The sequence below is a fragment of the Euleptes europaea genome, chromosome 20 (assembly GCF_029931775.1).
Source record: "Euleptes europaea isolate rEulEur1 chromosome 20, rEulEur1.hap1, whole genome shotgun sequence".
Taxonomy (NCBI): domain Eukaryota; kingdom Metazoa; phylum Chordata; class Lepidosauria; order Squamata; family Sphaerodactylidae; genus Euleptes; species Euleptes europaea.
Genome location: NC_079331.1, coordinates 12,155,784 through 12,299,962, shown reverse-complemented (window position 1 = coordinate 12,299,962; position 144,179 = coordinate 12,155,784). Strand labels below are relative to the sequence as shown.

The following is a 144,179-nucleotide window of genomic DNA, read 5'->3' as shown; positions in this document are numbered from 1 at the left end:
TTCACCACCGGAGGGCTGTTTTTGGAGCAGAGCCTGGGGAGAGCGGGGTTTGGGGAGGGAAGGGACTTCAATGCCATAGAGTCCAATTGGCAAAGCGGCCATTTCCTCCAGGGGAACTGATCTCTATTGGCTGGAGATCAGTTGTAATAGCAGGAGATCTCCAGCTAGTACCTGGAAGTTAGAATACAAAAAGCAAACAACCTATGCTGCAAATGTGAATAGGCTCTATATCAAAAGGCAGCACGAAGGCTCAATATTAAATATGCAACAAATCCAATATTTATTCCTTATTCATTAGTTATATACACACACAATAATCGTATAAAGTCTTAGCTTCCTGAACTTGGATGGACTTTTGTTTAGGATTACTTGTTAGTACACACCTTCTTGTTCTTGTTACTTTTTTGAGACTAGTGTTAGTTTAGATAGATTAGATTACTTTATAGGATTATTGTGTGTATATATAACTAATGAATAAGAAATAAATATTGGATTTGTTGCATAATTAATATTGAGCCTTTGTGCTGCCTTTTGATATATAGTACCTGGAAGTTGGCAACCCTATTTCCCACACCTCCATGGGAGCGACGGACTCTAATCTGGTGAACCGGGTGGGTTTCCCCACTCCTCCAGGAGTGACTTGAGCCCCAGCGGAACATGAGCACCCTCCTCGCTGTGCCACTCCAAGCAGTCACCTGGGGGGCTTGGTAGGAGGACCAGCCCCACAGATCCTGTTTCTTGCATACAGCCTCAACCATGGCCATTCTTGGGTACTAGGAGAATTTATCTCCCTTGCAATGCCTAATTATGTGAGATACTTAGAAATATAAGCCAGGCCGATCACTAATTCAGCTCTCTCCTTGTCACAGATCATTTCTCAAAATTGCTTTACAGGCAATTTCTTCGCGATGCGAATGATCCTTGAGAGAGGAAACTTCGGCCTTTCAATCAGAGGCTTAGCACTTTTCTGTCCACACCTCAGGTTTTCTTCTCAGTGTAATATAAACCAGACACAATTTGTGGAGCTAACCATTTTATGGAAAAATTAAAAAAAAAAAAGTCGATCAAAAGACCATCAGAAAGTAACCGTTATAACAGGAACGTCAGCCTCTGGGCATAACCGAGACCGTTTATTGCAGAGTTACTCTTGGAAGACTCCAAAGCTTGTTTCCTATTGGTTTTAAACAAACTGGAGTTATCAGGAAGGACAAATGGCGGCCTTATAAACGTTGGATTAACATGGCTTCCTCTCTGGGGTTCAACAACTGAGGGTTCTCGCCTTCGTTCCTCACTGAGAGCATCTGACTAGACATTTTGAGAAGCAGAATGCTAGACTAGGGCCATTTATGCTTGGTGATTAGCAGCGCGTTCCAGGCTGAAGTGCCCCGCACATTCCATTGGGTCAGGAGCCACTGGGGCGAGAAGCTTCCCCATCTTTATTCTGCAATGCATCGTGCTGAGCCACTCAGAGCTGAGAAAAGGCAATGGTGGGCAGTCCCTTTGGGGAGGGGCTGTGGCTCAGTGGAAGAACCTCTGCTTTGCATGCAGAAGGTCCCAGGTTCAATCCCCGGCATTTCCATTTAAAAGCACTAGGCAATGGGTGATGTGAAAACCTCTGCCTGATTAGACAATACTGGCCATAGGGTTGCCAGGTCCCTCTTCGCCACCGGTGGGAGGTTTTTGGGGCAGAGCCTGAGGAGGGTGGGGTTTGGGGAGGGACTTCAATGCCATAGAGTCCAGTGGCCAAAGCGGCCATTTTTCCAGGTGAACTGATCTCTATCGGCTGGAGATCAGTTGTAACAGCAGCAGATCTCCAGCTAGTACCTGGAGGTTGGCAACCCTAACTGGCCATGATGGCCCAATGGTTTAAGGCAGCTTCATGCGTGTCCACATATGCATGTTCTTTCTGGCCTGGCCTGGCTATGAATGCTTTAGGGACAGACCTAGGTAACAGCCAGATTCCAGTTTTGTTTGTTTGGATATCTAGGGCTATTCCAAGAAACTGCGTTCCTACCTGACCCCCTCTGCTTGTCTAAGACCCCCACCCCCCAATAAATTCTAATTCTGGTCCTTCTTTTTGCTCATATCTCCAGCACCTCCAGCAAACTCCACCCTGGGTGGCCTACATCCCAGCTCTTCCATGAGGGTTGCCAACCTCCAGGTGGTAGCTGGAGATTTCCTGCTATCTCCTGGCGACAGAGATCAGTACCCCTGGAAAAAATGGCTGCTTTGGAAGGTGGACTCTATGGCATTATACCCATTGATGCTCCTCCCCAAACTCCTCCCTCCTTGGGCCCCACCCCCAAATTCTCCAGGTATTTCCCAACCTGGAGCTGGCAACCCAAGTCATGATTACTCCTTTGTGGGGAAGATCTGTCTGTCTTGGCCTACCTTCCATTATACAATTCTACTACACAGCTAATTCATTTATTTTCAGCAGAACCATAAGAAACCTGCCACCGGAGAATGGAGCAAACTTATCCAAGTGTGTAGGGCTGTTGACATAGCAAACAGAACTGGCAGAATGGATCTCAGTTTGTTACTGTTAAACAGGCCTTTCAGCTTTCAGAGTCAAATTACTTGGAACGTGCCTAGTGTAAAGCAAATTATCAACTGGGGGGTGGGGGGAGGACTGTGTCTCATAAATTAGATTTGGGGGTTGTATGAGATGGCTGAATATGGGCCATATTTAAATGAGGCGCATCGGCTCCAAGTGTAATTTATTTTACAATATCTTCTGTTGAAAAATGCAGAAATGTTAAGTCTGCTCAGGATTCCCGGGGTATCCAAAGTCAAGGTTGAAAGAGAAACCTCAAGGAAAACAGAACATCCCAACAGAGTTGTCCAAAGCAGCCTTGAAATATGCACCTTGCCAAGCCACAGTGATGTAAACCTCCAAGTAGGGTTGCCAACCTCCAGGTACTAGCTGGAGATCTGCTGCTATTACAACTGATCTCCAGCCAATAGAGATCAGTTCACCTGGAGAAAATGGCCGCTTTGGCCATTGGACTCTATGGCATTGAAGTCCCTCCACTCCACCAACCCCACCCTCCTCAGGCTCCACCCCAAAAACCTCCTGCCGATGGCGAAGAGGGACCTGGCAACCCTACGGCCAGTATTGTCTAATCAGATAGGCAAAGGTTTTCACATCACCCGTTGCCTGATGCTTTTAAATGGAAATGCCGGGGATTGAACCTGGGACCTTCTGCATGCAAAGCAGAGGCTCTTCCACAGAGCCACAGCCCCTCCCCAAAGGGACTGCCCACCATTGCCTCTTCTCGCGCTGCAGCTCTGAGCGGCTCAGCACGATGCGCTGCGGAATAGAGATGGGGAAGCTTCTCGCCCCAGTGGCTCCTAACCCAATGGAATGTTGCCCGAAAGCTCTTTTGTTAACCATACTAATCTTCACCGCTTTCTAGGCTGGGGGAAAAGCCAGAGGTTTTTTTTTAAAAAAAAAAAACCTTTCCCACAGTCTCCTGAGACTGACACCACTCTTCTGTCTCTCATCACAGCTAGTTAGGGTTGCCAATTTTTGATGTTTCAAAAAACTGGAGTAGAACATGTTCAAGTTATTATTATGAGAGAAAAACTGAATCCGTGCAACTGGTTTAGGGTAAAACAAAAGGGACCCTAACTGAACATAAGAACATAAGAAAGACCCTGCTGGATCAGACCAAGGCCCATCAAGTCCAGCAGTCTGTTCACACAGTGGCCAATCAGGTGCCTCTAGGAAGCCACAAACAAGACGAGTGCAGCAGCACCATCCTGCCTGTGTTCCACCGCACCCAAAATAATAGGCATGCTCCTCTGATACTAGAGAGGATAGTTATGCAGCATGACTAGTATCCATTCTAACTAATAGCCACGAATCCCCCTCTCCCCCATTAATATGTCCACACCCCTCTTAAAGCCCTCCAAGCTGGCAGCCATCACCACATCCTGGGGAAGGGAGTTCCACAATTTAACTATGCGTTGTGTTAAAAAATACTTCCTTATCTGTTTTGAATCTCTCACCCTCCAGCTTTAGCAGATGACCCCGTGTTCTAGTATTATGGGAGAGGGAGAAAAACTTCTCCCTGTCCACTCTCTCCAAACCATGCAACTGGGGTCTGCAAACGGAAGGATCACCCGTCAAACTGACCGGCCTCCATGTGCTAATACTGTCAAGGTGCATATGAATACTTGCACCCTACTTAGGGCTGCCAGCCTCCAGGTACTATCAAAATAGACACTTCTGTGTACCTTACGGTTCAACCCAAATCACACAGAAACTCAATTATACAAATCAGCCATTTCTATAACCCAAAATACAATTCTTTTCCATATAGTCAACATACAACAAATGTCAGGTTGAAGAGGACATTTGTTGATTAATCAAGGAATTTTGTTCCTGCAATAAGACAAGATTGTATTATTAGAAAGTTTGATTGAACGCATATGGACTTATCTCTATAAGACCTATCCTATACTCTAGGACATGAACGTATTTTCCATTGAATGTATTTTCCAGTGAGTGTATGTTGACTATGTGGAAGAATTGTATTTTGGATTATAGAATTGGCTTATTTATATAATTGAGTTTCTGTGTGATTTGGGTTGAGCCTCCAGGTACTAGCTGGAGATCTCCTACTATTACAACTGATCTCCAGCCGACAGAGATCAGTTCACCTGGAAAAAAATGGCCGCTTCGGTAATTAGACTCTATGGCACTGAAGTCCTTCCCCTCCCCAAACCACGCCCTCCTCAGGCTCCACCCCAAAAACCTCCCACCGGTGGTGAAGAGGGACCTGGCAACCATAATATCTTCAATATTTTAACCTGAATTTTCCTCGGTTTCAATAGGACTCAGTTTCCAGGTACATGCATTGTACAAAGAAAATATTTTCTACCTTAAGAACCTCAGAAATAGTAAAAAATGTGCAAGCCGTGAGTGCATAGAAATATCACGCATCTATTTCCTCCCAAGCTTTGCACTACAGGGTGCCTGTGAAATGAATGGTGTTTAAAAACAAATTTCCTCCAACCTTAAAAGCTCAATAAAATATTACATGCTATAAAAATTTGGCTTACTAACTAGTTACGCTTAAAAGTATTGGATTTTTTCCCCCTCAGAAAAATTTCCTGCAAGTCTGTAGCATTTCATGGAGTATTTTATATTTTCCACCCAGGAACAATTTCAAACCAAGCTAAAAGACCATAGTCTCACAGCCCGGATAACCTACAAGAACCAATGAACTCTGACCGTGAAAGCCTTCAACAATATTTCAAGCTAAAAGAATTTTGCTGAGAACATTCTTTTTGTAATAGCCCATCTAACTTAGAAACTTTCCGATCCTATATCATCTTGATTTTTTTTTCAGATTCTGACTTGAAGCATGACCTTTCCCATTAAAAGACTTTGTGAATATTAAATAAAATAAGTCAGCACCAGGCAGTGTAGCCGACAACTAACAGAAAAATAACAATAAACCAACTTGCTGTTAAAACGAATTTGTGCAGGAAGGGATCCTGGTAAATTGGGCCCCAAGATTCAGGAAAACTGAAAGCAAGAACCGGGAAACGTCAAGATGTTTTTGCTAGTCAAGACAGCTACAGAATACTCCACTGTAACAGAAATGTAGAGCCCCGTGGCGCAGAGTGGTAAGCTGCAGTACTGCAGTCCAAGCTCTGCTCACAACCTGAGTTTGATCCGGACGGAAGTTGGTTTCAAGTAGCCGGCTCAAGGTTGACTCAGCCTTCCATCCTTCCGAGGTCAGTCAAATAAGTACCCAGCTTACTGGGGGTAAAGGGAAGACGAATGGGGAAGGCACTGGCAAACCACCCCGCAAACAAAGTCTTCCTAGGAAACGTCGGGATGTGACGTCACCCCATGGGTCAGGAATGACCCGGTGCTTGCACAGGGGACCTTTACCTTTTTAACAGAAATTTAGAAGCATAATCAAGATTTAATAATGTACTCTAGAATAGAATAGAAATTTTATTACAGTCAATGACCAGCACAAGTAAAACAGGTAAGTTACCAATTTACAGTAGTCTAAAAAAAACCCATCTGAATAAAACATGCTGGTTCATTAGTTAGTATAATGAATGAACCATTTGGTAAGAAAGGAGAGCACATATAATATAACTGTTTGCCTTCATTTTCAAGACTGCTGGTTAGCATAGCCCCTCCTCCGTCATATGTCAATTGCAGCGGCACAGAATCTAGCAACCGAATACCTTATATCTGAGTTAACATCTTGTAGCAGGGATGACATATGGAACTGTCCAGACTGGCTGGAAGATTTAAGAATTAATGGTGAGATGAACCTCTCTCTGATATCTGTATAATATTGACAATGAAAAAGAACAAATAATGTACTCTAGCCCCCAGCATGATGATTCCACATGGCTACCTGAAATTTCTGTCTTATGTGCTATTAATATATTTCTTCTTTGTTTAACCAGTAGGTGGCGAACCACGCACATTATAAATACAGACATTTGTACAGAATTATTTCAACTCAGTTTCCTTTAATACTTCAGTTTCAATTTTTCAAGAATTAATTTTTTTTTAAATGCAGTTGTATTTAATGCACTCAGTAATTCTAACAACACACCAGTGGAATTTTTTACAACTATTTTTATAACTTTTATTGACTGAAGAGGAGGTGAGCAAAAAAGAAGTGAAGTTTGATACTGATCTGACTGAGAGAGAAAAAGAGATCAGAGGAACAATTAAAAACATTTCCTTAATTTTATGGAAAACTCCTAATATTTATGTATGTAGGTAATGGTAAGGTTTACTGACCCATGGGGTGACGTCACATCCCAACGTTTACTAGGCAGACTATGTTTACGGGGTAGCTTGCCAGTGCCTTCCCCAGTCGTCTACACCTTACCCCCAGCAAGCTGGGTACTCATTTACTGACCTTGGAAGGATGGAAGGCTGAGTCAACCCCAAGCCAGCTACCTGAAACCGACTTCTGTTAGGATCGAACTCAGGTCTTGAGCAGAGCTTTTGACTGCAGTCACATAAGAAGAAGAAGAAGAGTTGGTTTTTATATGCCGACTTTCTCTACCACTTAAAGGAGACTCAAACTGGCCTACAATCACCTTCCCTTCCCCTCCCCACAGCAAACACCCTGTGAGGTAGGTGGGGCTGAGAGAGTGTGACTAACCCAAGGTCACTCAGCTGGTTTTGTGTGTAGGGGTGAGGAAACAAATCTAGTTAAGCAGATTAGCCTCCGCCGCTCATGTGGAGCAAAAAATGTTGAGAACCCCTTGCTTCGGTGATATATGAAATATTAATAATATGCCGGTGAAGAATGCTGCTTCTTTCTTAGTACTTGAACTTGGACTTTACTTCTCTGGTTCTAATAAGCGAAGCAAAGCAACCCATTGTAAATGTAACTGCGCTCGTGACGGCGTGTTTGTAACCGTCGGTGCATACAACCGACACCTCCGAAAGCAACACAACGCTCCAGAGCAAGGCGTCCCTCGTGCCAATGGGCAGAACGGCTCTGAGACCGTAACACTAACCGTGTTTAGCACCGACAGTGTGACTAACTCCCCTGAATGTGAGACGCAGGTTGCCGTTCCGCGCACGGTTGCCAAAGGAGAGCTGGAAAACATGACATCACCACAGCAATACCCTCGGTGCGAGCAGAGAACGACCGAGCCGCATGTCCCAGTATCTGTCGGTCTGGCGCCACAATTTTTAACAGCTATTCGTGGAACTATTTGCATTCGTCCATTTCTATCGTTATTTTTGGGCGTCTAGAGGTGCTCTCTCTCCCTCTTTCCTGGTAGCAGCATAAGGAAAAATGCACCTCTCCCCCACCCAAGTCATAAAAGTGGAAACGGCACCGCCGACTCGTTTTAACAATTTGTTTTCGATCGCTTGTAGTTCCAAGTATGAGTAAGAAGTGGGGGGTTTGTACATACTAGCTGATTTTGATTAAATACGACACTCCACGCTGGCCTGTGCCAATAGTTGGCAACGAGATGCACTTCTGGGCCGTGTGATACACAAAGGTGAGGGGTAGTCAGTCCAATTTCTTCCCCCAGGATTTCTAAGGTTAAGGTCTACCAGGCCACAACCACTCCCCAGTTTTTACAGCAACACTGGTAGCCTCAGGCACTGCTGTTTCTATTTCTTTAGTCTGTGAAACTCTGGATATTTCTAAGCCCCATATCACAAAACCCTCTTGTAGTCTGTACCCACGAGGGTACGGAACCCATTCCCCCCACACACTACGGCGTCCCCCCAATTTTCTTCCATCGGGAAATAATTGCCAGTCACTTCTGTGAGAAAAGAGAAAACGGGCCGTAAAACTTGCCTTCCATACACAACTTCTTCTTCTTCCTTTTCTTTTTGCTGTCAAGTCACAGCTTGGGGTCCCCACAGGGTTTTCAAGACAAGAGTCATTGAACACACGAACCCATGAAGCTGCCTTAAACTGAATCAGACCTTTGGTCCATCCAAGTCAGTATTGTCTACTCAGACCGGCAGTGGCTCCCCAGGGTCTCAGGTAGAGGTCTTTCATATCACCTACTTGCATGCATGTGTGCAAATGTGTGACTTGCCCTCTTGCTTGTCATGCACTGCTGTTGTTGTTCTTTTTTCACCTGCTTTTGTTGCCAGTGCTCCGTTAGTTTATTTTTAATACCATTTTGCATAATGTTTATACTGTTTACAAGAAGAAGAAGAAGAGGAGGAGGAGGAGGAGGAGGAGTTGGGTTTTATATGCTGACTTTCTCTACCATTTAAGGGAGACTCAAACCGGCCTACAATCACCTTCTCTTCCCCCCACCCCACAGAAGACACCCTGTGAGGTAGGTGGGGCTGAAACACAGTGACTAGCCCAAGGTCACCCAGCTGGCTTCGTGAGTAGGAGTGGGGAAACAAATCCAGTTCACCAGATTAGTGTACACTGCTCATGTGGAGGAGTGGGGAATGAAACCCGGTTCTCCAGATCAGACTCCACCGCACCAAACCACCGCTCTTAACCACTACACCACACTGGCTCACTTATACAGCCCTTATATGCAACTTATGCAAAAACAATATTCAAAACTGGAAAAAATTCTGCGCAAGGAAACAAAAAATGGTATGAAAATAAAGCCTGATAGGTTCAGAGTGCAAAAGGGAGGAATGGCATCAAAACAGGACATACTGCACATGTACGCACGCATGCACGCACACATACCCTTGCACACACCCTATCAGTTAAGACTTATCTCTCTGAAGTCGGTTTCAAGTTGAAACTGTGGGGCTGCAAAATTTGTTAAGCATCCCTAGCACACGATGTTCCTCTGGGTGCGGCGGCAGCAAAGGAGGAGGAGGACAAGAGGAAGAGTTGGGGTGTTATTTTTGCCAACTTTCTTTACTACTTAAATGAGAATCAAACTGGCTTACAATCACCTTCCCTTCCCCTCCCCACAACAGGCACCTCGTGAGATTAGGTGGGGCTGAGAGAGCTCTAAGAGAACTGTGACTAGCCCAAGGTCACCCAGCTGGCTTCATGTGGAGGAGCGGGGAAACAAATCCAGTTCACCAGATCAGAGTCCGCCGCTCATGTGGAGGAGTGAATGAAACCCGGTTCTCCAGATTAAAGTCCACTGCTCCAAAGCACCGCTCTTAACCACTACACCATGCTGGCTCCCACAGTGTATAGGCTACAACCCCCAGGGAATCCTAGCAAACTACTGGCCCTTCCTCCACATACTTCCCATCCGTGGTCACGACAAGCATTTAGCTAATCGGTACAAAAGTTTTAGGGCAGAGTCTGTTCAGAGCTGGCTTAGCACACGTTTGTGGCTTGGCATCGAATAAGCTTAATCCTCTTTGTCTCCTGACTGAAGCCACAGCTCACTGGCTGCCAACAGGAAGGCTTATTCTGCCACTGGGGTTGGGGGGGACGGATCTGTCGAGGAGGTAGGTGTGAGATCGGGCCATTCCACCGGCAGGTCTCTGGGACCCAAAGACAGGGGTGGGGTCTTAAAGAGGGCGACCTGGGGAAGTGGGGCGGAGTGTGAGGAAAGGCAGGATAGAAGCCGTGCCGCTGCGTTCCTCAGAAACAAAGCAGCTGGGTGTGAAGCCAGCTTTTTAAGATCTTCTGCAGCTCTGGGGGCTGTTAAACACTGTGGTTGGCCACAGATGGTCTTATGGAAGAACTCCTTGGAAGCTGGAGCCTCTGTGTGCAGCGGATGTGAATGGAAGGGGGGTGGGGAGGAAGGAACAGGGCGAGCGAGGCCGATATGCCTAATAAATATATATGCTCTATGATTAATGCTCTGTTGCTTTTACCGGTTAAGGTATTTCTCAGTGCTGTCCAAGGCTCGAGATGAACTTTTCAGCACAACGTTACATGGAGGTAAAAAGGCTTTTCTTTTTGGCTTACCTTTCACCGGGCATTCGAGCAGAACGCTGGCTCCCGTCCTTGCCAGGACTGTACCACCAACGGTCGCAGAGAAGTTGGAAAGCTCCAAATTAGTTACGTTCAGTGCAGAAGACAATATTGAAGGAGCTTCTGCAAAAAAAGAGAGTAAAGACAGAAATAAACAGATAAGTAAACTAGGCATGTGGGCTCTGACTCTCCGTCACACTTGACGTCACGGGGGGGTCTTACTTGGTTCCGTCTGATTGTGAAAATGCAGGGCTACCCAAGAGAGTCCTAGAAAGATAGTATGTAGGGCACCTGATCACTTGGGGTGGACGGCCCGCAGCACTAGGCAAGCTATGCAACTGGTTTTCATATTTAAAAGTAAAGGTAAAGGTCCCCTGTGCAAGCACTGGGTCATTCCTGACCCATGGGGTGACGTCACATCCCGACATTTACTAGGCAGACTTTGTTTGCGGGGTGGTTTGCCAGTGCCTTCCCCAGTCATCTTCCCTTTACCCCCAGCAAGCCGGGTACTCATTTGACCAACATCGGAAGGATGGAAGGCTGAGTCGACCTTGAGCTGGCTACCTGAAACCGACTTCCGTTGGGATACAACACAGGTCATGAGCAGAGCTTGGACTGCAGTACTGCAGCTTACCATTCTGCGCCACGGGGCTCCTGATTTCGTGTTACAGGTTGCTATTTTTATTATTATGCCAATAAAGGTGGGGAAAAAAATTACAGGTTGAGTATCCCTTATCCAAAATGATTGGGACCAGAAGTGTTTTGGATTTTGGGATACTTGCATATACATAGGTTTTTTAAGCATGGGAGTTTTACCTGGGGTTCGAGGCTCTTCTGACCCACACTTTTCTGTTCTGAATCCTAAAAATGCTATGCATGTTGTTGTTTGCCCTGGGGTTTTCCAGAGTATTGCAGAATCACCAGCAGAAACCCGTAAGCGTCTGAGTCCCCGCCCCTTGAAAATACTGCTTTGTAATTGGCTGTAAAAACCCAGCTCCCGCACTTTGGCTTATGCATGGAAACGGGGACGATTTGACCCCGGCTGATCTCAGGGAAGATTGAAGAATTGTGTTACAACCAGATCGGGAACACTCGGACATTGTGCGGGCTGGGCACGAGATCATCTCTAAGGGATGGAAAACTTATGCATAACCCCAACAAAAAACCCAGTTGGACCAGCGGAGAAAGTGCCCATGCATAAAAGACCGTGGCTAAACATGACATTCATTTATGTTTTATATACACCTTATACCCATAGCCTGAAGGTTATTTTATCCAATTTTAAAAATAATTTTGTGCATGTGGTGACATCGTGGGGAACCTGCCATTGGCGCGACTGGCCTGCACATGTGCCATTTTATTACCTTTGAGGCTGCTCAAAATGTTTTGGAGCATTTTGGATATTGGATTTCTGGATAAGGGACATTCAGCCTGTATACTGTGGGGGGGGGGGGGCAGAGGGGTTATTTGTCTGGGGGGCATGGTTGCATTTGCCAGCCCTGTACAGATGAAGGTAGTATATTATGTGGGGGGAGGGTTTGCCCTGCCCTACTTTGTTCGTCCTCTTTGCTCCTACTTCTTCTCAGTCCTCTTGCTAAGATCTCCTTCACCGGCCATTTTAGTGTAGAGATAATTTGCAAAGAAACAGTACATTGGGTTGCCTAAATCAGAGCTGTCAGGACATATTCTTGCGTGGAAATAAGTGTTCTATTGAAACATAGCTACTTCAAAACAAAGGTATAAAGATGTTTATCACAGGAACTGGATGAATGGGGACAGACCTGTGATTCCTAATTTTCCATATGTCCTCTTTCCCTTGTATAAGAGGCTAACCTATCAGGCTTATGAGAATCATAGAGTTGGAAGGTACCACAAGGGTCATCTAGTCCAACCCCCTGCACAATGCAGGAATTTCACAATTTAAATGCTTTAATTTAAATGCTTTTTTGAACTCACTGGAGAAAAGGGGAGATTCTAAATATAATAAATGCACAATGCTTACTGTTCAATGGGCTACCTTTTCTAACCTTTTAATTTAAATGCTTTTCAGAACTCATTGGAGAAAAGGGGAGATTCTAAATATAATAAATGCACAGTGCTTAATATTCAATGGGCTACATTTTCTTACCTTTTTTCTGTAGCAGTTAAGGTTACAGTATGTTATGTTTTGTTTCTGCACATTCAGGTATGTTTATATGCAAGTTGGAAAAAATAAATTGATATAAAATATATAAATGCTCAGATAGAAGTCATAAAGTAAAATCCAAAACAGGAGCATCAAATACTACCTGCATATAACAACGTTGAAGTTTCCACATCAAAACCGAAGTCATTTTCCACCATGCAACGATACACACCCATTTCCTTCTTGGTGGGGTTCAAAATTTGGATCTTGTCACCGTCTGCCAAAACCACTCTGCAGAATGTTGAAGAACAGATAGGATTGCACCAGAAAAATCACTGTCCAGCCCTGCCAGCTAGAAAAATAGAGCGAGAAGGATCTCTCCATCTAGGAACCTCAACACCAGCCCAAGCCCACACTCATAATCCCTTGCCTTCGTTTCATAGAATCATAGAGTTGGAAGGGACCACCAGGGTCATCTAGTCCAACCCCCTGCACAAAGCAGGAATTTCACAACTCCCTCCCCCCCCCCACATCCCTAGTGACCAGAAGATGGCCAAGATGCCCTCCCTCTCATCATCTGCCTAAGGTCACAGAATCAGCATTGCTGACAGATGTCCATCTAACCTCTTCTTAAAAACCTAGAGGGAAGGAGAGCTTACCACCTCCCGAGGAACCCTGTTCCACTGAGAAACTGCTCTAACTGTTAGAAAATTCAGTATACTTTCTTTCACCCACAGATCTACTTGGGTGTCTTTTCTATCTTGATATTGACCAAGCAGATTCTGTGGAGCTTTCTGTCTTATCTGTACAAGTCATTCTTCAGAATCCTGATGTCCACAAATATTATATGTTACATTCACACACCAGGACAACTTCATTGGCTTTTGAATGACACCTTGGAAGTAGAGTCTGACTGTAACACTTAATACTTAAGAAAAGCATGGGGCCATGGCTTATCAGCAGAGTGCAACAGATGCCCCAAACACCAATGTTCAATTGATGGGTTGTGATCCAAAACTAAGTCATGACCTGAGGAAACCTGAGTCACCAAAAATGTGCCCAGACCATCTTTTGGAGAAATGAAAGAGAAAAATGGAATGAAAGAGAGAGAAAAAGGAGAAAAACTGGTACAATTAGAATTGGGGGGGGGGGACGGGACAGATCTAGGCAAACAGGCTCAGTTAAAGACAAAAAAGATAATGGTTAAAAATGGAACCCTAGGTTGCAGATTGGGGTTCAAGATGGGTCTTAGGTAGGGTTGCCAACCTCCAGGTAATAGCAGAAGATCTCCTGCTATTACAACTGATCTCCAGCCTATAGAGATCAGTTTACCTGGAGAAAATGGCTGCTTTGGCCATTGGACTCTATGGCATTGAAGCCCCTCCCCAAACCCCGCCCTCCTCAGGCTCTGCCCCAAAAATCTCCTGCCAATAGCAAAGAGGGACCTGGCAACCCTAGTCTTAGGTCTGAAAAGGCTGCAGGTTTTTGGCTTATCATACCTTGACACCTAGAATAAAAATGCTTGCTCTGTTATAAGAGGATAAACAAATGGTTGTGTTTGTGAAATCTTCTGAAAAACACATTTTACCATCAACATTTGGCAGTGATACCATGTGGATTAGAGAAATACAAAATATGTAAACAGTCTGTTTTACTTACTTCTCAAAGGACTTCAACTCCATTCCATCTTTCGTCCAGTTATACCGAGAGTCACTAGCCCAGCCAGTTTCGCAAAGGAGATTTATGACTCGAGTGTCTCTCGTCAAGAAAACTGTACTCCCGACGCGAACCGTTAATGTTTTGTTTGAATAAACCTCTGGCCCTCCTTGTTGCCTTACAATAACTGGGGCCTTTTGACTCCTCGTCACACCGTCTTGGGGTTTGGTGCTGAGATTATCAGACAAGCTTGGAGATTTGGCAGGTTTCTTCAAAGGTGACTTTTCATCTCGTGGCTCCTTCAGTCGATCAGGAGCAGACTGTGGCGGCTTGGATAACTCGGCGATCAGCTGATAAATGAGCTGGGAAGCCAAGTCATCATTGACTTCTCCGGCCTCAACCAGGTGACTCAAATTCTTTATCAGCTCCTCGAAATGGACCGTATCCATGCTGTAAGCGCCGGGGAGCAGCACAGCCTCCAGGCGCTTGTTTCTAAATTCACGAGGCCCGAACCCTTCCGCTGAATTTCTCGTCCGAGTCTCAAGAGGCCGCAGGAACGGTTGGTCGTTCACCTGCCCGTCGCCCAGGTACTGTTCGCTCTTCCGGTTCCACAGCTGCCACATCTGGCTCATTTTATGCCACTTTGCTCCAAAGCCATTGGCTTCGTTGTGTTCTGTGCCAATGCTCTCGACCAAGTGCTTTCTAAACGAGGGCGGTTCTATCAGCCGGTTGTCCGCGCCGATCAGCTTGAGAACAAATCTCTCTTGTGCCAAGCCCGCGATACATTTGTAAACTCCAATATCCAAAGCCTCCAGGCTGTGTATCTTGAGAGATCCTGACTTGGTAATGCCAAGCCGCTTAGAGATCTGGAGGCGCTGCCCGTCCTTCTCCCACTGGATAAGTGACTTCTGGAACCTCCGGACCGGGCACTTAATGACAACGGATGTTTTCGGAAGAAGGTAAGCTCGGCTCCCGATAGTAAAGTTGACCCGCTTCTCTTGCCTGGTCTGTATGTAGACTCGGTGGATGCTGAGAATCTGTGGTCCGCGCAAGGCGTATTTCCCCAAAAGTTTGGGTTTTATCTCTTGACTCATCCCTGAAGTGACAAAACAAAAATGTGGTCACTCTAACCACTTCATATTTTCCTTTCATTGCTAATCTGGTGAACTGGATTTGTTTCCCCGCTCCTCCACATGAAGCGAGCTGGGTGACCTTGGGAAAGTCACATCCTCTCAGCCTCACCTACCTCACAGGGTGTCTGTTGTGGGGAGGGGAAGGGGAGGTGATTGTAAGCCGGTTTGAGTCTCCCTTAAGTGGTAGAGAAAGTCGGCATATAAAAAACAACTCTTCTTCTTCTACGTATGGTACTACATATTGTATAGTTTGGTTTTCAGATTGTAAATTAAATATTAACTCTTTCTCTTAAGCAGCTCAAGAAACTGAACTGAGGTGACAGTTTTTGGGGCCCCTTCCCTTAAAACAAAATACATCTTGCACTGTTCTCCTCTCCTCCGCTCCTTCCTTTCGTGTTACTTTAGGTTGCTTCCTTTTTACAACAGCAGAAGCTGACAATATTTCTTTCAATATCACTCTCCACCAAGCAATTTGCTGACTGGATGTGCTGCCATGCAAAGTATCCACAATTAATTAAATTCAGAGAGATAGGCGGCTCAAAAATATTTTATTAAATGCAGAGCCAAGGACATTCCTGCTAGTCTGTGGAGCTTTATTTAAAATGGTGTTTGGAAGCTCTGGATGTTGGCGTACTAACTGGCAACAAAATCTAAGGGGGAGGTTTCCTGCTATGTCCGAACCAAAAAATTACTGTAGCTCCTACTTTGTTTTCTGAGTTATTTTCAACACAAAGTGAAGCCATGTAGCCAAGAAGGCCATTCCGTTCAAGGCTATATTGCATTGGGTGGACCTCCTAGTGAGTGAGTCAAAGAAAACCCGATCTTCATTACTCAGGAGAAGAAGAAGAGTTGGTTTCTATATGCCGATTCTCTCTACCACTTAAGGAAGAATCAAACTGGCTTACAATCACCTTCCCTTCCCCTCCCCACAACAGACACCCTGTGGGGTAGGTGGGGTTGAGAGAGCTCTAAGAGAACTGTGACTAATATCCATTTTGACTAGTAGCCACGGATAGCCCTCTCCTCCATGAACATGTCCACTCCCCGCTTAAAACCTTCCAAGTTGGCAGCCATCACCACATCCTGGGGCAGGGAGTTCCACCGTGTAACTATGCCGTTGTGTGAAGAAATACTTCACTTTATCTGTTTTGAATCTCTCATTCTTACAATCACCTTCCCTTCCGCTCTCCACAAAAGACACCCTGTGAGGTAGGTGGGACTGAGAGAGCTCTAAGAGAACTGTGACTAGGGTTGCCAACTGCCAGGTAGTAGCAGGAGATGTCCTGCTAATTCAACTGATCTCTAGCCGATAGAGATCAGTTCACCTGGAGAAAATGGCCGCTTTGGCAATTGGACTCTATGGCATTGAAGTCCCTCCCCTCCCCAAACCCCGCCCTCCTCAGGCTCCACCCCAAAAATCTCCCACCGGTTGCGGAGAGGGACCTGGCAACCCTAACTGTGACTAATATCCTTTTTTACTAGTAGCCATGGATAGCCCTCTCCTCCATGAACATGTCCACTCCCCTCTTCAAGCCTTCCAAGTTGGCAGCCATCACCACATCCTGGGGCAGGGAGTTCCACCGTTCAACTATGCTGTTGTGTGAAGAAATACTTCCTTTTATCTGTTTTGAATCTTTCACCCTCCAGCTTCAGCAGATGACCCCGCGACCTAGTATTATGAGAGAGTTAAAGTGCCCTGGACTCTTTGGAAAGCCGAAACCCCACATATGTGTCCAGTATGAGAAGCGACGCATGCGTCCGAGGGCACCTGACGGTGTCTTTACCCACACAGAGGCTGCGATTGCCACGCTGTGCCTACTTGCGCTGGCACAAGCCCCACCGACCTCAGCCGGGCCCCGCTGCCAGAGCGAGCGCAGCCAGCACTGCCGCCAGAACCCATCTGCACAAAAGACCAGTCAGAGGCCTAATTGGTTATTATTTTACATATGCACTTCCCACCCTGAAAAGGACTTTCAAAAGAGCCACATAATCATACCGTAGACACCCATTTCAAGTCTTCTGGCAACAAGCAGCAGTGTGTTTGGAAAGGGAGAGAGAATGGGGCGGGGGGAGAAAAGGCTCTCTCTTGTGCCCAGTGGATCACTTTCAGAATAATAAATAGTCAACAGCAGGATGTATGGATTTCTCCTGTTTCATTGCTCGGCTGCACTGAAATTTAGCTGAACTCTGCCGCTGACTCATGCTTAATTCTGGTTTAACTAGGAGATTCCCCCCTACAATTAATTCCAGAAGTGGAGTGTGTGCTATCTGAATTCCTTCCATTCATGTGCATTTCCCCCAAGCGCCTCCCCACATCATCCAGGAGTGTATGCATGCATTGATAAACCTCTACAAAAAGCCATCTTGATTGATTGATTGATTTTATCAAAATCAAAATAAAAAACCTTTAATGGCATAAAGAGAGCATGTTAAGATAGTGCAATACTTATCAAGTTCAATATAATAGTAGAGTTCCACTATAAGCACCAAAGAACACAAGCAATTGGCATAACTATTACTTGTCAATACTAAAATCAATAGCTAAAATTTTTGCCAAATATTCGGCAACTGCTTCTGTAGAGTTGGGGGACTTATCCGCTAGTAAAAGTTGGGTAGTCCTATTTTATCATGTTTCCACCCCGCCCTCCTTGGCAAAATGTGGTTATTTGAATGATCTATCAAGGAAGACGGCTTTTCCCCCCCTGTGGTGTTTAGTGTATCCCTGAGCAACACAGAGGAGCAATGTTGACAAGCAGGAACACACCAAGGGTGGCTTTTTTGCAATGTCTTCTCGGTGCACGTATACATTATTAATGCATGAGCGGGGGGTGGGGGGAGAAGAAGAAGAGTTTCTCTACCACTTAAGGGAGACTCAAACCAGCTTACAATCTCGTTCCCTTCCCCTCCCCACAACAGACACCCTGTGAGGGAGGTGGGGCTGAGAGAATGTGATTAGCCCAAGGTCAGCCAGCTGGCTTCATGTGGAAGAGTGGGGAAACAAATCCAGTTCACCAGATTAGAGTCCACCACTCATCTGGTAGGGTGTAGAGGGGAAGGGACGGTGATCGTAAGCCAGTTTGATTCTTCCTTAAGTGGTGGAGAAAGTCGATATACAAAAACCAACTCTTCTTCTCCAATACAGAATTTTTAACTCTTTAGTACACACAGCCATAGGTATAAAATAACCAAGCCCTCTTCTTTTCTCAGCAGAGCTCGGAAAGCATCACTTACTGTCACAAGGGCTCATGTGGCAAGGCCTGACAAGCGGGGGCAACGGGAGACCACTACACATCGATCCATTCAATGCAACATGTTGGCCTTTAGCAGTAAGCTGTCGGCAGGTGGCTTTCCTTCTCTGACTGCCGATACCGCAGCTGACTGAGCACTAAAAAGAAGAAGAAGAAGAAGGATGCAGTCAAAGCGAGGTTAGTATCTATCTATCAATCAATCAATCAATCAATCAATCATCTTTATTATGGTCACTGACCAGCATTATATACAACAATAAAAATCAGTCCAATTGCACAAGACTTAGCTTATGGGAATAAATTTAAAATGTGACCTTTTAAAACCCATTTAAAATCAGCCGCAGCTATAGTTTTCTGGATCCCACTTATCAAAACACAAGTCTGGCAACTTGACGCGATGTATGAGAGTTCGTATCTGATATCAAGTAGTCTAATTTTCCTATACAGTTTTTTTAAAATAAAAGTGATTAAAGAATTGTTTCCCTTTGCATCATTTGTTCCCTCGCTTTCGTTGTGACTTGATGGTGCAAAAAATAATAATTAACCACACAGATCAAACTGGCTTACAATCCCTTTCCCTCCCCACAACAGACACCCTGTGAGATAGGTGGGGCTGAGAGAGCTCTAAGAGAACTGTGATTACCCCAAGGTCACCCAGCTGGCTTCATGTGTAGGAGTGGGGAAACCAACCCGGTTCACCAGGTTAGTCTGCCGCTCATGTGGAGGAGTGGGGAATCAAACCCAGCTCTCCAGATCAGAGTCCACCACTCTTAACCACTACACCATACTGGCTCGAGGAGCCCACAACCTCCAGAGTTGGAGATTCGGAGGTCTCAGAGGGCTGCCAAGGGACGGGAGGAGTGGGAAAGAGCCCTGTTGCAGCCTTACTCCCACTTGTTCTTTGTAGGATCCAAGCCACGGATATACACACCCTTACGATGCACTCTTAGCTTCAAACTACTCACCCGCAACCATTCTCCAACCACCAGTTTTGGGGGGCAGTCGGTTTTTGCACAAGGTTTGTGAGCCGGCAATCCCGGCTCGCGGCATCTGTCGCCAGGGAGTTCCAGAGAGCTCCCGTCCATCAAAAGCTGCCTGCAAGTCACTTTGCGGGACTGGGTACCTCTGCCGCACGTATGGGAACACTAAAGGAGAATCGGGATGAGACCGAAGGGAAATGTGCTTAGCCAAGAACCTTTTTCATGAAAATACAATACTGCTTGTGATCCACATTTTTTACAGTGCCTGAACAACTAAGGGAGTCTTGGTAACATTTTCCCGACTGCTGGTTTGGGCCATAAACTAGTTTGGATGTGCCGTGGGCGGGAAACGCCATGGCAAATTTTTTTTATCTATGGTTTTTAATTATACTTCCTTTCAACTGTATACCTTAGATTATAATGAACAGTCTTGAAATAAATATTCCGGCAAATCCTGAGACCATTTAACTACATTATATACCAGATATACAAAAATATCTATGAGACATATTCCTTCATATGTTAACAACAGCTAGAATTAACTTTGCAAGATATTGGAAAGGAAACCAATTCCCGGATATAAACAATTGGATAGATAAGGTTAAACAAACGTATGTTTTAATTAAGCTGACTTAATATAAAAATGATAAAGATATGGAAGATCTAGATGCTGTCTGGATCCCAATAATCTCCAGAATGGAAAAAACTTTCAAAAATCTAGAACCTGGAAAGGAAGATGAGCCATGTTTTTGCTGGCTTTAATATGTGTAGCTGAGTTTGTTATCTATTATTATGATGATTACTTTTATCTGTAATGCTATGTAATTTTGACTGATATTTTTTGTTTCTTTTTCTTTCCCCCAATTTTATGTATATAACAAAGTTTTTAAATTTAAAAAAATGAAATTATAAAATAACCCTTACAGAGAAAAAAAAGATTTTGTCTTTTTGTATGTTTGGTTATTTCTGTATTACTGAATTTATTGAATTTGTTTTGCTCATGACCTGTTGATCCACTGGCATAAAGAACAGAAATAAAAGGAATAAAACGGATATCAAGGATAAGAGGGGCGATGTCTTAAGTTCACGCACAGGTTACAGTTCCGTACCGTAATAAAGCATCTTTTGTGTATAACCTCTTTTTATTTAATGGGGAGGATTGGCTTACATTCAGGTTCATCCTCCTTTCAAGTATACATCGCTGAGATAGCGTAAGCCTTTAAAGCAGCCGGTCATACCTGTTGCCATTCCTCAGCATGCCAAACCGGGGGGCAATCGACTTGGTTGCAAGCCTGCAAAGCATGTGGCTTCCCCTCTTTGCAGTTTTCGGGCCCCACAGCAGCTCCTCTGGGTGGCTGGCATCGGACATCCCTTGTCTGTATGCCCACACCGCAGGTGGCTGAGCACTGGGTCCAGGGGCCCACTTGCCACCTGTGGGAAGAGCATATGGAAAGAGTCCAGTAATCAAAACACCACAAGGGGCTGTGGCTCAGTGGTTGAGCATCTGCTTGGCATGCCTAAGGCCCCAGGTTCAATCCCCGGCATCTCCAGGTAAAGGGACTAGGCAAGTAGGTGATGTGAAAGACCTCAGCCTGAGACCCTGGAGAGCCATGGAGAGGGGCCATGGCTCAGTGGCAGAGCATCTGCTTGGCATGTCTAAGGCCCCAGGTTCAATCCCCGGCATCTCCAGTTAAAAGGACTAGACAAGTAGCTGATGTGAAGGACCCCTGCCTGAGACCCTGGAGAGCTGCTGCTGGTCTGAGTAGACAATACTGACCTTGATGGACTCACGGTCTGACTCAGCATAAGGAGGCTTCATGGGGACAGGCCATGGCTCAGTGGTAGAGCATCTGCTTGGCATACAGAAGGTCCCAGGTTCAATCCCCGGCATCTCTAGTTAAAGGGACTAGACAAGTAGCTGATGTAAAGGACCCCTGCCTGAGACCCTGGAGAGCTGCTGCTGGTCTGAGTAGACAATACTGACTTTGATGGACCGAGGGTGTGATTCAGTATAAGGCAGCTTCATGTGTTTATGAGGGGCAAGACAGAACTAAAGGGAGGCTACTTTGCCAAGCGATTGCACAATGAGCAAAATGGCTGGGTATTTGACTGCAGTAGCGCAAGTTACCACTCTGTGCCACGGGGCTCACACACGATTAAAGAACAATGAAATAAAGACAGTATGATACATTAAATAAACAGAGCAAAAAAAAAGAAAACTGGCTAAAATTTCCACACGAGATGAAAACTACAACCCTATTGCCTTTATAGGAAGTGTCTACCTGCACAATTACATAAGAACATAAGAAACATAAGAACATAAGAAAGGCCCTGCTGGGTCAGACCAAGGCCCATCAAGTCCAGCAGTCTGTTCACACAGGGGCCAACCAGGTGCCTCTAGGAAACCCACATACAAGACTGCAGCAGCACCATCCTGCCTGTGTTCCTCAGAACCTAAGATAATAGGCATGCTCCTCTGATACTAGAGAGAATAGGTATGCAGCATGACTAGTATCCATTTTAACTAATAACCATGAATACACCTCTCCTCCATGAACATGCACTCTCCCCTCTTCAATCCTTCCAAGTTGGCAGCCATCACCACATTTTGGGGCAGGGAATTCCACAATTTAACTATGTGTTGTGTGAAAAAATACTTCCTTTTATCTGTTTTGAATCTGCCACCCTCCAGCTTCAACAGATGACCCCGCGTTCTAGTATTATGGGAGAGGGAGAAAAGCTTCTCCCTGTCCACTCTCTCCAAACCATGCATAATTTTATAGACCTCTGTCATGTCTCCCCTTAGCTGCCTTCTTTCCAAGCTAAACAGCCCTAAGCATCTTAACCGCTCTTCATAGGACAGTTGCTCTAGTCCCCTAATCAATTCTGTTTTACCACATCCCCGTTCCCTTTATAAAAATGTCTTCTGAACATTCAAAAGCTGAATTTATAGCCGTGGGCTAAAAAGACAAGTTAGGCAAGGTTAAATCAGCGTACCTCACAATTGTTCTCTAAAGCACAGTCCTACCTTGGGGGGCAGACTCTTGTATTGCACATGCGAGTCATGGCAGGGGGCTTCTTGGAATGGTCACACAGGGAGTCATTTACCGCTTGCTTTGTTTGCTCGTGTATACACATGGCGATGGCTTCCTGTGTCCCTGGGGTGTAAAACATAGACACACATTTACAAAAGGAACAGGTTTTCTTGAAATAGAGAACTGTAAAGAAGTTATGCATTCTCTAGGCAGGCACTTAAAAACATGCAGAAGAAGAAGAGTTGGTTTTTATACCCTGCTTTTCTCTACCTTTAAGGAATCTCAAAGCGGCTTCCCTTTCCTTCCCCACAACATACACCTGAGGTAGCTAGGGTTGAGAGAGTTCCGAGAGAACTGTGACTAGCTCAAGGTCACCCAGCAGGCTTCATGTGCAGGAGTGGGGAAACCAACCTGGTTCACCAGATCAGAGTCCAAAGCTCATGTGGAGGAGTGGGGAATCAAACCCGGTTCTCCAGATCAGAGTCCACCGCTCCAAACCACTGCTCTTAACCACTACACCATGCCGGCTCGAGGGGCCCACAACCTCCAGAGTCAGCGTTTTGGAGGTCTCAGAGGGCTGCCAAGGGATGGGAGTCCAACGCTCATGTGGAGGAGTGGGGAATCAAACCCGGTTCTCCAGATTAGAGTCCAGCACTCTTAACCACTACATCATGCTGGTCCTCAAGAAAGATGAAATGGATCCACAGTTGAAGAGATGGATCTGCCACCATCTTGTCTACGTTGAGAGGTATCTACACCTTGTTGGATGTTACACTGTCCTTCTTTCCACAGCAATCACATGCTCGACTGGCTTGCCCGCACAGAAAAATCTAGCTGCAAAGGATAACTATATCGCAATATTCAACCATGCACGGACGCAGCCCTGGGCTGAATTTTGAGTCTGCATTCACAGATCTCATTTTATTGAAAGTCCAACCAGTGAATCGAGGGCGCAGCCCACTCCACTTGTCATCTTTGGCATCCTCATGCACTTAGCATGCTATATAAAACAACAAGTCATTTCCACTGTCAGTGGTGAACGAACCACGCTGTAAGTTCATTTTAGTATGGAGCCTTTATTGGTACTACTTGGAAGGGGGCGACTTCTAATGTGATACGCAAGACTGAAAATGGTCATAGTTCAGGGAATTTGTTTCCTTCCTTCTAACCTCATTTCCCCACAGTGGCTTTAGAGTGCCCACAAATCTGATTTCAAGACAGCTCAATATTTTTTGCTTTTGTTAAAAGATCTGCAGAGTTGCAAGCATGTTTGCTCTTTTGCTGCATTTCCTAATAAAAAATCTGGTGTCTTTTTATTTGTTTAGAATATATTAAAACCACGAGTTTTTATTCCACTTCAGTTTTTTTTTAACCTTTAGTACTGCTAAACAACTTCTGCCATAAATGTCTCTTCTCCTAATTCATCACTAAGGGTTTTTTCTTGACAGTACTTGGTTGCTAAAAAGGCCCATTTTTATTTTAGCTGACTCTGTGGAAACACTCAGGACTGGAAACGTCTCCCCCAAGGTTAGTGGTGTGGAGTTTTACAACTTTCAGGTAATTGGCTGGAGCATGGGTGAGGGTTTTTGTTCCTAGATATGAGTGACAAGTGATTTTCATAATGGGATCGCAACCACTTCCATCTGTCCCCTATCATTCATATACACACACACAGAGCATATATTGTATGTGCATGCACTCATGTGCGCGTGCACACACACACACAGTTTCTTTATTGTGTCATAACTAGCCATTCCCCATGGCCCTACAAGGGAACAAACCAACCCACAATTCGGAAAACAGTTTTTGGCAGGCGTATCTTGTTCTTCGTTAACAAATCAACCACATTCGATGTCATGCCATCAATAACCACAGCAATCGCCTTCAAAAAACAGCAAAATACATTTGCTGGTATTAGTAGAGCAAGCAAATAACATCTCCTGAGGGGAAGGAGCTCAAGGGTACAGTCCACTTGTGTGGATCGAGGTAACTCCCCTGGCTTCTGCAGCTGGTTGACCAAAACCCACTGAGGCAAAGGCCTCTGCCCAAGTCCCTGAACAGCATCCCTAGATAAAACTATTGTCAGTTTTGGTCTAACAAAGCATGCTTTGACATTTGGCCCAATGGAACATTTACAGGGGAGGGGCTGTTGTTCAGTGGTAGAGCATCTGCTTGGTATGCAGAAGGTCCCAGGTTAAATCCCTGGCATCTCCAGTTAAAGGGATTAGGCAGGGGTGTGTGTGTGTTAAGTGCCATCAAGTTGCTTCCGACTCATGGCGACCCTATGAATCAATGTCCTCCAAAATGTCCTATCTTTGACAGTCTTGCTCAGATCTTGCAAACTGAGGGCTGTGGCTTCCTTTACTGAGTCAATCCATCTCTTGTTGGGTCTTCCTCTTTTCCTGCTGCCCACAACTTTTCCTAGAATGATTGTCTTTTCCAGTGACTCTTGCCTTCTCATAATGTGACCAAAATACGATAGCCTCAGTTTAGTCATTTTAGCTTCTAGGGTCAGTTCAGGCTTGATTTGATCTATAACCCACTGGTTTGGGTTATAGATCAAATCTGGGTATCTGTAACACCCTCCTCCAACACCACATTTCAAAGGAATCTACTTTCTTCCTATCAGCTTTCTTCAAAGACAAGGCAGGTAGGTGATGTGAAAGACCTCTGCCTGAGACCCTGGAGAGCCGCTGCCAGTCTGAGTAGACAATACTGATTTTGATGGGCCAAGGGTCTGATTCAGTAGAAGGCAGCTTCATGTGTACATGAACTCAACTATGATTTTTTGTTACTTTACCTCTTGCGTGTTTTCTCAAAAGGTCAAGGCACTAACTGAGGGTGCATTCCCCCCCTCCTTCTTTGGCACATGCTAAATTGAAGAAACGAGGACACATCCCACATTTCCTCTTTAAGGTCAGGTACAGAGGGAGGGATGAGATGGGAAATGCTGTTTGGGCTTTTATAATCCCTGCCTGTTCGAGTTTTATAGCAAATGCATTGCACCCTTCTTAAAAATAAGCCAATAAAAACTATAAACAGGGAAAACAGTTTTATGTAGCTCAGGTTCCAAAAAGCTACTTTATGTACATCTAAGTGGGATTGCTTGAAATTATTTTTTATTAGAAGGGCAGATTCCCCCCCGCCCCCCAATACCACCAGGGCCTTGTTTAAATCTTCCGTTGTTTCAGCTCTGGAGCCCCTTGAAGAAGTTCATGGGGAAGTTGTGGCCCTACCAGTTGAGTGCTTTTGACATAAGCAAATTTGGCCGAAGGGAGGGAGTTTTTAAAGACATTTTCTATCAGACCTACCAGAAAACAATTCTGCTGTTTATCAGCAAAGCAGAAATGAAGTCCCAGAACCAGGGCGGCTAGACTTGAGGACTTGAAGCTCTCTTATACTGAGCCAGACCCTCAGTCTGCTACGGTATTGTCTACTCTGACTGGCAGCTGCTCTCCCGGGGCTCAGGGTCTTTCACTTCACCTGCTACCAGAAACTGAACTAGGCAGATGCTCGACCACTGAGCCAGCTTTCCCCTGAAAACAACAACAACAACAACAAGAGGAGGAGTAGGAGTTGGTTTTTATATGCCAACTTTCTCTACCACTTAAAGGAGACTCAAACCGGCTTACAATCACCTTCCACTCGCCTCCCCACAACCAACACCCTGTGAGGTAGGTGGGGCTGAGAGAGCTCTAAGAGAGCTGTGACTTGTCCAAGGTCACCCAACTGGCTTCGTGTGTAGGAGTGGGGAAAGAAATCCAGTTCACTAGATCAGTGTCCGCCGCACGTGTGGAGGAGGAGTGGGGAATCAAACCCGGTTCTCCAGATCAGAATCCACCGCTCCAAACCACCGCTCTTAACCACTACACCACGCTGGCTCTCCACAAACACATGCCGCTGCTTTATATGGAGTCAGACCATCGATCTATTCAGGTCAATATTGCCCACTCTGATTGGCAGAGGTTTTCCCCAACACCTGCTGACTCTTTTTTAACTGGAGATGCTGGAGAGTGAACTTGTGCCCTTCCATTGACAAAGAACATGCTCTATTACTGAGCCATAGTCTCTCCCAAACTTCTTGGCAAGGGGACACTACACAACAAGTCCAAAGGGGAGCCACCGCCATGCGCATTACCTTCCCTTTGCCATATAAAAATGGCATAAATCCTCTAACATGATTTATGCCATCACTTGCCAGCAATGTGATGGCATAAAAGGGGAGGGGCTGTGGCTCAGTGGTAGAACATCTGCATGGCATGCAGAAGGTCCCAGTATAGTATAGTATGTTATAGTATAGTATGTTATAGCATAGCATAGCATAGCATAGCATAGTATAGTATAGTATAATATAATATACCCGGTGTAGGACTTTGGAATAGTTGAACTCAAAACTGTGCAAATTTTTAAAAAGTTATAATAACCATCTTATAGTTTTCAGACACAGTCTCTTTGTCCAGCAGGCAATTACGTTCGATTGATGCAGCATTCACTGGTAGCTTATTAATTTTTAAAAAACACACAAAGAAAATTGATGCTGAAAAGAGAAAGACACGGAACAACTGCAATTTAATAATGGCCAACCGTATCAACTCTTCTACTGCTAGGGCTCACGAGCCATTTCCAAAATTTATTAAGTGCTTTAACCCAAGTAATTTAAAATGAATCATGCCCTTGCTCACAAGCTCAACATACCGAGAAATGTAATTTATATAAAATATATCTGAGATACAGTCAAGCAGACAAGCCTTCATACTGTGGTAGTGTTTCAGCGTCCCGTTCTTTCAACGTGATACTTCAAGCTTTTTGGTTATGTTTCTTCTAGTGCTTCAAAAACGAGCACAGTCTATTGGACCAGAGACCATGGGTTGGATCCAGACTCATTTTCCATTAGAGAACAGAACTTGGCTGCCTTCCCTTTTCTACTGCAGCCCACGGATCTCCATGTAATGCTGCTCCTGGGAGCAGGAGACCCTGAGGAGTGACACGTGGGGGACCTGCTCTGAGAAGGGGAAGATGGCGGACAGGCAAAGGGTTTCCCAGGAGGTTTCGTACTAGGCACTGAACTGACCCACAACTATTCAGCTTCAGCAAGACTGCACCCTTCAACAAGACTCTGGGATCCTGAGGTTCCTTTGCCTGCCCTGTTTCAATTTTTGAGCCACTAATCTCTATGCCACTACCACAAACCTAGGGTTGCCATCTGCCCACCCCATGGCACGCAAACCTGTTGGGTATAGGAAGCGAGTTTCGTCTCTGTCAGGAAAGCTAAGAGTTAATTTTGTTTGTATTGCTGTTTAGACAGACTCAGGGATATGATGTCATGTCATTGTGACCTTAAGTAATTGGTCAGTAAATGACCATCGACTACATGCCCCAAGTCACGTAGACTCAATTGTGTTTAATTGCTCTTTGTTAAAGACAGGAAGAGAAGCTGCCCCAAGCACACACACACACACCCCTTTTGGATTTCACAGAAGCAGCATGGATCACCTCTGCTCTCTCAGGAGCAGACAGGGTCATCTTTAAGCTTTAGATTCCTGCTGGAGAAATCTAGCAAGTTTGTAGGTAACTAGCAATGTAGAAAAGGGTTTATTATTTTTGCATCCCTATTAGAAGTAAAGGTTTTTGATTCTTTTAAAACAGAAAGTCTCAGTCTGTTTTGTTCTGTGCAATTTTTATATGACTCATGCATAATCATAACCAGAACCCATCGCCTCAATTCACAACAAAACCCTCCTACCATCTTCCATTACCCAATCTTGAAGCAGCAGGAGAAAAACTGGGAAGAAAATGACATTGCTAATATTGTGCTATCGCAGCCCCCTCCCCGATGCTTTAGGAATTTAGCCAATCTCTTTGGTATTTACCATAGAGATTGAGGGGATTCCTAGAGTGTCACGGGGGGGCAGTGACACTTACCACTCCAGGCTCCATCCCACATCAGCTTCCAGGAACCAAAGACATAGGCTGACAACCTTACACAAACCACTTTTGAAGCTCTCAGTTTCAAAAACAATTTGTCATGCGCTGGGGGAGAGGGGGAAGAAAAAGATGGCTGATGTTCAAACAAAATAAACCTTATGCTTATGAAATTAGTCCCGCGTCTCTTCAGATCCAGGCCATAGGGTTTCGTTTTTAACTGTTTACAATTTGTATTTAGTTTAGTGGCTGTTGGAACAAAAACCTTAAAAAAAAAACTTTTTTGAAAGTAAAACATACCTCCATCGCAAGTGGCTGAGCAAGGAGTAAAACCAACGTATTCCCAGTCGCAGATGACACCGGCCTCTTCAGTGTGTGAAAATCCCAGGCTGTAAGGCGCAGGGTCCCCATCGCATGACTCCAGGTGGCAGCTGCGTTCAGCCGGCGGCTTGGGCTGCTCACACTCTTCATCAGGCAGCTCCACCTCAGTCTGAGTAAATGCGAGATAAATACGGCACTTCACTTCACGTACCTGAACACCGGGACCACAAGAGGCACCACAAGGGGACCACGGCTCAGCGACAAACCTGCAATTAAACCACAACACAACGTTCTTGAGGAGGTTCTGCACGTATAGTTTTAGGACAGGGTCTATAAGAAAACCTCCCTTGGTGTAGCAAAAATGCAAAATAGACCCCACTATCCTTAATGCAGAGGCCCTGATGTTGCTAGGTGCACATTCCAGTTGAGGGTCTCCTTAAATGTGACTCCGAGGTATTTGAAGGAGCTACACTGCTTGATTGGGTTGTCAAGTATACTCCAAGATTATATTTTGGGCTTTTTCCTGAAGACCATGGCTTTTGTCTTCTCGTAGTTAATATTAAGGGGCTCTTCCTTGCAGGACGTTCCCAGTTGTTGCAGCAACCTTCTCAAGCCAACTTTGGTAAGGGAGATTAGGGCCGTATCGTCCGCATATAATAGGACTGAGGATTTTTTTATGTCCAAGCGAGGGTGGAACAAAATGTGGACCTGACAGCCTTTCAACGATATCGTTTATAAACAAATTGAATAACAAGGGGGCCAAAGCACACCCCTGTTTCATTCCCTTACAGATTGGAATTTTGTTGGTTAAAGAGCCAGGTTCTGTGTGTTGTCCTCGCCTTACCTGAATCTGTAACAATGGGGCGAAAACACATGGTCACTTCGTCCTCCTTTAATCCATGCTTTAGCCAGGATCGAACGCACATTAGGTGAAACGCATGCGTTCGATCCTGGCTGAATCCTGGCTGAAACAGGGATTAAAGGAGGATAAAGCGACCATGCATTTTCACCCAAAGGCTTTCTGTTCCTGCTTACCAAAAGTAGGAAAACCTCGAACTGGCTCACATGCGTAGCGCCTACGCAACGGCAGTGCAGTCCCTAGGCAGCCATCATGACAATGTGGCGATTCCTCGCAAGGACTAGCCAGTGCATAGGCTAGAGCCCTAGAAAGGCTGCAGCAGCTGCCCAGACTACCGCTAAGAGAAAGATCTTTCCAGTGGTGCCACACACAAGCAGCTTAACTGCTAAACCAGCTTCAATATGACATTCAGTGGCTGGAGCCATGTTGTGGTAAAGCCTGCTACCATTCCTCAAAATGTGCAAAGTGTCCACAGGTTTAGCGAGGTTGGGGGCAGCTCTCGACCAGGTTCCATTTCCAGGTAGGTCCATAACGTAAAAGTTCATTAAGATGGCCCTTGGTCAATAAGGACACACACATGTGGAAGCTTAAATTCAAATCCTGTGGATGGATAAGGCGGCTGAGAGGAGACGTGATAGAGGTCTATAAAATTATGCATGGTTTGGAGAGAGTGGACAGGTAGAGGTTTTTCTCCCTCTCCCATAATACTAGAACGCGAGGTCATCTGCTGAAGTTGGAGGGTGAGAGATTCAAAACTGATAAAAGGAAGTATTTTTTTCACACAACGCATAGTTAAATGGTGAAACTCCCCGACCTGGAAGGCTTTAAGAGGGGAGTGGACATGTTCATGGAGGAAAGGGGTATTCATGGCTACTAGTCACTAGTCAAAACTGATACTAGTCATGATGCATACCTATTCTCTCCAGGATCAGAGGAACATGCCTATTATCTTAGGTGCCGTGGAACACAGGCAGGATGGTGCTGCTGCAGTCGTCTTATTTGGGGGCTTCCTAGAGGCACTTGGTTGGCCACTGTGTGAACAGACTGCTGGACTTGATGGGCCTTGGTCTGATCCAGCAGGGCTTTCCTTATGTTCTTATGAGCATGCTTATTATATTAGGTGCTGTGGAACACAGGCAGGATGGTATTGCGGCAGTCGTCTTGTTTGGGGGCTTCCTAGAGGCACCTGGTTGGCCACTGTGTGAACAGACTGCTGGACTTGATGGGCCTTGGACTGATCCAGCAGGGCTTTTCTTATGTTCTTAACTTAACCCTCTCCTAACTAGCTTAAACTTAAAATTTGGCACTTCAGTATTTCCTGCCACGGAGGAACGATCAAAAGCGCTTGACAAAAGTTTTGATTACGTTGGTGTTTTTTTAAAGACGGGTTTATCTTGCTGTAGGCGGAAAGACATCCAAAATATGCAGATAATTGTTATGTTTAGATAAATGAGAAAGCTCGTTACAACATGACCCAATCCATCATTCCTGTCAATGCGATGCTCATGAGGTTTTTGTGAATGGGTAGGAGTTGCTCAGCAACAGTCTCGGCAGGCTCCAGACAGGACCAAATGACACCGGATGCTGGAGTTTCTTGAATGGTACTCTGGACATTTAATTTTGCCCTGAAAAGAATCCATGGGCGGTTGGGTAGGTGTGAAAGAGCGATGGAGACCGACAGAAAGACAGACACCCGGGGCCAAGGCGTTGGAGAAGAGAAGGGTTAACTCTTCCCTTCCTGATCAGAAATGCCCACCTGGCTGCTTTAAACCCAACTCAGGGGGAAAAGAAGTGTGCCTTTCTCATAGATTCTTATCTCACTACAGATCATCCAGGTCTGGAGAGACCCAAGATCTGATTTGTCATCTGAGACAAAGCTCCCCGATCTGCTGAATGCCCTCACTCTGAAAAATGTGTTGCCAAAACCGGTCTTAGGTTGGGTGGGATGAAAAAAATATAAATAATGGAAATATATAATTTATCAGAAGTGCTATGTCAAGATTAAAATTATTTTTAAAATGTTAAAACCGCACAATGGCATTTCCTAAGGTTGATATCTGTCACCACATGTCAAACACATTTCGGCCTATATGGCCTCCTCGGTGGTCTATTAGAAACCCATATAAAACATGCACACATATTACAAATGTATTTACATATACAGGCAATATAAAACAATATAATATGTGTCACCAGGTTTTCTCCATGCACTAGCCAACACTCTCTTGCCTCCAATTTCTGCCTGCCTCAACTGACCCTGGGATAGGTCGTGGCTCATTGGTAGAGCATCTGCTTGGCATGCAGAAGGTCCCAGGTTCCGTCCCCGGCATCTCCAGTTAAAGGGACTAGGCAAGTAGGTGATGTGAAAGACCTCTGCCTGAGACCTTGGAGAGCTGCTGCCAGTCAGAGTAGCCAGTACTGACTTCGATGGACCGAGGGTCTGATAAGGCAGCTTTGTGTGTTCATGGGATCGTGTGACCCCATAGCTTGAGCGCCAGGCACCAAAGCCAATAGGATTGAAGTAAACTCCCCCAGGGAACCCTAGGAAGAAGTGTTTGAGGTGCAGACAGAAGGAAATACAAAAGGAAGGGGAAGGAACATCCCTGATAAGAAGAGTTTCTAAAAACCGCTGCTTATCTAACACCAAGAATAATATTCTCTTGGCTTTTCGTTATGAAGCAGTGTATCTTGGTGCCTAAACCAACCCAAACATCTGATGAATATAAAGGGGGGGGAATATTTTGTTAAAAGTGTTGACAGCAGAACACCAGCAGTTCAGTATTCACTCCATATACAGCCGGCTGGACGCATACGAGGATCCAAAAATAATGTACGATGAATTCTTTTGAAGCTTTGCATTTCTGTTTGAAAGTCTGAACCGCAGAACAAATTCATTTACAAAGACAAGCCTGAAAATTCGAAGCATTTTTCCCTCGACTTACAGCAGGTCTATATTGTCATTGAGGTTTTCCTGTTGCGTATTAGTGTCTGGGATTTTACAGCAATACAAGCGCAAGTGTTTGTGTTTTTAATAACTTGGAATTTTTTTAAAAAAAATAGGCTTGGCATAGGCTACACAAAAAAAAAAAAACAAGAAAATGGGGGGGGGACCAAATGGAACTCAACCAAAATGCTGATTCCAAACCAAAGAGGTTGAGCTGAAAACTGCTAAAATTACAAATATGCACAATCAAGTTGAAAACATAAGGCCTCTAGCATAGGCAAGACTTTCACATTCAATATATACAAACATAAACACCTGAGATGTACAATCTTACATTGATTGTGCACCTTATTAAAATTTGTATTTTTCAGCTCAACCTCGTCGGTTTATAAGGTAAAGGTCCCCTGTGCAAGCACTGGGTCATTCCTGACCCATGGGGTGACGTTACATCCCGATGTTTCCTAGGCAGACTGTGTTTACGGGGTGGTTTGCCAGTGCCTTCCCCAGTCATCTTCCCTTTACCCCCAGCAAGCTGGGGACTCATTTTACCAACCTCGGAAGGATGGAAGGCTGAGTCAACCTTGAGCCGGCTACCTGAAACTGACTTCCGTCGGGATCGAACTCAGGTCGTGTGCAGAGCTTGGGACTGCAGTACTACAGCTTACCACTCTAAGCCACAGGGCTCTTCAGTTTAGGATAGGCTAAACTAACACATGAGATTCTCCAGTTGGCAACCGCCAAAGAATCCAAACTTTCCTTCAAAGCTAATAACCTCAGCACAGCCTACCTGAAACCATGGGCTGCACCCACAAAACACCGGCTATTGTGCATACCACCTTCTCTTCCCCCTTCAGGGACACACTGAGGGGTGGTTGGGATTAGGATTACCAAGCCCCCGGGGGATCCTCTGCCTCCAGGTCCCAAAATGCAGCCTCGTGTACTTACTGGAAGCGGCAAAAGGTAGTTCTCGGAATTGCCAGAAACACCACCAGTTCCAGTACAAAAAGAGCGCCTGTATGCAGATGAATATACTCTCAGGAGAAGACTGAGAGGGGATATGATAGCCATCTTCAAGTACTTGAAGGGCTGTCATTATAGAGGATGGTGCTGCGTGGTTTTCTGTTGCCCCGGAGGGTCGGACCAGAACCATCGGGTTGAAATTAAATCAAAAGAGTTTCCGTCTAGACTTTAGGAGATAGAGCGGTTCCTCAGTGGAGCAGGCTTCCTCGGGAGGTGGTGAGCGCTCCTTCCCTGGAGGTTTTTAAGCAGAGGCTAGGTGGCCATCTGTCAGCAATGCTGATTCTATGACCTTAGGCCAGTGGTCGGCAAACTCATTAGTCAAAAGAGCCAAATATCAAGAGTAGAACGATTGAGATTTCTTTTGAGAGCCACCATCCTATTTGCTCCCCCCTGCCCGCCCTCACCGGGAGGGCGCCCTCCCCCTCCCCTGCAGCACCAGCATGGGGCCTGGGTTGGCAGAGCTCAGGGCCAGGCCGGGAAGCACCGGGACCCTCGCGGTCGGGCCAGGCAAGGCAGGGGGCTTTCCTGGGATGCGGGGGAGGGCTGGCCACGGGAGGAGGGAGGCCGTTATGGCGCTGGGGGGCCCGAGGCACCGGCGCCAGCTCGGAGTGGGGGGTCGGTCCCCCCGCAAGGGGCCGGCCCGCGCCTGCCTGCCTGCCAGCCCCCACCCCCGCCCCATGGGGCAAGCAGCCCGCTGGACCGACCACCCCTCCCGAGCCTCAGTCCCCTGCAGGGACGCAGCTCCAGCGGGGCAGAGGTGGCTGCGCCGCATGGAAGCACTGGCCCGGGAGCTTGCCCGCCACCACACCGCGCGCACCTTCTTCTCCGCGGCTCCGGGAGCCAGCCTGCGCACCCAGCGTTCAAACGGCCGGCCTGGCCCCTTCCTGCCTGGCTGGCTCCGCCCGGGAGCAGGCGCTGCTCATGGCAGACCCTCCTGGCAGAGGCACGGCGCCGCCACCCCCTCCTCCTCCTCCTCCGGCAGCCGAGCGCAGGGAGGGGGCTTCGCGAGGGCCGGGCCCTCACCTCCCCCGGCCCGTTCCCGCTGGGGGCTGGAGAGCGGCCCGGTCTTGCGGGAGGAGCGGGCGCTACTCGCTGCCAGCCCAGCGCGCGTGAAGTGGCTGCCTCCCGCTCGCCTGCTGGCTCCTCCTGCCTGGGGCGTGCTGGAGCCCGGCGGGAGCGCGGTACCTCTGCCTGGCTGGGCGCGGGGATACGGAGGAGCCGCACTCAGGGGGCCAAAGAGCCGCATGCGGCTTGAGAGCCGCGGTTTGCCGACCACTGCCTTAGGCAGATGATGAGAGGGAGGGCATCTTCTGGGCATGGAGTAGGGGTCACTGGGGGTGTGGGGGGGAGGCAGTTGTGAATTTCCTGCATTGTGCAGGGGGTTGGACTAGATGTCCCTGGTGGTCTCTTCCAACTCTATGATTCTCTGACTTAGGCGTAACTTAGTTATAACTCTCGGTATATCTTCAAGGCAGCTGTTAAGTAATAAACTACAGATACAGTAATGGCCTTATCTTTACCAGACAGCAGATAAAATGCAGGGGTGTCAAACATAAGGCGCGGGGGCCGGATCCGGCCCCTTGAGAGCTCTTATCCAGCCTGTGAGCCAGCAGAGGCAGCCACCCCCACCCTCTCGATCTGGGCTGGCGAGGCATAGTCCGACCCGACCAAATGACATTGATGCCATATCTGGCCCTCATAACAATTGAGTTTGACACCTCTGAATTAAATGATAATTGTGAGGACAAACAGGAACGTGTGAAATCAGTGGAGTGTTAAAACACAATCTAAAGAAGAATATAAATCACAACTAAATAAAAAAAATGGGTAAGTCTTTCTGTCTTTGCCTTTCCATATGGGCAGACTCTGTCATCAATTGGGCTGTCTAAGAATCTGCCAAATAATTTGTTGAGAGGTAAGGCATTAAACCATAGAGTTTTTGACGATTCCTAGAACTACCCTTTGATGCTTCCGTCGAGAACGTCTGGCAAGTACATGAGGCTGCATTTTTAAAAATGATCCTGTAATGCTGCACCCATACACACACCCCGCCAACCGTGCCTGGCATCCCTAGCTGGGTTATTCCCTGTGCCCCAATCCATGAGCTTCCCCGGTTTGGAAGTATCCTCTGAGCAAGCCCGTAACAAAACAGATGGGCAAGACTATCCTTCCCTCTGTCAGGTGGCCAGTTCCTAAAGCTGGTTCGTTTCTCCGAGCTATTATTAAACAGGAACGCAGCAGAGGTCTCTATTTCTTTAAGCTTATTAAAAGAAAAAGGATGTGGAATCTTTTTTTGGAAGGCTTATTGAAAATCCCCCTGTAAATAAAGAAGGCTCTAGAGAGAACCGTTTACAATAATGATGGGTATCAACTATCATCACATTCCACCAGTAAAAACCAGAAAGGTCAAACCTCCATTTTTCTTGGCTTAGCTCTGCAAACAGTCTCGCGTACTCTCTTTCTCTGGTTTTTGAATGTATCTCCAGTTATGTAAAGCCAGGTCCCTCTGGGTGGGGATATTTATCTCCACTGTGTTGGCTTAGGGCAAATCTTCATTTGAGGGTTTTAGGAAAGCTATTTCCCATATTCATTATCGACTAAAACTTAAGACTGGAGGCACAAAAGATCGCAATTATGGAAATGACAAACTAGGAGCTGAGCTTTTCATGTTGCGGTTTCCACTAAAAAATAATAATAACAAAAATAACAAATTTAAAGCTGTGACAATTTACAAGGGGAAGTTGCAAAAACCCAGAAGGCTCACCCATAGGCTGCATGAAAAATTGCAAAAATTGCAAGAAAGGTGGGGGAGCTGAAGCAATGGACATGGTACCACTATGGGTGTGAACGTCAAAAATGAGCACAGATCGGCAGAGATGAGGGGAATCTTCAGGTTCACATAAAGATCAGACATATTTAGGAGGCTAAAAGAAGGAAGAAATAGCAAGGAGCCAGTAAAGACCAGAAGAAGAAGAGGAAGAAGAAGAGGGGGAGGGGGAGGGGGGAGGGGGAGGAGAGGGAGGAGTGGGAGTTGATTTTTATATGCCGACTTTCTCTACCACTTAAGGAAGAATCAAACTGGCTTACAATCGCCTTCCCTTCCCCTTCCCACAACAGACACCTTGTGAGGTAGGTGAGGCTGAGAGCTATGACTAGCCCAAGGTCACCCAGCTGGCTTTGTGTTGAGGAGTGGGGAAACAAATCCAGTTCACCAGATTAGTGCCCACCGCTCATGTGGAGGAGTGGGGACTCCAACCTGGTTCTCCAGATCAGAGTTCACCGCTCCAGACCACTGCTCTTAACCACTACACCATGAAATAAATATATCACTCCTTGGATAAGACAGTAATGACACTTTCTGAGAAGCGGATACTGCATTATCTGCTGTCAAGTAGGTCAGTGAATTGCTTGAAAGATGCGGCAACTTTTGTCTTTATAGTGTCAAGGAAAAAATTAATATTCATCTCCCCCTTTTAAAAGGTGTGAAATGGCTGATGAATAACCAATGGCTGTTAAACCTAGGGGAAGGAATATCCATTGCATGTGATGAATCAACTATCTAACTGCAACATGTCTTAACCCTGGGCATCCATCATAGGGGTACCTTAATTACAACTACCATTTATGGAGTTCTTGGTGTGTGGGGACTCTCATTTCTCTGAAAACGTTGCTTGGGTGAAAGCAGCAGCTGTGGGCCTTAAAAGTGTTATCTCTGGGGCTTGTCTCCAATGATGATTGGCTAGAAGCGCACCTGATCCTCTGCAGGGATCCAGTTGGAAGGGAGTGATGCTGTTGCAAAGGAAAGCAGGAGACTCAAAGAATAACATGATGCCTGCTGCTGCCAATGGTAACCATCTGAGCATGGAAAATCTGCATGGATTTTTCAGGGGGATGTTTTTCATAATGCCTAGGAATCCCAGATTAGTGTGAACCATTCTAGAAATCACAATAGCCAAAACAGTGATTTGCATATATATATATATATATATATATATATATATATTATATTAGCATATTAGGTGTAAATGTTGTTTTTGTCTTATGTATGTTGCGCTCAAGATCTGTGGTCGAATGAGCTTGAAATAACAGGAAAGGATATTAGATGTAAAGTTTCTCCCAGAAGTCATCACAAAATTCTCATTTAACGTCCCTCAGTGTACCAAGGGAAGAAAGAAGAAAGAGACATGGCTTTTCTGCCTTGGGTTTTTATTCCAGCTTGGCTTAACTGCAATGGATTTTCCCCTCAGAAAATCGATACATACAATGTCGTTTGCCAGTTGCGCTCCCTTTCCCCCCAAATTTTTCCTGTGTTTTTTCCATATGCCACAAAGTAATCTGGAAAAAAAAAAGAACGGGGGGAGGGGGACTCAAAGAAAAACCGGTAGAGCAACGATTGGCAGATGATACTGTGTGTAAAGGAAGGAAAAAAACGATGTCATTAAAAAGCCAAGTTGGAGCAAAAACTCAGTGCAGAAAATCTCACAGATAAGAAGGGACAAATGCCTGACCTGATGGAAATATCCATATGCTCATAAAAACTGCTCTCCTTGCTTGTACGATCCCTTGCAAAGGACAGGATTAATTCTTATTAAAGGATTCATGCGCAAATGCCATCACGAGGGCAAGCATTCATATAGCTGGGAAACCTTTGACGGAACTTTTGAAATGTATAACTTAAATGTTTTTTTGGCTCCGAGCGCTTTTGCATCACTCAGGAGGACTGCTTAGAAGAACCTGAGAATGGAGCTGCAAAGACAGGCCTGGCTCAAAGAAATGCAAATGCCAGATGACTTGGCAGGGGACAGCGGGGTCTTTACGAACCGTCAGGAAAATGCATCAGCAACCTCTTCTCCATATTAAAGAGAGCAAGAAAGAGAGAGGGGGTGAACTTACGTGGGTTCTTCTGAGAGGGTCCTCGTCTCCTCCATTTCGTGAGCTTGCTTGGACCAAGGGACCTTTGCTTCAACAGGGTTTTTCTCTGGAAGAGACAAACAGGTGAGCCTCGGATGAGACTATTCCATTTGTCAGGGGCTCAGAGAGGCAGTGTGGTGTAATGGCTAAGAGTGGCAGACTCTAATCTGGAGAACCAGGTTCCGTTCCTCACTCCTCCACATGAAACCTGCTGGGTGACCTCGGGCCAGTCACAGTTCTCTCTGAGCTCTCTCAGCCTACACAGAAGCAGGCAATGGCAAACCACCTCCGAACATCTCTTGCTTTGAAAACTATTCTACATTCTCCTACAAACGGACCTTGAGGTTGTTTGGAGGTTCTAGCAGGGGAGCGCAGCTATTGTATACCCTTGACAGAAGAATGGGACCGTGGCTCAGTGGTAGAGCATCTGCTTGGCATGCAGAAGGTCCCAGGTTCAATCCTTGGCATCTCCAGTTAAAGGGACTAGGCAGGCAGGTGATGTGAAAGACCTCTGCCTGAGACCCTGGAGAGCCGCTGCTGGTCTGAGTAGACAATACTGACTTTGATGGACCAAGGGTCTGGTTCAGTATAAAGCAGCTTCATGTGTTCACATGTCCTTCTATCTGGGATGGTTGTCCTCTTCCACTGAACACACAGCTTTGGGAGGGATGCACATGGGGCCGTGAGGGAAGTAGGGGACACCTGCCTAGCCAGCCAGATCAGCCGAATCAACCCTGGCGATCAATGGGGTGACAGATGTCGCCGCCAGATAGCCCTCACATCTGCTTTGAAAACTCCACAAGTCAGCTGTGACTTGACGGCAAACACACACTGGAGAGTAAAGCAGAAATCTTGATCGTTTGAGTTGGGGGCCTAGCCCATGTGAATGGCCTGTGCGTTTAAGCATTTGAGCATCATCGGCAGGCAGTGTGAGCCTGGTAGGTAAACAAAGTGGCATCTTCTGCCTACTTCATCCATTGGCTACAGCCCTGATTCCTATGAAGGAGAGCTGGAAAATGGTAGCTGCAAAAGGTTCATTTGGGAATGACCCTCTCCATGCTGCACTGTGGGTTTGGAAATCAGCATAAACAATATGAACCAGGGTTTTAAAACTCCTAAGGCCTTTGGGTATTTTTTTTTTTTTTACAAAACACTTTGTTATGGTCATTAGGGCTAACTACGAACTCTTGTAGGCTGCCTGTATGCATAATTTTAACATCTGAAAAAGTCTATGGTATCATCGTGTTCAGAATTCCACTGCCATGCTGCCCATCAAGTGGAGGAGGGACAAGGAAACATTATACGCATGGGGATCTCCTCTCGCTGGGTACAGCATGGTGTAGTGGTTAAGAGCAGTGATTTGGAGCGGTGGACTCTGATCTGGAGAACTGGGTTTGATTCTCCACTCCTCCACATGAGGGCAGAGGCTAATCTGGTAAACTGGATTTGTTTCCCCACTCCTACACACGAAGCCAACTGGGTGACTTTGGGCTAGTCACAGCTCTCTTAGAGCTCTCTCAGCTCCACCTACCTCACAGGGTGTCTGTTGTGGGAAGGGAAGGTGATTGTAAGCTGGTTTGAGTCTCCCTTAAGTGGTAGAGAAAGTTGGCATATAAAAACCAACTCTTCTTCTTCTTCTTTCCACTGCCATGCTGCCAATCAAGTGGAGGAGGGACAAGGAAACATTATGCACATGGGGCTCTCCTCTCGCTGGGTATGCCTGGCCCGAGGTCACCCACTCGCTGAAGGAGGAAATGCCAGGCAGCCGCCTGTCCCACACTGTGTCTAGGCTGAGTTTGTGGGTGAACATGGCAACAGGTAACAGCCATATGTGCATGGCGTACGTGAGAGGCAGGTAAAGCAGTCTGTGGGTACACTGCATGGGAGTGAAATGAAACCATCATGTGTGAGAGAAAACCAGTGGGGAGCTTTTTTTACAAAAAAGGTATGACGCATAAAAGTACACCTCCACAGATCGCCGCTACGAGCACATCCCACTTACCTCGGGGCTTGTAACAAGGGACAGGCACAATGCACTCTTCCTTGATGTGCGGTTTGAGTTGAGGGTTGCAGCCCCCCGTGTGCTGTCCCCGATGGTCAATGCACAGCACCACCCGGTAACGTAATCCTCGGCCGCAGGTCACGGTGCACTACGGGAAACAAATGCAGCAATAAAGAGAAAACGACCCTGTGGCTATCAACTTCTTAAAAGAATCATAGAATCATAGGGTCACTTGCCATCTTTTGTTTGTCTCTGGATTGTATGATCTTTCCTTCCTGTTATATTTTAATGATGAATTTGTATTTGCATTTTAATATTTTATGGGAAATGTTTAATTTTTTTTAACCTATGTTAAATTATGTTTTGTGTCTTTTTAAAAATGTTATTGGTTTTATTTTGGCGGAATTTCCACCTTATTCTGGATTATTGCTATTTTTATTTTTTTTTGCTAATGCAATAAAGACTTGATGATGATGATAGAATCATAGAGTTGGAACGAACCACCAGGGTCATCTAGTCCAACCCCATGCACAAGGCAGGAAATTCACAACTACCTCTCCCCCACACACACCCTGTGATTCCTACTCCATGCCCAGAAGATGGCCAAGGTGCCCTCCCTCCCATGATCTGCCTAAGGTCATAGAATCAGCATTGCTGACAGATGGCCATCTAGCCTCTTCTTAAAAATCATTAGTTGATTCATCATTTGCCATGGCTCATTAAGTGATTAAAGCAAGGTTCCCCAGTGCTGTGCCCGTGGGCACTATTGTGCCTGCCAACACCTTTCCTGGTGCCCACCAAGTGTTTTTAGAAAGTGGACGGAGCCATGTGGGACTTTTCCCAGCAAGGCTTCTGACTGGCCATTAGAGATTTGATTGGCTGTGCAGATTTTTTTGCTTTGGCAGCAGCTGCCACCATAGCACAAAGATCTTCACTGTGTGACTGAAGGTAAGCTGTGGCAGGCATTTTGTGGCTGGCTCTGCCTCCTGTGGCAGCTGTTTTGCGGATGTGCCCATCATGCTTTGTCAGAAATCCAGAGATGCCCGCAGGCTCAAAAGGGTAGCAGACCCCTGGATTAAAGCATCTTTCTGTACAGCTATATCTCTCTATAGTAGGGTTGCCAACCTCCAGGTACTGTGAAATATACCAACTGGAAAAGAAAACAATATTATAGAATATAATAATTCTATTTTTTGGAAAATCCAAAACACAACATATATTCATAAAAATGAACTTTCTCCTGACTGGTCATTCAAGATAAAAAAAGAAAATCGCCCAGCTAGGCATTGACTTGGATTCCCTATCCCTTGCTCGAGAGAGCTACATCCTAAACCAAATAAAACAAAGATTAACTGACCACGAACCTCAGAGCAAATTCCCTCCAACTCCTCCAATCTGTTCACCTCAACATTTCGGAATCCCACCAAACCTTGGTCCAAAATACCTGGAACACCTTGACAATCCTAAGCTCAGGAAAGCTTTTATGCAAGCCAGAACCAACACATTGCCCTCGGCGATTCTTCATGGCAGATTCTTAAAAATACCCTATGCAGATAGAGTCTGTAGATGTGGGGCTGGATGCCCTGATTCCCTGTCCCACATACTCCTGGAATGCCATCTATACGACACTTCAAGAGACAACTTAATAAAACCTTTAATTCCGAACTCCTACTCAAACAACAGGAAAACACTTCAGAAACTATTAGCTGACCGGGACCCAGAAATTACAGAAAGCGTGGCGAAATTCCTGATGACAGCAATCAACCAATTGGAACTCAGTCAGAAAGAAGATCTCAACACTAAAGAATAAACTGTATTTAAACTAGCTTTTAACATTCAAATGTTAATTTCAGCTTTTGTATATTCCTTTAAACATATTATGCCAATAAAGGTATTTGTATTTGCAAATGAACTTTCACAGTTGCTTACAAATAATTAACACAGAGAATAAGGGCCAAAACAGCCATATGATACAATTAAGACCAGCCCATTCCACATCATTTATACCATTCCCTAGTAAGCGTCGGGAGCAACATACAAACTGGAGGTATGTTTCCTGGATGCTTCCCACAAAAGAGCAAACAGCAGCTTTTAAATGGTGGGAGATTTAAAGTCAGAAAAACTGCTAGCGGGAGGGGGTTCCCCCACTCCCCTGTGGCTGGAATCTGAGCCCGAACCCCCCACAACTGCCATTTAGTAGTAAAAAAATGGAAAATAATTAATGGCATTTTTTAAAGGGTTGAAACACTTTTCCAACATACCTGTGACCATTCCAAGGCTACCCATTTTGGACAATCGTACAGGTTGCAAGCTTGCATGACTTTGGGTTTGGGGGCGTACATGCATTTCCACTCTTCTACTTGAAGTATCTCTCCGTGCATGGTCTCCTCCACGCACACAAAACTCCTCCTCTGAATTCCCCCACCGCAAGAAACTGAACACGCAGTCCAAGGGTTGTGTTCCCAGCTAAGGAATGGGAGAGGGGAAACACATTGATATGCATGAGTCTATCTACTTTCTAGATGCAAACTACTACGAGAACAATGGGCCATACATTTATTTATTTTTTTGTTTGTTTTGCAACTTATAGCCCGCCCGGCCAAGGCCAGGCTCAGGGCAGGTAACATCGGGCGAAAACGCACGGTCGCTTTAGCCTCCTTTATTCCCTGTTTCAGCCAGGATTCAGCTGGGATCGAACACATGCGTTTTGCAGAACGTGCGTTCGATCCTGGCTGAAACAGGGAATAAAGGAGGCTGAATCAACAGTGCGTTTTCGCCCATCGTTTAAAATCGATAATAGTAAAACAATAAAATGAACAATAAATTCTAAGTTTTAAAACGGTAAAATCCCAATTAAAAAAAACAACAACCTCAAACTTAAAACTCCATTAAAATAACCCTCAAACTCGAAACTCCTTTGTCGGCTGCTGATAATAAAGCCAGTCACATGCACTGCTGAATCCTAAAACTGCATGCAATTTTATGTGATGATTAAATACCTAGGGCAGGCCTCTTTTTCCCTACTGAGGGGACACATACAGCCTTCTACGATTTTTGGGACCTAGGTTGGTTTTAAACTAGAAACCTTCCCCTCAGTCACCAGGTGTTCCAAAGGGAGCAAGTGTATGGGCTTTGGGTTTGTGGAGATTATTGGTTACTGAGATCACCGAGGCAGGTTTAATATATAACCTCTAAGGCTATGTCCCTGCTCCTCAGGTTCAATAGAGGATCTCCCACATATTCTGTTTAGTTGCCCATTTTAAAACTTCGTTTTAAATTAAACCAGCATATCCCAGATGTTTTAGATACAGTTGAGGGCCGAGTTAGATTTTTAATGGCAGACGTTAATTCAAATATCACGCTTAGTGTGGCCTTTTATATCATGTTAGCTTCTAAGCTAAGGAAGAAATTTGTTGAAAATCAGACCCCGAAGTTGACACAGAAAGAATAATTTAGGAGAACTATAACATTCAATCAATATGTATATACGTGGCTGTCTGTAACAGTTTAAAATTTTTATTCATGTAACCCTGGGTGTTGTGGGTTATACATTTTGTATGGTTTTAATCTGAACATTGTTAAGATCTGTGACTAAAACATTAATAAACTGAGATGAGTATAACCAACTAGGAAGATTTATTTATTTATAGGTTGGTTTCAAGGAACAGCTCAGCGGCACAGGTCTGCAGGTAGACAAAGGAGAAACCTGGCTGAGGCATGTAAATTTAAACTAGTTAGGGCTTCAGAGAGTAGTTAGACTTTACTACGATGCTTTCAGGCACAGACAGGCTTTTGTTGACTAGCCACTCGGATGGATCCTCTCACGCATCATAGCCTGCCCTTTCCCAAGAGTCAGACTAAATTGGGCAAGGTCTGATCATCCCCTGAGACAAGCCTAACAATCGGGTACTGTGAGGAGGGGCTCTGGCTCAGTGGTAGAGCATCTGCTTGGCATGCAGAAGGTCCCAGGTTCAATCCCCAGCACCTCCAGTTCAAGGGACTAGGCAAGTAGGTGATGTGAAAGACCCCTGCCTGAGACCCTGGAGAGCCGCTTCCGGTCTGAGTAGACAATGCTGACTTGGATGGACCAAGGGTCTGGTTCAGGATAAGGCAGCTTCATGTGTACTCTCCCAGAGAGAGAGCTAAATCACTTTGCCACGCTAGCAGGCAGAGTCGCCCGTCACTCCAACTGCTTTTTCCCGAGCCAGATCGGAGCTATTCCTGCTCCCTCCCTGGGGCAGATCCGAACTCAGCTCTCTCTCTCCTCTTGTGCTTCCCTCCAGCACTCCCTCCCCTTTCTCGAAATGTGACTGGATGCTGGAGCAGCGCCCCTCTGGGCTCATCCGAGGGGCTGTTTTCCCCTTCAAGGGCAGGACAACCTCCCGCCCGTCACAATACCAAGCCCCTCTCTCTCACAAATCAATCCCTTTTAAAATCCTTACGGAAAGCAGAGGGATTCCAAGACCATTTGGCCCGTGTCAAACACCCACATATGCATCCATGTATCAGCACAAATGGTCTTGGAATCCCTCTGCTTTCCGTAAGGATTTTAAAAGGGGAGGGAGTGCTGGGCATGAAGTAGGGGTCACTGGGTGTATGGGGGGGGGGGAGGTAGTTGTGAATTTCCTGCATTGTGCAGGGGGTTGGACTAGATGACCCTAGGGATCCCTTCCAACTCTATGATTCTATGATTCTAGGTCCTGTCTGGGTATGGTATATTCAAAATTCTGCCCTGCATAACCATAGAGGGGTTAGCATTCAGTCTAGCTAAACAGAAGGCTCTAGAAAGACAAGGAGTTGTCAGATAATACCGGTAAGTATAAGCAGGCAAGCCACGTGGTGGTGGTATTCCAAAGAACTGGGATGAACAAACGCGGCAAGAACGAAAAGTAATGCTGTTATAATCAAGCTCTTTAATGCACTTTTTAATTTCAGTTTTTAATTTCAGTTTTTTAAGTTTCAGTTTTCCCAAGATCTAATAACATATCCTGCGAGAAGCCCAACAATCTGAGGCACTTTCAGACCAACACCTTTTTTGATGGCTAATCAAGGGATGCAGCAAGGGATGCTATTAAATAAAAATATTTAAATGAGTTTTAAAAGGCTTTTTTAAAAAAGGGGAATGCAAGGTAATAATTGCGCCCGCAACCGTGGATGAAATCAGCCACAGCATCCCATCCAAAGCCCTTCGGCGGGAGTAACTGAGGTATTGTAAAGAAGTCAATCACAGAGCAGATGGAGCAGAAACCTATAAATCCAAAAGGTAAATTTAAATAACTGCTCCCCGAGATCCAGTGGGTAAAGTCAAGAATGCTCTCTGCCTGAAATAATTCACGCAGCTCTCTACCCAAAATAAATGAATCACTTTATACACAAACCAAATGTGAACCTTAGCCGTACGTCAAGCGCTGACATTTAAACCAAACTTACATGATCAAAACCAGGCAGCACTGAGCAAACAGCTAATGATTTCACCATCACCCCCCGACGAATGCACTTCTCTCTGCTGTTATCCTTTTGCTCGCTTAACCCAAAGGGGTGATCAGAGCAATAATAGCACACTCAAGGATGATGAATTTTAAAGCTACTCTCTTGCAAGTGTAGCGGCAGCTGGGGTAGCATAGCAGCGAAGAGAGCTTTCACTACACTCCACAGCACAAACACTGAACTTTAGAGTAAACCTACCTACTACAATGAACACATGCCTGCTGCAGAAAGCGGCAGCCCTGTGTTACATTCTCTCGCTCCACAGTAGATTGTTTATTTACGGCCCTTAGCCAGATAAAACCAGAAACATGGACTAAAATATTCTTACAAACAAAGAATTACAGTCAGAGTCTTATAACACTTAAAAAAAGAAATAACCACCGAGACACTTCTGCCAATTGGGCTTAGAGACTGTTCTATGGCGTCGAATTTTCATTGCTGCCGAGCAAAATTTTGAAGGATTATCCCCTTGTAGGAGCAACTCAGTGTTTTCTCCTGCCCTGTCAGGTCCCATTCTCAATAAGAGGGGCTCAATAAACTTAGAACAGGGTAATGTGTAAAAATTACAGTTCAGGAGGGTGTGCTCAATAGTTTCTAAGTCCCCTGATTTACAGGGGCAGAATCTCTCCTCCCTGGGTATTGTCTTAGATTTCCCCTCTAGCATAGCAGAGGGTAAGGCTGCACACCTGGCTAGGGTAAAGGCCCTATAATTATTTATCTCTAAGTAGTGGAGATAGGCTGCTGGTGCAAGGATGACATGCAGCACACACCATAAGGAAGGAGGAAACGGCCGCTGAGACAGCAAAGCCTCGTAGGAGTACAGGGGCTCGCCGGCCCGCCAACCCATTTTCCAGCTGAGAGGGTGGGCTCTACGGCCTCCGATGCCAGCAAGGAGAAGCCTCCAGTGGGGAAAACGGCGGCATGATAAGCCCGGTTTGGGGCTTGCTTCCTCTCTTTCCCTCCCTCCCTCCCACCTCGTGCTGAAAAAAGGAGCTGGAGCTGAAAAAGTACCCCCTCACCCCAAACCAGTAACCCCACTTGCAAAAAATCAGGTTAATGAAAACAATTTTTTGTGTGCCGTCATGTCACAGCTGACTATGGTGACCCCTCAAGGTTTTCAAGGCAAGAGATGTTGGGATGTGGTCTACCATTGCCTGATTTATGGCGACCCATGGTGGGATTTTCAAGGCAAGAGACAATCAGAGGTGGTTTGCCATTGCCTACCTCTGTCTCGTGACCCTGGTATTCCTTGGAGGTCACCCATCCAAATACTAACCAGGGCCGACCCTGCTTCGTTTCTGAGATCTGACAATGTCAGGCTAGCCTGGGGCTATCCAGGTCAGGGGAATGAAAACAGTGGCCTACCCGAAATCCAGATCCAAAATTAGTATGAAAATATTTGAAGCATACACCCCTAGCCGATGCTGGTGCGTGAAACCATCTCCTCTGTAATAGATGGCTTCCCAGGGAGATCCAAAGCAATCCGCCTTTCTAACATGCTCTCAGATAAGAACATGGAGCTAACCTTTAAAGTGGCCAAATTTGGATGGCGAGCTATGAAGACTAGGCGAGCCTGGGTTGAACTCAAGGGATGAGTGACTTTTATTTATATTGACTCCAATTATGTATCTTTTTTTAAAATCATGTTCTTAATGGCTCCATGAGTGAGTGACTATTTTTATCAAATATTTATTGGTTTATATAGTCATTATCCTGTTACTATGTATATATTTTTTATCTGCTGGTCTTGAACCGTATTAAAGTTATTGATGCTGGTGTGGCGCTCATTTCCAAGATTACTTATGTGAATTATCTGAAGGCCTTCGAAGCAGTATAATGCTTTTAAAATCCCATCAAGATTTAAAGGACATTCTGCCATCCCACGCAATTACCCAGCCAGCAGATCTGCGTATGCCGTAATGAGCACGCTGTAAGTAATGCTAGTTGCGGAAGTGTTTATGGCGTAAATTTTTACAGCTGCTTTTCTTTATCTCATCACGTTTGGAACATGCTCCCTCTCCCAAACTCCCGGGAGCATTTCCAGGTGGAGCAAGGCTTGTGGCTACTGGGAAAGGGGGAGGGAGCCATGGGAGGGCAGCGAGGCGGACACTTCCCAGAGGCTGCGGATGTCAAGGGATCCCTCAACACTCCAATGAGCCTGGACTACGTGGAGCAGGTCCAAAAATGTTCAAAGGTGTGTGTGTGCGTGCGTGCGTGAGTGCGGCGGTGGAGGAACATTTATCCTGGGACTTTTCTGTTTATTTCAAAAGACCCCCCCACATCTGTTAAAACAGTCCAGCTGTGTGTTTACACTTGAGATGCAACTCAACACTTTCAAGAAACCCTGCTACACACTGGAGCTCCCTACTGTTTCCTGCCCTGGCTTCCTCATTTGACTAGGAAAAATGACAACAATGGGCACTGCAGAGGTCTTAGGGGAGCTTACGGGTGACCTTAGTGTTTATGGTTAACTGGTGCTCTAGGGGGAAAAACCAGGCAAGGTGGTTTTCTATGGCTCAAGCTGGTTGTCTGTGGCTTAAGCCTGGATACAGGTGCCCTCACCAATCACAGCTTTGCATGCAGAAGGTCCCAAGTTCAATTCCCATTATTTCCAGCGAAAAGGATCAGGTGATGGGAGAAACCTGTACTCAAGACCCCGGAGAGCAGATTCCATTCAGAGTGACCTTGACAGACCAATGGTCTAACTAAGTATAAGGGAACTTTTATGTGTTCATGGCATGCATTTTCACCCCACTGTCATTCCTGTTCAGAGGTTTTGCAGGTTTTTTGACGCTTCCAGAACCTGCAAAACCTGCGTGACTACAGAAAGGAGTTGGTACTTTCTATCACATCAGCCAAGAAATGATGGTCTGGTCTCCAACCTCAGAGAGCTGAAAGTCAAATGATAAACCATTTCCTGCAGAGGACACCCTTTTGTCCCATGGTCACATTTTTGTAACCTTTTGTCCCATGGTCACATTTTTGATCAAACAGGATTTGTAGGATTTCCAAGCAGCAAAAAAAAAAAACACTGTAAGGATGGCGTGCACACCACTGGGCGGTGAAAAAACTCATCACGCCACTTTCCCTTCCTGGAACTTCTGTCTCCTGCCATTTGTCTTGCTGAAATCAGATATGTGAAAAGGCCTCACGGCGTTCAGCCTGGAGCAAGAGCTCACTCGCTCTTTTTCTCTCCGAGTTTTTATTTAGCTGATTGAAACATTCCAGTTAACAACCGCTATCTTGTGCATAACTTAGTAATGGGCTACCTGCACTTAAGCAGGCAAATGCATTAACGGAGTGTCAGGCGTTTAAAGGGCGCGAGCTTTGGCACAACCTTATCTGAAGGGCAGAGCGTGCTGGGCCGTCTGCTTAGCTGATGCCTTCTATGGCAAACGGTCGCTGGCCTTCATCTTGGGGAAAGGAGGAGTCACGTAGAAAGGAGGAATGACGAACAGACAGAGCACCACACTAAACTGTCAATGGCACACTTATCTCAGTGACAACTTCCGGTCCGGTAGATTCCATACATACCGAGGAAGTGGCTGGAAGTGATCGTAAGGCATGATTTCCTTAAATCCATCGCTGTGGACAAAACAAGGATTTACAAAATTAGTGGCTAAATAGAAAGTATTGTGTCCTGTAAAGGTTAGGCACATTTATATAAGAACATAAGGAAAGCCATGCTGGATCAGACCAAGGCCCACCAAGTTAATCAATCTGTTCACACAGTGGCCAACCAGGTGCCTCTAGGAAGCCTACAAACAAGACAGCTGCAGCAGCACCATCCTGCCTGTCTTCCATAGCACCTAATATAACGGGCATGCTCATAAGAACATAAGAAAAGCCCTGCTGGATCAGACCCAGGCCCATCAAGTCCAGCAGTCTGTTCAAACAATGGCCCACCAGGTGCCTCTAGGAAGCCCACAAACAAGACAATGGCAGCAGCACCATCCTGCCTGTGTTCCACAGCACCTAGTATAATAGGCATGGTCCTCTGATCCTGGAGAGAATAGGTATGCAGGTATGATCCCTGGTGTCTCTAATTGAGGGATATTGGATGGGCAGCAGGTGTTGGAGAACACCTGCTTCTGCTCAAGACCTTAAAAACCCTCTGCCAACCAGAGTAGACAATACTGTAAGTTAATAATTTATTGATAAAGCCTGATCGCACCGGGTCCCTCGAGAGCATAGTATCAAAAGACAGTCTGCTGAATGAGTCTGATGATCTGTCTGCTTTATTTTATTTTATTTTTAAAACAGGACCTCAAGGTGGATGTGGGCTCTAGGAGATGGTAGGCCAGTATTTTCAATATTGTCAATATTGTCCTCTTTCCAACCCCAGACATCCGCGCCATATAGGAGGTGAGAAATGACCTTGCTTGTGAATAATTTTATAGACGATCTATCTTTTCATGCTAGGAAAAGTTGAGGGCAGTAGGAAAAGAGGAAGACCCAACAAGAGATGGATTGACTCAATAAACGAAGCCACAGCCTTCAGTTTGCAAGATCTGAGCAAGGCTGTCAAAGATAGGATATTTTGGAGGACTTTCATTCATAGGGTCGCCATGAGTCGGAAGAGACTTGACGGCATTTAACACACACACACTCACACACATGAGGTGACCTCCCCTGGTGTAACAGGACCTCAGGATAGAACCCACGACCCTTGTCGCAGTGAGTCAGAATCAGATTTATTAGTACGGCACATGCCAGTAAAACATTTGTATCATCTATACATGAGATAAAAGATTACATAGATTTTAAAGAGATAATACCTGGTTAAAATTCTTGACTAATATTTAAGAAACTAAAACTCACTAAATGTTAAAAAAAACAAAAAAACATCTAGTTGCCATGACCCAACTTTAAGCAGCGGACTTTATATGTGACTGTTAATCAGATTTATGAATACGGTGAAGCCATTAAAATATTCATATCAATTACAAAACAGAATTAAAAGATACAGTATCTAAAACTATGGGATATATAATTCTTAAATGGATAAATAAATTAGCTAAAAACCTCGGATTAAAATAACATTCTCCATTTTTGGTTAGATTTCCGAGCCCCTGCTTTGTCTGGCGGATCTTGTATATTGCAGCACAGAATTTAGCTACTTCATCGTCTGGGCTGACCCTTCCCATAGGAGATTCCTCAGCTTCCCTTCCTCAGAGCTGTTCTTTGTTAGATTAAGGAGAGGGGAGATTAGCTTAAATCTTAAAGGTAAAGGTCCCCTGTGCAAGCACCGGGTCATTCCTGACCCATGGGGTGACGTCACATCCCGACGTTTTCTAGGCAGACTTTGTTTGTGGGGTGGTTTGCCAGTGCCTTCCCCAGTCATCTTCCCTTTACCCCCAAGCAAGCTGGGTACTCATCTGACCAACCTCGGAAGGATGGAAGGCTGAGTCAACCTTGAGCCGGCTACCTGAAAGCGACTTCCATCGGGATCGAACTCAGGTCGTGGGCAGAGCTTTTGACTGCAGTACTGCAACTTACCACTCTGCGCCACGGGGCTCTTAGCTTAAATCTTACTTCCTCATAAAAAGGGCATCTGAAGAAAACGTGCGCAATAGACTCAACTTCACCCAGTGATGGGCGAGCCTGATGGACCAATGGTCTGATGTGATATATGGCAGCTTCATATATTCATACGACTTCAGGGACCCTAAATTAGAGAACACCGACTCCCCGTCTGGATTTGGGCACCCCTGCCCTGCAGCCTTGGACTGGCCGTGATACCTAACAAAGAGGAGCCATGAGAAAAAGAGCAGAACGTTCACCCCTTGGCATCTCGGCGCCTTCATTTCTATAGCACTGACATGAACGGCAAGCAGTCCTGTTACGTGCCCCCCTTCTTTCATGATGCTCCCATCCTACTTTTGAAAGATTTGGGAACCTTTCGCAAACGGCGTTCAGGTTTTGCCAGACCGGGTCTGCAGAACAGGCCCTGGTTAAGTTTGGAGCACCTTGGGGTCGCTTTCAACAATTATGTTCAACCGGGATGAGAGGAAACAGGACAGTTTAGTTGCAGGAAATGAAATCCACCGAGAGCATTTCCTTTTCTTCTTGGATAGGTCTCTGGCCCTGCCAGCTGGCAATTTGAGCGTGAGGTTCTGGGCTAGATACTGCCGTGTTATTTTAAGATACTCAGAGCAGAGCCAGGAAACAGCACTAGACGGGCCAGCGGCCGGCTTGCCCTGAACGGCGCTGTGCAACTCAACACGGCCCAATATACGCCGTGGCCTTTAGGAACTTGGCAACGGTCTCGTGTGGTCTCTCCACCGCAAGCATCTTTACTTGGCGCTGCATTTGCTTTATTGGAGGCCGAACAAAAAAAAAAACGGCTTCTGTTATTATTGTCCGCATGGAAAGAAGGAAATACGATGCTCTCAGCCACAGGTGGGTCAGTGATGCCCAAATTAGATACAGGGCATTGCCAGGAGAGGGGCTGAAGCATGCCTTGGAAAATGCTGCCCTTGTGCTTTCGCTCACGTTTTTATGCTTTGATGCCTAATGCAGGGCTGTCCAGTGTGATGCCCACGGGCAATATGGCGCCCACCGACACCTTTTCTGGCATCTGCCAAGTGTTTTTAGGAAGCGGGCAGGGCCAGGTAGGGCTTTTGCCCAGGATGGCTTCTGATTGGCTGTGCAAATTTTTTAAAAAATGTTGCTTTGGCAGCAGCTGCCACCACAGCGCAAGGATCAGTACGGTGTTACTGAAGTTAGGATGTGGCAATCACTCTGTGGCTGGCACCGCCTCCTGTGGCAGCCATTTTGTTGCTGCGCCCACTGTGCCGTGTCAGAATTCCAAGTGTGCCCGTAGCCTCAAATAGGTTGGGGACTCTTGGCTTAATGTTTTATGCTCTGCCAAACGCTGAGATTTTCTGCTTCTGTGCTTTTCTGCTTCTGGGTTTCATTGGATGGCATAGTGGTTAAAGAGCGTTGGAGTCTGATCTGGAGAACTGGGTTTGATTCCCCACTCCTCCACATGAGCGGAAGACTCTAATCTGGTGAACTGTATTTGTTTCCACACTCCTATACATGAAGCCATCTGGGTGACCTTGGGCTAGTCACACACTCTCGGCCCCACCTACCCCACAGAGTGTCTGTTGTAGGGAGGGGAAGGGAAAGGAAGGTGACTGTAAGCCGGTTTGATTCTCCTTAAAAGGTAGAGAAAATTGGCATATAAAAACCAACTCTTCTTCTTCTTAATTTAAACAATTTTATTTTTATTACATTTATCTTGTTTTATTTTGTGAGCTGCCTCAAGCAGGTCTCTGAAGAAGAGGGGTAGCTTTTTATATGCTGACTTTCTCTACCACTTAAGGAAGTATCAAAGCAGCTTCCCTTTCCCTCCCCACAACAGAACAGACATGCCGTGAGGTAGGTGGGGCTGAGAGAGCTCTAAGAGAACTGTGAGTAGCCCAAGGTCACCCAGCTGGCTTCATGTGGTGGAGTGGGGAATCAAACCCAGTTCTCCAGATCAGAGTCCACCGCTCTTAACCACTACACCACTCTGGAGCATAAATGGAAGCATACATTACTCCGTGCCCCCTGGAAACCAGGTGGCTACGGGCAGCTCTTCTCCTTGCCAACGTTTGGGCAATTGACGCCACCCTGAGAAAGGAAAGATCCAGATTCTTTGTCTCAGCCCCCACTGCAATTGACAAGTATGGGGGACTCAGCGTGGTGTAGTGGTTAAGAACAGTGGTTTGGAGCAGTGGAGTCTGATCTGAAGAACCGGGTTCGATTCTCCACTCCTCCACATGAGCGGCGGAGGCTAATCTGGTGAACTGTTTTCCCCACTCCTACCCACGAAGCCAGCTGGGTGACCTTGGGTTAGTCACAGCTCTGTTAGAGCTCTCTCAGCCTCACCTACCTCACAGGGTGTCTGTTGTGGGGAGGGGAAGGGAAGGGGATTGTAAGTGAGTCTCCCTTAAGTGGTAGAGAAAGTCGGCATATAAAAACCAATTTCTTCTCCTTCACTTCTTCTTCTTCTCACCTCTGCCCAGAAAGCACAACTCTGACTGTCTGAGGAAAATGGGAGAGCGGCATACTGTGACACAAGAGTAAATGGACCGCGCTACAGTTTGGAAGGGGAATGCCTGACCGTTGTCCTGGGAGCTGAATGGGGGAAAAAATACATTACGAATCTTTTTGACTGCAAGAGAGAAGTATGCCTCTAGTTTCAATCCGGAGAGGGAAATGATGGTGTTCCAGATATGACGAGTTTGGGAGAGAGTAAACAGGTCGCGAGATAAAGCCAAAACATGTTCAAGCATTTGTGCCAAATGGGATATGAAGCTCAAGTTTCTAAAAGTTAACACCATGGCCCTGATCCAGCAAAATGAGCCATGTGTGCAAAAAAAAAAAAATTACATGGAAATGTTCCTATAGCTAATAGCCAAAGTCTGGAGCTCTGCGCAGATACATAGATCTATCCAATGGGGCCAACCACAACTACGATGTAGGGTTCAGCACAGATGAGGGGAATCTTCAGGTTCACATAAATATCAGACATATTTAGGAGGCTAAAAGAAGGAAGAAAAGGCAAGGAGCCAGTAAAAAAAAAAAAAGAAGGAGGATGAAGAAGAAGAAGGAGTTGGTTTTTATATGCCGACTTTCTCTACCTTTTAAGGAGAATCAAGCTGGCTTACAATCTCTCCTTCCCTTCCTCTCCCAACAACAGACACCTTGTGAGGTAGGTGGGGCTGAGAGAGTTCAGAGAGAACTGTGACTAGCCCAAGGTCACCCAGCAGGCTTCATGTGTCGGAGTGGGGAAACCAACCCAGTTCTCCAGATTAGATCCTGCTGCTCATGTGGAGGAGCGGGGAATCAAACCCGGTTCTCCAGATTAGAGTCCACTGCTCTTAACCACTACACTGCGATGGTCCTGCACAAGCTAAAAGTAAAACCTTCAACCCATTTCCGACTCTGCGTGGCCAAGCCCTACCGACAGGGATCCCGTGAGGATATGCAGCATCTCTACCCTTTTAGGTCCCTCCCCCACACAAACAACAACCGTCATGATAAAGGTCCTCTGGGTAGTTATGTCAAAGAGAATCCATTAGTGTGTCCCAAGCAACCGTAAATAAATGCTGACCACCAATTTATACATTTGCAATACACACCTGGATGGGCAGGGGTCCATGTTACATTCCTTCAGCTTGGGCTTGGGCTTCTTGTTTTCAGGGTAGTAATGGCAGTACTGATCCGGCACGACACGCTTCGAACGGATATCCACACACTCGGCGGAGTTGAGCTGATAGCCTGGGATGGGGGGGGGGAAGGGAGGGAAGCCTTAAATTATAACAAGCAAGTAGAAATCTGCACAATTCCCAGAAGGTCGGACCAGAACCAGCGGGTTGAAATTAAATCAAAAGAGTTTCCGTCTAGACATTAGGAAGAACTTTTTAACAGTTAGAGCGGTTCCTCGGTGGGACAGGCTTCCTCGGGAGGTGGCGAGCTCTCCTTCCCTGGAGGTTTTTAAGCAGAGGCTAGATGGCCATCTGTCAGCAATGCTGATTCTATGACCTTAGGCAGATCATGAGAGAGAGAGGGAATCTTGGCCATATTCTGGGCATGGAATAGGGGTCACTGGGTGTGTGTGTGTGTGGGGGGGAGATAGTTGTGAATGTCCTGCCTTGCGCAGGGGGTTGGACTAGATGACCCTGGTGGTCCCTTCCAACTCTATGATTCTATTCCATGAGTTTTTGTTTGTGGTGTTCATTCTTCTTTCACCTTCTCTTGCGCTCCCCCTATGCAAACAACTCCACAAACACTATCATGAGTGAAGTTCTACAGGCACATGCACACAGCATTCATGTACCCCTTCCAGATACAACCGATATTTTTACACACCGTTTAACAACTGCCGCTTTCTGCCACAACCTTTCATATATGCCCCAAAATCCTGTGTGCCAACACTTAAAAACAGTGTCTGAGCAGGTGGAATGTCCACTATGGGGTGCACCTTGGAAAAAAATGGTATTTTTTTTAATCCGGATATCAGAGAACCAAGAAATATCAGTATTACCAGTTTTCCAGGTTCCAAGCACGGGCTCGGTATTTGCGGAGTTTTTTAGGAGGGATATAATTTGGTTCCATTATTCCCTATGGGGGATCTTTCCACAGGGCTGGAGGAGCTGTTTTTTTGTGCAAATTACACCAAAATTGCAGCAGAGCTGCTGGTGCCCGTCCTTTAAATAACCCCCAAATTTCAAGTGAGTTGGCCCAGGAGATCCAATTCTATTGGCTCCTGAACAAGGTGTCCCCAGACATCCTCCACTGCTTTCTCCTGGCCTGTTTTGGCGCCTTGCAAGACTTGGGCTGGTTTCCCTGTCAATCCCCTGGCCCGGGCTAGGTGGAGGCGCATCTCCACCCAACATCCCTCAGATGTTTCATGGTCTGTGGCTTGCCTGTAATTTTAACTGAGGCACCACCGCTCAGACTGGCAGCTTTCGCCGATTAGCAAAGAAGTATGCGCTGTGTCGCTCCAAGGAGTTTGAGAAACAATTAAAAACCCAAAAGCCAGATTCTCCAAGATCCAAAAATACCGCTGCGCTTAATGTTACAAAACCCAAAAATATTTTTTGAGAACATTCCTCCTAGCAGAGCAAAGGGAGGTGTGGGGTGGAGAATGAGCTGCGCAGAAGCGACCAGTTGGTGTAAATTATCTATGTAAGAAATCTGAGTTTTATGAGCCGGTCTGTTGTTTTCTTGCCTAGTGTCTATTGGGTGTGGGGGGGAAAGAAGTATTTTCAAATAACTGACTCAACATGTAGGGCAAAGGAAAGAATGTCCTGGCTTGTGTTCTTACGCACCAAAAAAAGAAAAGAAAAAAGGTAGGAACCACAAGAATAAAAATCCAAAAGGGAACGGACAAATCCAAAGCCTCTGTTCCAGAGTAAAAAAAACTCTGCATTGTAATATATCAAAGGTTTCAATTACAAGTCTCTCGTTTGAGCTAAAATCCCTTTCCGCAGGGAAGTGAGAACTCAAGCAAAACCGAACTCAGAACCCATCGGCAAAACGGAGCTCATGAGCCAGCTCTGCCGAGCAAGCAAAAGACCCCAGCAAAAAAATTAAAATGAAAATGTAAACATTGAACATTTTGACTGTTTATTTAAATATGGCTGCGCTTTACAGGGCATGCTTGCTTTCTGAAATCCCTCATGACTTCACCACAAAGAGATCTTGCGCCTGTGCGAGAGGGAGAGAGGGGTTTTGAATAAATAATCAACGGAACGGGGGACGACAGTGCAGTTAATCCTTTCTTTTAAAAAAATGATCTTCTCCAAAAATATCCAAGTCGTTTATAAGGAAGGGAATGAAACCGAACAGGCACACAAAAAAGGAGGCCAACCATCTTAAGACAAAAACATTTTAACTCTACGGCAACAGAACAAGATTTCCCGCACTGCCCGTTCAAGATGTACTTATCAATATTGGCTTTACAAAGCATATAAATCCAATCCTCTGAGTCCTTGAGCTGGACTTGATGAAGAAGAGCCAGTCTACCCACCTGCCCCCTCTAACTGATTTTATTTTTTATCTGGTACTCTATGGACTTTTCGCTATGGTCTCGAGCCATCACTGGGCCAGGGGAGGGGCCGTGGCTCAGTGGTAGAGCATCTGCTTGGCATGCAGAAGGTCCCAGGTTCAATCCCCGGCATCTCCAGTTAAAGGGACTAGGCAAGGAGGTGATGTGAAAGACCCCTGCCTGAGACCCTGGAGAGCCGCTGCTGGTCTGATTAGACAGTACTGACTTTGATGGACTGAGGGTCTGATTCAGTATAAGGCAGCTTTGTGTGTTCAAGTATTCATGCCCCTCCTGTCCAGCAGAAACATAAATTTGGCAGAAATAATTATTTCCCAAAGAGGAGAGTGAATGGGCACGACCTTAGCTTACCCCAATCTCCCACTTTCAGACAGATCATGATGGGTTAGCCATGTTAGTCTGTAGAAGCACAAAAGAGAGAGAGTCCAGTAGCACCTTAAAGACTAACAAAATTTCTGGCTGGGTATGAACTTTCATTTACCTGAAGAAGTGAGCTGAGGCTCACGAAAGCTCCTAAAAAGCTCATTAAAGTTAGTTTTTAATCAATAATAATTCTATGACCTTAAGCAGATCATGAGAGGGGGGGCATCTTGGCCATCTTCTGGGCATGGAGTAGGGGTCACTCGGTATGTGGGAGGGAAGGTAGTTGTGAATTTCCTGCATTGTGCCGGGTTGAACTAGATGATCCTGGTGGTCCCTTCCAACTCTATGATTCTATGAAGGTGCTACTGGACTCTTGGCTCATTTCTACTCCCACTTTCAGGTAAGAGATCCAGCAGCGCCAAATCTGCCCTGTCCTGCCTTTTCCTTTCTCTTTATTTTTAAATTTTCTGCAAATTTCCCCAATTAAGAGGTCTGCTGAACTCAGAAGCCCTCATGCCTATGCGGGCCTTTTCTGTGCGCTGCCAAGTCACAGCTAACTTATGGTGACCCTGCAGGGTTTTCAAGGCAAGAGACATCCTTTTGTTCTTTTCCCCAAATTGGCAAGACTTGGTTAGGTAGCGAGGAGAAGGAAAAGACCGTCCTCCAGAGGGAAGGGGTGGAATTTTGCACTGCAGGAATGGGGCTGCTTTTTGTTGTTGTTGTCCAGTCGCCCCTGTGGGGTTTTCAAGGCAAGAGATGTTCCGTGGTGGTTCCCCATTGCCTGCCTCTGCTTAGCAACCCTGGTCTTGCTTGGTGGACTCTCATCCAAGTACTAGCCAGGGCCGACCCTGCTTAGCTTCTGAGATCTGATGAGATCGGGCCAGCCTGGGCCATCCAGGTCAGAGGGGAGAAAAGCATCCAATTCTCAATTCCATTTGGTGGCAAATTGGAAGAGCTTCAGACATGTCTGAACTTACTAATGAAGAAGAAGAGTTGGTTTTTATATGCTGACTTTCTCTACCACTTAAAGGAGACTCAAACCAGCTCACAATCACCTTCCCTTCCCCTTCCCACAACAGACACCCTGTGAGATAGGTGGGGCTGAGAGAGCTCTAACAGAGCTGTAACTTGCCCAAGGTCACCCAGCTGGCTTCATGTGCAGGAGTGGGGAAACAAATCCAGTTCGCCAGATTAGCGTCTGCACCTCATGTGGAAGAGTGGGGGAATCAAACCCGGTTCTCCAGATCAGACTCCACCGATACGAAACACCGCTCTTAACCACTACACCACGCTGGCTCTAATGCATCTTTAGGCCTCCAGGGCAGAAACAGCCAAGCACATTATGCTTTCCTTAAGATCCTGGGTATGCATATTTTGAGCGTCTGCTCTTCCTTGGAGACTTTGGTTTGCAAGGATACCATATTCTACCACTTGCACCGCTAGCAATAATTATGTGAAAGGGCGAAGATGTCTCCTCGAATTGACCATCAGAAGACAGCCAAAGAGAAAGATTAAACAAAACACTCCTAGCAATGGAAGTATAAATACTATTTTGTTTTTTTTTAAAGCCATAGGAAATGTCATCACTGTTGAAATGTCACCATTGTCAGCTGTGCTATTTGAAATCTGATTCGGGTTTTTTCTTTTATAGAGCAGAAAAACAAAACAAAATCCCAAACATATCCATAACTACTTAACTAGCTGCAAGTTTTGACCTTCTGCACTTTTTAAAAAATGCGAGCAGGGAAGAGTCCCAAAGTTACTACACAGCATGAATTTATAGCAATTTTTTTTTTTTTAAACCCACAGTTAGAAAGCTGTAAATCCGCCACTGGCAATCCACAGCTGCACACGCTCCCCCCCTCCCCCGCATCCATAACTCACCTCCTCCGCATGTCACAGTGCACGGGAAAAAGTCCGTCTGCCTCCACTGGTGACTGATGGGTTGATAGAAGAAGAACTGAACCACGCTGTCTTTTGGGGCAGTGTACCTGGCCTAAAGAGAGTCCCATTAACAACAGATTTGCACACCCTGAGTCAGTGTTCTGTGGCCCAGCGTGGCATAACTCATGCGCAAAACACAGCGTAGACAACTGCGTGATAAAGGTGGGGGGGCGTATAATGTTACGGAGGGAGAAAATTTGGAATGCCACAATTCAAAAAAACAAGGGTTGTCTTTTGAGGAGTTCTCAGATCCTTGCAGAGTGTACTTTTAACATTTACATCAACATCAATTTTGCCACATTATCACTGGCAGCTCTTCTTTGCGTTCAACAGCTGGACCGCTAACAGATATCAATGAGTTCTTTTTTTAGCAGGCTGCTGGTGTTCATTGGCCATTTCAATCGCACTACTTTGATGTGTGTTGGTTTTCATTGCATTCTAGTGTTTCATGGAAGCTGCCGTGGGGATTGAAGAAGCAGCTCTGATCTGGGGGGGGGGGGTGGATCGACAAGGCTTGCTTCTAACCTTTTCCCCAATGAGATTTAAACAGCTACTCTAACATACACTACACTTCCTGGCAAGGAAGACCCCCCAATAACTAGGATGCTATTTGCAGCTCAGGACAGGAATGGTGTGTGTGTGTGTGTGTCAGGTTGCTTTAACTTCAGAGGGGTAGCTAGTGCAGCAAAATAAAACAGATGTCTGGGGGAGGAGGAGGAGGAAGAAGAAGAAGAAGAAGAAGAAGGAAAAGCAGGAGGAGGAGGAGAAGGAGAAGAAGTGGTTTTTATATGCCAACTTTCTCTACCACTTAAGGGAGACTCAAACCAGCTTACAATCACCTTCCCTTCCTCTCCCCACAACAGACACCCTGTGAGGTGAGTGGGGCTGAAAGAGTTGTGACTAGCCCAAAGTCACCCAGGTGGCTTCATGTGTAGGAGTGGGGAAACAAATCCAGTTCACCGGATTAGTCTCTGCCTCTCACGTGGAGGAGTGGGGGATCAAACCCGGTTCTCCAGACCAGACTCCACCGCTCCAAACCACTGTTCTTAACCACTACACCACGCTGACTAACAATAATGCTGAAATATATATATATATATATATACACACACATACATACATACACATTTGAAATGTAGTTTAGTATCTTGGGGATAACAGGTGGCCTATAAATGTGACATGAGTTCAAAGTTTAAAATACCGCCACAAGTTTCAGCCATTCCTCTTAGCTACAAAGCTTTCTTCCTGGAATTAGAAGGATAAGGTCAAAGGGAGCTGTCCCAATGGATCATGTGTGTATCAACAGTAATAACTGAATGACCTTTTGGAAACCCCACAAGGGGATTGAAGCAGGAGGTCCTTGTTTCTTCCAAACTGCTAAAAACTGAATTGGTTCGTCTGCTCAGCAGTTATGCCTCCAACATGACAAGAAGGAAGGCCCTGGTCTACCTGAATGAAACATCTTTGCTCAGAGCACACCTAAGGTTCCTTGATCCCTTAGTCGTAGGTACGGGGTCGGGAGCAGGCCTGCTGGGCAACATGTCAAATATGGTCAACTGACTGCACGTCACTTCAAATATTCTGCTAAATATTCCTTCAAATATTCCATTAAGCCGAAAACACTCTGCTTAGGGACGCACTGTTGGTTTTGAAATTACTGTAAGCACCAAACTGGTTGGTGATAAGTGGGCTTTCCCAATTATAACTGCTAATTCTATCTGGCAGTCTCTTATTGCCCACGACTGAAATCATATTGGGGCTGAGATCCCACTTTTTGGGTTTCCCTTCTCTTACAGAGTCGATTTTTGGCTTGCGTAGCTTTGTTGCTTATTTCATGTTAGATAAGCCAAGATAACTCTGAAGGTTAACCATTTAGTAATGATGTGTGTGCTGTATTTTAATAAGATCCGGAGGGTTAGAGAAACATACCCTTAAAGCTTTTAGTTTGTTACTAAAATGTAACTTTTATTAATGATTATCATCTGGTTTTGTGGTGTTTATTAAAAAAATTATTTCTTGTAATGGCCATTGGCCATATGCAATAAAAACTGAACTGATTACAACATCCCACTTTTGTTACTCAGGTATGGTTAATGCTTTCAGGCCACATGAACATTACCTGACCAATCAACTGACCAAATCTTTTCAGACTGGCCAGTTGGCCAACCCAAGAGCAGGACCTGAAATGTGTGGGTGTTAAAGTGCCGTCAAGTAGCTTCCAACTCATGGTGGCCCTATGAATCAATGTCCTCCAAAACGTTGTGTTGTTAACAGCCTTGCTTAGGTCTTGCAAACTAAGGGCCACGGTTTCCTTGACTGAGTCAATCCACCTCATGTTGGGTCTTCCTCTTTTCCTGCTGCCTTCAACTTTGCCTAGCATTATTGTCTTTTCCAGGGAAATGAAATGGGGGCTTTTATTCTCCCAGCACCTCCCCTTTGTGCAAATTTTCAAACTCTCCCCCTTGGTTAAGGTTGGTGCCAGCAATAAGCCTTGGCCATGATAGAGGGAAGTAGCAAAAGGGAGCAGGGAATTTGTAGAGAAAGAAGGGAGCATGACGTGCCATGGATGGCTCCCGGTTTCTTAACCACAGTCAAGGGCTCAGGAGCACAACTTTGTCTCCTTCTAATGTATCTAGAAGCCTTGCTCCATATTCTCAAATGAACTCTACTCTCTTTCTGGTTCCAACAAAGGTTGGCCATAGAGCCACAAGGGTCAAAGAGAAAGGTCAGCCAGGTGAAGTCTGAAGTCATGATCGCTAGCTAAAATCTTGCCTACCTTGACAGACTTCCCAGAGAATAGCTGAATGGCCACCTTGAATGATTCAGGCTATGATGCTAAGCAGGCCTGTGTCGGTCAAGATAGGAGATGGTCTGAATACTCTAGACAACGTGGTTACCCTGGTAGTGCCATAATGAATGGACCTAGCACATCAGAACGACGCCTAAACAAAGCAAGAGGCAAGTCTTTGGCCCACACAATTTAATTGTATACAACGACATGCTTCACGCACAATGACAAACCATGGTTGTCATTTCGGAAATTTGTTATTTTATTTATTTTATTCAGTTTATACCCTTCTTTATTTCCCAGCCAGGGCCTAGGGCCCACATGCTCTAATTTAATACTGGATTGGAATCCTGATTTGGAGGTAAGACAACAAAAAATCAGTTTGTGGCTCAGAGGCAATGAATGATGGATTGTACAATTCAATTTGGCTTCCCTCAAAAGCAGAAGCATTTCATTATTGATCTGCATTCAAAGGAAGGGGGAGCATGCGAGTACAAGAATCCCCCATGTTCATTCTTGAATCAAAAAAGGTTTGATGTTGCATCCAAAGCGCACCATAAGGGAAGGGAAGGAAGAATCTGATGGGGTGGTATACTCAATTTCTATCAATGGTTCCTGAGCCTGGCAATTCCATCGTTCAAACCCTGTGTCTTCCCAACTCTACCACGTAAAGCCTCTAAAATGTATGAGTCATGGAGGCATGGAAGAAACTCCTGCAGATCTGATTCAGAACTGCATATCATTAAAATAGAAGAGGATCTTCTGTCAGGCACAGAAGAGGTTGACTTAGGAAACACTCGTTCCTGGCTGGTTTGGAGAAGGGAATTCCTGACTGATCCAGCTGAGACATTCACATCATAGCCTCAAATCTTCCTGGCCTGGGAAGTCAAGTAATCCTAGAGGGCCAATCCAGTTCAATACAAAGTTCCCAGGTCAGCTGCCTTCCCCAAGCCTGAGCAATTGTTCATTGAGGGAGCCGCCATGTTCTCCTTTCGCCCCACCAAATTGCATGTTTGGCCTTTTGGCTAGATATCTCACTATGGCCTACTTGCCAAGGTATTGGCTCATTTTTGAGCTTAAAAAGTCTGATAGCGATCTAGCTACATCCTAACTCAGAGGAGCGTTTCTTTCCTTTCCCTTTCCAGCTATTTCGAGTGTGTTGGCAGACAGAACTCAGACTGCACACAAACGCACATCTTACCTTGATAATGAAATCAGCTCCAAGGGGACCTGGGATTTTTACAGTTTCTCGGTCCGAACTCTTCTGAAATTCGACAGTTGTGTTTTCAACGACAAACGTTCCGGGGGCCTCAAAGCTGTGCTCTCTGCTGTCTCCTTGCAAGGTCTTTGATTCGATCACTGACAAGGAAAAACAATGCAGTTTGCTGGGTTAAGGCGAACACTCGCAACACACACACACAAAAATTGGCATGTTGGAAGTGTTCAGAGACAGACGGGACCTATTTTCATCAATGGCGGACTTGCAGGAAAGCACAGAGATTTTGGAAAGAAATACAGGAAGAATTGCAAGCAATACTTCAAGCGAACTTTGACTTACAAGCTAAATGTTTTCTGCTAGGAATGATTCCGCTGCAAATAAAACCCACAGATAAAGAACTTTTTCAATATGGGATGACGGCAGCAAGAATATTATACGCAAAATACTGGAAAGACAAGAAAACGCCAAAGCTAAAAGAGTGGATTACAAAAAATGTATGAATATGCAGACATGTCAAGACTCTCTAACCTGTTGAAGAAGAAATCGTCAGAGGAACACAAACAGAGATGGCAACCATTTTATGATAGATATGCTGTAAACTCAGAGTAGAAAGAGAGGCGGAACAGTGTTATAGTACTGTATAAGAATTAGATGTAGTTAAATCATGTTGAGAGATGTCAAATGTTGAGACATGTAAGACTAAGGTTAAAAGCCTGAGGGCCTGCCCTGGACACTGACCCAACAAGATTTGTAATGTTTTTACTTTCCCCATTTTCCCTTCTTTTTTGTATTCCCTAAAACTGAATAAAATATATTTTAAAAAAAGTGGCACGCACAAAACACAGGTTGTAAGAAGTGGCGAAGACACAGCCATTAAAAAAGGCACGCAAGCAGAACTTCATTACACGCAATATTTTTTCAGCGGTAATAGCCGCTGTCCCGTGAACGAGGAGTTGGCCACGAACGCTGTTTAATCGAGCCCTTTAGAAAAAGAGACTTAAACTGCCATGTCACGTTTCTTTGATCAAAGCCAAAATCCGTATTTTTCCTATGATGGAAACAAAAGCAGATTGAGCCGCTGGTTTGTGGCCAAGAGATAAGGAGAAAACGGATGGGCTTGCGTAGCCTGACACAGAAGAAACGAGGCATTTGGGGAGGTGGAATCTCTCTCCCTGACCCTTGGAATAATGAGCTCAGCTGCGCCCGGGGACCCCACCTGCCTCTTCCCTGGCCAAACACAATATCAGCACGGCACGGACAAGGGTTCTCGCCAGCTGAGGTGGAGAAGAGTTGCTTGGACTGCAGAAAGTATCAAATCTCTAGAAGGGAGATGGAGTCAGGTGGTTTTCAGCCTTTATTTCTCATGAATGCATGAAGCCGCCTTACACTGAATCAGACCCTTGGTCCGTCAAAGGGTCTCAGACCGGCAGCGGCTCTCCAGGGTCTCAGGCGGAGGTCTTTCACTGTTGGCAGAGTATGCTAAGTACACAGTGAAGCGTCAGTCTCACTGATTAAAGATAAAGTTGCCTTTATTGAGGGAACTACATTTTAGGATAGGAAACCTGAGAGACAAGAGCCTCTAGCTGTCTATCTAGCTAAGGAGGGAGAGAGAGGGTAGAATGACTTCCGAGAAGAAGGAGGAAATTCTCCCCTACGAAAATCAGCCTAAGGACAGACAAGAGGTGTGAAAAAAGGGTGGAAAGGTCTCTAACCTTACAGCCCTAACTAGCTGACCACTTGCCTGCCCCTTGCTGGGTCTTCTTCTCATTTCCTCTGCACGCTAGACGTTTCAGCTCTTCCAGCATTCACATCATCTACCTGCCCAGTCCCTTTAACTGGAGATGCCGGGGATTGAACTTGGGACCTTCTGCATGTCAAGCAGATGCTGTACTGGTGAGCCACAGCCCCTCTCCATGGCTCTCCAGGGTGAGGTCTTTCACATCACCTCCTTGCCTAGTCCCTTTAACTGGAGATGCCGGGGATTGAACTTGGGACCTTCTGCATGCCAAGCAGATGCTGTACTGCTGAGCCATGGCCTCTCCCCATTCTCATTACTGGTGCCGGTGGGTAAACACACCCCATCGGGGCAGGGTTGCCAACTCTGGGTTAGGAAATTCCTGGAGATTTGGGGGCAAAGTCTGGGGAGGGTGGAGCTTGGGGAGTGAAGGGAAGGGACCTCAGTGGGGTATAATGCCGTGGAATCCGCCTTCCAAAGCAGCCATTTTCTCCAGGGGAACTGACCTCTGTAGTTGGGAGATGCTGTAATTCTGGGAGATCTCCAGGCCCTGTAAGGAAGTTGGTAACCCTAGGTGGAGGGCATAAGACCTTAGAATAAAATAATGTGATATGAGTCTTCTTTTAAATTATAGTAAAGAAGAACGTGGAAGCAATTGTCATGATGATGATGATGATGAAGAAGAGCTAGTTTTTATATGCCGACTTTCTCTACCACTTAAGGGAAAATCAAACTGGCTTACAATCACCTTCCCTTCCCCACAACAGACACTCTGGGAGGTAGATGAGGCTGAGAGCTCGAAGAGAGCTGTGACTAGCCCAAGGTCACCCAGCTGGCCTCATGTGCAGGAGTGGGAAAGCCATCCCAGTTCACCAGATTAGCGTCCGCCGCTCATGTGGAGGAGTGGGGAAATCAAACCTGGTTCTCCAGATTAGAGTCCACCGCTCCAAACCACCGCTCTTAACCACTACACCATAGGGGCAACGTCCACATCCTCTGGCTCAAAAAATATTTCTTATCGCCAGTGAAAGGTTTTTTAAATCCCTAACGTTGTTCGTCTCCCACAACACCTTACAACCCTCTCAACTAATGGCCTGCAGCCACCTTGAAAATTCTCCGGAGCAGGAACATTCCCCGGCTCTTAAAAGAGAGATAATGTAAGAGAAAGAAGGATTTCTCCCTCCCGCTCTAGATAAAAGGATGCTGGTCCAAATTTATCCTTGGTCTAATTCCAAAGAAAGCAAGAGGTGGGGGTTGGAAGAGGGACATACTTGGCCCTCTGTGTCTAGACAGAAGTGTACCCAAACCCCATTTAGTTTAAGAGAGAGGAAGCAATTTGTCACATTTGCTTAAAAACAGTGGAACTAATATAAGTAGGCTTTAACGCTCTTCTAATCCATAGGAGATAAACGATTCGGACCTTTTAAGATAACGTTCAGCATTTATATAGCACTTTTTCCTGTGTTTTTTGTGCCTCACGTGCTAGAAGTCGAATACATTTTTATCTCACCCTTGCTCCCAAGGAGTTCAGAGCAGCTCATGTGATCCTACCTTCCCTATTTTACTCTCACAACAACCCTGCAAGCTTGAGTGTCAAGTGAGAATTTAAACCAGGTCTCCCAAATTCTAGTCCAACACCCACCACACTAGCTCTCCAATAATTCTCCACCCAATAATTCTCCATTTGTCTTCAAAACAACCCTGAGAGGTATCCAGTATCCCAAGAGCCAGTGTGGTATAGTAGGGTGTGGGAGACCCAGGTTCAAATCCCCACCCTGCCATGGATGCTTGCTGGGTCATCTTGAACATAAGAACATAAGAAAGGCCCTGCTGGATCAAACCAAGGCCCATCAAGTCCAGTGGTCTGTTCACACAGTGGCCAACCAGGTGCTTCTAGGAAGCCCACAAGCAAGACGACTGCAGCAGCACCATCCTGTTGCGTTCCACAGCACCCAATATAATAGGCATGCTCCTCTGATCCTGGAGAGAATCTTGGACCAGTCACACACTCTCAGCCTAGTCTACCTCCCTCACAGGGTTGTTGTGAGGATAAAATGGAAGAGAGGATAACAATGTAAGCGGTTTTATGTCAACAAGAGAAAGGCCAAAGTAAAGGAATTAACAAATAGAGCTATTTTATTATTATTAATTTCTCCCAGTTGCATGAGAGAACATACTGGGGCTTTTTGTTCACTAAACTAACAGTACTTATTTATTTACAGAACTAATTCCCTGCTTTTCTGCCCTCATCAGGGCCATCCGGGCGGCTGACACATTAAAAACATTCATAATAAAAACATGTCTTAAAAACCATTAAAACTGAGGAAAAAACACATAGCCCAAACAATTAAGACCAAAGCTAAAATTGCATGTATAAAAGCATAAAAACAACAATTATAACATGGGGCAGGAAAGAGGGAATACTGCTGGAATATGAGATGAAACAAAAAAATCTTCACTCGCTGGAGGAAGGAAGTATTAGAAGGGAACAGATGACTCTCCCTGGGGAAAGGGGACTTTTGGTCTCAAGCAGATCTCTGAAGAGAAGGCATATACATGTCTTAAACAAATACATCAGTGTGTTGTCAGAGGACTTGAGGGCAGCTGCTCCAGCCAGAAAACCTACCTGCTGAAATTCCTGAACTTTCCTACCACCCGCATCCCACACTGTACAGATCATTGAAAGAAAAAGTCTCCCTTAAAACACACCTCTATACATCCCCTTTAAATTGCAAAAACACATTGTTTGCCTCTTGATACTAGTAAAGGACAAAAACAGCCCTTGCGTGCATGGCTAAATATTCAACATGCACGCAAACGCAAGCCTTTGTCATTAAAAAAAGTCAAGAATTTAGCATCTCGCAGAGCCTTCCAGCTAGACTCAGTTAAGTTCATGAACTTGGTTATCTAGCATTAGCCACTTGTAAAAATATTAGCTTCTGGTTTTGTTGTTTCTACAGCAGGGGGATTATTTTCAGAGGACTCTAGCTTATTTTGGATTCTAAAGCCCTTAACAAAACAGCTTCTGGAAAGCCTATAATGTATTCTAACACCCCTTCTCCTCCACCCCTTAAAAAAAAAAGTGCTCTCCCCAGACCGCTTCAAATGCCAAATGAAGGGAAAGTGACAACAATGAATTGCCTTATCCAATTGCTCAAGAAAACCGGACTCTTTAAAAAATAAAAAAGGATGTGAAATTGCACAGCTTTGAACACTCAAAAGATCTTGAGGTGTTTATACACAAAAGACACACCCTAACAGCCAAGCAGCAAAAACCGCTCCGAAGAAACAGCAAGGAGCGGCGGCTAATCGGCTTACAGGTGGGCTCTTCTCCAAGGCGGAAGCACAAATCCCTAGGAAGGAAGACCTGCTAGTGAGAGGGTATAGCTATTACTAGGATTGCCAGTTTATAATCTGTTTGTTTTTTTTTAAATACACTGGTGGGCATGGGAGGAGTCTGGAAGAATCTGGTTAGTCGGGGATAGGTGGCTGGAGATCTCCTGCTATTACAACTGATCTCCAGACGATAGACATCAGTTCACCTGGAGAAAAATGGCTGCTTCGGCAATTGGACTATGGCATTGAAGCCCCTCCCCTCTCCAGACCCCGCCCTCCTCAAGCTCTGCTCCCAAAATCTCCAGGTATTTCCCAACCTGGAGCTGGCAACCTGGGGAGGAAGCAAGATGGAACTGGGGCGGCGCATGCTAGACCGAGTTAACTGTATGTTACACTTGGGAAAACCTATTAACACTTTCTGAGCATTTAAACATTTTTTTGTCCATGTTGCTGAAGCTGAGAGATATGCTAAAGGCCACCTGATCAATTCACAACTTACCCTGCAATCTTAAGCACGCTCTTCTAGAAGTAAGTCCCACTGAACAGACCTGAGTAGGATTCTCAGTAGTCCCACTTAGGGCTGCTCTCCATGGTGAGACTCATAGCTTCATACTCTGAGGATCAATTCATAGAATCATAGTGTTGGAAGGTACTACCGGGGTCATCTAGCCCAACTCCCTGCACAATGCAGGATATTCACAACCACCTCCTCCCCACACCCCCAGTGACCCCTACTCCATGCCCAGAAGATGGCCAAGATGCCCTCTCTCTCATGATCTGCCTAAGGTCATAGAATCAGTATTGCTGATTTAGATGCTGGAGCCGAGCAACAGGGGGAAAGCTATCATCTTCAAAAAGCACCTGGCAATGATAGATGAGACACATGCCCCCTAGTCTAAGTAACATACATTCTTAGTGTGACTATTAAAACAATCCCTCTTAAAATAAGGAATACATAAACCATGTTTGAGACTGAAATTAAACATTATGGGAGACACACGGCTGCCACTGAAAACATAAGACCTGCGTCTCCGCTGGTCTGTTCAGGGCAGCAGGTAAGAAATACATCATGTGTGACAGCATCATCCTGCTCCACCATGAGCAAAAACCACTGAAGGAGGGCATGAGTGGGTAAATTTGTGCACCATGATGCCATGGCATATATTTTCTACGACTAGAAGTTACAGAGAAGACGCAGGGCTGCCGGTTTTCAACAGCAGCCATGCACCTCTTGCAAGGTCCGGCTTCTCGCATTAGAAATCAGACATTGATCAAGGACATTTCAACTGTGCCTAAACCGCCCAAAGCAGAAAATTGTTCAAAGGGAATGTCCTAACACTCTCCATCACTAAGGCATACAGGTGTTCATACCTAGGTGTGCAGGTCCCTTCACAGTAATTCTTGCGCTGCGGCTCCCATGTGGTACAGCAATCACAGTTTCCTCCCCTAGGAAAATTAAAAGGAATCGTTATAGCAATTACATCACACTAGGGAACCATCACGCGACCTAACTATACTTAAAAAAAAAAAAAGACCTTCTCAAAGTATGGCTCAGAACACATTTAAGAGCTTCCATTAATTTTTTTTTTAAGCATTCTGAGTTAGACAACTATTAAGCTACATACAGACCTGTAAATCCTTCCGGCCAGTAGAACATGATCTGCTTTTAACAATAAGTAGCATATTAGAGGTTCAGTTTACATTTCATTGCGCCCTAGTTTTATTTCCTAATTGTTGAATGAGCTTAAGAAGAAGAAGAGTTGGTTTTTATATGCCGACTTTCTCTACCACTTAAGGGAGACTCAAACCAGCTTACAATCACCTTCCCTTCCCCTCCCCACAACAGACACCCTGTGAGGTAGGTGGGGCTAAGAGAGCTGTGACTTGCCCAAGGTCACCCAGCTGGCTTCATGTGCAGGAGTGGGGAAACCAACCCAGTTCACCAGATTAACCTCCGCAGCTCATGTGGAGGAGTGGGGAATCAAACCAGATCCGAGTCCACCGCTCCAAACCACCGCTCTTAACAACTACACCACACTGGCTCTCAAAGCCATACCTTCTCAAAGTACGGCTCAGAAAATATTTAAGAGCTTCTATTAATTTTTTTTAAGCATTCTGAGTTAGACAACTATTAAGCTACATGCAGACCTGTAAATCCTTCCGGCCAGTGGAACGTGATTTGCTTTAAACAATAAGTAGCACATTAGAGATTCAGTACACATTTCGTTGCGCCCTCGTTTTATTTCCTAATCGCTGAATGAGCTTAAAAGGTCCCGCCATGCAGAACGTCTCTGGCAAAAGCCCTCCACGGCTGCTGAGCTCGGTTTCACCCACACCTCGTTTCCGTGCAGAGGGTCACGGCTTTAATAAGCAGTAAGAACGGCAGGAAACAAATCAACTGCCTAACATTAAATCCTAAACTGCTAGACTCGCAACTGAGACTGCAATGTATTATAAATGCTCACTGTTCTCATTAAATCGGCTTACAAAGCAAACCAGCCTAGCATGAAGCAACCTAAAACTAGTTGATGTTTTGCCGTCAAGTCACATCTGACTTATGGTGACCCATGGTGGGGTTTTCAAGGCCAGAGATGTTCAGAGGTGCTTTGCCATTGCCTGCCTCTGCGTCACAACCCTGGTATTCCTTGGAGGTCTCCCACCCAAACACTAACCAGGGCCGACCCTGCTTAGCTTCCAAGATCTGATGAGATCAGGCTAGCCTGGGCTATCCAGGTCAGGTAGCGTACAGTTAAAATGTTCTTTGCATACATTCCTTACAACAGCCATGTAAGGTAGGCCAATGCCATTCCTCTCCAGGTTGCAGACGAATGAGGCTGAGAGAAGTGAAGACTTTAAGGCCAACTGGGGAATTTATAGCTGAGATAATGTACAGGGAGGGGCTGTAGCTCAGTGGTAGAGCATCTGCTTGGCATGCAGAAGGTCCCAGATTCAATCCCCGGCATCTCCAGTGAAAAGAAAAAGGTAGTGGGTGATATGAAAGAACTCTGCCTGAGACCCTGGGAGAGCTGCTGCCAGTCTGAGTAGACAATACGGACCATGATGGACCAATGGTCTGATTCATTATAAGGCAGCTTCTTGTGCGTTCATGACATTGGAATGAAACACTTCTCGGCTCAGGCTCTGAGGGACACCGCTACATCAGGTCAAATATTTATTTATTTTTTGCTCTTGTTTATTTACTCAGACCCCATTGTTCCCCCCGATAAGGATCCAAGGCATCTTACAACATTGTTTTCACTCCCTCCATTTTATTCTCACAACCATCGCCCTGTGAGTTAGGTTAGGCCGAGAGAATGACTGGCCCATAATCACCCAGTGGCCAAGTGGGGATTCAAACCTGGGTTTCCCACATGCTAGTCCGATGCTTTAACCATCATACCACCCTGGCTGGACAGACGCCTGCCCTCCCCAAAGAAGAGGCTGAGAAAATTACGACATTTGGCACCTCAGTTCCAGGTAGGGTTGCCATCCTCCAGGTGGCAGCGGATCTCCTGCTATTACAAATGATCTCCAGCCGATAGAGAACAGCTCACCTGGAGAAAAACGGCCGCTTTGGCCATTGGACTCTATGGCATTGAAGTCCCTCCCCTCCCCAAACCCTGCCCTCCTTAGGCTCCGCCCCAAAAATCTCCCGCTGGTGGCGAAGAGGGATCTGGCAACCCTACTTCCGGGGAGGATGGAGGACTGTCTCTTGTCCTGACCTGCCTTAGGCAGAATCAGCAAAGGGGGCAACGACCTTTTGAAGTCTATTTCTTACAGGAGGGAAGAAGGACTTGGGGGGTGGGGAGAGATTCAAGAGCGGCTTGAAGTTAGCTTTATATGGGAAACCCAACGTTTTATCCTTGCTGACCCAAGTTTCCTTTGCCATGCAGGAAGCCGTGAAAAGTCATTCGCGGAGCATCGTTCACTCACTCGAAAACTGGGACGTTCTAAACCTCACCTGCGAAAACACCAACCCTTGCTTTCAAACGGGGTGTGTGTGCGTGTTAAAGTGACTCTCTGAATCGCAGCCTTTGTTATTATCCCATTATAAAATAAAATCAATTAAATGTAATCCAATAAATCTCTTAAATGAGACATTAAGTGCTTATGTGCAATTTTACATCATTCAGGGGGACTTAAGCAAGCTTAAGTTCTTGATCAGGGGCCAAAGTTTCTGGATTCCAGACCCATCACACCTCAGTCCCCAGGCCTTCTGTCCAGAGGCCTGGTCTCTTTTGGTGCTGCTTCCCTTTAAAGTCTGAGGAACCAGAATAACTGGCTCTGAGAGAGCTGTGACTAGCCCAAGGTCTCCCAGCAGGCTTCATGTGTAGGAGTGGGGAAACCAACCCGGTTCACCCGATTAGTGTCCGCCGCTCATGTAGAGGAGTGAGGAATCAAACCCGATCCTCCAGATTAGGATCCATTGCTCCAAACCACCACTCTTAACCACTAAACCACGCTGAAAGCAGCTCAGACTGGCAGCAGCTCTCCGGGTTCTTAGGTGAACAAGAAGAGGAGGAAGAAGAAGAGTTGGTTTCTATATGCTGACTTTCTCTGTCACATAAGGAAGAATCAAACCATCTTTCTGTCACCTTCCCTTCTCCTCCCCACTTCAGACACCCTGTGAGGTATGTGGGGCTGAGAGAGTTCAGAGAGAACTGTGACTAGCCCAATGACACCCAGCTGGCTTCAACCAACCCGGTCCACCAGATGAGCCTCCGCCGCTCATGTGGAGGAGTGGGGAATCAAACCCGGTTCTCCAGATCAGAGTCTCCCGCTCCAAACCACCATTCTTAACCGCTACACCACGCTGGTTCCCAAACCACCGTTCTTAACCACTGCACCGTGCGGGAGGTCATGAGGACGCCATCACGTTTGGCCCTAGGTGTGCGCAGGCCCCTCTGTCAGGCCATAACACATCGCTAAAAATGAGTGGCTTGGTGGGTCACACGTTATGCAGCCAAGGGATGTATTGAGGCAAGCATAGTCTATGCCTCACTATTTGCAACTCCTTCATGAGTTCCTGCCTGCCTCCTGCCATCAGGATAGCTGCCATCTGTCATATAAACACAGACAAGCAGAGGGATTTTCCTGAGGGTGTGGAGTTGCAGTACATTCTGATGCGAACACCGGCTTCACTCACTGATGTTTCAGCCTTCGTCAACGCTGAATTTCCTGGTTGTGGAGGGGTGTGAGGGTCTTTCTTCTGCCTAGTATACAACAGATGCATGAAGATCCTTCCAATTCTTTAAACGTTAACAGCATGCTTCTCAGGCAGAGGGCCCTGGAACAGTTCCATTACCGGCAATACTCTGATGTGCAGAGACTACTATGAGAATACGCAGTTAGACTATACAGCATTAAATATACTGTATTCTAGGGGCGTGGCAAAATGAACATTGCCTCACCAGGCATTATGACCCAGAACCAATCTATACAACTGTCCCGTTTGGAAATGTAATGGTTTCAGAATGCAGGTGAAAGGCTGCACATCTAATTTTTCTCTATGTATAAAAGTTCCCCTGAGCTTGGAAAATCAGCACTTCAGGAGGAAAGGCCCAAGTCCAGCCTTTGCCCTGATGCACTAGCTTTCTCAGCGTGAGGCGGTTTTGGGGCCGTTTCGTTTCTTGGCATGGGGAAGCATCCTAGTTAACCCTTGCAAACTGAAGTGATATCGTCCCTCACCGAGGATTTATGATCCAATTAGTCTGAAGGTGCGTTGATTTTAAACCAGTATCAGTTCCAGTTCAGGAAGGGGATGTGGTCTGATCCACTTTTTAGTCAAGGTTCAGAATGTGACTCTCCACCTACGTCAAACCGAACTAGGGTTACCAGGCCCAGCCTGACAACCAGCGGGAAACTGAAGCAGGGTAGCAGTCAGCGATGCCATGACATAACTTCCAGGGAAACCTGGACGTGATGTCACATCTCTCTGGGAATCGCTAGAAATTTTTTGGCAAACCCACAGAGTTTCCAGCAATACCTAGAGAGGTTTGACGGTACTTCGGCGTTTTCGTGGAAGTGACGTCATGCCATCATTGACAGTGTTTCCAAAAAAATTATTATTCCTCCCACCGTCTGCTGGCGTGCCATCGGGCACATGGCAAACCTAAACTGAACCCAAAACCAAACTGAACATTTATTTGACCTGAACTAGAGCAGAACCTAACCATTATTTGAAAGTCTAACCTCAGGTTTAACCTAGGAGCCAGCGTGGTGTAGTGGTTAAGAGCAGTGGTTTGGAGCGGTGGACTCTGTTCTGGAGAAATGGGTTTGATTCCCCACTCCTCCACATGAGTGGCGGAGGCTAATCTGGAGAACTGGATTGGTTTTCCCACTCCTGCACATGAAGCCAGCTGGGTGACCTTGGGCAAGTTAAAGCTCTGTTAGAGCTCTCTCAGCCCCACCTACCTCACAGGGTGTCTGTTGTGGGGAGGGAAAGGGAAGGTGATTGTAAGCCGGTTTGAGTCTCCCTTAAGTGGTAGAGAAAGTTGGCATATAAAAACCAACTCGTCTTCTTCTTCAATTGGCTCTCGATGGTAATTGCATTATCATCTAACATGGGTCACATGGAGAGAACTTCAGGGAGGAAATGCAGGAAAGGGGGGAAACTAACATTGGTCTTTTATGCATGGCTGTTTCCCTTGCGGTCACTCCTCCAACAACTTTGGATCTTTGTGCTTGATTATGCATGTTGTTTCCAACTGTCAGAAGTCACCTCGCTCTCCCCCTGGGTTTCCCCGCATTTTCAAATTCGAGATAAAACAGGTCTCTGAAAATGTGGGTAAAATGCAGGGAAACGCAGGGGGAGAGCGCGGCGACCTCTGACGGTTGGAAACGGCATGCATAATCAACACAAAGACCCCAAGTCGTCGGAGGGGTGACAGCGAGTGTACACATGAAGCTGCCTTATATTGAATCAGATCCTTGGTCCATCAAAGTCAGTATTGTCTACTCAGACCGGCAGCGGCTCTCCAGGGTCTCAGGCTGGGGTCTTTCAAATCACCTACTTGCCTACTCCCTTTAACTGGGGATGCCGGGGATTGAACCTGGGACCTTCTGCATGCCAAGCAGATGCTCTACCACTGAGCCACAGCCCCTCCCCTCAAATTGTATGGTTGGCCCTCCCTGGGAATTGATATGCAATGCACACCCCTCAACAGAATTGGACAGGGTGTGACTCTTCTGCTTTCCACTGCTTCTTCCTGGTTGCAGTACAGGTGCTGGGGAACAGAGGAAAAGGGTTTTAGTGTCACACTCTGCCTCGTTCTCTCAAGGAACGAAAGAAAGCACACTGCAAAACCAACAATGTAATCTTTGGAGGCTCATTAAACTCCCCAAGAGTTAAAGATAGATGCATTCCAAAGCGGAGGAAGGGGATAAAGTCATTATATTCTAAAAGCCAGGGAGATCTCAGGAAATAAAAGAAAAGGACTTCAGAGGTCATTAGACAGATAACATCCGTCTTAGTCTGGTGCCACATCATTCAACAGGAAGAAATACCAGAGTCCGAAAGTTGTTCCCAGATGATGTGGTATCACCGACCGGTATCTCCAGAGGTACTTTGAAGAAGGGGCTCAGGTGGGAACGGCAGAGGTGGCAGAACCGGCACAGGCACCGAGGCGGAGAACTTTTCCTGCCTGCAACAGGGACGCGTTTTGCGCTCCATCCCGTATGATACTCATTAGGGCTTCGGCGTTCAGCCATAAGCACTTGACTAGTTCAAGGCAAGACTCCAGAAGATCCTCTTGAAACCTTTAAACAACGCCTTGATTTGTGGGACGGCTACTGAAATCATTCCAAATGTGTGTTTTTTTCACAGAACCGAGAGCGGAGAGAGGGAGAGACTCGCCCACTTTCTACGAGGGAGGCAGGCAGGGGGGAGAGGCGGTTCGCCCGCTGATGTAGTCACTTAAGAGCCTTCTAGCTCTCCAGACTCATGACCCACGGTTAACCCCAGTCCGCAACACGGGGCCTATATTTTAATTATTTTTATTTATTCCATTATTTCCTCCTTTGTTACAGCTAACCCTATCTGCCTTCTTGCCTCAAGTTTGCACTATCAGGGCATAATTTAACTGTATGTGACCGACTCAGCAGTGAGTAGAAGACCAGCTGATGAAGACAATCATCCTCCATATAGTTTAGGACACCTTTTTCACATCAACCTAGGGTTGCCAACCTCCGGGTACTAGCTGGAGAGCTCCTGCTGTTACAACTGATCTCCAGCCGATAGACATCAATTCACCTAGAGAAAATGGCTGCTTTGGCCATTGGACTGTATGGCACTGAACTCCCTCCCCTATCCAAACCCGCCCTCCTCAGGCTCCGCCTCAAAAATCTCCAGATATTTCCCAACCGAGAGCTGGCACCCCTACATCAACCACTGAAAAAGCCCTATACTCAGCAAATGGTTCTTGGGTATCTCCCAGGGTGCAAAGTCTGCTCACACTAAGGTTGCCAGGTCACCACTGGGGTGGGGTAGGGTTGCCAGATCCAGGTTTGGAAACTGATTTTTATACTGTTTTATATTGATTTTTATACTGTTGTTGAATTATTTTTTTTACTTCTGGAGCTCCACGAGCAGGTTTTTGAAGAAGCAGCATACAGATTTTGTAAATATTTCCAAAAAATAAAGCAAGCATTCACATTTCCTCTGCATTTTGGCAGGGGCCAGGGTTAGCATAGAAGTTTTGATGGCTGCATTGAGAAACCTCTGTGGTTGGGACGTTTTGCCCTTGCCTCTTTGAGGTGTCTTGCATCCTCTTGATAGCGGTGCCCCCACAGCTTGAGAACCACAACGACCCTAGAACACATTTCCCATGTTGTTCTATCTTTCCCCGCCCCCCAATCTCTTCTTCTTAAAATCAAGGGCGGACTCTTTTCTGATTATGCTTTGCCAGTCGGTAAAAGCAGGATCTCCCACCCCCTTGCAAACCTCGCAGCTGACTTCCAGACAGAGCTGATACTGACGCTGATTTGAGTTCCATGCCTAAAATATTCCATTTTCCCAGGGGCGAGGTAGGCTTTTACAACTTGTTACACTTTCGTTTTGCATCTCATCAGTCAAAACGTTTGATCCTTTTCCCAGAAAGTCAAGGAGGGTTTGGAGCAAGCGACTTGCTTTGCCAGCCATCCGGGCCTTAGGCTGCGTGCTTTCTGCAACATCCAAATAATTTTTATTTCCTCTTGTATTTTCTCTAACTTTGTGATTCCGACAGAACATTCCGACTGCACAAAACAACAAATTTCTGGATTACGGATGGCAACCGATTAAGGAGCAAGAGACCAGTAGCACCTTAAAGACTAACAACATTTCTGGCAGGGTATGAGCGCCCGTGAGCCACAGCTCAGTTCTTCGGGTATCTGCCAGAAATTTTGTTAGCCTTTAAGGTGCTACTGGACTCTTGCTCTTTTCTACTGTTACTGACAGACTAACATGGCCACCCATCGTAACCGATTAAGGAATCAGACTTGACTCTTTTGTATGTTTAGAAAATTTATATTCCTCCTTTCTGTTACTTGGAAAAAATAACCTTATTACCCCCCACTTTTAAACATATCCGCTTGCATTGGCTTTCATCAATATGTAACATTGGTAAATGTCGTGCCCATGATGCTAAAAGACACATTGTTCGTTCCAATAGTTTTGGGGGCGTAGTCTTTGCACAGCTGGAGCACAGCTTCAAAAGGATGCTGAAATCCCTTTAAAGCAGAGAGGGGCCTTGGCTCAGTGGTACAGCATCTGCTTGGCATGCAGAAGGTCCCTGGTTCAATTCCTGGCATCTCCAGTCAAAGGTACAAGGCAAGTAGGTGATGTGAATGTCCCCTGCCTGAGACCCTGGAGAGCCGCTGCCGGTCTAAGTAGACAATACTGACTTTGATGGACCAAGGGTCTGATTCAGTATAAGGCAGCTTCATGGGAACAGGCCAAGGCTCAGTGATAGAGCATTTGCTTGGCATGCAGAAGGTCCCAGGTTCAATCCCCGGCATCACCAGTTAATGGGATCAGGTAGTGAGTGATGTGAAAGACCTCTGCCTGAGACCCTGGAGAGCCGCTGCCAATCTGAGCAGACAATACTGACTTTGATGGACCAAGGGTCTGATTCAGTAGAAGGCAGCTTCATGGGAACAAGCCGTCTCAGTGGTAGAACATCTGCTTGAGCAAAAGTGTGTGTACGCACCATCTCTTGGCAAAGCTTCCTTCAGAGTTGCAAATAATGTGAACACCTCGATTGATGTGGTATCACTAAAAGAAGCCGTGTTTTCCCAATTCCTTCCACTTTAGGGACCGTTCCTCAAACTATTTCCATATGCTATGTGAGCAATCGAGAAAAGGTGTTGCGTTCTTAAGGTATGCACTGCAATGACTCTTTGACAAAAGAGATGAATTTGAAATCTCTTATGCGCACTAACACTTAGGGTGCTTTAAGAGTGCCGAAGGAGCAAAAAGATAGATATAAGGAAGAAACACCTGACAAAAACTCACTGAACTGGAATGATGAGAAAACCGTACGACTCTGGCTGTCATCCAAAGGACATCAAGACCAGCAGGAATCTGCAAAGCGGCATTTTGCACAGAGATCCAGAGGGGTCTATGCCCTTACTGACCATTTCTCAAAACCCTGTTTGAAGCTTTCAATGGACGGGCAACAATTCAACATCTCAATAAACCCCTCTTAGAAACTTAGAAACAAACAAGACCTCAAAGTCCCTTCGTGGACAGTTTCTTTCTCAAGCAATCTCCAGCTGTTTATACATCACAACGTCAAGTCCCAATTCTCTTTAAGGACTGTTTTTAACAAGGCTCCCCACCAGCTCACCACAGACCTGTATGCAGGCACACAGAGGGCGTTTATGCATGGGAGTTTTACCTGAGGTTTGTTGCTCGGGGAGGGGCTGTGGCTCATTGGCAGAGACTCTGCTTGACATGCAGAAGGTCCCAGGTTCAATCCCCGGCATCTCCAGTTAAAGGGACTAGGCAAGTACTTGATGTGAAAGCCCTCTGCCTGAGACCCTGGAGAGCCGCTGCTGGTCTGAGTAGACAGCACTGACTTTGATGGACCAAGGGTCTGATTCAGTATAAGGCAGCTTCATGAGTACATGTGACCCACACTTTCCTGTTGTGGATCTATGCACAAGCAGTCTCCAAGCTCAAATCAGGAAGTATTTGAATCCCCGTCCCTTGAAATGCTGCTTTCTAATTGGCTGTAGTGAGAGAAAAGTCCCCCCCCAAACCTATCTGCCACATAAAAAAGCATTTTAAGAGCATTTGAAGAACAAAAACAAAAAAAGAGCTATTTGAAAGAAACCGGGGGGGGGGGGTGAGGGAGAAACCCAAGCCTCGTTTTTAAAAGCCCTTCTTTTGCTCAGAATTGAATCCCCATCCCTTAACACACTGCTTTGTAACTGGCTGTCTATTTGCTGTGGGAGAAACCAAGCTTCTGTGTCCTGCACTTTGCCTTATGCATGGAGATTTCAAGCAGGCTGAGCTCAGGGGAGAGGGAAGAAGCGGGTTAACAGAGGGACGGGAAGTCCCAGGATTTGTGAGGGCTGGTGGCGAGGTCATCTCTAATGGAGGGAAAACTCATGCAATTAGAAAGAAGTCCGAGGAGGTAAGGTAGGTATAGGATTTGGATTTTTAAGATACTTTTTTTGCACGTCTGGAGTAGATGATTATTGGATTCTACTGAACCTGGTACTCTATCATCCTTTGACTTTGAATTATACACCACACTTTCAGTAGAGGTATCCATAAGATATTTCAAAATGCAGCTGTAAAATTATAAAAGCATTTGGCCCTTGCATACAAACACAGATGCTCGCATGTGGTCTAGGAATTAAGATGCCTATCTTGATGGCTATTCCTGATATGTGAAATTGACTTTCTACCTCAAAACGCATGCCTTAAATTCTTGCAGTGCTGTCCCTTAAATAGGTAGTATTTCTTTCCCTAGATTTAACAGCCACTGGGCTATCCATCAACCACTTCACACTATAAAAGGGGGAAATGAAATTTAATTTTTCCTTGACACTATAAAGAGTAAAGTTGCCACATCTCACACGTAATTGACCGATCTATTTGACAGCAGATAATGCAGTATCCACTTCTCAGAAAATGTCTTGAGTTGTTTTATCCAAGGAGTGATATATTTATTTCGTGCAATATTATTTTGTGGACATGCTAAAACAATGTGGGTTAGGGAGTCTATTTGATCCGTACAAAAAGGGCATTTTCGTTCTTCTGCAATAATTTTGTTGTATCGCCCTGGTGTCTCGGCTGAGTCTAGGGCATTACATCTCGCCAATAGGAAAGCTCGTCTGAACTTACAAATGTCTAAGAGAGTAATCTAGAACATTTCTAAGAGAGTAATCTAGAAGGAGCCCCATGGCGCAGAGTGGTAAGCTGCAGTACTGCAGTCCAAGCTCTGATGTCCTGAGTTCGATCCCAACTCAGCCTTCCATCCTTCCTTCCGAGGTCGGTAAAATGAGTCCCCAGCTTGCTTGGGGTAAAGGGAAGATGACTGGGGAAGGCAATGGCAAACCATCCCATCAACATAGGGCGAAAACGCATGGTCGCTTTAGCCAACTTGGGCGAAAACGCTTAGCCTCCCTTATTCCCTGTTTCAGCTAGGATTCAGCCAGGATTGAACGCACGTTCAGCGAAAATGCATGCGTTCAATCCTGGCTGAATCCTGGCTTAAACAGGGAATATAGAAGGCTAAAGAGACCATGCGTTTTCACCCATAGCCTGCCTAGTAAACATCGGGATGTGACATCACCCCATGGGTCAAGAATGACCCAGTGCTTGCACAGGGGACCTTTACCTTTTTCATCTAGAACAAGCGTTATAAATAGCGGCTCTGGATAATAAACAAACAAGCCATGCGATGAAACAGCCATCTTTGTAGCACGGCCCCCTCGTTTTGCATGCAAGCAGAAAGTCAAACCAAACGACGACGTTTAAAGTTGCAGACTTACTTTTTTCCGATGACAGATGCACCTTCACTTGTCCCCTCACGAGCCTGCACGTCGAACCGTCTCCAGCACAGACGCCACAACTATCCTCCTTGGCCTGACTCCCGAGCTGCCGATCACAGCCGACGGCCTGCCAATATCAACACTACGGTAAGAAGGAGGGAAGCTGCCACAGGCGTGCTCAGATTTCTAGAATTTTTTAAAAAAATTTATTATGTTATCCTTTGGATGTTATGAGCTGGCCTCATTCTCCCAACAGCGCATCATGCTTCTCAAATTTAATCCCCCCCAAAAGGGGTCTAGTCTGTGATGGTCAAACTGCCTCTTCAAGAAGAGGGGCTGTGTGGCTCCTCTTGGCATGCAGAAGGTCCCAGGTTCAATCCCCGACATCTCCTGTTAAATGGACTAGGCAAGTAGGCAATGTTTTCAAGGCAAGAGAGACATTCAGAAGTCGTTTACCATTGCCTTCCTTTGTGTAGCAACCCTGGACTGCCTAACCAGAACAAACCCTGTAATTATACTATTGTACGACTGTGTACTATTGTGATTGTATTTTTTTATTGTTATGCTGGTCAATGCTTCTCTTCCATTTACCTCCTAATTTATCCCTCTGGTCTCTTTGCACACCCTGAGCACAGCAACCAGCAGGTTCAGCCGTGTGTGTGTGTGTGTGTGTGTGTAAAGTGCCGTCAAGTCACCCAGAGCCAGCGTGGTGTAGTGGATAAGAGCGGTGGTTTGGAGCGGTGGAGTCTGATCTGGAGAACCGGGTTTGATTCCCCTCTCCTCCACATGAGCGGTGGAGGCTAATCTGGTGAACTGGATTGGTTTCCCCACTCCTGCACACGAAGCCAGCTGGGTGACCTTGGGCTAGTCACAGCTCTCTCAGCCTCACCTACCTCACAGGGTGTCTGTTGTGGGGAGGGGAAGGGAAGGTGACTGTAAACCGGTTTGATGTTCCCTTAAGTGGCAGAGAAAGTCGGCATATAAAAACCAACTCTTCTTCTCAAGGCAAGAGATTAACAAAGGTGGTTTGCCACTGCCTTCCTCTACATAGCAACCCGGTATTCCTTGGAGGTTGGCATCCAAGTATTAACCAGGGCCAACCCTGCTTAGCTTGTGAGATCTGACGAGATCAGACTAGCCTGGACCATCCATGTCAGGGCATCAGCCTATTAATACAGGCAAAATACATGAAGGTTATCTTCTATTTTCCCAATTGTTGTTGCAAGATCAAGCTAGCTTTTGCATTACACAGAATTCTGCTGGGCAAAGAGCTCTGTGTGACACAAAAGCTAGCCCATCTTTAAATGCTGTGTTTTAACTGCACCATAACCAATTTACTCTTTCAGCAATTGCTTCCGTTCTCCTGGGCTTCGCCAGCCAGCTCTGATGAATACTACCCTGAAAACCAGTGGCTCAAATGACTGCATGCTCGCGCTCTTGGTGAATGATCCTACATGCTGAAAAATGCTCCTTTCCCACTACCACTTTCTACATGACAAGTCAGCGACAGCAGTGGCTGGATTATGTTTATTCCCAAGATTCTTTGGAGGGCGCGATTCTATAAAAGGTTTCTTCTACGAGCCTTCTCACGCTTTATATGAGAGCACTGCCAGAAAGATAAACATCTGCAAAGAGAGTTTCAAAAACCACTTTCCTATTTTCCTGCCTGCAAAAGCATCCCGGCCCATTCCCATGATATCAGAACGAGTTTGCCACACCTCCTTCAAAAACGGCAAAGGGAAGAAGAGCTGGTTTTTATATGCCGACTTTCTCTCCCACTTAAGGAAGAATCAAACCGGCTTAAAATCACCTTCCCTTCCCCTCCCCACAACAGACTCCCTGTGAGGTAGGTGGGGCTGAGAGCTCTTAATAGAACTGTGACTTGCCCAAGGTCACCCAGCTGTGTTCATGTGTAGGCGTGGGGGAAACAAATCCCGTTCACCAGATTAGCCTCTGCCGCTCATGTGGGGGAGTGGGGAATCGAACCCGGTTCTCCAGATCAGACTCCACCGCTCCAAACCACCGCTCTTAACCACTACACCATGCTGGCTCTCCAGGGGAACAGAGGGGAACAAAAGGCTTAGTTTCTAAAGGCTCGCCATTGCAATGGACTACGCAGTCAGGGCTCAAAAACCTTTTCACGAGCACTTGAGACGAAACGATTGCTAACTTGCAGTGAGACTGCTAAGCTAACTTAGAGGAAACTAGAAATAAGGGTTGCCATTGCTCCAAGGTCAAAGGCACCTATTGGACAATGCCCGGAACGCCAACACATCTCTCCAGAGTGCCATTAACTACATATTCTCCTTTCTTGTTTGCTTTCCTTCTTTCATTCCTAAGTGCTGGCAAGGCAGCAAAGGAATACCCATGTTGTGTATGTGTTAAGTGCCATCAAGTCGCTTCTGACCCATGGTGACCCTATGAATTAATGTCCTCCAAACCGTCCTATCTTTAATAGCCTTGCTCAGGTCTTGTAAATTGAGTACTGTGGCTTCCTTTACACAGTCAATCCATCTCTTGTTGGGTCTTCCTCTTTTCCTGTGCCTTCAACTTTCCCTAGCATGACTGTCTTTTCCAGTGACTCTTGACTTCTCATAGTGTGACCAAAGTATGATAACCTCAGTTTAGTAACTGTAGCTTCTAGGGACAGTTCAGGCTTGATTTGATCTAAAACCCACTGATTTGTCTTTTTGGCAGTCCACAATGTCCATAAAACTCTCCTCTAACACCACATTTCAAACTAATCAACTTTTCAGCTTTCTTCATTGTCCAACTTTCACACCCACACATAGTAATGCGGAATACTATGGCACAAATTAACTTGATCTCAGTTGCCAGCAACACATTCTTATGCTTAAGAATCTTTTCTAGCTCCTTCATGGCTGCCCTTCCCAGTCTCAATCGCCTGCTGATTTCTCGTTGGCAGTCTTCCAAGTTACTTAGCAAGATTTCACATACCCTAAATCACAGGTTTTCACGCTAAGCCGGCAGCCCAGCTTCTATGAAGAAAGATTGGATCGAGGGTAGGACTGGCACCAGCTGACCCCCGAGTAGCACAATGGCCCCTAGACTAAAGCTGCTTGCTGTAAGCTGTAATTCAACCACAGTCGTGCAGTAACGCAACTTCTTATCATGCTGGGGCACCCCCTCTGCCTCTCCCACCTCCATTTGCCTCTTATGCCCAGAACTTGAATACATATTTATTTCATCAAGCTTAAATCTTCTGTGCTTCACCAGCAAGGTGTGCTTCACCAGCGTCACCTTCAAACTGGGATTTCTAAACCTCGGCTTGCGATGAGGAAACCACCCCCAACTGGCCAATGAGTCTGCAATTTGGACATCGCAGGCCATTTATGCAGGGTTGTTTCCCTGCGGTCACCCCCACCAACTGCTCCAGTGCTTCGTTTTGATTATGCATGCCATTCCCAACCGTCAGAGGTCGCCTCGCTCTCCTCGCGTGTTTCCGCAAGTTTTGCCTGCATTTTCCAGATTCTCGCTAAAACAGCCTCTGGAAGACACAGACCAAACACGCGGAAACATGCAGGAAGAATGGAAACCATACTCAGTAGGAAGAGGGGGGAAATCGATGCTATGTACTAGGGTTGCCAGCTCCGAGTTGGGAAATACCTGGAGATTTCTGGAGCGGAGTCTGAGGAGGGTGGATTTGGGGAGGTACCTTCAATGCCATAGAGTCCAATGGCCAAAGCAGCCATTTTCTCTGGAAGACCAGCTGATGAAGACAATTATATCTTGGGTCTCCTTTTTCCATATATCCATTATATCTCCATATATCTTGGGTCTCCTTTTTCGCATCAACCTAGGGTTGTCAACCTCCAGGTACTAGCTGGAGATCTCCTGCTATTACAACTGATCTCCAGCTGATATAGATCAGTTCCCCTGGAGAAAATGGCAGCTTTGGTGACTGGACTCTATGGCATTGACGTCCCTCCCCTATCCAAACCCTGCCCTTCTCAGGCTCTGCCCCAAATATTTCCAGGTATTTCCCAACCGAGAGCTGGCAACCCTGCATCAACCACTGAGAAAGCCCTATACTCAGCAAATGATTCATGGGTATCTCCCGGGGTGCAAAGTCTGCTCACACGAAGGTTGCCAGGTCGCCCATTGCCACTGGGGTGGAGTAAAGTTGCCAGATCCAGGTTGGGAAACTCCCGGAGATTTGGAGGTGTAACCTGGGGAGGACAGGGACCTCAGTGGGGTACAATACCATACAGTCTATCCTTCAAAGTAGGGTTGCCAGGTCCCTCTTCGCCACCAGTGGGAGGTTTTTGGGGTGGAGCCTGAGGAGGGCGGGGTTTGAGGAGGGGAGGGACTTCAATGCCATAGAGTCCAATGGCCAAAGCAGCCATTTTCTCCAAGTGAACTGATCTCCATCGGCTGGAGATCAGTTACCATAGCGGGAGATCTCCAGCTAGTACCCGGAGGTTGGCAGCCCGACTACTTACCCAGAGTCAGATTCTGAGGACTTTTGTTTCGAATTCCCTGGGCAGGAGTTGTCTTTCAGAAATGGCTAACAACAACAATTTGCCATGAGTTGAAAAGGGGGATGTGAAGATTTATGGAGAAACACTCCATTTTCAAGAAGAGGGAGTAGGCCAATAGCTTAGCCCAAAGAATTGCCTCACTCAGCTTCACACTCCGGGTCAGCCAGCCATAAAGGACTAAAGATTTTAACGATTAAGGCATTTGTTCAAGTTAATCTACCCCATATTGTTGGCTATTTACTGAGCAAAGGGATCAACTATAAATATTACAGGCAGATTGGGAAAACATCTGCAAGCTTTTAGGACATATTCAGAAATAATTGTTATAGAAGTGATTTTTTTTTTTAAAGGGGGGATAGAAAGAACATGAAATTGCCTAAATGAAATAAATATTTTGAAAAAAGCAGGGTAATGACAGAATTGGGACCAGGTCAAGCATTTAAAAGAGCCATAAAAAGGTGTCGCGGTAAGAAGTGACCAATATATTGTAATGGTCTGATTACAGAAAACCCCTTACAAAGTGATAAACAGTTTTAAAGAGCATTAGTCAAGCTGTGCCCCTTTCCACATGTAATGGAAACAAAAATCAAAATACAGATGTTTGTGTAGTGGGTGAAACAGTTAACTGCAGTGGTTTCGCATTTGTGAGGCAAAGCTGCTTTGTAAGTTAATTATTACTTTTACCCTGCTTTTCCACCCCCTGCCAAGAATTAGAGTAATTAAAAATGAACATCAGTATCCATTAACACACTCTTTTAGTGAGATCTTGATCCGGTAATGATAGAAGGTGCTGTTCCCCCTTTGGGTTGCCAACTCCAGGTTTGGACATTCCTGGAGGTTTTGAGGGTGGAGCCCAGGAAAGGGAAAGGACTCAGCATGTGTAATGCCATAGAGTCCACCCTCTGGAGCTGCCATTTTCTCCAGTTGAACAGATAGGGTTGCCAACCTCCAGGTTTTATAGCAAAAATAGACACTTCTTTGTACATCAGAGTTAAATCCCAAAACACAGAGAGATTCACTAAATAGAAAGAACCCAAAAATATATTGGGAATCAAATCACAAATTAACTCCAGTAAATATCTATGCTGCCCATGGTGCTGCTGCAGTTGTCTTGCTTGTGGCTTCCTAGAGGCACCTGGTTGGCCACTGTGTGAACAGACTGCTGGACTTGATGGGCCTTGGTCTGATCCAGCATGGCCTTTCTTATGTTCTTATGACCTGGATGGCCCAGGCTAGCCTGATCTCGTCAGATTTCAGAAGCTAAGCAGGGTCAGCCCTGGTTAGTATTTGGATGGGAGACCACCAAGGAATACCAGGGTTGCTGTGCAGAGGAAGGCACTGGCAAAGCACCTCTGTTAGTCTCTTGCCATGAAAACCCCAAAAAGGGGTCGCCATAAGTCGGCTGCAACTTGAAGGCACTTTACACACACACAAATATCTATGCTACAAAATGGTGTAATACAACTTTGTACAGTCAAATATTTTACACAGGTAAATATACAACAGTTCTTATATTAATACAATTCTGTTTTTTTCAGGAATAATCTCCCTTGTATTCAACGCATGTTAGGCTGAAGAGGAAGACGGACGTTTCTGTTCTTATGTCTTCCTCAGTTCCTCTTCAAAATCATATATTCATCCTTAGAATATCAATCGTGGTCGGTGGCCTACAGATTGGTACAATCTCCTAGGAGGTAGATATTAGTCCTACTGCCTAAAAAGGCTAGTTTCATGTGGTATGCAGCATGTTGGTATACAGCGTGTTGGTTCCTGGCTAGGAAATTAGACTCTATGGCATTGAAGTCCCTCCCCTCCCCAAACCCCGCTCTCCTCAGGCTCCGCCCCAAATATATCCAGGTATTTCCCAGCTTGGAGGTGGCAATCCTAGGAACAGGCATCTGTAGTCTGGAGATCAGACATAACTCTGGGAGATCTCCAGGTGCCATCTGGACGTTAGAACGGTTACCTATGTCCTAGTCCGACACCTTAACCACCACACCATGCAGGCTATATAAATAATTAAATCCTATTCCACACTGCATCAATCTTAAACTCATCTGCAAATACCCACTGGGTGTAGACTTCAAGTGAACAGGAACACGTGAAGAAATTTTAATCAGACCAGAAGTCCACACTCCTTGAATGAGTGACCACACAGCACTACATGTTTATTTATGCTCTGCTTTTCTCCCCACACGAACACATGAAGCTGCCTTATACTGAATCAGACATTTGGTCTATCAGAGTCAATATTGTCCACTCAAACCGGCAGCAGCTCTCCAGGGTCTCAGGCAGGGGTCCTTCACATCACCTACCTGCCTAGTCCCTTTAACTGGAGGTGCCAGGGATTGAACTTGGGACCTTCTGCATGCCAAGCAGATGCTCTGCCACTGAGCCACTGCCCCTCCCCTATTTGTATCCCCAACAGGGGATTCAAAGCAGCTTACAAAGTTCACACACACCCCTCCATTTAATCCACACAGCAACCACTACCCTGTGAGGTAGGTTAGACTGGGAGTGTGTGACTGGCCCAAGGGATTTGAACCTGGGTCTCCCAGATCTCGGTTGGACGTAACACAGGTGGAAAGTGAATTGAAGCCACAGGTATTGCACAGTCATTCAGATTGTGAGCAGCTGTGAGCTTTAGCAGGCTGTAGTTATTCCCACGGCATAACAGCAGAATGGGGAATATTACATGTAACACTGCCATTTCTTCACATGCCAGGTTGGTCTCCCCTGGGATAGAGCATGTTTGCTTTCCATGACTATGCTTTCCATGAAAAAAATGACCAGGTCTCCAAGTTAAAATCAACAAAACAGCCTAAAACAATATACAGCAACATCCTAAGACAATCCATAAAACAAAATCAAAGATGCTTTGTGTCCCGGGAGAAAAGCAGGATGTAAGTATTTTAAATACATAAACTACACAAAATAAAGACCGCACAATGCAAATTAGGAGGAGCCCCATGGCGCAGAGTGTTAAGCTGCAGTACTGCAGTCCAGGCTCTGCTCACAACCTGAGTTCGATCCCGACAGAAGTCGGTTTCAGGTAGCCGGCTCAAGGTCGACTCAGCCTTCCATCCTTCTGAGGTCCGTAAAATGAGACCCCAGCTTGCTGGGGGTAAAGGGAAGATCACTGGGGAAGGCACTGGCAAACCACCTGGTAAACAAAGTCTGCCTAGTAAACATCGGGATGTGACATCACCCCATGGGTCAGGAATGACCCAGAGCTTGCACAGGGGACCTTTACCTTTTTTAATGCAACTCAGAAGAAGCAGACAAAAAACAGCAGATCACACTACGGTTAGCTTGCTATATTAGAGGAAGAAATGGTAATGCTACAGCAGAGGATTACTACACCTATGCTTGGGGCGGGGGGAATCCCTAGGTAAATGGAGAAGAGCCCTGAGAATCACAGAAGGTGCCAGGAGAATCACAGAAGGCCTTTCTATTGTTGGGTGCCACCACAGAAAAGGTTCTGCTTTACTTCACGCGCCAAGAGAACACATAACAGGGCCTCGGACGTGATCTTAACTGATGGAGAATTTTATATGGGGAGCATGCAGTCCATTAGGTACCCTGGTCACACAATGTCTGTGTGAAGTGGCTACCCACTGTGAATTATCTACACAGTGTCTGTGTGAAGGAAGTAACGACACAGCCGGCCCCTCCAAAATAATCTCCCTTGTTCCATTTACCTTTCCATAGAGGGGTTAGCATTCAGTCTAGCTAAACAGAAGGCTCTAGAGAGACGAGGAGTTGTCAAATAATAAGTATAAGCGGGCAGACCCTGTGGTGGTCCGAAAAACTGAGATGAACAAACTGAGTTTTCTACAAAAACTGAGATGAACAAACACGGCGAGCACGAAAAGTAGTGGTTATAATCAAACTCTTAAATGCACTTTTTAATTTTGGTGAAAGCTTCAGTTTGAAGTGTGAAGTCCTTTCCTTTCTCCCTTAGGAGCTCCTTGGTCCATTGATCCTGAGCAGCGTAAATCTAACGTTTCAGGGATTTAAGGACTGAAATAAATTCTTGCCACTGACAATGAAGCCTTGGGATCCCTGTCGCTTAATAAAAAAGGCATTATGTCAGACACAGAGGCATTAGATTTATATGTTAAAAGGGGAGAGGTATAACGTGATCGAAGTTCCTCGTAAAAGCGGCATTCCAATGGGGGGGGGAGGAGAAGGAGAAGAAGAAGAAGAGGAGGAGGAGGAGGAAGAAGAAGAAGAAGAAGAAGAGGAGGAGGAGGAGGAGGAGGAGGAGGAAGAAGAAGAAGAAGAACTTTCTCTACCACTTAAGGGAGACTCAAACTGGCTTACAATCACCTTCCCTTCCCCACAACAGACACCCTGTGAGGTGGGTGAGGCTGAGAGAGTATGACTAGCCCAAGGTCACCCAGCTGGATTCATGTGTAGGAGTGGGGAAACAAATCCAGTTCACCAGATTATCCTCCGCCGCTCATGTGGAGGAGATGGGAATCAAACACGGTTCTCCAGATCAGACTCCACCGCTCCAAATCACTATTCTTAACCACTGCACCACACTGGCTCTCAGAAGAGTCAGAGCAAGGACAGGTCCAGTCTGGGTATGGTATATTCAAAATTCTGCCCTGCCCTTGTTCTATTTAATACAGGAGTGATGTGGGAGGTGGGCACAGAGGAGCACCTCCCATACGGCTGAAGTCATACAAGAACAGCCCCAGGTTGCTAATGATTCCAAGCAATACGGTTATTTTTGGACCCTGTCGATTTCCCCTCAATCCTCCTTTTGGAAGGGGGGGGAAGAAGAGGAAACCAGTCTTGGTAATTCTCCCACAGCGGCACAATGAATACTTCAATGACAAGAGACCGAACTGCGGGTACCACCTCAAAACAGAGGCAGAGGGAAGGCTCTGCAATCCCTGACGCATCCGAGCGGGTTCTGAAACTCCGTGAATTATTTCGCAAAATGGAAATCCAGAAATCCGCCCCGAAGTTTCCACAGCTGTTTCTACAGTTCTCCTCTCGCGCTCATTTGGATTCGGAAAAGGAATTAGGTTTTAAATGAAAACCATGAACGCAGGATGTTTCGCTTCGATCTGCGAAGGTTAATGCAGAACTGGCCACATTCAAGAATGTTCATTTCTTAAGCAGATGGTGGGATTTAAATATCATGAGAAGATGGTGGGGAGGGAGGGAAAGGGGGTGAGGGAAAGGGGGAAAGGACAAGGACTTGACAGAAACGTGGTGCGGTATCTAAGACGTACATCTTCCAAAGGATGTTAGGAAATCTCTCCGTTGGCCAGTTCATGTTGTACTGTAAGACCCCTGAAAGCGGTAAGGAGGCCTCATTCCCACACGGAATCGCCAACGTAAAAACGCTCACGCCTGTTCAAATCCATAGCCATTTGGCCCTGCAGCACGTCCTACGACAAACTGCAAGGATATCCTCGAGAGCTGTTAGGATTGCTAACTTCCAAGTAATTTAGTATGGAGTCGGCTAGTTAATTTCAAGTCAATCACAGACACAAAGTAATCCAGAACTTGACAATTTATCACATAGGTGTAAAAGTGCAAATGTGCAGTGAAAGACTTACAACATACAATTCTATATACAATCCTATGTTCTCAATCCTATAAGGTAACAATCTCCACAATTTTCTCGAGTAATCTTCACAATCTTAATAATTTTGCTCTCCAGTTACCTTTGTGAAGGTTACTCAAGAGAAAATTGTGGAGATTGTTACCTTATAGGATTGAGAACATAGGATTGAATATAGAATTGTATGTTGTAAGTCTTTCACTGCACATTTGCACTTTTGCACCTATGTGATAAATTGTCAAGTTCTGGATTACTTTGTGTCTGACTTGAAATTAACTAGTCGACTCCATACTAAGTTCCTGACTGTGTGTAATAGTGTGGTGGTGTATATTTTAATTGCTCAACTTCCAAGTAATAGCTGGAGATCTCCTGCTATAGCAACTGATCTCCAGCCGATAGAGATCAGTTCCCCTGGAGAAGATGGCCGCCTTGCCAATTGGACTCTATGGCATTGAAGTCCCCTCCCCTCTCCAAACCCCGCCCTCCTCAGGATCCACCCCAAAAACCTCCCGCCGGTGGTGAAGAGGGACCCGGCAACCCTAAGTGCTGTACAAGCAGCCCACACTTATCACAGCACGTGCCAGTCTGACCGAGTGTTGCCAATTTACAGCAAGGGTTGCCAGCTCCAGGGTGGGAAATACCTGGAGATTTTGGGGGTGGAGCCTGAGGATGGCGGGGATTGGAGAGGGGAGGGACTTAAATCCCATAGAGTCCAATTGCCAAAGCACCCATTTTCTCCAGGGAAACTGGAGAAACTGATCTCTGTCGCCTGGAGATCAGTTGTCATAGCAGGAGATCTCCAGCCACCATCGGGAGGTTGGCAATCCTAGTAGCTTAGCAAGAGCAGCTGGTCTTCTTAGTTGTTTTGACCAATGAGTGAGCCTGACTCAGAAGGTTTGCCCAGAGATAGTGTTGCCGACCTCCAGGTGGTGGCTGGAGATCTCCTGGGATTATAAATGATTCCAGGCAACAGAGATCAGTTCCCCTGGAGACAATGGACACTTTGGAAGGCGAACTGTATGGCATTATACTGCATTGAAGTCCCTCCCCTCCCTAAACCCTACCCTCCTCAGGCTCCATCCCCAAAATCTCCAGGTATTTCCAAAACCAGAGCTGGCAACCCTATAAGCTACAGAGAAGAAGGCGAACTGTATGGCATTATACTGCATTGAAGTCCCTCCCCTCCCTAAACCCTACCCTCCTCAGGCTCCACCCCCAAAATCTCCAGGTATTTCCAAAACCAGAGCTGGCAACCCTATAAGCTACAGAGAAGTAGAAGAAGAAGAGTTGGTTTTCACATGCTGACGTTCTCTACCACTTAAGGGAGACTTAAACCAGCTTACAATCACCTTTCCCTCCCCCTCCCCACAACAGACACCCTGTGAGTTAGGTGGGACTGAGAGAGCTGTGACTAGCCCAAGGTCACCCAGCTGGCCTTATCTGTAGGAGGGGGAAACCAATCCAGTTCACCAGATTAGCCTCCGCCGCTTATGTGGAGGAGCGGGGAATCAAACCCAGTTCTCCAGATCAGACCCCACCACTACACCACGCTGGCTCACCAGCATCTTCAGTCATGTTTCCCTCTATCTTTGCCAGCACCCCTTCATGGATCCTGTTCCCCAGAAGACAGGGGAAGGGGCAGAGCAGAGAAAACTCCCTTGAAACCCAGAAGGAAAAGGTCTGAGCAAAGAGGAAGAAGGATATAAATATCCAGGCCAAGAGGTGTGGTTTATATCCCACTGTTGGGCCGGAATGCACCTTATTCCCTTTTACAGATTCTAAAATTAAGCTTGCTCTCTGCCTGGCTTGGCTGCTGCTTTCCAAAGTATTGAGAGTTTGATTTATGTCCAGTGTTCTTTTGACCTTCTCTTTGCACTGAGCACTTAACCGCCTGACATACTTCGGCTCTGACAACATTATTTCTTTTTTTTAAAAAAACATCAGCAATGCTACAGCCTTGAACTTTATTAGATGCTGCAGTAGTACCCTAATTCACTCAGTTGGTCCTGACCATTACTCACGTCTTGCTCCATTAACTGTGACTTTAGGCCACCCACCGGGCAGAGGGAGGAGGGGTCTCTGGCATGACTTAACCAGTGCCATCCTAAGCAGAGTTACACCCTTCAAGCCCAACTGACTTCAATGGACTCTAAAGGGTTTTTATTCTGCTCAGGATGACACCACAAATGTCACACAAACCAGGGAATGCACTGTGTTCTTGTGTGTGTTCACTTATTTAAGTTATATCCTCCTTCTCAGCACATACTCCTGAACAGCTCACAGCAATTTTTAAAATGCACAAAGAAGAAGAGTTGGTTTTTATATGTCGACTTTCTCTGCCACTTAAGGCAGAATCCAACGAGCTTACAATCACCTTCCCTTCCCCTCCCCACAACAGACACCCTGTGAGGTAGGTGGGGCTGAGAGAGCTCTAAGAGAGCTGTGACTAGCCCAAGGTCACCCAACTGGCTTTGTGTGGAGGAGTGGGGAAACAAATCCAGTTCACCAGATTAGCCTCCGCCGCTCATGGGGGGGAGGGGGGAATCAAACCCAGTTCTCCAGATCAGACTCCACTGCTCCAAACCACCGCTCTTAACAACTACACCACGCTGGCTCTCTAGCCAAAGCACATGGGGTTATATACACTCAGCCTTGTTTTTCCATACCACATGGGGGAATCAGTTCCTTCACCTGCAATCTCAAGTGACACATTCCAGATCAGTTCACCATGCAGAACACAAAAATCAGCTTTACATCATTGGCTTAAGCCAACAAACAAGGTATGTATTAACAGCTGCACAATAAAACCCTACCCAAAATCTTCAAAAATTCCACCCTAACCCCCAACACAACAAATGGTTGCCTCTCTCAGGCCAGAGACAGATTACAGTGGAGAAGGAGGAGGAGGAGGAGAAGAAGAGTTGGTTTTTATATGCCGACTTCCTCTACCATTTAAGGAGTATCAAACCGGCTTACAATCTCCTTCCCTTCCTCTCCCCACCCCTTGTGAGGTAGGTGAGGCTGAGAGAGCTCTAAGAGAGCCGTGACTAGCACAAGGTCACCCAGCTGGCTTCATGTGGAGGAGTGGGGAAACCAACCCGGTTCACCAGATTTAGAGTCCGCCGCTCATGTGGAGGAGTGGGGGATCAAACCCGGTTCCCAAGATTAAGAGTCCACCGCTCTTAACCACTACACCACACTGGTATGTTTTTAACAACAGACGCACAGGCTGCAGCGTGCATGCACTTATTCCTCTTTCCGACTCTACTCAACAGGTTTCGCAGGCTTTTGTATCATTTCAAAAAGCCTTTTTGACCAAAGGCAACAGGAGGATCAAAGAGGTGTGTGTGAATAACATGGAAAGCAATGTCATCTTTTTCCACACCAGTTCTCTTTAAAACCACTGAACGTCTCAAAACTCATCTCTCATTTCATGTCATATTCTCTCATCAATATCTGTGAAGCAAAGCATCTTGGCATGTGTGCAACAGATAACAGGGAATTTTAAATACAGCTCTGGGAACTCCTTTTAATGTCAACAGAAGCATGAGAATCAAATTTACCATGGGAAATGTATGCTGTATTCATGCGATTTCCCATGCCTGTTCACGTGGCCATAAATCTATCTACTGAAGTCTAACCCTGCAACTTGCATTTCATTTATATCACACTCCCTCTACTTCTGTCAACGTGTAAACAAGTGATATATTTTCACAAGCCAGAGAACATACCAGGGAAGGAAAATGTTTTTTTTTAAAGACTTCCCGGTCCTGTTGGCTTCGCTCAGCCATTGCTACCAACCATTAAATGAATAATCACTATTCGAAGGAGCTTGTATGCAAGCCTGCAAGCTCCACCCAATTAAGTGCAATGAAATCACTAGTCATTTCCAGGTCTTTTGGCAGACCGTAGCTTGCTGTCGCATGAGAAGCGGCAAACCGTGGCTTGTTCTTGCCTTGCAGAACCAGGGTTCAAAACAGTGGTCTGTTCCCAGTTTGGAATCCTGGTTTGCAGCAGGGCCAAGTTTGCCGGTTCGGATGGAAAGACAAGCTACAGTTTGCCCCAACATCCACTGAGAGGACACGGGAGCTGGGATTGTGCAAGCAATTGTGAAGGAGGCTCTTTTATGGCTTCATTCATAGGTTGGCCGCTACATCAGAACCAAGCCAAAACGATTCTCGCATTTATTAAATAAAGCTGACCTCTCATCTGCACCTCAATACACACCCACGAGAATAGTTTGCTTGGTAAGATGATATACAAACAACAATGTGTCTTCTTAGCCACATAACGCTGAAAGTGCCGCACAAAAACAAAGAATTATTAGGATTTCCCTGAAAATAATTTTACAGTATGGGAGAAAACAAAGGGGGGGGGAATATGAAGGCATAAAATTCACAGCTTCAGAGTAGCTTTCCCACATATTTTTGCAAACATTTTAATACCTCCGGGGACTTGCCTCAGACAAAGGTTCCTCCGTTCTGCAAACCCACTTCCATCCCATAAAACCAAGTGCTTCAGAAAATATTACATTCCCATTTTAAAATGTACTGAAGGATGAGGGGGGCAAGCATGGGAGATTACAGACCACCCACGACAGGAGGGTGCAAGCGTGCCTCCTTACGGATCACTGTTCAGATCCAAAAAAACCGCACAGGACACAAAACATTCATTGATCGAATGGGGCTGCTGGAGCAGGCTCTGGCTTATTTTCTTTTTTAAAAAAATACAAATAAATAATGAACGGGACCAAGTTACATTATCACCTGCTTTTCCGACTGTGCGCATAACGTTAGTCTTCTACCCTCTGCACGGCCCATTTGAACCACACGTTCAGCACCTGAGGTTTCAGAAGCATTTGCAACCCAACGTCGGTTAACCGTAAGGGAAGGCCACACAAGAAGCTCTCGATGAAATAAATATCGCCGATGAACCAGCCAGATATACACCATCCCAGCCTCAAAACTTAAGAAACAACCACGGACTGCATTCTCAAACCTTGTATAATACACTAATTTTGCCAACCGGTGGTGCAAAGTGGCATCAAGTCACAGCCGACTTATGGTGAACCCTTTAGAGTTTTGAAGGAAAGAGACAAACAGAGATGGTTTACCATTGCCTGTTGGGGGGTTGTTCCTGAAGAGGGGGGTTCTTTATGATTGCCCTCTTTAAGTATTGAAGAGCTGTCACTTAGAGGAGGGCAGGGAGCTGTTACTGTTGGCAGCAGAGGATAGGACTCGCAATAATGGTTTAAATAATGGGAGGAAAGGTACTGGCTGGGTATTAGGGGGAAAATTCTTACAATAAGAGTTGTTTGAAAGTGGAATCAGCTACCTAGAGAGGTGGTGAGCTCCCCCTCACTAGCAGTCTAAGAAGAGGCTGGACAAGCACTTGTCAGGGATGCTCTAGGCTGATCCTGCATTGAACAGGGGGTTGGACTAGATGGCCTGTATGGCCCCTTCCAACTCTATGGTTCTATGAAGTCACAACTCAGCCTGATTTCCAGGCTGCAAAAACCCTAAGGAATCTGAGACATAGCTAGTACTGTCAGACTTGCCCTGGGATTCCCCCACTCCACAATGGTGTTAGTAGGAATTAAAAGCATTTAAATTTGGACATCATGTCCAAAATGCATGTGGGGTGTGTGTGAGGGGACTGGTGTAGAGATTTTAAAAAATATATTATGTCTAACACAAAAACTATTTAGCCTCACCAGAATACAGATGCATTAAGCAGAGAAAAGAAAGATATGATTGCTATTATAGCTTTGAAATACCGCCCCAAAATAAAACCAAGGAGCATTCTGCCTCCAAGCATCCTGGGTACAGTGGCATTCAGAGGACAAGCACTGAGTCTATGCATATTCCAAATCAGCAGTCAGCCCAAGATGTCTCGGCGCTTGGAGCGCAAGTCCAAATGGTGCCCCTGGGCTGCAGCAAAACCACAACGGCCGTCACAATGATCGACAATCTGCTGACCTTGACTGATAGCCACAAAATCTGACGGCTGGAAAAGTTCACACCCCGCCTAGTGGCCGGGCTAACTGTGCACCACGCACAAGGATCCAAGCCCTGCAGCAAGGTGAAGAGCAGAACGAAAAGCAGCGAGAACAGCCTCCAGAAAGCAATAAATATTCACAGAACTCTGGCAAACCGTGCGAGAAGGACCTCTTTCCGCATCACCTAGATATGACTCACATATTGCAAAACGGACCAGCTTTTGCAGCCTTTTAAAACGCCGCGTTGCTTTATTTAAATATTAGCTGTTGCTTGACTCACAAGTCCAAAGCAAGGAGTCACTTTGCATTTGATCCTTTCACGACTGCCGGGAAAAAGACTGTTCTGTTTACTCAGGGGGGTTTCCAAGGATTTAAAAAAAAATTTTTTTTTTTAAACTAATGTAAGCGAGCGGCTGCAAGTGGGGTTGTGTTCCAAGAAAAGAAGATAAGAATAATAGTTCCATATAAGTCGAACGAGAAAGCAGCCAATCCTACGCAGGGCAGGGTGGATAAACGCAAAACAGCAGCAACTCAGGGGCACGTTGAGAAGCTGGCCTGACACAGATACCTTCAGTGATATATGTTCACTACATGGAAGTCTTCTTGATCTGAAGACTGCTTTTAAGTGTTTTTTTCCTTCCCCTGCCCACCCTCCATATTCAGATAGGTATTGCTCTGATCATGTTAAAAAGTTATTTAAAACACACACACACACACACACACACACACACACTAGAACAGTCATTCTACTAAGAAGTCCACATAAGGGTTCTTTCCCCTTTGCTTAACGCTTTCCCTGACCAACCAGATGAGTTTGTGGCTAAGAAGCTCCTAACTGGTGAAAAAAATCACAGTTTACACTCTTGACTGCTAAATTCTGCGCTGCAGCTACTAAAATACGCTGTACCCTGACAGGATACAAGTTACAGAAAGACTTTATTACTCAAAAGGGGGTCACACCAAGTTTTACGATGTTTATATGAATTTTAGTCATACATGTAATATGTAATTTTTAGGCTTAGATTACTTGTAGTAGCAGTAGTAGCTACTGGTGTTGGTTTTCTTATTATCTGTTGGGGCTGTTGTTGTTGTTTTCTGCTGGTCAGTGACCGTATTAATAAATTATTGTTATCATCATCATCTTATTATTATCATTATCATCATCGTCGTTGTTGTTGTTGTTGTTATTACACTACAACAGTTTTCATTATCTTCCTGCAAGGGTTTTCCCCCGCCTAAAACCCAGACCCATTTTTAACACAGGAACTCCAAATATTTTATTTGGTAACCGGAGCAGGGCAGCAGCAGTCGAAGTCATGACGGAGTGGTCTAGTTGATCTGAGACTTCTGGTTCTCAAGGGGCCCCCAAAATAACTTTCCCAGAAACCCTCCCCGCCTTTCCATCCTCCTTTGGGCTTTTTCTTCACTCCCTCCGTAGCAAGTTCAACCTCAGCCTCTCGGGGGCCAGGATCCGTGATCTTTACTTCCTCCGATAAGGACTTTGTTTGCTTTGAATTCATGTGTGAAGGAAGAAGCAAATAGCTGACCGAAAGGAGCAGCCGCTGCTGATGGGTGCCAAAAAACGATACACCAAGCCCCCTCCCCAAGACATTCTATTAGAACAGGAGGGCAGGAAGGAGAACTACCAAAGCGTAGCAAGCCTAGCGAAGACCCTCGGTGTTATGAAAACAGATGGAAGTGAAATCATGCCTGGGTTAAAAGGCTTGACCGCTTGCTGCGAGACTTGCCAAAGATTCGCAGAGACAAGGAATGAGCAAAAACAGCAGCCGCTAGCGGGAGAAGAGACATGAGAGCCCGCTGCCCTTCGCTGCTCAAATGCGTAGCCTGCTCCCAGGCACAAAAGCCATCCACATCAGCACGGAGACATGTTTACTTAGAGGAGTTCAGTGTAAAAGCCTCTGCCAAGTTCTCGGCGGCTTCCGCGAGTGGGTGCCAGGACTCGGCAGACCTGAGCATCGCAAGCGGCACTCAGTCCCCATGAGCCTCCGTCCTCGTTCTCTGCGAACGCTGCTGGCCACCATCTTTTGATTTCTTTTTACGGAAAAAATCACAGTACTGATTGCGGGATGCCTCTTCTTCTTAAAGCACAAAAGGTAGCCATACCATGCCTGAGGGCTGCCGTTGGCAAAAAAAAGTCCACACTTTGTTACCCGGCCCCAGAGAATCATAGAATCATAGAGTTGGAAGGGAACACCAGAGTCATCTAGTCCAACCCCCTGCACAATGCAGGAAACTCACAACTACCTCTCCCCCACAGTGGTGATCTTGCATGGCCCCAGTGTGTGCAGAGTGTGTGTGCGTGTGTGTTGGAGAGTGAAGGTGGAGGCAGCGATTCTGTGGCCCCATCCTGCACTTCAGCCTAGGGCCCCAGAATCACTAAAACTGCCCCCACAAAACCCAACTCAGCATCATACCATTTTTTAAGACCAACCAAAACAACACAATATGCGGCTTTTCAAATTCTCCAGGCCTCTTCATCGGGCCGGATGTTTAAAAGGGGAGAGAGCCAGCATGGTGTAGTGATTAAGAGTGGTGGTTTGGAGCGGTGGAGTCTGATCTGGAGAACAGGGTTGGTTTCCCCACTCCTCCACATGAGCGGCGGGCACTAATCTGGGGAACTGGGTTGGTTTCCCCACTCCTACACATGAAGAAAAAGAAGCAGCAGCGTTGGTTTTTGTATGCCGACTTTCTCTACCACTTAAGGGAGACTCAAACCGGCTTACAATCACCTTCCCCTCCCCACAACATCACCCTGAGAGGTAGGTGAAGCTGAGAGAATGTGACTAGCCCAAGGTCACCCAGCTGGCTTCGTGTGTAGGAGCGGGGAATCAAACCCGGTTCTCCAGATCAGACTCCACCGCTCCAAACCACCACTCTTAACCACTACACCACGCTGGCTCCAAACTAGCTGGGTGACCTTGGGCTAGTCACAGTTCGCTCCAAACTCTCTCAGTCCCACCTACCTCACAGGGTGTCTGTTGTGGGGAGGGGAAGGGAAGGTGATTGTAAGCCAGTTTGATTCTTCCTTAAGTGGCAGAGAAACCCGGCATATAAAAACCAGCTCTTCTTCTTCTAAAACAGAGAAGCACATCTTCCAGTCCGTGGTGTTAATACAGCCTCTTTCTCTGCATCGTGTGCAAGATGCTTGAGATACTACAGTGGGCATATGATGTGGCTAGCTCATATTAAATACAACTAGCAGGCACTTCCACTGGAGCAGAAGAATCCTTTGCTAGACATGGAAGACTTCTGTCACAATGCCAGCTTCCCTGCCCAGCACACTCTGTTCTTCCATGTTCCCGCGTGTCCTTTGCCTAGCTGGCTGCCGCTCTAAACTTCAAATAACACCGACTGAAAATGAAGTGTGCTGCTCTAATTCACCATGGAACACTTTGCCCGCCTCCATTTGGGGAGGGATGCTATAAATACAGTAGCAAGCATTAAGAAACCTACCTTTGGCAAGCTGCGTGGTTCAGTTTTTTCCCATTCTATAAATGACAGAAGGGAAATGAGGGGGGGAGAGCTTTTCTTCTTTTAGGTGTGACATGCTGGCTTCAAACGGAGGCAACTACTACGTGTCGGAATGATTGGTAGGCAAGGACGAAGAACGCATTAAAATCGCTCCAGACCCCAATGCGCATACGTAGAAAGGTTGCCATAATCCCAACACTTCGCGTGTGCCAAATGCCTCATTTTTTCCCCAAGTACACACCTACTCTGCTCATCAACCATGTCAAGTGTTTTCGAGCTGTGCACGTTCGGGCCTTTAATACAGCCATAGATGCTCTGCAGAACGGAGACTTAATTGCAAAACCATACACCTTCTAGGTAAAATTTATTCCTGTCTGAAAACCAAGGAGTAGGAAATGTCCCGTTGGTTAATGGGGCACAGTCCAGGATGGCGAATTGAAAGTGTGATTTTTCCGTTGCCTATTTTGAAACATATATTCCGGATGGACACATTCCTTGCATTGCGTAAGAAAAACGCAAACCCGTATTTCTCCTTAAACCCAGGATCTTGTTTAGCCAAATGTAATATTTTTTATTAGAGCCGCGCGGCGCAGAGCGGTAAAGCTGCAGTACTGCTGTCCAAGCTCTGCTCACGACCTGAGTTCGATCCCGACGGAAGTCGGTTTCAGGTAGCCGGCTCAAGGTTGACTCAGCCTTCCATCCTTCCGAGGTCGGTCAATTGAGGACCCAGCTTGCTGGGGGTAAAGGGAAGATGACTGGGGAAGGCACTGGCAAACCACCCCGCAAACAAAGTCTGCCTAGAAAATGTCAGGATGTGATGTCACCCCATGGTTCAGGAATGACCCGGTGCTTGCACAGGGGACCTTTACCTTTACCTTTAATATTTTTGATATTTGTCTCTGAAACTGAACAAAATAATGGTCCAATTTATCTGAAATCCTTAGATTATTCATATGTTATTATTATCCTACAGTCTTTTGTCTCATGGTCCTCAACCACATTTATCCTCACCAGCTTTACCATGATTGGTTGTGGGAAACCACCTAATGTTAATCTATGAAATCATAATGTTATGCTGTGGTATCCTTAGACATCTGTGTGTGTGTGTGTGTGTGTGTGTGTGTGTGTGTGCCAAGTCACAGCTGACTTCTGGCGACCCTGTAGGGTTTTCAAGGCAAGAGACCTGCCGCAGCATTCTCCTGCCTGTGTTCCATAGCACCTAAGATAATTATATATAATTGTAGTAAGAACATAAGAAAAGCCCTGCTGGATCAGACCCAGGCCTATCAAGTCCAGCTGTGTGAACACAGGGGCCAACCAGGTGCCTCTAGGAAGCCCACAAACAAGACGACTGCAGCAGCACCATCCTGCCTGTGTTCCAGAGCACCTAATATAATAAGTCTGCTCCTCTGATACTAGAAAGCATAGGTATGAATCATGACTAGTATCCATTTTAACTAGTAGCCATGAATGGCCCTTAATGATGTTTCATGCTTAATGGTTTAGGTTTGTTTTTTTTAAGCTGGCAAAAAGGACTCCTGGGGTGAAGGGAGGTAAGTGGGCATGAGCAGACAGCATAGAACATCCACTCACAAACACACACACACACACCCATGAAGTCTCCATTGCATCTGCAAATGCCTCTGCGGTAGCAAAGAGCACACTCCGGGGAACCATTCTCAAGTGGAAGAGACTAGTTCCAGGAGCTCACTTAAGCTAATCCCACAGTTCAAATGCAGGTTGCCCCAGACGGAGAACTCAGGAAATCGCAATATTCAAAGGAAAACAGTCTTGGGGGTAAAGTCACAAAGAGAAGAATAAAAGCACCATTTATTGGCCAAAAAATAAATAAATCATGATCCTGCAGAAAGGTCCTCTTAAACATACTTCCTGTAACACTTGGGCCTGCTCGTAGTTACAGGAGGTGTTCTCCTAACAGCTTCTAATTTCACACTCCCCTGCTACATTCTTCATGAACCAGGCTCAGCGCTACCCAGATGCACCACAAACAGATTATGACATTCGAAACCAACAAGCATTTCGTACATCTTCACTCAGCAGGTGTCACGAAGAACCAGTCGAAATATCTGAACACATTTGCACAGGAGAATGACAACTGAGTGAGAACAAAACACAACCGAGAAGTTAGAGGTGGAATCCTTGCTCAAGAAGAAGCAAGGCCCACGCAGATGTCATTGAGCAATCCGCCAAAATTCAGACTAGTGGAACTGGCAAGAAGAAGACGAAGACGAGGACGAAGAAGGAGAAGGAGAAGGAGGAAAAGGAGAAGGAAAAGGAGAAGGAGAAGGAGAAGAGTTGGTTTTTATATGCCAGCTTTCTCTACCACTTAAGGAAGAATCAGACCGGCTTACAATCACCTTCCCTTCCCCTCCCCACAACAGACACCCTGTGAAGTAGGCAGAGCTGAGAGAGCTCTAAGAGAGCTGTGACTAGTCCAAGGTCACCCAGCTGGCTTCGTATGTAGGAGGGAGGAAACAAATCCAGTTTACCAGACTAACCTCCGCCGCTCATGTGGAGGGGTGGGAAATCAAACCCGGTTCTCCAGATCAGACTCCACCGCTCCAAACCACCACTCTTAACCAATACACTACACTGGCTCTCAATGTGTGATGCAGCTTCGTATGTTCATTGAAGTCTGCCCTCCTTAATGTGGGGAGCGGGGTGGGGGGAGCTCACAGGGTAGAGAAGAGATTAGCATATCGCTGCCGTACCTGACATATCCCACTGATGCACATGTCCAAAGATTTGGTGTTACAGCGAGTGCCGTCCAGGACTTTGGGGGCAAGCTCCACCATCAAGGGTTTCCCCAAGGCTTGGCATTTCAAGGCACATGGCGAGCCGGCATCACCGTACACAGGAACCCACTCATAGAAGTGCCCTTGGTACTTGACGTCGTTGTAGGCGGAACACTGCTGAGCCCGAAAGTCTCCAGCTTCTGAAGGACAGTCCTGGAAAAAAAGAAAAGGGGGAGGGGAAACCCTGCTGTTTAATGGAGTGTACTTTCCAGTTATGAAACGGGGAGGGGCTGTGGCTCAGTGGTAGAGCATCTGCTTGGCATGCAGAAGGTCCCAAGTTCAATCCCTGGCATCTCCAGTTAAAGGGACTAGGCAAGGTGATGTGAAAGACCCCGACTGCACATGGAGAGCCATGGAGAGGGGCTTGGCATGCGGAAGGTCCCAGATTCAATCCCCAGCAACTTCAGTTAAAGGGACTAGGCAGGTAGGTGATGTGAAAGACCTCAGCCTGAGACCCTGGAGAGCCGCTGCCGGTCTGAGTAGACAATACTGACTTTGATGGACCAAGGGTCAGTATAAGGAGGCTTCATGGGGATATGCCATAGCTCAGTGGTAGAGTATCTGCTTGGCATGCAGAAGGTCCCAGGTTCAATCCCTGGCATCTCCAGTTAAAAGGACTAGGCATGTAGGTGATGTGAAAGACCTCTGTCTGAGACCCTGGAGAGCCGCTGCCGGTCTGAGTAGACAATACTGACTTTGATGGACCAAGGGTCTGATTCAGTATAAGGTAGCTTCAGGTGTTCATGTGAAATTACTTGCATGTTGTTGATCATTAACCATAAACAAGGGGAAGGTAGAAATGACTTCACTCTTCACCATCACCCTCATAGCCAAGAGGATAGATCACACCCATCATGAAAGCAGCAAAAAGACAGTCTGCCCACAGATGAAGAAGGGGGATTTTTATACTCAGGGGTTTCTTTTAAGATATGCATAAAAATAATGACTTCATAAAAAGAAGAAGAGTTGGTTTTTATATGCCGACTTTCTCTATCACTTAAGAAAGAATCAAACCAGCTTACAATCACCTTCCCTTCCCCTCCCCACAACAGACACCCAGTGAGGTAGGTGGGGCTGAGAGAGTGTGACTAGCCCAAGGTCAGCCAGCTGGCTTCATGTGGAGGAGTGGGGAAACAAATCCAGTTCACCAGATTAGCCTCCGCCACTCATGTGGAGTAGCACAGAATCAAACCCGGTTCTCCAGATCAGACTCCACCGCTCTGAACCATTACACCACACTGGCTTCCCATGAATTTAGACCAGGAAATACAGTTCTCCATCTTGGGGTCCCAGAAGTTTTATAGAAAGCGGCAGCTAAGGTGGGACATGATAAAGTTTTTTAAAAAAAAATAATCATGGCATAGAGCAAATGAACAGAGAAAATGACTTAATCCATAGCATTAGAAATTGGAGGGCAACCAATGAAAATGATGTGCAATAGATTCAGGACAGACAAAAGGGAATATATATGTATGTATGTATTTAATTACATATATATATCTATATATATATACACACATATATATATGTGTATATATATATATATACACATATATATATGTGTGTGTATATGTGTGTGTGTGTGTGTGTATATATATATATATATATATATATACACACACACACACATGCATGTATGTATGCATTTAATTACATACATATACACACACACACACACACACATATATATATATATACACACATACATATATATTCATGTGTGTGTGTGTGTGTGTGTGTGTGTGTATGTAATTAAATTGTAGAATTTACTGCCAGTGGATACAGGGATGGCCAGAAGCATAGATAGCTTTAAAAGAGCATTAGATAGATTCAAGAAGGAGAGGTCCATTAGTGTCCACTAGCCATAGTGACTAAAGGGAACCTCCATATTCAGAGGCAGGCAGCATCTGAATACCTGTGCTGGGAGGCAAAATCAGGGGATGTCTTTGTCCTCCATGCCTGGTTTAATGGCCCGATGCAACTGGACGGCCACTTTGCGATACAGGATGCTGGACTAGATGCTGGACTGGTCTGATCCAGGTATGACTCTTCTGATTTTCTTATCAGGTGAAGGCCCTGGCCTCTATGCCCTGTTGTTGGCCCTCCAGAGGAATTGGGTGGCCACTGTGTGAGATGGAGTGCTAGGCTAGGTGGACCACCGGTCTGATCCAGCGTGACTCTTGTGATAATCTCATTAGGGGGACGCTTTGGCCTCTACGTCCTGGTGCTGGCTCTCCAAAAGGAAAGGTTGGCCACTGGGTGATACAGGATGGTCCACTGGTCTGACCCAGCAGGGTTCTGGTCTGAGCAAGCGTGGCCTGAGCCAGTATGGTGTAGAGGTTAAGAGTGGTGTTTTGGAGCGGTGGACTCTGATCTGGACAACCGGGTTTGATTCCCCACTCCTCCACATGAGCAGCGGAGGCTAATCTGGTGAACTGGATTTGTTTCCCCACTCCTCCACATGAAGCCAGCTGGGTGACCTTGGGCTAGTCACAGTTCTATTAAGGGCTCTCTCAGCTCACCTACCTCACAGGGTGTCTGTTGTGGGGAGGGGAAGGGAAGGTGATTGTAAGCCGGCTTGAGTCTCCCTTAAGCAGTAGAGTTGGCATATGAAAACCAACTCTTCTTCTTCTTTATGTTCATACGGCAGAGTAAGAAATAAAGCAGGTAAAAGTAACATACAGGACAGAAAACTGCAGTACTCTATGCCAACTTTGGGATAAAAGGTAGATCCGGCATCTAAGAGGAGGCAGAAAGCCATTATACAATAAGACAACACTACTTAACTGTTCGCGTGCAATTATTGGAATGTGCACTTTCCAGTCTGAAAAGGCACCACAACAATCATAAGCGGGGGAAGGAGGGTAAAAATTTATAAAACAAATACAGATTATTTAAAAAAAAAATCAAATGGAAGAAAGTCATACTGGCAAAAGCGCAACTGACTTTTTGGCATAGAAGAATATAAAAAAATTATGCGGAAACAGCCCAAGTAACTTCTTATTTTTTTCTGTGAATAGGACCCTGAAGGATTATCTTAAACACTTCCATATTCTGCACATCATAGCATTAGTATGTAACAGTATATAGAGGAGTGGAAATATAAAACACAGGGATTAAGAAAGATTGAAAGAAATCTCATTGGGTACTATATGAGGAATAGCTTATGTAGTTCATTTCGCTGTGATATCCATAAAAAACATCTTAAGGCGCACATATATTTTTATTTTAAACACAGGCAGGTGAACGGCATTGGTTAATAACCCAAGAAAATGCTTTAAGTGGTAACCGCAAATTCATTTTAGGATTGAAATATCATTAATATTATTTCAGAGACCTACTTATTCGCTGCAATTCTACTGAACTTTACCACTATAGCCTTACAAATCCAGATGAAATCAATTTCATGGTAAAACTATCCTTGTTCGTTTCATTAAAATGACATACGTATTAAGGCAGGCTTCATTTGTACTCTCCACGTGGATTTTTAGTGGAGTAACGTATCAGAGAGAAAAATCTGCATTTGCAGACAACAGAATTAGCTTTACAGTGTTTAATTCTTCACATAGTTATTGATGACACTGACCAATTCTGATATAAGCTAATACAAAACGCCTAATTTGCAAACTAAATATACACATGAAGAAGAGTTGGTTTTTATACCCCACTGTTCTCTACCCTTAAGGAATCTCAAACCAGTTTACAGTTGCCGTCTCTTCTCCTCCCCACAATAGACACCTTGTGAGGTCAGTGGGGCTGAGAGAGTTCTGAGAAATTTGACTGGCCCAAGGTCACCCAGCAGGCTTTATGTGGAGGAGTGGGGAATTGAACCCAGTTCTCCAGATTACAATCCGCCGCTCATGTGGAGGAGTGGGGAATAGAGCCCGGTTGTCCAGATTAGAGTCCACCGCTTTTAACCACTACACCATGTTGGTTAAAAAGAACTAGTGTAATCTGTAGTTCTGCTTGCAATGGCAAATCCAAGTTTGCTACCATTTAGGCCTCCGGCTACAAAAAAATGACCTCTATGCTGCATCAGCACTTGAACAGAGAGCTAGCGTGGTGTAGTGGTTAACAGCGGTGGTTTGGAGTGGTGGAGTCTGATCTGGAGAACCGGGTTTGATTCCCCACTCCTCCACAGGAGCGGTGGAGGCAAATTTGGTGTACTGGATTTGTTTCCCCACTCCTACACACGAAGCCAGCTGGGTGACCTTGGGCAAGTCACTCTCTCTCAGCCCCACCTACCTCACAGGGTGTCTGTGGTAGGGAGGGGAAGGGAAGGTGATCGTAAGCCGGTTTAAGTCTCCCTTAAGTGGTAGAGAAGGTCAGCATATAAAAACCTACTCTTCTTCTTATGCCTCCCCTCTGCTGTATGAAATGGCCCTGGAGAGCACCATTTTCCCTGTCTGGGAAACCTTGTGGACCCCGTCAGTACATGTGGAGCTCCCGGTGGGGCAAATATCAGCCCCGGGACCATTTTGGGTTGAGAAAACAGTTCTGAGGAATGGCCGAAACCACTCCCCCACACTCCGAATTGGGGGCCCCGCGCCTGGAAACCGTGCTGCTAACACAAAATTCGCAAGCACGCATCTAACAACCCAAGGACGGTGTATCTTGTAGTTCGGACAGAACGATCCACCACTCTGTGGCAACAGGGTGGAACATGGGGAAGGGTAACCAGACCCAGGAGGAGGAAAGGACTGTTGGCCCGCAGCCTTTGTGGGAACAAGTTTTCTGCTCCTTGTGATCTGTCCGGGGTGCTGAACTCCTTATGTCGACTCCCTTTCTCCTGTGAGCCAGCGAAATGGACACACAGCCTTCCATCGTCTGCTCTGCCCATTTCAACCAGCTTCTATCCAGTCTGTGGAAGGCACAGATACCCTGCTGGACTTCTGACCATTCAAACCTCCCAACAGGCCCCACTACGCCAGAGCGGAAAACTTCTGAAATATTTTCCATTGAAACCAGTGAAAACAAATAAGGAATGTACGTGTTTTTGTAATTTTGCATATCCTTAGAAATTCAGGGTTGTCTCTAGTAAACTGGGGCCTCTGAAGCATAGGAAGAAGAAGAGTTGGTTTTTATACGCCGACTTTCTCTACCACTTAAGGCAGAATCAATCCGGCTTACAATCACCTTCCCTTCCCCTCCCCACATCAGACACCCTGTGAGGTAGGTGGGGCTGAGAGAGCTCTAAGAGAGCTGTTAACTTGCCCAAGGTCACCCAGCTGGCTTTGTGTGTAAGAGTGGGGAAACAAATCCAATTCACCAGATTAGCCTCCGCCGCTCATGTGGAGCGGGGAATCAAACCCGGTTCTCCAGCTCAGACTCCTCTGTTCCAAACCACTGCTCTTAACCACACCACGCTGGCTCTCTGGAAGGTAGATCATGAGTATGCTAGAAGGTGGATCATGAGTACCCTTGCTATCCCAGTAAAAGAAGCGAGACTGCCATTAGGCAAGTGGGTTACAGTTGCAGGGATGTTACCAAAGATGGCTTTCCTTTGGCGAGAGGCTCCCACCCAGATGGTTGCTTTTATAAACTGTACAGTAGGCCAAAAGGGAGACTGCAGGCCAAGAAATCAGAGGGAGGCTGAGACGGGGAAGGGCAGCCATGAAGGAGCTAGAAAAGATTCTGAAGTATAAGGATGTGTCACTGGCCACCAAGATCAAGCTAATTCATGTCATCATATTCCCCATTACTATGTATGGGTGTGAAAGCTGGACAATGAAGAAAGCTGATAGGAAGAAAGTAGATTCCTTTGAAATGTGGTGTTGGAGGAGAGCGTTACGGATACCCTGGACCACCCAAAAATCAGTGGGTTCTTCAAGGATGGAGAAAGCATTCCAATGTGCTACAGGTATTTTGGTTATATTAGCACTGTTTTAGTTTTTTATATATATAATTTGGATCATTAGTATTTGATTTTTTTAGTAACATCTATGTTTTTCCCCCTTTTTCTTTTATTGTAAGAATAAATGTTTATAATAAAAAAGGGGGTTCTAGATCAAATCAAGCCTGAACTGACCCTAGAAGCTAAAATGACTAAACCGAGGCTATTGTACTTTGGTCACATCATGAGAAGCTAGAAGTCACTGGAAAAGACAATCATGCTAGGAAAAGTTGAAGACAGCAGGAGAAGAGGAAACCCAACAAGAGATGGATTGGCTCTCAAAAGGAAGCCACGGCCCTCAATTTGCAAGACCTGAGCAAGGCTGTTAAAGATAGGACATTTTGGAGGACGTTGATTCATAGGGTTGCCATGAGCCAGAAGGGACTTGGCAGCACTTCACACACACACACAGTAGGCCAATTCAGGCATCTCTTGAACACTGCAGCAAGGCAATGCTTTGCTGGAATGGGATTGCACATTCCTACCCTAGCCCCAGGCCAGCTTGTAGTGTGACTGTTAGACGCTGTGATCAGATACCACAAAAACACTGCCTTGTCTCTTCTGGTGAGCAGTGCACAGGGACTGAAAGGCCACGGGTAAGAAGGGGGTTGTGACCCTTGGTGTGACATTACTAAATCCTTGCTGTTATTTGCTCCTGTAAAATGTTCAAGGGTGTATACTTAGTGACAACGAACAAGGGAAGCCTTATAAAGCACTTAGAAAACAATCTTAAGAAAGTATATTAAGAATTAAGTAAGTTTTGCTATATTTACTTGGGCAGCAAGACTCTCACAGAACAGAAAATACTCCCCAAAAACGATCAAATTGGGAACAGAATATGTAGCCTTTCCCCACTGGCCCTTTATCTGGAAGTCAGAATCACAGCCATTACAAAGAAGGTTATATGATTTCCACAGGAAGGGGGGAAACTACAAATAACGAAACATTCCTTGAATATTTAAAGCCTTAAATCTATAGTCTGGTTTCTTAAACAAATATGCATGCAGAACAGTCTCGTTAATTTCTTCTGTTTTTCTACATTCAACAACTGGGTGGGTCTACTGGCTTGCTTTTGAAAAAGACCGCGTCAGACTTTAGGGCTTCAACCCTAGAGGCACTGAACTGCTGTTAGATGATCTTTAGTTTCATCTAGACAAGGAATCCATCTGCCTTTTCTTAAAATGATGCAAAAATTGTGCGGCTGAGCAGAATCAGACTTGGATGGCTGCAATCCTGCACACGTTTGCTTCAACTGAGTGTCTTCAAAATGTACTTCTAGCTGACGAAGACGAAGAAGAAGAAGAAAAGAAGAAGAGGAGGGGTGTGGAGGAGGGAGGTAGTTGTGAATTTCCTATATTGTGCAGGGGGTTGGACTTGATGGCCCTGGTGGTCCCTTCCAACTCTATGATTCTATGATTCGAGGAGGAGGAGGAGGAGGTTGGGTTTTATATGCTGACTTTCTCTACCATTTAAGGAAGAATCAAACTGGCTTATGAACATCTTCCCTTCCCCTCCCCACAAAAGACACCCTATGAGGAAGGTGGGGCCGAGAGAGTGTGACTAGTCCAAGGTCACCCGACTGGCTTCATGTGGAGGAGTGGGGAAACAAATCCAGGTCACCACATTAGCCTCCGCCGCTCATGTGGAGGAGTGGGGAATCAAACTCGGTTCTCCAAATCAGAGTCCACTGCTCCAAACCACCGCTGTTAACCACTACACCACTGCGATGAATGTCTACCGCCGTTAGCATACCACTTGTCATGTGCCTGACAGCCTGGCAAAGATTAGATTTAAATTTAAACTCCCAGGCAGCAGGGCAAAACGGTACAAGATGGGTGGGTCTCGTTTTTGGAAAAGGGGAGCATCTGATATCCGCGTCTGGGCTGCTTCGGGCTTGACTCACCAAAGGGTTTGTTCCACTGGCCCTTGCCAGCAGTTCGCTCCATTATGCGGCTCTGGCATTAGAAACTCCATCCAAGGAAGGGCGGGGAGAAAGATTGTAGCAGTTCGAGATCCTTTTTTTTTTTTTGCTTTCAAGAGGCCATGCGCGGTCTTGCAGCAGAAGCCAGTTGGCACCACAAACCGCTTTGGAGGGGGGGGGGATGTGGGCAAGGAGCCGGCTGGCTCTAGAAGAGATTAAAATGATTCAGTGCGTCCACGAACCAGATCCTCCCACTGGAGGCTATAACAGTCATATTTTATAATAGCAAAATACCACTGAATCCAGGAAGCACACGGCATTTTTCAGCAGGGCTGCATACGGGCCACAATCCCTTGGAAACACAGGAAAGTCACGCCATCAGACACTGGCGTCAGAATCTAGCTTTCTACAAATCTCCCCCACCCTGCAAAACCCAGGAAGAAGAAAGAAGAAAGAAGAAGGAAGAAGAAGAAGGAGGAGGAGGAGAAGGAGAAGGAGAAGAAGGAGGAGGAGGTGGTGGTGGTGGAGGAGGTGAAGGAGGAGTTGGTTTTTATATGTCGACTTTCTCTACCACTTAAGGGAGACTCAAACCGGTTTATAATCACCTTCCCTTCCCCTCCCCACAACAGACTCCCTGTGAGGTAGGTGGGGCTGAGAGAGCTCTTAATAGAACTGTAACTTGCCCAAGGTCACCCAGCTGGCTTCGTGTGTAGGAGTGGGGGAAACAAATCCAGTTCACCAGATCAGCCTCCGCCACTCATGTGGAGGAGGGGGGAATCAAACCTGGTTCTCCAGATCGGACTCCACCGCTCCAAACTACTGCTCTTAACCACTACAACATGCTGGCTCTAGCATTTATGGTTACAAAGAAAATATGTTTGAAAGCATGTGAGCAGCGCCTGGCATGATTCGTGAAATTGTGATACCGCCTGCTTTTGGCCAACCCTTGCTTACCCCCCCCCCCGGGGGGCCAAAGGAATCAAAATCAAATAGAAGTGACAAAGCTCAGTGCAAACTGTTCCTTGGGGAGGGGATTCTTAGCTGGATTCAGGTATATGAGTGCCCTCTACCACCAACGAGGTCCCCTCGCCTTCCTCTGTTGTGTCCAGCACCCCGGATCTCCACCGGCCTGAGAAAAGGGGACGTCAGGATGAGGTTAGCAGCACCTTTCTCCCCCCACCCACCCAGGAGCAGTCAGAAAATGGATGGATCCATTGTAAGGCCGGGCTTGTTATTGTGTTCCCTCATTTACTTGAGAACGAGGAGGACTGATAAGCAACTGGGTTTTCTTTAGTTACAGCGTGGTTCAATTCCTCTTCCCAGGAGGTGTGAGAAGGGAAGTATTCTGTTTGGCTCTGTCTCCTGAGACAGCCATTTGGGGTTTGGCTCCACCTCCTGTGGACAACATTTTGGGGTTGCATTCACACTCAAAAATTCAAAAGGTGCCTACAGCCTCAAAAAAGCTGATCTCAGCTATTGTATGTGTGTTAAGTGCCGTCAAGTCGCTTCCGACTCATGGCGACCCTATGAATCAATGTCCTCCAAAACGTCCTATCCTTAACAGCCTTGCTCAGAACTTGCAAATGGAGGGCTGCGTGGCTTCCTTTATAGAGTCAATCCATCTCTTGTTGGGTCTTCCTCTTTTCCTGCTGCCTCAGACTTCTCCTAGCATGATTGTCTTTTCCAGTGACTCTTGTCTTCTCATAATGTGACCAAAGTTTTGTCTCAGTTTAGTCATTTTAGCTTCTAGGGTCAGTTCAGGCTTGATTTTATCTATAACCCACTGATTTGTTTTTTGGCAGTCCAGGGTACCTGTAACACTCTCCTCCAAAACCCCATTTCAAAGGAATCTGCTTTCTTCCTATCAGCTTTCTTCATCGTCCAGCTTTCAGACCCATACATAGTAATAGGGAAAACGATGGCACGAATTATCTCAGCTATTATGCAATCTTATTTCTCATGTTTTAACCCAGCCCATAATCCCGATTCTGGGTACTAGATTCATTCCTGGCCTTGCCTCTGATTTCGACTCCCTGGCTCGATGCTCACGGGGAAGGCCTGCAGACATCTCTGCTGGAACCTGTACTAGGAGAGCGCTTCTCTTACTCACAAACAGAGCATTGCTATCCAAAGTAAAAACATTCTAGGGAAAGATGCAAGAGACACTCCACAGCTCCACCTACCAGACAGTTAAGCGCTGGACAAGAAAACACCGCAGGCAATTTATTTTACAAACGGCATTTGCAAAAAGCACATGCAGATAAAAGTTACATATAACAGTCGCATCATAAGAAGAGTCATGTTCCAAAACGAGCGGCGGAGGGGAACACACTCGCGTAATGGAAAAAGAAACCCTGAAATTGATTGTATAAAATTCACTGCTGTAAAGAACAAAGAAAAAAAACAGAAGACTTGAGCATGTGGGAGTTGTTGTTTTTTAAAAAAAAAAATGGGATGTATCTCAGGACTCGATTCCACTGCTTGTATGAGAAATTGCAAAAAAACGGCTGCTAAAGGAACCAGTAACTTTGGTTGTCATCCCTTAGAGACAAAGGAACAGGTGCCTGCAGCCACATGTAATGAAGCCCAATGGTCTCCCCTTCTGCCTTGGAAAGGGCCCTTAGGATGTATCACAGAAGAGAAAGGAAGAAGGAAGGAAGGAAGGAAGGAAGGAAGGAAGGAAGGAAGGAAGGAAGGAAGGAAGGAAGGAAGGAAGGAAGGAAGGAAGGAAGGAAGGAAGGAAGGAAGGAGGAAGAAGAAGAAGAAGAAGAAGAAGAAGAAGAAGAAGAAGGAGGAGGAGGAGGAGGAGGAGGAGAAGGAGTTGGAGGAGGAGGAGTTGGTTTTTATATGCTGACTTTCTCTACCACTTAAGGCAGATTCAAACTGGCTTAAAATCGCCTTCCCTTCCCCACAACAGACACCCTGTGAGGGAGGTGGGGCTCAGAGAGTGTGACTAGCCCATGGTCACCCAGCTGGCTTCATGTGTAGGAGTGGGGAAACAAATCCAGTTCACCAGATTACCCTCCGCCGTTCATGCGGAGGAGTGGGGAATCAAACCCGTTTCTCCAGATCAGAGCCCACCCCTCCCACAGCTCCAAACCACCGCTCTTAACCATTACACCACTGCGATGAACTGAGAGAGCTCTATCAGAGCAGTGACTAGCCCAAGGTCGTCCAGCTGGCTTTGTGTGTAGGAGTGGGGAAACAAATCCAGTTCACCAGATTAGCCTCCGCCGCTCATGTGGAGGAGTGGGGAATCAAACCTGGTTCTCCCGATCAGAGTCCACCACTGCAAACCACCGCTCTTAACCACTACACCACACTGGCTGGAAAACATGTAACTTGCCCTGAACTTCCTCCCTTCCAATGGCTTTACATACATGACAGTGCCATCACACTAAACCATCCAAGCCATGGAGGCGTTTTTCTTTCGGACAATAAACATAGGAAAATCAATTTAAGTGTACTTAAGCTTTCCTATGTGAGAGGACTAAAAGGCCATCATGGGAGCTTCAGAAGAGGATTTTGAGAGGCTTTTTAAAGGTTGAATAGAACATAACTGGATGCAACTAGAAGACCCAGGCTAGCCCAATGTTGGCAGCTCTCAGACACAAAACAGTGTTGGCCCTGGTTAGTACTTGGATGGGAGACCACCAAGGAAGTCCAGGGTTGCTACACAGAGGCAGGCAATGGCAACCCACCTCTGTTCAGCTCTTGCCCTGACCTGAATGGCTCAGGTTAGCCTGATCTCATCAGATCGTGGAAGCTAAGAAGGGTCGGCCCTAATTAGTACTTGGATGGGAGACCACCAAGGAATTCTATAGTCACAATGCAGAGGCAGGCAATGGCAACACACCTCTGTTCAGCTCTTGCCCTCACCTGCATGGCCCAGGTTAGCCTGATCTCATCAAATCTTGCAAGCTAAGAAGGTTTGTACTTGGATGGGAGACCTCGAAGGAAGTCCAGGGTTGCTACGCAGAGGCAGGCAATGGCAACCCGCCTCTGTTCAGCTCTTGCCTTGAAAAGCCTACGAGGTCGCCATAAGTTGGCTTCGACTTGATGGCACTTTCCAACATCAGAACATAACTGGAGAGCAACCATCTACACCAACACAAATGTTTAGGATCTAAGGGTTAGTATGATGTACAGAAGACACGCATGCAGAAGCCTACAAGTGATGCAAGGTTGGAGAAAATGGTGAGTGGGAAGGAGGAGGCACCATCTCCAGATCCTCCAGGAATTTCCCAACCTGCAGTTGGCAACCCTATACTCTATGTATGCTTCTGGCAATGTAGCCAAAGAGATACATGTAGCCACATCCCATTGGTCAACTTGAGCACATACCTGGCATTCTACCCTTGAAAGCAATGGGCCTTAAAAATGATTAAACATTGGCCCTGTATTTGAAAAGGGTCAGGAAAGTACAGTGTAATAAATTAGGTTCATGGCAGACAAATGTTTAGGTTGAAAAACTGAATGCCGTTGCTAGGCAAAAAGAAACTTACAAGGCTCTTCCTTGATTTTTACAAAAGCCAGCAGGATGTAACTTGACTTGGGGGGGGGGGGGGCGGAACAAGAATAGTAAAACGGTCTATCAGACTTACATTATTGCTGCAGCTTTTATATCGGATATTCCTGCCTTCACAGTTCCTGGAAATAAAAAAACAAGGTTTGAATGCAATGACCAAGTAATGTTAAAATACTACCCTTTCTCATAAATTACGCTCTCAAATATTGGACACAGCTTCTCAGATTCAACGCCATTTGGAAGACGAATAGGTTAGCGTGGCTATCTGAGGAAGCAGTACGGCTTTTCCTGTCGGGCTAACAGCCGTGCAAAATTCCAACCTATTCCTGAAATATTGTGCAGGGAAAGCAGTACTGCTTACCAGCAGCCAGGTTTGAGGGATGATTTACACGGTGAGTAACGCAGCTCTCTAAACTGAGCCAGGCCAATTGCTCCCCCCTGGCAAGAGAGGAATCGGGGAAGATCCTGCCAGCTAGCTAGCAATAGCTGAGACTCTGCTCCTATGTCCTGCTCCCAGGTACTTAACACTTGAGCATGCCCACAGGTACGACTGGCAGGGGAGGAATTAAGGAAGATCCTGCCACTGCTCAATGACTTTGATCTCCTCCTGGAGAGCCGGCGTGGTGTAGTGACTAAGAGCAGTGGTTTGGAGTGGTGGGCTTGATTTGATTGACTGGGTTTGATTCCCCACTCCTCCACGTGAGCGGTGGAGGCTAATCTGGTGAACTGGATTTGTTTCCCCACTCCTACACACAGCTGAGTGGCCTTGGGCAAGTCACAGCTCTCTCAGCCCCACCTTCCTCACAGGGTGTCTGTTGTGGGGAGGGGAAGGGAAGGTGATTGTAAGCCGGTTTGATTCTCCCTTAAGTGGCAGAGAAAGTCAGCATATAAAAACTAACTCTTCTTCTTCTTCCTCTCCTTTTTCACAGGCAATTAAGGCCTGGGTGCACCCAGAAACACAAGCCAAAAGTTCTTGTCCTTTGGACCTTACCCTAAGAGGCAGAGATTAGATGTGAGCCCAGTAGCACCTCAAATACCGAAACTTTTCCAGAATATAAGCTTTTGGGAGTCAATCCTCCCTTCGCCAGATACAGTATCTGAAAAAGGGAGCCTTGACTTTTGAAGACTTATGCCCTGGATATCTTGTTGGTCTTTAAGGCGCTACTGGACTCAAATGTCGCTCTTCTACTGAAGACCACCATGGCTATCCACCTAGAACTACCTTCATGGAAGACTGGCTCTGAGAGAGAAGGAAGACCTGCTCTGAAGCCTCTGCCCCACTGGCCATTTTGTTGTTGTTGCATTCCCCCCCCCCTTTATTTTAAGACATTTCAGGTCCCCATTGGGGACAAAAGCAGAATATAAATAAACAACAGATTCAGCATTCAAGCTGCCATTATGAAAGTAATATTCAGTTCCTCCTAAACTGGCCAGGCTAACTTGTATATTTTGCCCTTGAAGAGTGTCCAGAAATTGCAGCTGGTACACAATGCTGCTGCAAAAATGCTATTTGGAATGGGTCATAGGAACCATAGGAACCATATCATTCCAGTTATGCTCCACCTTTGAATGCTCTTATTGGCTTCCAGGCCCAATTCAAAGTTCTGGTAATGACTTTTAAAGCCTTATACGGCCTGGGACCTGCATACCTTAAGGACCACCTACTTGTATACAAACCTACCCAACCATTATCATCATTTCTGGAGACCTGTTTCTGGTGCCTCCATCATCTGACGCTAGATGGGTGGCAACCAGAAATGTGGCCTTCTCAAACATGGCACCAAATTTATGGAATTCTCTTCCTGAGAATATTTATCTGTCCCCTTCTATCACTGTCTTCTGCCAGCGGGTGACGACTTCCGTTTCCTCAAGTATACCCTAAATGACCTTTCTTCGTGTTAGTTTTTAATTGCTGTTTTTTTATACATGTCTGCATTGGGTACCACAATTTAAGAAAGATGTAGGCAAGCTGGAACGTGTCCAGAGGAGGGCAACAAAGATGGTGAGGGGGCTGGAGACCAAGTCCTATGAGGAAAGGTTGGGGGAGCTGGGTATGTTTAGCTTGCAGAGGAGAAGACTGAGAGGGAATATGATAACCATCTTCAAGTACTTGAAGGGCTGTCATATAGAGGAGGGTGCTGAGTTGTTTTCTGTTGCCCCAGAAGGTCGGACCAGAACCAACGGGTTGAAATTAAATCAAAAGAGTTTCCATCTAGACATTAGGAAGAATTTTCTAACAGTTTCAACGGGTTGAAATTAAATCAAAAGAGTTTCCATCTAGACATTAGGAAGAATTTTCTAACAGTTAGAGCGGTTCTTCAGAAGGTTCCTTCCTCAGGAGATGGTAAGCTCTCCTTCCCTGGAGGTTTTTAAGAAGAGGTTAGATGGCCACCTGTCAGCAATGCTGATTCTATGCCCTTAAGCAGATGATGAGAGGGAGGGCATCTTGGCCATCTTCTGAGCATGGAGTAGGGGTCACTGGGGCTGTGGAGGGAAGAGGTAGTTGTGAATTTTCTGCATTGTGCAGGGGGTTGTGGACTAGATGACCCTGGTGGTCCCTTCCAACTCTATGATTCTATGATTGTTTTTAAAACTTGACTTTAATGTTTTTTAGTTGTTCACTGCCTTGGACGGTCCTAATTGGGTAGACTGGCAGCATACAAATGTTTCAAATAAATAGTATGGTGGAAAGTGCTTTGCTAATTTCACAAAGAAAGCACAGTTGTTCAGCTTGTCCTCTGAAGACTGCATGATCCTGTATCATCCATTGACTTTCTTACATAAAATACGAATGACCAACCTGCCGTTTAGACATCTCCTTAGAGAGTAGGAAGCACCCCCTCCGCATGTACGGGAGCAATCGCTCCAAGCTCCCCAAGCATCCCAGCCGCCTCGTTTATCTTCTTCAGACTGTGTAATTCTTGAGGTCTGGAAAACACAACAGAAAGGAACAGTAACCCAAAAACATTTGCATAGTTTGTAAACTTGTAAATGGCTATTATTCACCCTGGGGGAGATCAGCGAGAGAGTTTCTTGACTGTTTTTCAAAGAAAAGAGATATTTTGAACCAAACTCTTTCCAGTTTTGAACTTGCCTCCCTTGTAAGTCCGTATTCATCACCTTTAAACTCAATGATGAGCATCAGAACTTGGAAAACCTGAGCTGTCCTTCTAAAAGGGGTCAACTTGAGCCTATGAACTATGAAACTGCCTTATATAAAGGCAGGCTATAATCTGCTCTGACTGTCAAACTGACTCTCGAGAAGAGCTAAAAACCTAACGCACTCTGATGGATCGGATCTGGGGACCATCTAGTCTCGCGTTCTGCTTCATCCGGTGGGCAACCAGTTGCCCTGGATGGCCAACAAACAGGTATAGAGGCCAAAAGCTCCCTCACCTCGATGTCTCCTAACACAGGTATTCAGAGGCTGGCTGCCTCCGGAAGTAGAGGTTCCCTTTAGTGACCATAGCTCTGCATGTTAGTGTGCTGTCAGTCACAGCTGACTTATGGTGACCCTGTAGGGTTTTCAAGACAAGAGACGATTGGATGAGGTTTGCCATTGCCTTCCTCTGTGTGGACTGAGAGAGTTCTGAGAGAACTGTGACTGGCCCAAGGTTACCCAGCAGGCCTCACGTGGAGGAGTGGGGAATTGGACCCATTTCTCCAGATTAAGAGTCCAGCGCTCTCAACCACTACACCACACTGGCGATTAATAGACTTCTCTATGTATCTCTCTAATCCCTTTAAAACCCATCTACAGTTGTGAACCATAACTATGCTGGTATGAAATTCCTAAGTGACATTACTTATCAAATGAAGAAGTAAGTAATTCCTCACTTGTGACCTGAATCTATTGCCCACTGACTTCACTGGATGCTCCTGTGTTCTCCTGTTACGGGTTCTCTCAACACACTTTCTCCAATCCATGCATGTTTTTTGTCAACCTCGTCTCATGAGACTCATTTAAACTGGAGATGCTGTGAAATAAGACCCTGTCTAGACAAGAAAGGCACCCTTAGGTTTACCCCAGGGAGACCAACAACAAAGGGGGAAATTAACCCAAAAAAACAACATAATTAAGTACCCAAAGGTCAAGAAAAATGTTTTTTTCCTCCCTGAAATGCCACTGGGGAACATCACTTGCCCGCATGCCACCCCCAGTGCCGTTTTAGGGAGGAAAAACAGCCGGGGGGGAGAGGCAGCATCCTCTTCTCCCCTGCATTGCAGTGGTCCCCTGAAGAATTGGATCCTTATGATACTATTTAAAGGAATTGCTGTCCAGGAACTCACTTTTTAAAACAGCAGCATGTCCCTGGGGCAAACACAGAGATGCCCCTCTTCTCTAGAAGGGCATCCATCTTAGGGGAGGGGCTGTGGCTCAGCGGTAGAGCCTCTGCTTGGCATGCAGAAGGTCCCAGTTTCAATCCCCGGCATCTCCAGTTAAAGAGATTATGCAGGTAGGTGATGTGAAAGACCCCTGCCTGAGACCCTGGAGAGCTGCTGCCGGTCTGAGTTGACAATACTGACTTTGATGGACCAAGGGTCTGATTCAGTATAAGGAAGCTTAATGGGGATAGGCCATGGCTCTGTGGTAGAGTATCTGCTTGGCATGCAGAAGGTCCCAGGTTCAATCCCCAGCATCTCCAGTTAAAGGGACTAGGCAAGTAGGTGATGGGAAAGACCCCTGCCTGAGACCGTGGAGAGCTGCTGCCAGTCTGAGTAGACAATACTGACTTTGATGGACCAAGGGTCTGATTCAGTATAAGGCAGTTTAATGTGTTCATGTGGCCCTGTACCTGGGGCATTATGCATGCGAAGCGTGTGTTCATTTATTGCCAGTGAAGACTCGCTTCTGCTTGAGCAGGCAATGCAGGCTCTCTCTCCCAATCCTAAAATTTTATGGACATCTGGAGGATTCTGGCTTAGCTGCCAACCTCTGTCGCTTTTCCCTGACAGCTCCTGCAGGGAAGTTACATGGTGTTAACGAAAACACTGGTGGCACCCAAAGTCACAGTTCACGTTTAAACACTTTGGCTATTAGCTCTTGTCTAGAACGTTTCTGTCGCCCCTCTTCAAAGCTGCGGGGTTTGTTTGTTTTTTTAAAAATCAACCAAAGACAGTTCTTTTAAACTCGCAATCTGCATTCTACATCTACACAACCAGTGCCCAAGGCGCGGTGAGAATGATTCATTTTTGCCTGTGACTTTAGAAAAGGATTCGGAGTGGGGGTGGGGGTGGTAACGGGACTGGGAAAGAACAGGCAAGAGCAGCCATAACTTCCACACTTGGAGGTTTCAAAAGATCTCTATCTGGCGTGTCCAAGAATATGGCTGGCAAGTAGTCGGCACCTCTCCCCAACTCCAGCACATATTTGGACCCCTCTTAAGTAAGTAAATATTTGTTTGTAGGTAGCCAAAGGCCTTTACAAAGTAAATTAAATGATGAAACAAGAAAATTATACAATAAAGATAAAATGCAAGATGCCATATAAATTATGATAAAATACAGTAGAATTGGCGTCTATCCTAGTTGGCCATCCGTTATTAGATGGTTACATTCTTTGGCACCAAGTTTGAGTCAATATCTGACAACAAAAATACTAATTTATTGGAATCAGCAAGTGAGTTTAACCCAGTTAATATCATACGAAGGAATTTTTCCCTAGGTGTTGCGTAAAGAGGACGAGCTGTTTTGGATCCCCACTGGGGAGAAAGGTTGGGTATAAATATAGAAGAAGAAGAAATGTTGGTTTTATATGCCGACTTTCTCTACCACTTAAGGAAGAATAAAACCGGCTTACAGTCTCCTTCCCTTCACCTCCCCACAACAGACACCCTGTGAGGTAGGTGGGGCTGAGAGAGCTGTGACTAGCCCCAGGTCACCCAACTGGCTTTGTGTGTGGGAGTGGGGAAACAAATCCAATTCACCAGATTAGCCTCCGCCGCTCATTGTGGAGGAGGGGGGGAATCAAACCCAGTTCTCCAGATCAGAGTCCACCGCTCCAAACCACCACTCTTAACCACTACACTACGCTGGCTAAATGTAGTAAATCAATCAATAAAATTGCATTTGTGCTGGCCCAGATAATAATTCAATTCGCATCAAACTACATGTATAAGCAATAACTCTTTTTCTATCACACGCCAGAGGTCTGAAGTGCAGCCACAGTGAACTGCACTGGACGCCTTGATTTCTGCTATTGCAATACGAAGTATGTTGACAAAGAGATCTGATCTGGTCCTTATGTGCCTTGGATCAGGTTGCATTGATGTCATGAGATACAGCTGCACATAAAGAACACTTAATCATTAGCATTTTGCACAGGATTATGTTTCTGGCCCTTCCAGACTTGATACACACAGTACCTTCATAGAACCGTTCTTTCCAACACATACATAATGAATTAAATGAGGGTCTTCGTGATTATAACATTACGTACACGTAAGAGAATAAGGGCTGACTCCAGCTACAAGGGAAGGCGGGATGTAAACATTTTAAGAAAGGGTGGCAGAGAGGTACCTTCCATCAACGAAGGCTTTGGATTTGTGTCTCCTGAACCGATAAGCACATCCCAGGCCAAAGGGCTTTTTAAACACGTGCAGGAGAAAAATAGTTTAGGATATAGCACAGAGACCCGTGATTCAAGGGAAGAAGATTTTAAAACTCCGTTGCAGAAACTCAGGTTCTTGAACTCACCAAAAACAGCCTAACCTACTAGATTATACAACCTCATCGTATGAAATTCTAACTCTGTTTCGATGAGCAAATCTTGTGGACATAAAAAAGGGATGACCTGCCCCTGTTATTTAAGAAGAAGAAGAGTTGGTTTTTATATGCCGACTTTCTCTGCCACTTAAGGGAGACTCAAACCAGCTTACAATCACCTTCCCCTTCCCTCAACAGACAGGGAGGAAGGTGGGGCTGAGAGAGCTGTGTAGCCCAAGGTCACCCAGCTGGCTTCATATGTCGGAGTGGGGAAACCAATCCGGTTCACCGGATTAGCCTCCGCCACTCATGCGGAGGAGTGGAGAATCAATCCCGGTTCTCCAGAGTCCACTGCTCCAAACCACCGCTCTTAACCACTACACCACGCTGGCTCCCACGTGAATATAAGGTATTAGCTCGTTAGACATGAATATAAGGTATTAGCTCGTTAAACGTGAATATAAGGTGTTAGATTTGTAGCATAGAATCTTTATTTTGATATTTTCTGATCTATGACTGCAATATTATTGTTATTATTAACGATGAATTAAAAAAAACAGTATGCTAAATATATTCATGGAGAGAAAAAGATGGGGATTACACTTGGGGCCTGGCACACATAACGCAGATGCTCTGTCCCTGAGACGCAGTTGCTACTTTGCTCAAGAGGATCTGAAAGCCGGTCTTTAGCAATTAAGACACCGTGTCAGAGTGGGGGGATGTATTGATATTTGTCCTCTCTGCCAATATACGGGAAGTGATAATGTCCAAAAGGAAGAATTTATGGGTCAGAGGAGATTCTCTGATGCAGCCTGCGCCATAGCTGTGGGAGGGGCTGTGGCTCAGTGGTAGAGCATCTGCTTGGCATGCAGAAGATCCCAGGTTCAATCCCCGGCATCTCCAGTTAAAGGGACTAGGCAAGTAGGTGATATGAAAGACCTCTGCCTGAGACCCCAGAGAGCTGCCGCCGATCTGAGTAGACAATCCAGACTTTGATGGACCAAGGGTCTGATTCAGGATAAGGCAGCTTCATGTGTTCATGTGTGTTGTGTTCATAGCTAAGAAGTGCAGCGACATTCCTGAAGGATTTCCATTGGACAGACCTATCACTAAGTGCTGGTGGTCCGGGTAAATGGGGGAAATCAGGAACACTGAAATAATATTAACTGGGCAATCCAGCATTTGAAAGGGGGGTTCCTGCCCAAGGACCTGGGAGGTGACAGAGAAAATACATACCTCTAAATTTATTTATTTACTTTATTTATAGTCCGCCTTTCTTGCTGTGACTCAAGTTTGAACATGCCTTCCATTTCTGTCTAGAAATGCCCTAAAAAGGTAAAGGTCCCCTGTGCAAGCACCAGGTCATTCATAACCCATGGGGTGACGTCACATCCTGACATTTTCTAGGCAGACTTTTGTTTATGGGGTGGTTTGCCAGTGCCTTCCCCAGTCATCTTCCCTTTACCCCCAGCAAGCTGGGTACTCATTTGACCAACCTCGGAAGGATGGAAGGCTGAGTCAACCTTGAGCAGGCTACCTGAAACCGACTTCCGTCGGGATTGAACTCAGGTCGTAAGCAGAGCGTGGACTGCAGTACTGCAGCTTACCACTCTGTGCCACGGGGCTCCTTAGAAATGCCCTACGGTATCAAAAGTTCAGAAAACACCAATCGAAACCAGCTAAAGCCCTAAAAAAGCAAAATTAGCAAGCAGCTTTCAGGCAGAGTCCCAAACCAAAATATTACCCTCCAGTGCATGTTCGTAACTTATTGATTTAATTCCTAACTGAGACCCTCCAGATTCTTCCCAATATAAGTCATGCCACTTCACTGGTATTTCTTCCCGTTATTTGAATTGGGTTTCACAGCATAGGCAAATATAATACATAGATTTGATGAAAGCTGACAGCTAGTAAATCAAATATTATTTTGCTAGTAAATTACCAGGCCGGCTCAAACTACCTTTAACTCTTTTCCCATGGGACAAATGATTTGGACAGGCAGGAGTTTAAGTCAACAGTGCGGGTACTGGTCGAGTCCAATGATTACGAAGACAGATCTGCTGGCACGAACGAGGGCTTTGATCGTCCTAAGGAAAATTAGATTTTTTTTGGAACCAGATACCATACAGAAGAATTCGTTTTTATCTACTCCCCCAATTTAATAGCTGAACAACTGCGCATTGTTTTGGAGCTCTTAATCACATTCAGCTCTCCAATCCTTAAGCACACTTATGAAGAGGAAAGACCTATTCCATGGAGATGGGCTTAAATCTCCGTAAACATGCACGGGATCTTACTGGAATTTTAACTACTTTATGAATTCTTCAAATTTTCGACAGTTTTAAGACTGCAACATCAGGTGGGAGATCTGCATGTGTGACTGTCACAGATAGAACATCCATGCTTCACAGTGTAGTACGTTAACAATGGGAGTTAGCCTGCACATTCGGTTATCGTAAGAACATAAGAAAGGCCTTGCTGGATCAGACCAAGGTCTGTCAAGTCCAGCAGTCTGTTCACACAGAGGCCAGCCAGGGGCCTCTAGGAAGCCCAAAAACAAGACGACTGCAGCAGCATTATCCTACCTGTGTTCCAAAACACCTAATATAATAGGCATGTTCCTCTGATACTGCAGACAACAGGTACGCATCGTGTCTAATATCCATTTTGACTAGTAGCCATTGATAACCCTATCCTCCATATGAACTTAAGGAAAGCCCTTCAGACCAAGGTCCATCAAGTCCAGCAGTCTGCTCACACAGTGGCCCAACCAGGTGCCTCCAGGAAGCCCACAAACAAGGCGACTGCAGCAATATTATCCTGCCTGTGTTCCACAGCACTTTATATAATAGGCATGCTTTTCTGATCCTGGAGAGATCAAGTATTAAGTAATCAGGTGCACGTCTGAACTTGATGGGTGGCACTAACTTTATTAAATGGGGGAAGAGAATCTGACATTATGTATGGCACAAAGAGTCTTGAACCGAAGAAGAAGAAGGAGGAGGAGGAGAAGGAGGAGGAGGAAGAGGAGGAGGAATTGGTTTTTATATGCCAACTTTCTCTGCCACATAAGGCAGACTCAAACCGGCTTACAATCACCTTTCCTTCCTCTCCCCACAACAGACACCCTGTGAGGTAGGTGGGGCTGAGAGAGCTCTAACAGAGCTGTAACTTGCCCAAGGTCACCCACCCTGAAGCTTATTAGTCCTTTCCTAGGTTCAAGCTGCGTGATTATCCCGTGCTCCTCTACTTGGTTGGTCCCCTGTGTGCGTGCAGAGTTTGTGCTTAGAGATATGTCCATGCATGCCTAAAGACATGCCCAGGCATGTAGGTTAGCCTATGCATCCCTCACCATGATGCCCACAGGCAAGATGAGCAAGATGAGGATAGAGGGGTAGAACAGGGCTCAAACCTTCAGCTTAGATGCTATGGGAAGAGCGGTGTGTGTGTGTGAAGGGGGGAAGGTCCTGGACTCCCCAGCCAGTCTCATTTGCTCACAATGCAGCTTGAAAAAAAATACACTCGTTTATTAGAAGAATCAAGCACAGGCCCATCTATATCACACATAAGAACATAAGAAAGGCCCTGCTGGATCAGACCAAGGCCCATCAAGTCCAGCAGTCTGTTCACACAATGGCCAACCAGGTGCCTCTAGGAAGCCACAAACATCTAAGTTCTTGGCAGTTTGATGCACCACGTTTATACCTAGAACCAATGTCTAAGGTTTTCCATCACTGGGTTTCTATGCTCTCTAGGAGAAAGGGGAAGGAAGAACTGCGTCATTGGGAACCTCTGCTGGCATTATCCATCAGCCATCAAGTTAGATAAACGTTCACCAAGCGTGGTGTAGTGGTTAAGAGCGGTGGTTTGAAGTGGTGGAGTCTGATCTGGAGAACCAGGTTTGATTCCCCACTCCCCCACATGAGTGGTGTACACTAATCTGGTGAACTGGGTTTGTTTCCCCACTCCTACACATGAAGCCAGCTGGGTGACCTTGGGCTAGTCACAGCTCTCTCAGCACCACCTACCTCACAGGGTGTCTGTTGTGGGGAGAAGAAGGGAAAGTGATTGTAAACTGGTTTGATTCTTCCTTAAGTGGTAGAGAAAGTCGGCATATAAAAACCAACTCTTCTACTTCTTCTACATTCCAATTTGTTACATTACCTACCCAAAGTATTATCTCAACATTTACAACCAGAAAGTTTCCTTACCCAATATTAAATAAATTAAGGTAGAAGGGCGTTTCTCACCTCCCCCCATTCTAAAAATTCTCTGTATTATGAAAGGCTGTAAAAATGTGGGGCCAATTTATCCAATTTTCTAAAGAAATTTTCCAGGATTTTCACGGGCAACATATAAAGGTACTAAAAATACTCTTGGCAGCTTGTTCACTTGGCCAGAATTTACAAGTAACAAAAAGCTCATTCCAAGATAGGATTGTCCATGTAAAATTTTTACTGCAAAATGTCGAGTTTCTTTTTATAATTTTCTGATAATTCCCCAGTTTCTTATAAGTCAAGCTTTCCATCCCTATCTACAAGAACTGACATGGTAGTACTAGGATTGTTGCGAGACTGGGGCAATAAATCAGCCCATTAACACTGGATTGTGCAGATTTTTATTTCACAATTACACAAATTAATTTAGCATCCACACGAATCTCTTGGGAGGGGCTGTCCGGAGATTCGGAGTGCAGAGTCAGTGGAGATTCTCAATTCGTTTCTGGAGGTGGGAATGAGCTAGATGAGTGGTTCCCGAAGTGGGCAGTACCACCCCCTGGAGGGCGGTGGGATTACCTAGGGGGGCACTAAGAGGGAAGGAGGCAGCAGGGGTGCACTAGAGGTGGGCCCCTTCAACTGTGTGGTTGGATAGGGTAGGGGGGCGCTGGGGTTGAGTTTGTGGAACCAAGAGGGCGGTGGCCCGAAAAGTTTGGGAACCGCTGAGCTAGATGATGGACTCTCCTGAACACAATCCAACATCACCAGTGAGAACATAAGAAAAGCCCTGCTGCATCAGACCAAGGCCCATCAAGTCCAGTAGTCTGTTCACACAGTGTCCAATCAGGTGATATTGGGTGCTGTGGAACACAGGCAGGATGGTGCTGCTGCAGTTGTCTTGTTTGGGGGCTTCCTAGAGGGACCTGGTTGGCCACTGGTGAACAGACTGCTGGACTTGCTGGGCATTTTCTGATCCAGCAGGGCCTTTCTTATGTTCTTATGTGACTCTAGGAAGCCCATAAACAAGGCGACTGCAGCAGCATCCTGCCTGTGTTGCACAGCAGCTAATATAATAGGCATGCTCCTCTGATACTCTGGAGAGAATAGGTATGCATCATGACTAGTATCCATCTTTACTAGTAGCCATGGATAGCCCTCTCCTCCATGAACATGAACATGTTGGCAACCATCACCCAATCCTGGGGCAGGGAGTTCCAACATTTAAGGAGTGGTCCAGTTCTGGACAGGACTGTACCACCCACCCAAAAGAGCAGCTTCACTGCTTGGTAGTATTAGATCACTGTCTGCAGATGAAGTCTCAGGTCTCCTATGTGGCATCTTTGCCCTGGTTGTTGGGCCTGCTGTCTCCTTTCCCTAAGAGGCATAGTTATCCAGACTATGGTCACAATTTGGTTGGACTACATACCAGATAGGATGCAGAGTTGCCTTTGAAGAATGTCCAATTAACACTCCAGTTAACTGATGTGTGTGTGTGTTTGTCAAGTCGCCTCCGACTCATGGCGACCCTATGAATAAAAGTCCTCCAAAATGTCCTGTCTTTGACAGCCTTACTCAGATCTTGCAAATTGAGAGCTGTGGCTTCCTTTATTGAGTCAATCTTCCTCTTTTCCTGCTGCCCTCAACTTTTCCTAGCATGACGGTCTTTTCCAGTGACTCTTGTCTTCTCATAATGTGACCAAAATATGACAGCCTCAGTTTAGTCATGTTAGCTTCTAGGGTCAGTTCAGTCTTTATTTGACCTATAACCCACTGATTTGCTTTTTTGGCAGTCCACGGTATCCATAACACTCTCCTCCAACACCACATTTCAAAGGAACCTACTTTCTTCCTATCAGCTTTCTTCAATGTCTAGCTGTCACACCCATACATAGTAATAAAGAATACCACAACCTGAATTAACTTAATCTTGGTAGCCAGTGACACATCCTTATACTTCAGAATCTTTTCTAGCTCCTTCATGGCTGCCCTTCCCAGTCTCAATCTCCTTCTGATCTCTTGGTTGCAATCTCCCTTTTGGTTGATGGAGGAGCCAAGGAATAGAAAGTCTTCAACCATTTCAATTTTCTCATTGTCAACTGATAAAACACTGTGAAAAGGCAATTCTTAACACTTGTACATATACGGATGGATCAAGATTCATTTTGCGCAGGGATGTACCAGTGCTTGAGCGCACACATGTGCCTCAATAAAACGCCACACAAAAATTATCTTAATGCCATCGTACAACAACACCATGTCCTATACGTACCAGTATTTTATGGGGACCAAGGACCCATCTCAATTTGCAAACAAAAGGTTTGGATCTAGTGTTATGACTTGCTTAACCAGGCAGTAGGAAACTAAGGCATGAGATAACAATGTGACTTGGCCTCCTGCCTGGTGGCATGTGGTATGGTGGGAATTTCTGAAGCCAGCAGAGGCATGGATTTAAAAAAAATGTGACAACTTGAATCCTATTATCCTTTCAGAAAACAAACCAACTTCCTATTGGTTAGAACCAATCCACAGACTGGCACTACCAGGTAACACTAGAAATGTCTTCTATTTGCTTTCTAAAGTGCTTCTAAACTGTTTTATGTTTCTTATTAAACAGATTCTTTAAGCTGGTCTGAAGAACCACAGCTCCAGAATCTTCCATTATTATTATTATTATTTTTTAATTTCAGTCTCCTTTTCTTCTTGGGAATGGATTAATTGTCTCCTTGGGAATGGATAGGGAAAGAGGCTCCTAGCCGGCTAGCAGCAGCTGAATAAAATCTGGCTGGTATTGTTTCTCCTCTGCTCCAGGCACTTACTTACTTTAATGATACTGTTCATATGGCCAATTCGGCCTTGAATAATGTTACACTGAGATCAAAATAAAGAAAAAAAGGGGGGGGGAATCTAAAATAGTCCATTAAAAAATTAGTATTTTTTAATCTTGATTGACGGGGGGGGGGGGATTTGGCAACTGCCAATGTAGTATTAAAATCCACCCCTGTTAAAAGAACCCTCAGATTATCCAGTTTACAGTTTCCCAGATAAAAGGCTTTATCCATCTGTCTCTAGCCTCGTTGAGCAGGTCGCAGCTAAACAAGGAATGTTGAAGAGTGTCTATTTAGCCAGAACCACATTGACATACAATACGGTACCCTATTTAAACGACCCATTAACTCCTCTGATGGGATGGCGTTCAATCTAGCCAACATAAATGTCTGTATCGCGGGATTGTCAAAAAATTAAAATACATTGGGAGAGATTGCGGCAAGTTTAGACCTAGGTATAGAGGTGGGCATACTCTACGTGCTCTTATTGTAGTACTTCCAAAATCCACTTTTTGCAAGCAGCTCAAGACTGAAGAAAGAGCTGTCGATGACCCACACTCTTTTAGGTACTTAAAAGCCTAAGCCTGCTCGGATGTTCAAGCCCACTTGGGACCTCAATGTGAGGCTCGTGCCCTAGAGAAAGTAGCAGCTTCAATGAAGAGCTGCTTGTGGGGTGGGGGGAGACCTGCTCTGCATTCAGAAGCTTTTTTACATACATACATGAACCTTTATTGGCATAATAACCTCATTGCATTGTGCTTTTTTATTGTAAGCTGCTCTGGGAGACAAGCAGGAGATAAACAAACAAAACACTTTCTGAATAGAGAAAGCAACCTTCTTTCTCACCAAAGAGAAAGACACAGGCACAGTTCACACTCTCATCCATCTTCATACAGTCCCACTGCTGGCAGACCGACACTGTGATCCTCAACAGGGTTGGGTGTGAAAAGTGCTGTCAAGCTGCACTCGACATATGGGAACCCCGTAGGGCAGGAGTGTCAAACATACAGCTAACGGGCCAGACCCGGACCACTCTCGATCTAAGCTGGCAAGGAATGGCCCAGCCCAACCAAGTGACATTCATATCATATCCAGCCCTCGTAACAAATGAGTTTGACACACCTGCCATAGGGTTTTCAAGGCAAGAGACTAACAGAGGTGGTTTGCCAGTGCCTTCCTCTGCACAGCAACCCTGGTATTCCTTGGTGGTCTCCCATCCAATTACTAAGCAGGGCTAACCCTGCTTAGCTTTTGAGATCTGACGAGATCCCGCTAGTTTGGACCACACCCTTCAAAATCCATTGAAGTCAATGGGGGTAGAAGAGTATAACTCTTTTTAGGATTGCACTGCAAATCAGACCCTAAGTCTTAAGGAATACCCCTCACTCACTCAACTGACCACAATTTTAAGTGTGTACTCATCACAAAACCACAATGGAAAAGGTATCCTGTACAGCACGCGTTAAGATTCTACCAATTCCATTCCACTGTGTGACTCATTTCACCGCCTTCAAGAAGGCCCGACTCTTTGCAATGTGGACGCCAGTTTCATGTCTCTCACAATTATATATTTGAAATATAATGACAGATTACAGGAAATGACTGCAGGGACAGAGTGATTTATAAACTCATTTAAACAATGCAACTTTTATCAGTTGCGCAACATTAATCACCAACCTACGAACAAATATTTTCCTCTATATGATCGTCTCAAGAGTGATTTGCTGAAAACCGATTAAAAAAATAAAAGATTTAAACATTGCATTTTTTTCCAGGCAAGCTTAATGATTTCTTGCTGATAAACAGAATCATGTGTGCTACGTGAACGGTACAGAATTAACTAAAACTTATTACTTTATCCAGGAAACCAGGCAAATTGCAGCATAACATGAATAATATTTAGTAACCTGAGAAAACTATTCTGGGGAAAAGATTACTGTGCTCTAGGAAGGCTTCAAGGAGCCCCATGGCGCAGAGTGGTAAGCTGCAGTACTGCAGTCAAAACTCTGCTCATGACCTGAGTTCGATCCCGACAGAAGTTGGTTTCAGGTAGCCGGCTCAAGGCTGACTCAGCCTTCCATCCCTCTGAGGTTGGTATAATGAATACTCAGCTTGCTGGGGGTAAAGTGTAGGTGACTGGGGAAGGCAATGGCAAACCACCCCATAAACCTAGTCTGCCTAGTAAATGTTGTGATGTGACATCACCCCATGGGTCAGGAATGACCCGGTGCTTGCACAGAATACACTCCTGGGACTGGGGCAGGGGAAGTTGAGAACCACCAGAATTTATTACTTTGTTTTAACGTATTGTTGCTTATACTTACAAATAAAAGGGGAAATAGAAATATATATTGGGGGGGAATAATAAAAAGTTTAAATTAAAGTTCAGCTGTTTCCAGCTCCTTAAATTTTAGCTAGGTTCCTTCAGCACACTAAAACAGACATGCACAAATTGCTAGGCCTGTTCCATGTATAAGCCATGCTCCCTTTCAGAGCCACATAACGTGCCCAACAAAAGGGGGCAGCATGAAACACTGAAAGAACATCGGCCAAATTTGGGGCGAGTTCTAAACCCACAGGGATGATACAGCGAACAAAGAGGCCACCGTGCGCACAATTTGCTTACGAAACCAGAAGTGCAGGAGGTGCCCTCCTGCCAGGCTACTGGATTACATATTTTGTCATATCTAATTACTTGGTCAAAGAGAAAAGATTTATTAAAGAAAAACAAAACATGATTTGTACACAAGACTCGTCATTGTAATTAAAGTCCCAGACCGGGGGGGGGGGGAGGAGGAGGAGGAGGGGGAGGAGGAGGAAGAAGAAGAAGAAGAATAGTTGGTTTTTATATGCTGACATTCTCTACCACTTAAGGAAGAATCAAATGGTCTTATAATCACCTTCCCCTCCCCACAACAGACAACCTGTGAGGTAGGTGGGGATGAAAGAGCTCTAAGAGAGTTGTGACTATCCCAAGGCCACCCAGCTGGCTTCATGTGGAGGAGTGGGGAATCAAACCCGGTTCTCCAGATTAGAGTCCACTGCTCCAAACCACCGCTTTTAACCACTACACCACGCCTTGGATTTGAACTTCAACTTTCCTCCATGTCAAACTAGCTGGGCACTGCTCCACACTGGCTGCTCTTCCCTTATCTCCTCCTGTGACTTCATGGCAGTTCAGCCAATCGCGATGAGATACAGTTGCATCATTGCCACCACCCTAAAAACCCTCAGTACATTACAGGCATTAAGAGTCTCATTTGCAGACAGCAGACCCGTAGCTGATTCCTGAGTGACAGACGCTTGCCTTGCTTAAACATCGAAGAGTTTACACAAAGTGCCATGGGGAAAGCCATGGGGCTCTGGGCTTGGCAAGTGAAGCTTCGGCGCAGAATGTATTTTTATAACCAAACGAAAACACAGAGGGAAGAATTTAAAAAAATAGCATGTTTATTATGGGGGAAAGTTGGCAAACTATCTTAAAACAACTGAAAAGTGTAAAGTTATTTCGCTCATGGAAGTGGCCTGGGAACGTTTTTTTTCTAATGCTTAATGAGCTATATTTAATAGGAACGACACGGCTGAAGGTGACAGTGTACGGCTAGACTGGTCAGTGTAAGGGTGCATCAGCGAGGCTTCTTGGGTTTGCTTAATCCTCTGAAGACACTGCCAAAAAGGCTTTTGGAAATGGGATGCTTGAAACAAAACAGCAAACCAGGACAACAGGAGAGGGGAAGAGCCTTCTGAAACCCATTAAAAGGGGGGCCAAGCGTTGCAGACTAACTCTCTCCCTGTCAAGTTTTGCTCTTAGTAGTTCCGCTTTAGTAAGACCTATGAATATGTATATTTGTGTCCCAGAAATCATCATTTCCGTAGTCTCCTTGAGAAAACCATGGCTGAAGGTTCTGTAATAGTACAGACATCCAAGGGCTCACCCTTTTAAGACAGTTGGTGGTGGTAGTAGAAAGGGGCACCAAGCTGCAACCGACTTATGGCGACCCTGTAGGGTTTTCATGGCAAGAGATGAGCAGAGGTGGTTTGCCATTGCCTGCCTCTGGGTAGCAACCCCAGACTTCCTTGTTATTCTCCCATCCAAATACTTACCAGGGCCAACCAAGATCTGACGAGATCAGGCTAGCCTGGGCCATCCAAGTCAGGACAACCAGTACCATGTTCTGAATCATATTAAGAAGACCAAGCACAATGGTTTATTTTACCTGAGATATCATCACCTGGTCAAGGTGGAGGAAGTGCCAGGCACTGGACAATGAGCCCTGGGGAGTTTGAACACACAAACACATGAAGCTGCCTTCTACTGAATCAGACCCTTGGTCCATCAAAGTCAGTATTGTCTACTCAGACCGGCAGCGGGACCTTCTCCATGCCAACCAGATGCTCTACCACTGAGCCACAGCCCCTCCCATTAAGTTGAAGGAAAGTTGCTGCTTGATAACTCAGCATGCCAGTGTGGTGTAATGGGTAGTGCTAGACTAGACTCTGGGTTCGAATCCCCAGAAAAGTGGGATGTAAATGAAGTCAACAAGTAAACTCTTCCTAATAAGATACATTTGGCCAGCATTTAACTTGTCTGATTATCAGGTCCTACACAGAGGCACCAGGTTGACACCCTGTGGGGTCATCTGATGCCCAAAGCCAGTAAATGCTTGGGCTGAGTTTCTGCTGTCCTAGACCAAAAGGCCTGCAGTGCTCTCCTCTGCCCCATGGCCTAGTGTTGCGGGGAGCAGAGGAGAGGTGCTGTGACTCAGTGGTTAGAGCATCTACTTGGCATGCAGAAGGTCCCAGGTTCAATCCCTGGCATCTCCAGTTAAAGGGTCTAGGCAAGTAGGTGATGTGAAAGACCCCTGACTGAGACCCTGGAGAGCTGCTGCCGGTCTGAGTAGACAATACTGACTTTAATGGACCAAGGGTCTGATTCAGTACAAGGCAGCTTCATGTGTTCATGTGTTCAATGGCACCAACCACTGGAACAATTATTTGGCCCCTGAGTTGTTCCTCTAGCTGTTGGTGGGGCTGCTTGCTTTCAAGTTGGTTGTAGAACAGCCGGTAGAACTCCTGCATAATTGGTCATCTGTTGGCATCTGGTTGGGAGCATTTTTTTCCCATTTGACTCTTCCTTGATTTGTAAGGCAATTTTGCTATTGGTTGTGTCCGTGTTTATATATAACATAAAAGGCTTTTTGCATACAAGCTCCTCATACACCCTGCAGGCAAAAAAAAAAAAGACGCCTTTTATGGTAAAAGCAAAGAGTTTCCCTCTGATAAGATATGAGATCGGCTATTAAAAAGCTTTCGCAGTTACACTGTACAAACGGATGCCTGGGTGCTGCTTTGACTGCGTTACTAAAAAAAAAAAAGGCCGCATGCAAAAATCAAAACTTTGTGGCGTAAACAGCTGTTCGTTCAGAGCTGTTTCGTGAAAAGTCAGCATAAGCACACATCATAAAAAAATCTGCACTTTTTACAAAATTGCTGTCACACCCCTTGGGGCGATACTGGCATGGGTAATTCCTTGTCTGTCCTTATTTATTTATTTACTTATAACCTGCCTTTCTCACTGAGCCTCGCTGTGTGTCCACCTCTGTGTGAATATGTGTGCGCTTGCGAGCAAGTATCTGTACACACAGAAGCATATTACTCTGCTAACATCACAGGAAGGGGGGCGGGAAGAGGTCTAACAGCAAGCCAAAACTGCTGCCACTTATTTTAGAACTGGCAAAACCTTATCAGTGCTCTGTTTAGTCTTAGTATATATAGTGAATCTTTGACTGACTTCATCTTCAGGGTTACAACGAACACAGCTACCAAAACCAAGCCCATTCCAAGGTTTTTGTTTTAAAACTCCCATGACCAAACAATATACATATTAAAGGAACCCCAATAAAAGGTAATTTCCATAGAATCTTTAAAATGCTACCTTAATATTGAAGCTATGCAGGTTTGTTAAAGTATTAACGGTGCATTAACAGCGCGTTCCTGGCCTTGCATTACGCTGCATGGGGAAGGCTAAGATCACAACTGAACCCCTTACACTAGCGTTAACTGCTAATGAAGACAGTGTAGTAACATTATCATATCTTCATAACTCTTCAACAACTTTTCAACAACTTTTCAATGGTGCCTTTGGCAACATGATGGAGTAAAGAGAATTCAAGGGAGGAATTGGGGGTTTGGTGGAGACAGGGCAAAACTGCTACTGTAGTATGAACCCCAAAGGCTACTTCTCGACTTCCCTGACCCACAGAGGTACAATCTGTGGAGATGACAATACCACCACGCCACACAGAGTTGCTGTATAGCTGTTCATGAAACAATTTAAACACTAACAGGGCAATCTTAAGCAGAGTTACTCCCCAATCTAGAAAGGTGTCAATATGTTTAGGACTGCACTATAAAACTACTATGCATATTTTATTTCTAAATGCACCCATACACACAAAGATTGAAGCCATCTAATCAGGGTGAAAAAGGTACCTTTTCCTAAATTCCACCGTGACCAACACTGCATGACGCAACAGAAAGATCCAAGACCTATATGCAATCCTAAGCAGAGTTAAACCTTTTAAAGTCCACTGAAGTCAGGGGCCTTAGAAGGGGATGACTCTGCTTCAGATTGCACCATCAGTGAATCAAGAACCCCTCCAGTTTTGTAAACCTGGGCAAATGGAAGCAACCAGCAGTGACTCGTTTTCTGAGAAAGTTGAGATCTGCACCTCCCACATGCAAGGTTCCCTTCCTTCTGGGTTTGAAAGAAAAAAGGGTTCAGTATGGCACTCGGAAAAAAGTGCTCTGCTTCTGGCAGCGGTATTTTATATCTAGGGTAGAATTTGTTATACATTCTTATACAAAACGGTCTTTAATAGATAAGGTGTTGACACTAGCCACAGGACCCCTCTGGTGGGTTCTACAGCTGTTATAACACGATTATTAAATTCCAGCCGAGATTCAAGCACATCCTTCATCCTGAGTCTGAAACCGCTCCTTCCAAGTATGTGTTCAGCATTGTTAGTAACCAAAACGGGGAGCGAGGAAAAAAGGGAACGGCTCCTCCGCATCGTTTTAATTTAACTCTCGCGAAAGAAACCCCGCGTTTTATCTTGTGGGGAGTCGACTGCATTGCTGTGCCTTCACAGTGACTGCTGGTAGCGCCATCTTGTCATTTATACGTGGATTATTATGTTAATACTATTTTAGAGTTTTATGAGAGATTGACATTTTATTGTTAATTGTTGTTACCCGCCTTGAGCCCGGCTTGGCTGGGAATAGATTCTATGGCATTATTCCAGAAGAAGGAGGATGAGGAGGATGAGAAGGAGGAGAAGGAGAAGGAGAGTTGGTTTTTATATGCCGACTTTCTCTACCACTCTTCCGGCTTACAATCACTTTACCTTCCCCTCCCCACTACAGACACCCTGTGAGGTAGGTGGGGCTGAGAGAACTCTAACAGAGCTGCAACTTGCCCAACGTCACCCAACTGGCTTCGTGTATAGGAGTGGAGAAACAAATACAGTTCACCAGATAAGCCTCCGCCGCTCATGTGGAGGAGTAGGGAATCAAACCCGGTTCTCCAGATCAGAGTCCACAGCTCCAAACCACCGCTCTTAACCACCACACCACGCTGGTTCTCCAAGGTACCTCCCCTTCCCAAACTCCACCCTCTCCAGGCTCCTTCCCCAAATCTCCAGGAGTTTACTAAAACAGAGTTGGCAACCCAACTCACCAGGCTATTGTGAAGATAATATGGCATATAGGAGAATTATGTTGTAAGCTGCTTTGAGTCCACATTGGGGAGAAAAGCAGTGTATAAATATCTGATCATAAACAGACCTAGTTATTTATTATATTTGCATCCTGCCTTTCTTCTACAAAACTCAATGTGACAGCCACAGGGTTCCCTGGTGGTCTTTCAATTAGGGAGGAAAAAATTATCTTCTTACTTAAGTAAAAAATGCTCCAATATTCAAGACAATTAATAGTTTATCTCTACTTTTTTTTACTAATGTGACAATAACATTTGCAGAAGGATGTTATTTTCCTTTAGACTGACTTCCAGTGTTACTGTTATAAGTCAAAAATATAATATACTATATGGATGTAGACACTAATTAATTCGATAGTATCAGCCAGAACCAAAGTAGTATAAAAACCTCAGGAAATTCCCCATGATAAATTACTGGTTGCTGCAAGAATGGAAAATGCCATAATTGGAACAAGTTCATAATTTATTTGGCAGGGACGAAAGAAAGTAAAGGAATCCCAGTGTTAAAATGATTGGTTACTACGAGAAGGTAAGTTTACAGAACTGATAAATGATTTACTTGATAAGGACTAGGGAAGGGTAGTTTCTGGATATAATTTTGGACTGGTGGAAATGTTAATTTTGAACATCAGACTGCTAAAGAAATTAAAGATTATCATTACTGTCTATTCAGAGATCCCTTTATCACCGAGTAGGAAAGCTCTTTTGGTTAACTGATATGGATATGACAACGAGAAACGTGAAACTGAAAAGATAATAAATTTGAGCCGAATCATTTTTAAACACTTCTTTCTTCACAATAAACAGGATGAAAAAACAAGAAGTTCCCAGACTTATCCTAAGGTTTTCCAGAAAGATAAGATTCTGGCTCTATCTCAAATATGACTTCACTATCTCTCACGAAGCCTCAAATCAATAAGAGTTGAAAGTTAATATGGAAACATAAAAGGGGACCTGCCAAAATGGAAAACAAAGCCTTTGCAAATTATATTTTGGACACCGCGACATAAAAGCGTTCACAGAGTATATTGTCAATTTCACCGTCTTTCCCTCTGCTGTAGGCCGGTTGCTTGAATACCAATCTTATTAAACTATAACTCTGAATTTATCCACAATGTATAACATTCCAGATGTTGTACCAGCTGGGAACAGACCTTTAGGCCATCTTTGCCTGATCTCTTAGTCACTTTCCAGCACTGGCTAGGCTCCCTTCCAAAAATGTGAGGGAAAGTGTTAAAAACAGATGTCAAAATTAATGGTGTCTTTTTCTGAGTGGTAGGAAATCCTACACCCTACACTTAATACTCTTCTTTTCTTTTTCTTTTTTTGAAAAAGCTATGAACTATGTTGTCAACAAAAGATGTAAGTTAGTTTTAAATAAAATCATAACATAGGCAAACCTAATTCATCTGTTGCTTTCCTGACAACAGGTTAGTCACATCTACCTAGGACTCACAACACACTACGGTACACAGATTTTTGCATTAAATTAAACAGAACTGGCTGCTTGGGAAGCTTTCAGAACCTTTCAAAACATCCTTAGAGCATTCCTTTAATATTTCTAGAGATAGGGCTTTTTAACGGCAGCGACACATCATTACAATTATCTGCACAGAAGCGATAAACTTAAGTCATTTTACTGTTTTGGCAGTTTTCACATCTTCTTGATAGTATATGGCATGAGGGGGGAGAGGCACAATACGCCCAGTTCACACAAGGTGATGAATAACCTCAAATATCATGGGCTCCAAAGAAAGTGGAAGGAAGGCAGGGGCTTAAAGAAATTCCTAACCACAAAACTCTCAGTCCTTCCTATCCCGTTTCACTTCCGAAGAGAAGCAGAACCACTAACAAAACAGCAATCTTGCAGGTTGGCAACCTCGACCTTTGCTATTTTCTTTCAAAGTTTGTGTGTCAAAGATGCAGCAAATTGTGCTAAGCTTAACTGTTTCCAAACCAAGCAGCTTCTTTAAATAAACTTCTCTGGAGGACCTTGTAGGTGAAAAGCAGTATCAGTTGGCCCATAAGAACATCAGCCTTTCTAGATTAGACCAAGGATCCAACCGAGTCCAAGATTTCAGAGTAGGGATGCCAACCTCCAGGTGGTGGCTGGAGATCCCTCGATATTACAACTTCTCTCCAGGCGACAGAAATCAGTTCCCCTGGAGAAAATGGCTGCTTTGGTAATCGGACTCTATGGCATTGAAGTCCCTCACACATAAATACACATGAAGCTGCCTTATACTGAACCAGACGCTTGGTTCATCAAAGTCAGTATTGTCTACTCAGACTGGCAGCGGCTCTCCAGGGTCTCAGGTGGAGATCTTTCGCATCACCTACTTGCCGATAACTGGAGAGGCCAGAGATTGAACCTGGGACCTTCTGCATGCCAAGCAGATGCTCTACCACTGAGCCACAGCCCCTCCCCTCTCCAAACCATACCCTCCTCAGACTCCACCCCCAAAATCTCTGGGTATTTCCCAACCCGGAGCTGGCAACCCTATTTCAGCGGTGGCTGGCTCAAGCTCGTAAACTCTCATGCCTAATCCAAGCACAGAACCTTCCCAGAGGACCAGGATTCCCACCCAACAGAACATACAACATCTGGGGTCCGGAAGAGGACTCAGGACTGAGATGAATCCCATCTTGGTCGGTGCTCTGCAGTAACTGGAAAACAGGAAAACTCTAAATTCTTACCATCATTCCTAGGCCCCCAAGAAAGAAGAAGACTTGGTTTTTACATGCCGACTTTCTCTGCCACTTAAGGGAGAATCAAACAGGCTTACAATCACCTTCCCTTCCCCTCCCCACAACAGACACCCTGTGGTGGCGGGGCTGAGAGAGCTCTTAATAGAACTGTAACTACTTGCCCAAGGTCACCCAGCTGGCTTCGTGTGTAGGAGTGGGGAAACTAATCCAGTTCACCAGATTAGCCTCCGACACTCATGTGGAGGAGTGGGGAATCAAACCCAATTCTCCAGATCAGATTCCACCGCTCCAAACCACTGCTCTTAACCACTACACAAGGAAACAATTCTGTTCTGAAGTCTGAACCAGATGACACAGCATCATGTAGCAGCTTGGGGGAACCCCTTCTCACACTGTGGCTCAGTGGTAGAGCCTCTGCTTGGCATGCAGAAGGTCCCAGGTTCAATCCCCAGCATCTCCATTTAAAAGGACTAGAAGGTAGGTGATGTAAAAGACCTCTAGGCAGGTAGGTGATGTGAAAGACCCTGGAGAGCCACTGCCAGTCTGAGTAGACAATACTGACTTTGATGGACCAAGGGTCTGATTCTGTAGAAGGCAGCTTCGTGATGCACCAGGGTGTGTATAGCTTAGGCCAACAGTGGCCAGTCAGAATAGATCACCTTGCAAACGTAACTAAGGTTTCAGAACTTTTTAAAAAAATCACTAAGCACCTGACAAGTATGAAAAGTTCAACTTCGGGATATAACAAATAGCTGTTTTAGTCGTAAGAAACAGAATCATGCCTTAATAGATGAGCTTTCCGGTTTTTTTCAACAACAAAAAAAAGAAGGGCTTCAAATGTTTTCAATTTTCTGAAGTATGTATGGTCTCCTGTAAATAGAGAAATGATCTTAAACGTGGGCTTGCCTGCAGCAAAGGAAAATCAAATTAGTCAGCTACAGAGGAAGAGGTGGTTTTGGTTTACTAATTTGTAGTAGGGAAATCTGATACTGACTCACTTCAGTTAGAAGTACTTTATTTGAACCGTTTATCACTGGATCCACACGGCCCTCTCTTAAATAATTCCTTAAGAATCTAATCAGATTCCAAGGACTTCGACATTCTTTAACTCTTACACCAGTCCATCAATTCATTGAACGACTTGGGAAAAGATATTCTGTTCAGGGCGGCTTTTGCTAACACCAATTACTAATTTCAATAATATTTGCACAACCTATCCATTCACCTTTGGGCATGAGCTATGAAATCCCACTTTAATGAATCCACCTTTCTATTCTTGGTATTCAGATTCATTAGGGTTGCCAACCTCCAGGTACCAGCTGGAGATCTCCCGCTATTACAACTGATCTCCAGGCGACAGAGATCAGTTCACCTGGAGAAAATGGCCGCTTTGGCCATTGGACTCTATGGCATTGAAGTCCCTCCCCTTCCCCAAACCCCGCCCTTCTTAGGCTCCGCCCTTCAACTGTGTTGTTCGCTAATTTACAATAGATCAAGCTATGGCACCATGCTGGCAAATTTGGTGGAAACTATCAGAATTTTTTCCCAGACTTTGAAGACCTGGTACCATTGGATCAAGTTCATCAGTTTTGTTGAATAAATTTCAACTAAAAAAAGTTTTAATTTGATTTTGAATAGATGTGCAATCAATTGTTACTGTTTTGAAATTTTAGTGCTATTATCTTCTTTAGTGAGTCAAGCAAACCCCTAGTCTGAATAATGCTTTTTACAGGATAGGGTAGGGGGCACTAGGGTTGAGTTTGTGGAACCAAGGGGGCGGTGGCCTGAAGGTTTGGGAACCACTGACGGAGACCTTCCCACCAACTACTTGCTTGCAGCCAAACTTACTTCCAGTTATCAGAGCTCATCTGGAATGGGGAGGGGGATTGGGGAGGTAGACTGTAAGGAATAAAATCACTGGCTGATTCAACACTGCCAACACGCCTCATGAAAATTAAAGTAAAGGTCCCCTGTGCAAGCACCGGGTCATTCCTGACCCATGGGGTGACGTCACATCCCGACGTTCACTAGGCAGACTTTGTTTACGGGGTGGTTGGCCAGTGCCTTCCCCAGTCGTCTTCCCTTTACCCCCAGCAAGCTGGGTCCTCATTTGACCGACCTCGGAAGGATGGAAGGCTGAGTCAACCTTGAGCCGGCTATCTGAAACCGACTTCCGTCGGGATCGAACTCAGGTCGTGAACAGAGCTTGGACTGCAGTGCTGCAGCTTATCACTCTGCACCATGGGGCTCCTTCATGAAAATTACCACCACCACCCCAAAAAAACACAGCTATGTACATGATTGGGGCAGGCTCAATTTTAACACGAAGGAATCAGCTGCCATCACAAGAAGTCTGAACTTTACACAAAGCTAAACAAAGTACAGCTTTACAGATTAATCTGCCAACCGAGCCTGCCAGTGAAATGAAGAGTCTGCTCTCCGCAACACTGAACTTGACCTTCAAAGCGTTCACGTCACTTTGACTACCAGACCGTAGGCGAATCACACTGCCCACAAGCGGTTAAGCAGAACTGCCTGCCAACTGGGACATCCAAACTGAAGTATGCGCACCTATGATTTTAACCAAGGTCATAATGCTCGATTTACACTGTATTTGCCTGGGACGCACGATTGACCAGTCAGCGCAAGCATCCTGCGCCCTGGCCTTCCTCCTCCACCATCCCTGCCCCCAAATCAAAAACACATTTCAGCTGATTAAAGAACCACTTTTCCTCTATTCGTTTGTTCATATAGATCAGCATTTTCCCCCCATAATGTAAAGAAAGCAAGCAACTTACTTTTTTAAAAAGCCCAGAGGATTAAGAGACAGGAAGATTTTTGAAGCAATAAAATAAAAACAAATGGAATGTGTGTTCTTGGATTCAGGCAAGAGTGTTCAGATCTTGCTCCAAAATCTGTGAGACTTTTAAGATGTTTAACTTTGGCTGGACAGTGCCCACAATTGCTATTACAGCCACCTAGCTAAACTAGCGCCAAGGAGAGCTGGGTTCAGGTCCTTGTTCTGGTTTAAAGCTCAATAGGTGAAAGGGTCGCCAACCTCCAGGTGGTGGCTGGAGATCTCCCGCTGTTACAACTGATCTCTAGGCGACAGAGATCAGTTCCCCTGGAGAAAATGGCCGCTTTGGCAATTGGACTCTATGGCATTGAAGTCCCTCCCCTCTCTAAAACCCTACCTTCCTCAGGCTCCACCCCCAAAATCTCCAGGTATTTCCCAACCTGGAG

The 144,179-nt window shown here is 45.7% G+C and overlaps 1 protein-coding gene across 1 annotated transcript; it reads right to left on the bottom strand.

The window, feature by feature from the left end:
• Positions 1–38,523: 38,523 nt before the first annotated feature.
• Positions 38,524–127,833, bottom strand: ADAMTSL3 (ADAMTS like 3). The gene is made up of 13 exons (XM_056865860.1): positions 127,816–127,833; positions 119,504–119,631; positions 116,780–116,825; positions 104,278–104,514; positions 81,967–82,093; positions 70,354–70,428; positions 63,894–64,051; positions 59,845–59,956; positions 55,169–55,307; positions 49,569–49,619; positions 42,809–43,013; positions 40,548–40,695; positions 38,524–38,612 (listed from the first exon to the last, which is right to left on the bottom strand). The coding sequence occupies exons 1-13, from the start codon at positions 127,831–127,833 to the stop codon at positions 38,524–38,526; spliced, it is 1,533 nt and encodes a 510-aa protein (XP_056721838.1).
• Between the last annotated feature and the right edge of the window lie 16,346 nt (positions 127,834–144,179).

What these genes read in the sequence shown, in the direction of transcription:
- ADAMTSL3 (XM_056865860.1), bottom strand. An exon ending in CACTTCCAGCCACTTCCTCG is followed by an intron (nt 43,014 to 49,568) that starts GTATGTATGGAA and finishes CCCATTCCTTAG; the next exon opens with CTGGGAACACAACCCTTGGA. An exon ending in TAGCCTTGGAATGGTCACAG is followed by an intron (nt 40,696 to 42,808) that starts GTATGTTGGAAA and finishes TGTTTCCCGTAG; the next exon opens with TGCACCGTGACCTGCGGCCG.